General features: G+C 44.4%; 3 protein-coding genes across 6 annotated transcripts in view; 1 reads left to right on the forward strand and 2 right to left on the reverse strand.

Moving 5' to 3' along the window:
* The first annotated feature begins 34,469 nt into the window (after window positions 1-34,469).
* WDFY2 (WD repeat and FYVE domain containing 2) lies at window positions 34,470-101,104 on the forward strand. Of its 2 annotated transcripts, XM_077298125.1 has the most exons (12): window positions 34,470-34,790; window positions 50,322-50,389; window positions 53,975-54,048; window positions 68,337-68,391; window positions 71,030-71,180; window positions 72,239-72,351; window positions 77,414-77,540; window positions 81,808-81,913; window positions 86,705-86,806; window positions 91,281-91,411; window positions 93,154-93,262; window positions 95,366-101,104. In XM_077298125.1, the coding sequence occupies exons 1-12, from the start codon at window positions 34,654-34,656 to the stop codon at window positions 95,393-95,395; spliced, it is 1,203 nt and encodes a 400-aa protein (XP_077154240.1). In that variant the 5' UTR covers window positions 34,470-34,653; the 3' UTR covers window positions 95,396-101,104. The 2 variants fall into 2 exon arrangements, with proteins under 2 accessions (XP_077154240.1, XP_077154241.1); XM_077298126.1 differs by lacking the exon at window positions 50,322-50,389 and having other exon boundaries at window positions 34,523-34,790; window positions 95,366-99,192.
* Window positions 101,105-112,415: 11,311 nt separating this feature from the next.
* Window positions 112,416-138,751, reverse strand: DHRS12 (dehydrogenase/reductase 12). Of its 2 annotated transcripts, none has more exons than XM_077298127.1 (10): window positions 138,484-138,751; window positions 134,861-134,994; window positions 131,158-131,240; window positions 129,025-129,117; window positions 128,371-128,452; window positions 125,050-125,111; window positions 117,568-117,672; window positions 116,390-116,480; window positions 113,331-113,468; window positions 112,416-113,019 (listed from the first exon to the last, which is right to left on the reverse strand). In XM_077298127.1, exons 1-10 carry the CDS (start codon window positions 138,537-138,539, stop codon window positions 112,892-112,894), a joined length of 972 nt encoding a protein of 323 aa, XP_077154242.1. In that variant the 5' UTR covers window positions 138,540-138,751; the 3' UTR covers window positions 112,416-112,891. The 2 variants fall into 2 exon arrangements, with proteins under 2 accessions (XP_077154242.1, XP_077154243.1); XM_077298128.1 differs by lacking the exon at window positions 138,484-138,751 and adding an exon at window positions 137,010-137,028.
* Window positions 138,752-140,867: 2,116 nt separating this feature from the next.
* The window catches only part of ATP7B (ATPase copper transporting beta), a 122,472-nt gene continuing 119,160 nt past the window's right edge, over window positions 140,868-144,179 (reverse strand). For both annotated transcript variants that reach the window (XM_077298130.1, XM_077298129.1), the window contains one exon: window positions 140,868-142,854. In XM_077298130.1, the coding sequence (XP_077154245.1) occupies window positions 142,596-142,854 (259 nt within the window). In that variant the 3' untranslated portion in view covers window positions 140,868-142,595. The remainder of the gene's footprint in view (window positions 142,855-144,179) is intronic.

The following is a 144,179-nucleotide window of genomic DNA, read 5'->3' on the forward strand; positions in this document are numbered from 1 at the left end:
TACAAAACCAAAACAAAAAGCAAAAAGCAAAAGGCAGACTTAGCTGATATAACTGGAACCAGGATCAGTAGACAAGAGCACAGCAGACTAGCTCTGATAACTACGAGGCCAGGCATTGAACTGAAGGTCCAGGGAGCTTATATAGCAACACCCCTAACTAACGACCCAGGTGCGGATAAAAGGAATGACAGAAAAACCAGAGTCAAAAAACTAGTAACCACTAGAGGGAGCAAAAAGCAAATTCACAACACAGCCCACAGAGAACTATATAAAGCACAGCCCAGAGTACTATATACAGCACAGCCCAGAGTACTATATAAAGCACAGCCCAGAGAGTACTATATACAGCACAGCCCAGAGAGTACTATATACAGCACAGCCCAGAGAGTACTATATACAGCACAGCCCAGAGAGTACTATATACAGCACAGCCCACAGAGTACTATACACAGCACAGCCCAGAGTACTATATACAGCACAGCCCACAGAGTACTATATACAGCACAGCCCACAGAGTACTATATACAGCACAGCCCACAGAGTACTATATACAGCACAGCCCACAGAGAACTATATACAGCACACAGTAGTATACAGCACAGAGCACAGCCCACAGAGAACTATATACAGCCCACAGTAGTATACAGCACAGAGCACAGCCCACAGAGAACTATATACAGCACAGAGCACAGCCCACAGAGAACTATATATAGCACAGAGCACACAGTAGTATACAGCACAGAGCACAGCCCACAGAGAGCTATATACAGCCCACAGCAGTATACAGCACAGAGCACAGCCCACAGAGAACTATATATAGCACAGAGCACACAGTAGTATACAGCACAGAGCACAGCCCACAGAGAACTATATACAGCCCACAGCAGTATACAGCACAGAGCACAGCCCACAGCAGTATACAGCACAGAGCACAGCCCACAGAGAACTATATACAGCCCACAGCAGTATACAGCAGAGCACAGCCCACAGAGAACTATATATAGCACAGAGCACACAGTAGTATACAGCACAGAGCACAGCCCACAGAGAGCTATATACAGCCCACAGCAGTATACAGCACAGAGCACAGCCCACAGAGAACTATATACAGCCCACAGTAGTATACAGCACAGAGCACAGCCCACAGAGAACTATATACAGCCCACAGCAGTATACAGCACAGAGCACAGCCCACAGAGAACTATATACAGCCCACATCTCTTCTCTTCCTCCCCTCACCTCCTCCGAGAATGGCCCCACAGTCCAGAAAAAAAAAAAACTCTCCTCACCTCTCCTCGTGCCCCGCGTTGCTTCCTGGTTCCTGCTCCTGTCTCAGCAGCTGCAGTCTGCCCGGGACACAGCAGGTGCGCGATGATATGACATCATCGCGCACCCGCAGTGTCAGAGGCAGAGCGGGGAATGATGGGAGAGGAGCGTCTGTAGACGCTCTCTCCTCCATCATTGCATTCAACTGTACCGGCGTCTATACGCCGGTATAGTTGAATGCGACGGCGGGGGCAGCGGATTGAGCGGCCCACCACTGGCACCGGCCCTTCTGGCATTTGCCAGAAGTGCCCTATGGCCAGTCCGGCCCTGCCCAGGGGCACACTATTCTAACCACCCATCACCCCCCATTCGATGTGATCGCAGGGTGCCGATGGGTTGCCATGACAGTCGGGGGTCTGCTGAATACATGTCGGGATTATGCTCCTGTGGTTGGAATTCATAGGAGACCGTCATACATGCTACATAAAGCAATACTGTAGTTCAAATCCCCTATGGGGACTAAAAGAGCAAAAGGAAAATGTTTAAAAAAAACCCACACAAATATTTGAATTTCACCTCCCTTTTCCTCCATTGAAAATAATAATCTTAAAAAATACCCATTGCAAAATTCATATAAGTCTGATCTAGCAAAATATAAAGATAATCTGATTGGGAAAAAAATAATAATGCCACAGTTGCAGTTTTTTGGTCACCACAAGCCTGAGTGCAAGAAACTACATTCCCACGATGAGCTTTTGGTGCATTTTTGGAGCTGTGTATTTTCGCTGCATCAAAAACTAAGCATCTTACAGACCCAACAAAGTTGATGGAATTTATAGAAATCTCATGCCCACTGTGCTTCTTTTTAACCCGGGATAAACTGACCTGTGGTGCGAGTTTCAAATCTGCAGCATGTCAATTTCTCTTGCGGGTACGCTGAGTGTCCTGTGTAGAATTTCCCCTTAGACTTGCATTATATGCAGAAAATCCGTAGATAAAAAACGCACATGTGGAAACACATAAAAAAAAAACATGTAATCCGCACCTAAGAATATCAATAATGTTGTGTCAAAGCAAAAAAAATCAGGAAGTATCAAAAGCAAAGCAGCTTTATTTAACCCCTTAGTGACAGAGCCAATTTGGTACTTAATGACCAATGGCCAATTTTTACAATTCTGACCACTGTCACTTTATGAGGATATAACTCTGGAACACTTCAACGTATCCCACGGAGTCTGAGACTGTTTTTTCGTGACATATTGTACTTCATGTTGGTGGTAAAATTTATTCCATATAGCTTGCATTTATTTATGGAAAAAAAATGAAATTTGGCAAAAATGTTGAACATCTTGCAATTTTCAAACTTTTAATTTTTACACCCTTAAATCAGAGAGTGGTGTCACGCAAAATAGTTAATAATATTTCCCACATGTCTACTTTACATCAGCACAATTTTGGAAATATAATTTTTTTTTGTTAGGACGTTATAAGGCTTAAAAGTTGACCAGCGATTTCTCATTTTTCCAGCAAAATTTGCGAAACCATTTTTTTAGGGACCACCTCACATTTGAAGTGAGTTTGGGGGTCAATATAACAGAAAATACCCAAAAGTGGCCCCATTCTGAAAACTGCACCTCTCAAGGTACGCAAAATCATATTCAAGAAGTTTATTAACCCTTCATGTGCTTCACGAGAACTAAAGCAACGTGGAAGGAAAAAATTAGCATTTTACTTTTTTCCCCAAAAAATTACTTTGGAACCATTTTTTTTATTTTTACAAGGTTATCAAGAGAAAATGGACCACAAAATTTGTTGAGGAATTTCTCCTGAGTATGCCGATACCCTAACTTTAGCCCAACGCTAACTTTAGCCCAACCCTAACCCTAGCTTTAGCCCAACCCTAACCCTAGCTTTAACCCAACTCTAACCCTAGCTTTAGCCCATCCCTAACCCTAGCTTTAGCCTGTCCCTAGCTTTAGCCCAACCCTAACCCTAACTTTAGCCCAACTCTATTTAACCGACCCAAATCATGTACTCTGGGGTTTCAGCTACCCCCGGTAGCCGAGACCCCAGAGAAATTCCGACTTTGGGGGGCTCTATGCACTTATCTCTCAGCGCCGTTAAAAAGCGACGCTAAGGCATAAGTATCCTTATCTGCTGCCATTAAATAGTGTATCGGCGGTTGTTAAGGGGTTAAAGCAAGACATACCAAACAGAGACAAAAAAATGCAGTAACCTAATTTAAATAACAGGTGCAGAAATTTAGCAGATATTATGCTGCGACAAAAACCCACCAAAAGATCATCGTGGGAATGTAGCTTAAAATTTCAGGCTGCCTTGCAAAAAACATTCCCTCCTGTCAGTTGTGTAGCTAGGGTTTCAGCTCGGGGGGGGGGGGGCGAAACATCTGAGTGGGCCCCTAACCATGATTAAGGGTACGGTGGTGCCTCCTCATTGTGGGTATAGGGGAACCTCAGCAGATGATCAGGCTGTTGTTGAAAATAAATCTATATACGAAAGCAAACACCAATATTTCCACCGTATGGTGACCATATAAGATTACAGTATAGTTATAGATGGTGACTTACCGCTGACGTCCTTTCTTATGAAATCGTTAATTTTTCCCATCTTTTCCATCTTGCCCAGACTGACATGACAACTTTTCCAGCCACGACTCATCTGCAGAAATAACAGCACAGACACATCTGACTTCTCACATTTCCAGCATTGTCTCCATCTATTCCCAACCAGCACAAACTCCTCATCCTGCTGATACCCCAATGCTGAGCCACTGCTGCTGTATGTGACCCTATTACTGAACCTGCTGTGTAGTACAGTAACGGCTCCTCTTACCACCCCATATAGTAATGCCACAACTGTGCCCCTTACATAGTAATAATGACTCCTTTGTGCTCTTATGATAGTAAAATTGCCCCCTAGTAAATATTAATGCCCTGTGCTAGTGCCCTCCACATTTTGACCCTAGAAAGTAATAATATCCCATATGAACTTTGATGGTCACAATACTCTGAGTGCCCCTATAACCATAATGCTTAAGTGCCCACTTACCAATTAAAAATGTCTCCTAAGTTCCCCCATGTACAACTCCACTATACACAGCATGGTGGGCCCACAGCTTCTCTATACACCGTCTGATGTCCACACTGCTCTCCTATACACAGTATGATGATCCCACAGCTCCCATATACACAGTATGATAGGCCCACAGCTGTCCTATATACAGTATGATGGGCCTACAGCTCCCCTATGCACATTATAATGCCTTCACAGTTCCCCTATTCACAGTATGGTGGGCCCACAGCTCCCGTACATGCCCAGTTTCCCTATACATAGAATGATGTCCCCACTGCTCCCCCAAAACACAGTATAATAGTTAATAGTGTTGTAACACACTGCGTGGCCTGCAGTGACAGCCCCACTGCCATGAGGAAATTAATTTTATTCCTTCCAGCAGCCTCGTTCTTCCAAAGGGCCGGCGCTGGCATGGTTTCAGTCACCTCTCTGTATATAGAAAACGGCAGCTGTAACGGTGTCCCGGCACTGACTGACAACCGGCTCAGCACCCTGTACCACCCGGTAGCTACGCTAATGGTGCCACTATACACAAGTACAGTAACCATGTCCCCAGCATCGCTGATGTAAGCAGGCGGTCAAGTGATTACTTTTTCGGCTTCTCTCAATTCTCTTCTATTGACAGAAGCCAACCCTTTCTAGTCGACACATGCATTTAGCAAACTTGAGGTCCATGACCGCCTGATAACGCCGGTGATATTAGGGACTCATGCAGCAGGTCATCCCTGTCATGATTTGGCAGCCTGCAGTCACATAAAGTGACTGCAGACAATTATTTCAAGCCTTTGTAAATATTATAATAACCCTGCCCCGGTCATATACTCATCCTTCAGCATATTCACCTTTTTTGGCACCACTCCATCTTGTGAGCGCAGCTTCTGACTGGCCAGAAGTTAGAAGCGAAATCACAAGTGCTCAATGTAAGTCTATGAGAGCCAGTAAGAGGCCAGAACAAGGCTCTCATAGACTCACATTGATTGGTAACCTCCACGCCACTTCATGAAACACTGGCGCTGTGGACAGTTCACAAACTGCAGGAGATAGAGCGGAGTGGCAGCGAACACAGATAAAGATGCCGAAAGGAGAGTATCAGACAGGGGGCAGGGGACTTGGATTTTAAGTATCACTCCAGCAGTGAAATAACAAAAACAAATGCTATAGTGGTGCTTTAAATGTGATGCAGCTCATGATTTACTGTATGAGGGCTTGTTATACTAATACTGTTAAAACACCCAGCAGGTAAGTATAAAAAGTCGCTTACCTCCCATCTCCAGCCTCTCCAGACAGCAACTATTACATGTGATGGAGTGCATATAATCTCATAACAAAACAGTATAATAATCAGCCCCCAGTGCCCTGTCCTCCCTCACCCGCCTCCACTTCAGCCCCCATCATCTCACATTCACCCCTCAGTGCCCTGTCCCTCCCTCCTCTACTTCAGCACACACAATAACCCCATTTTCCCCCTAGTGCCATGTCCCCCCCCCCAAATTACCCCATCATCTCACATTCACCCCTCAGTGCCCTGCTCCCCTCCCCCACTTCAGCTCCCACAATACCCCCATTCTCCCCCCCAGTGCCCTATCCCTCCTCCCCACCTCTGCTTCAGCCCCCATAATACCCCATGGTCTCACATTCATCCCCAGTGCCCTGCCCCCTTCTCCCACTTCAACCCCACAATACCCCCATCCCCTCACATTCATCCCACAGTGACCCTGACATACCTGAATTTAGTAAACCTAATAAATTCCATCCCCACTTACTGATGAAGTTTGCAGGCAGTGAGGCAGGACCAGAAAGTGAGTGAAATGCAAAGTGGGCAATAGGACCCAGTGTGCCTGAGCCAATCCCAGCATGCATAGAGTGAAAAAAAACTGAACCTGGGAAAAGCTCCATCATCATCAGCTCAGACAGCACCATACACTGCAGGAGGGAGACTCTGCAACTGGCCACTGTGCTACTAGCATGCAGAGTCTCCATCAGACAGGAGTAGGCATTTTACTGCTTTCCTCCTGTGGCAGTGGCTCCCGATGGGCCCCTTCATGTGAGGGGTCTGCCCCCCAGTAGCTACGCTACTGCCTCACATTGTTCCATCAACTGAAAAATGTCTTGGAAAATGGCAATCCGAGAAAAAAACAAAACTATGCAACTTTCATATTGCCATAACTGTAGCGACTTTGGGAATCCTATTTCCAGATCAGTGTTACTGCACAATGATCACCATTAAAAAAATAAAAAAAATATGTGCAATTATGATTTTTTTTTTCACAAATTTCACTTCTTTGAATTTTTTTCTTCGTTTTCCAGTACGTCATATGGTAAAATTATTGGTGTCTTTTAAAAGTAAAGCTTGTCCTGCAAAAAATAGCTCTCACGTGGGCAGAAAAATAAGAAAGTTATGGCTCTTGGAAGAAGAGGAAGAGAAAACAAAAGTGGGGAAAAAAAATCACCTTTTCGTTAAGGGTTTAAAGGAAATCTGTCACCTTGGACTAATAACACCAGCCCTCAGCCGCCCTAGAAATGGTGCATTCATTAGCTGCTTATCCTCAACAGTTTTTTGATGTCGTTAATCCATAATAAGGCGGTCCCATGACGATCCCCGACTCTGCTACATTCGAATGCTGCGGTGAGCGGTGACATCAGTAATGTGATGGGTCACCATGGCTGCTGGATCACACAGATTATCAAGAGAACACAGCTGCAGTGATAAGTGGTGATGTAATTAAGGTTACGGCAGGTAACAGGCGCTGGTACACACAATAAGCACTGTGTGAGTCTGTGATCTGCGGTAACCTTACTGTAAGGTCACCTCAATTCATAGCAGCTGGTTCTCGCGCTGCGCAGCACCAGTGTTGGAGTAATGAACGTCCACGGGGCCGGCACTCATCAGTCCAGTACTAGCCCTACCGCGAGACACACATTCCCTGGTTTATCCATTTATTAATAAAAATGGACGACATCCTACTAGTTCCCACATCTTCCACCAATTTTCTCATAGGCGATCAAGTCTGTAACGTCATCGCCCATGAGTCATGACCACGAGAAAAAGACTACAGAGGTTATTTGAGGCCATTTCTTACAGGCGATGATGTTACACCGTGAGAAATTACCGCAAGTAACTTCTGTAGTCTCGCTCTTGGGGTCCTGGCTCACAGCGATGATGGGACCACGAGAATGAGACCGAAGAGGCTACTCGTGGTTATTTCTCACAGGCGTAACGGCATCGCCTGTGAGAAATGACCTTGAATAACCTCTGCAGTCTTGGTCACATCATCGCTGTGGGCCAGGACCGAGACTGCAGAGATTACATGTGGTCATTTCTCATGAGCGTAACGTCCTTGCACATGAGAAATGACCTTGAATAACTTCTGCAGTCTCATTCTTGCGGTGATGGCTCATGGTCGATGACGTTACTGACGTGGTTGCCTGTGAGAAAATTGGTGGAGGATGTGGGACCTAGTTGGGTGTCGTTGGATCTGGGGAAATTTTTTATTTATTAATAATAATAATAATAATAATAAATGGATAAACCAGGGAATGTGTGGGGAAGACTTTGTTGAATAAAAAATGTTTTTCTCATGTATGTGTATTTTTTTTCTACTTAATGGGTTAGTAATGGGGGAGTCTGATAGATGCCTCTTAATTACTAGCCAATGGGCTTAATATCAGCTGACATTACAAAGCTGACATCAACCCCAAAAACAATTGCCCCACTTGACAACACACCAGGGCAAGCAGGAAGAGTTAAGGCTAAGTGCCAGAATTGGTGCCTCTAGTGGATGTGCCATTTCTGGGGCTGCTATTTTTAGGCTGGGAGGAGGCAATATCCATGGCCCTTTCCAGCCTATTAATTTCAGCCTGCAGCTGTCTGCTTAGCATTAGATGGTTTTTAAAAATCACATAATTTTTTTAAGGCCCCCTCCCTATTTTTAATAACCAGCTAAGGCAAATCAGACAGCTAATAGACTGGTGTTAATAGGCTGGGAAGCTGCATGGATATGGGCTCCTCCCAGTCTAAAAATACCAGCTCACAGCTGTCTGTTTTCCCTCAGTTGGTTTTAAAAATGAAGCAGACCACATGTTTTGTTTTTTTTTAATTATGTATTTAGTTTTACTATCAGGCTGGGTCACATGTTGGGCGGGCCAATCACAGCCATGCCATTACTTGAAATGGCTGTGATAGAGCCGAAAGTGCCCACAGCCTTAAAGGTTGTTGATTGGCTGCACTGCAGCCTTTCAAAAAGCCTTACTAGAAGTTTGGACCCTAACAGTAAACCAGACATACAGTAAGTCGTCCGAGTTCGGGGTCCGGTACTAGACACTAGAAGTCTGGTACAAACTCCGAAACTTTACAGTTTGGGTTCGCTCATCCCTAATTATAAGTTGTGACCTGCTTTTTTAATCTGTGCATTATTGTTTTACTAAGTATCGCTAATCCAAGTGTATATTTTTAAGATTTACAAAAAAAAAAAATTATTTGTGATTTTGTGTATTGTATTATGGCCTGTAGACATATAGGCAAAGGTTGAATGAAAACTTGCCAAACAAGGATGAGCAAAACAGTTTTGTTGTGTGGAACACAGGGGAAGGATAGGTAGGAGAAAACAATAGAAGATAAGGATAAACATGCAAACCAACTTAACGCAGAAATATCTTGAACAACTCTCCAACTGCCTATTCCAAACACTGAATTTTTCCTCCAACACCTAACCAGGAAGTAAGAACTATCACTGGCAATTCCCAAGTGTCAGTGGTGAGCATTTAAACCAGATGGGAGTGACCAAACTGAGACAATGCAGGATGGAGAGCTCCTGGAGATCAACTGAACTGATTAACCCTTGCAATGACAGAGCAAGGAAAACCTGCACTGTTTAATATGATGGTGAAGCAATTCTAATCAGTGCAGGATTTTGTGTGACCAGATGCTGTGATCTTCTGGCCCCTCTCTGTTGTGGTATACCCCTGACAGTACCTTCCAAACAGTGACTTCCGGAACTTCAGAACCAGCTTCATCTGAATGCAATGCATGTATAGCCAACCTGATAGCAAGAATGTCAGATGCTCACCCACATTCTCTCTTCAGGACCGTAACTCTTGCAATGGACCAAATATTGAAGAGACCAGTGTACAAAGCAAGACTCGATAATCTTTGCTATCAGGAATACAAGATTCCCATCAACAATGACTGGGGAAGGTGGTGGTGGAGATTGTTCAGAGGAAGATATATACGTTTTGAGACGTGATCAGCGAAACACATTATGAAGCTTAAAAGTGGTGGCAAAGTGGGTTCCTCAGTAAACTCAGCCCTACTGTAACGAATGGAAACGGAGGCACAGATGGTGAAGTTCACATTCGTTTTTATTGTAATTAAACGTGGATCCTCAGGACCACGGTACGCGGGGATCCGAAGGGGGCGTGACTACGTGAGCCCCAGACACCACAGCTAAGACCCCTCAAACAGGGTCAGAATGGGATGCCTGAGGGACACAGGTGCTACCTCCAGTTAGACCCCGGATTCGTGGTAGCTAACCCAGCGGGTCAAACGGACAAGCAGGGTTAGCGGATGACATAGAGCTAACCAGTGGGTACCAGTAGAAGCTGGTTCCAGCAGTACTGACATTGTCCTAAGGTTCAGGTAACTGAATGGCGGGATGAGACGGAACTGGAGTAAGCAGATTGGAGATCGTCCAGGAAAGCCAGGTAACGGGTAGCAGATAGTCTGTGGAGACAAACAGTGTAAGCAGAGCACTGGCAGAGAATTTCAGAAACAGAAGCACATGCTAGCAGGAACAGGAAGATAGCAACTGAGGATACTTGTTGCTCTGGCACCCTCCCTATGGTGGAGGGGCTAGAAATAGTGATCATTAACACGCCATTGGTCAGAAGCACTTTTTGGAAAATGCGCACTGTCTCTTTAAGAGACCAGGAGCAAGCGCGCGTAACCTAAGCACACTGCCCGAGAACCTGCTGGCTGCATGCCAGGAAGCAGATGAGGGAGGGGAAGCAAAGACCATGTCATGACAGCGTGGAGCCGGCACAGAGCGGGAGTCCCGACGGGGACCCCACGAGGGTACAGGGACCGGGTGTAACACCTACGTTCCATTGACCCCTGAAAATTGAGGTATCTTTTTATGTCTCTAACGTAGACTGCGGTCCATATGGATAGCTAGAGACATGGCTGCCTCCATGGAAACCAGGGTCTCAGACAACAAAGACATCATGAACCTTTTCCGAAAGCCCCTGACATAATTGACTATGTAGTGCAGGGCCATTCCAATAGTATTCGTTTACCACTTACGGAACTCGGAGCAATACTCCTCCACTATCTGGTCTCCCTGCTGAAGCTGACATAGTTTAGACTCGGACAGAGAGATGTGGTTGGGGTCTTTATAGATATGGCCCATAGCCTGAAAAGATTCCTCGATCATCTGAAGCGACTGGGAGACAGAAGGGAGAGAAAATGCCCATGCTTGAAGTCCACTCTTGAGAAGAGAGATTATGATCCCCACCCGTTGCTCCTCGGTACCCGAAGAGAGAGGACGCAACCTAAAATAAAGTTTGCAGGCCCCCTGAAAGCCACAAACGTATTCCGACCCCCAGAGAACCTATCCAGCAGAGCGATGTTGTGCTCCACCAAGGGTTGCCCGGGAGCCACATTCCCTAAGCCTAGAGTTAATGGGCACTGCAAAACCATTGGCTGCAAGTCCACCACCTCCAGGCTGATTTTTTTGTAGCTGACCTGCCAGAGCACACACAAGGCCATAATGGATCCAAAAAGGTTCGGCCAGTGATAATATTGCGTATTGACTAGGGATGGTGGGTGTCTACCTGATCTCTTGACCTAGGGGGTGCCTTAGTATATCCCTGTACCCCAGATTACCTGGGAAGGTGGAGACGCCGGGTCATGTATATTGCTATTCTATCTTCAACCTTTTTTGTTCCCTCCTCCACCCAGGGAACTGCATGTCAATCAACATGATGCAGTCAAGCCCAGTCGACAAAGCAGTCCAGAAGAAGAAGAACTGCTCTGTTGACATGAAGCAGCTGAACTGCTGGCAGGAGCTATCAGTCACCGCTTTGAGCCAGCACTGGGTAGAAAAGGCAGGTAGTATTTGCCACCGTTTGCAACTAGCTGTTACTTTTTAGGGCCATAATAAACTAATGTAATAAAATATTCATGGTCTATTCCTTCAAAGTAATAGAACTAGTCTCATGAGGTCTATGATATCTATTTAAAGGGCCACTGTCACCCCCCTCCAGCCGTTATAAACTAAAAGAGCCACCTTGTGCAGCAGTAATGCTGCATTCTAACAAGGTGGCTCTTTTAGTTTTAGGTTCAAGTATACCCCAAATAAAGCGTTTTTATACTTAGCCACAATTCCTGTCTCTAGGCGGGTCCTCACTCCCCAGCTTGGCCAGCTCCTCTGCCGTCACTCACATCTTCATGCGCTTTCGGCGCCACCCCCTCAGCACTGTTATCGTTTCAAAACCGGCGCCTGCGCTGTGTACTGGTGTCCTTTCGCAGACGCAGTAAGCTCTGGCCGTCTGATGTCCCAGCCAGGCTTGCACACTGCGCTTGCGCGGGCATTGCGGCCACCCACCTTTGGAATCCCCGCCCCTCACTGTGTTATGCATTATGCACAGTGCGGGGCGGGGATTCCAAAGGTTCCACCTATACAGAATATTCCGTGTAATGGCTGATACCAGAGAACAAAAGACATCCACAGAACACCAGGATGGATCGCTGCACAGCAAATAGCTGTAGGACCTGTGATGACGTCACTGCCATGTGATTGCCCTAATCACATGGCAGTGACGTCATCACAGGTCCTACAGCTATTTGCTGTGCAGCGATCCATCCTGGTGTTCTGTGGATGTCTTTTGTTCTCTGGTATCAGCCATTACACGGAATATTCTGTATAGGTGGAACCTTTGGAATCCCCTCCCCGCACTGTGCATAATGCATAACACAGTGCGGGGCGGGGATTCCAAAGGTGGCTGGCCGCAATGCCTGCGCAGGCGCAGTGTGCAAGCCTGGCTGGGACATCAGACGGCCAGAGCTTACTGCGTCTGCGCAGGACACCAGTACACAGCGCAGGCGCCGGATTTGAAACGATAACAGCGCTGAGGGGGCGGCGCCGAAAGCGCAGGAAGATTGGAGTGAGCTGGCCAAGCTGGGGAGTGAGGACCCGCCTACCTGGCTAGAGACAGGAATTGTGGCTAAGTATAAAAACGCTTTATTTGGGGTATACTTGAACCTAAAACTAAAAGAGCCACCTTGTTAGAATGCAGCATTACTGCTGCACAAGGTGGCTCTTTTAGTTTATAACGGCTGGAGGGGGGTGACAGTGGCCCTTTAATTATCTATGCAGTTTGTGTTGTAAAATCTGGTGACCGGTTCCCTGTAATAAATCATAAATGTTTCTGTCTGTGAATGATTTTTGGGTTCTTAACTTCAGCTTGTTTCCTGACTGCATCCTGTTTTGTCCGCCCATAGCATGTTTCTTGTTCATGATTTCAGTTGGTCTGTTGCATCCTAACCTTTGTATAGTTCCTTATCTTGCATACAGTCAATTTGTTTGTGGCCTGTCAGCTTGACATCTGGTTTCCTTTAGTTGTTCCAAATCTTCCTGAATAGGCAGATGAATCCTGGTGTCAGTATCTAGCGTCTAACTACAATATGTCATCACTTTAGGATCTGTGGGTTGCAACTTCTGGGACTCCCACTGATCCTGTGAATGAAAGGGCCACAATTAAAAGAACACATAACAAAATGCGCACAAACACACAAAAAATTCCAGGAATTCATCCCTTAATCGCATTATTTTCTTTGATCCTATTTTGTCTGATATTATATTCAACACTGAGAAACAAAGAATATTTGTTGACTTAGGAGTCTCAGTAACTCAGTCATGTCCATTTTTCACTTCGGCACATCTGTATTTCAACAGGCTCCAGCAAAATTTTCTTTGCCAATAATGCAAAAATTCACTAAGCTTTCTCCATTTGTAAAGGATAGAGCTTCAGCCGGACACTAGCTGAAGATGGAAGTGATCAGCAAGAGAATAACTGTTCCCTGCAGCATTTCTACAAGACGAAGGGAGTTTTCACATTGCGTTGTGACATCCGTTCGTTGGTCCCGTCGGGGCTTACATTCGAAACCCCCGCAAAATAAGATCTGGGCGTATGCACCAATGGGGCGCGTATGCCTGCTGGAGACAGACACCCAGAAGTAGTCTACTACATCTGAGTGTCCGCCGACAGTAGGTGTACAGGGCCCAAATTGATGCATGACAGAGCACCTGTTCACTCTGTCGGCACCATTATAGTCTAAGGCCCGTTGTTGCCCAATCCTGGATACCATTTTGCGTGGTGTTTCGACGTAAGCCTCAATAGGAACAATGAACTGGTGCCAGAACAGTGTGAAAGCACCCTAAAAGCTAAATTCATCATTTGCAGAGTTGTTTTTTTTTTTTTTTTCGTCTTGCATTCGTTGATATTTTTGTGCCAAATTAATCAAAATGGCACAAACAGTACCCAAATTTTATGCAATATCAAAACTGCTCTTTATTTTTGTCTTTGCACTGTGTAATGTAAAAACTCACATTTCACTAAATGGTAACAAATATCAGGCTTACATAACATCAATTCAGAGAGGCTATTATTGCATCTTTTTAAAAAATTAGAATTGATGTATCAGCTGAAAATATCTAAAAACCCCAAACCCTGTTTACAATTGCGAACATAAAACGAGGCAAACACAGATAAAATAAACTTTAAAAAAGCTGCAAATTAAAAGAATAAAAAGCAAATGATCAAAAAGACAATAAAAACACCAAAAACTAGACAAAAGATGACTCGGACCCTGTTTTAGACTTATGTGCTTTCCTTGCACATTGAAATCCTGGCCATACATAGTACAAAGAACTAAAGCGTAGGTCCATTTAAGTGAATGTGTCTAACTGCAGTTCACTGCACAGCAGGAAAAAAAACATTTTCACTATGTGGGAACATACCCTAAAGCTGATTTTCTTGTAGAGACTGGTGGTACACTACTATCCCACCTGCTATGCATTGATAATGAATCTGTGAATTGAAGAACTCTGTCATGTCTATAGTCTATATATATTTTGTCAAGTTTTACATTTTAAAACTTGCAAAAAGGAAAATGGGCCAATTTAAAAGTTTGGGCACCATTGGATATTTGTGTGCTCAGATGACTTTCACCAAGGTTTCACACCTTAATTAGCCTGATGGGGTTATGGCTTGTTCACAAGATAAGGTCTGAAAGACCAAGCAAAATTTCAGTGAGAGCTGATCATAGAATTGCTAGAGAGGCAATCCTCACTTGACTGCAAAAGACATTCAGAAAGATTTAGGAGACTCTTGAGTTGTGGAGCATTGTTCCACTGTTCAGAGATACCTGCACAATATGGCCTTCATGGAAAAGTCATCAGAAGAAAACCTCTCCTGCTTCCTCACCATAAAGTTCAGCCACAGAAGTATGCAAAAGAAAATCTAAAGAAGCCTGATGTATTTTGGAAACAAGTCCTGTGGACTGATGAAGTTAAAATAGAACTGTTTGACCGCAATGATAAAATGTATTTGTGGAGAAAAAAATACATAGAATTTCAGGAAAAGAACATCTCGCCAACAATTAAACATGGGGGTGGATCAATCATGCTGGGGTTTTGTTGCAGCGCAGGAGGGAACATTTCACAAATCTCAATAAATTCTTGATGCGAACATAACACCAGCTGTAAAAAAGCTGAAGTTGAAAACAAGATGGCTTCTATAAATGGCTAATGATCCTAAATAAAGGTCAAAATCCACAAAAGACCTCAAAAGGAACAAAATGAAGATTTTACAATGGCCCTCACAGTCCCCTGATCCGCACGTTATTGAAAATCTGTGGCTAGACCTCAAAATAGCAGTGCGTGCAATAATTTTCCAAGGAAGAATGGATAAAAATCCCTCAAACAAGACTTGAAAGACTCTTGGCTGGCTACAAAAAAAGGTTTACAGCCTGTGATACTTTCAAAAGCAGTGCTAATAGGTACTATCCATGCAGTGTGGCCAAACTTTTGCATCGGACCATTTTTCTTTTTGCAATTTTTAAATTGTATGAAAAAAAATATATATATTTTTTTGCCTAGACTACAAAGGAAATGTGTCATCCTTAACTCACTGATCGTCCGGGGTCTGACACCCGGCTCCCCTGCAGATCAGCTGTTCTCCGTGTCGGCAGCTGTAAATGCTCAATTGCGGAGCCTCCTATTGATATGAATAGGAGAATAGAAAAAACCCAAAATGAAAGAAAACAATAAACTGTTCATCCACATACTCACAACCACCGTGGGGGAGTCTATCGGGAAAACATACTTAATAAAGGGAGAGGGGGACACTCCTATAGTCACTATTATAAAGCAGAAAAAATGGAGTTCATGTCCACGAATAGTTAAATAGTTTATTATTTAATTACAAAATATGCCAAACAACATATTATAATTGACTTGAATAAAAATTAGAACAGTTTAGACAAGAATGGCTATAGCACAGACCAAATTACATGCACAGTACAGAATCATATATAGGTAAATAAACCGGGGGAGCCTATGGAAAAGTGCAGAGTGATTGATTGCGCCCTGTACACTGACTCATCTCATGTAACAGCATACCCACAACCCCGGATGCTTACCCACATTCAGGCACCAGGACCGAGCCGCACCGTAGCCCCAACGCGCGTTTCGCGTCGGCTTCGTCAGGGGGCGGTGCTGCTCACTGTCCGGCGCTACTATTTATAAGGACCTCAATCAAATTACCGGATCCACCTGTGTCGGCGCATGTCCGGGAAGCGCCCAGCCAGGTACTGCATCACGGGCGACATCAAAGATAGAGGTGCGGTCCAGCGGCTCAACTAAGTGACCTCACTGAACCGCAAGCGTCATCAGCCGGCGCCGCCCACAATGCCCCGGGACATGGACATCACCGGGCATGCGCACAGTGGATCTACCTGCTAGCCCACATACAAGACCCGACGGGACTCGGAACTGCCCATATCTCAAGGGAGGAGGGGCCACAAAATAAGAAAAAACAAAAAGAACGAAAAAGAAGAAGAGGAAGGAGGTATAAGTGAAACGCAAAACGTCAGTAGTGAATAAGTGAACAATCCGAAATTACCTCCATACATATGACTACCAATACATATATGAGAGACACATACATATGTGCAAAAATGCAAATGAGTGAACAACATACATCCATATAAAATATAGACTCTAATACAAGAAAAGCAACAGTAAAATTTCTCAAAAGTGACACGTGAATATGAGTAAATATACTACTAATCTTTTTTTTGGTAAATAAATATACACACATAATAGTATAAAATATTGTGCCAATAACAAACATCTTTTTTTGTTCCACCAATTTATGTCAGACCATGAGATATCACGGAAGACGACACTTGAAGAGACAGCCCGTCAGACATCCACATATTCTAAAAAAGCCAGGCCTTCAGCAGCAGAGGAACCATATAAAGAGCGCCATAGCCTAAGGTAAGGTACTACAAATAAATCAGAAAAAACACGCAAATTAAAAACATGAAGAAAGGGGACAGACAACATCACGACAATTAAAAAACATATAAAATAGAATCTGGAGATAATCTATAAGAAGGAACTAAAGCTCAAACTTTCATTGAGGCCCAGAGGAGCTAGTGTATTTAGTACCGCAATCCAGCGGCACTCCCTTTGAGCTAATTTTTGTTTTGCATCCCCTCCTCTTATGCCTATTCGGATCCTCTCAATACCCCACGCCTTAAGATCTTTGGGGTTACACTTGTGATGTTTCCGAAAGTGTTTCGGAATTGGTTTCAGACTGTCAACATCGTCAACTTCCCGTGCTGCTTCTATATCTCGCACGTGTTCACGTATACGAACACGTAGTTCTCTTGATGTTAGTCCGATGTAGACAAGATTACAGGTGCACACCGCGTAATACACGACATGTGTAGTACTGCATGTAATGTTATTCAGAATTGCCTTTTGCCATTTGATGAGGAGAAGGTAAAAGATCTAGTCAGATTCTTACACGCAAGGCACCCACCGCATGGAAAAAAAACATTTCTTTGTCTTCCAGCCTGAAAAGGATCTGGTGTTTTGGCCACATAGTGGCTATGTACCAAAATGTCTTTAAAATTATTGCTCCTCCGAGCAGTCATTAAGGGTTGGTCAGACAAAAACCTGCCAAGTAAGGGATCTGTGGTTAGAACAGGCCAGTGTTTTCTCAGGATGCTCCGCATTTCACTCCACCTATGATTAAAGGTGGATATAAATCTTGGTTGCTCATCCCAAGTTTTTTCTGTTTTACGTCTCTCAACCAAAAGTTCACTCCTCCTTGTTTTTTTGGCCCTCAGATACCCCTTCTTTATGCCTCGGCCACTATAGCCACGTTGTTTAAAACGCTCCCCAAGGTCCACCGCCTGCCTCTCAAATAGAGTGTCAGAGGCACAGATCCTTCGGGCCCGAAGGAACTGACCTATGGGGATGGCTCTTATCGTGGAGGGTGGATGGGATGAGGTTGAGTGCAGCAATGCATTCACCGATGTCTCCTTCCTATACATGTCAGTATAGATGTATCCATTCGCTTGTACCCTCAATGTTATATCTAGGAAGGAGATCTCACTATCATGGTAAGTATATGTGAGTCTGATGTTGGAGTCGTTGTCGTTCAATCCCACCATGAACCTCTGTAACTCCAGGACAGGGCCATGCCATATAAACAAGACATCATCTATATATCTATACCACCCAAGAATTTGGGGGGCAGACTGTGCGCCATCATGGAACACCTCACGCTCCCAGTAGCCTAAAAATAAATTAGCATACGATGGCGCACAGGCCGCCCCCATGGCAGTGCCCTGTCTCTGGAGGAAGAAGCGGTCCTTAAAAACAAAAAAATTATGTGTTAGGATGAACTTCAACAACTCCAACACCAGCTCACGTAAGTCCGGATCCAGGTTGATGGACTCAAGAAAAAATCTGGTAGCCCTCATCCCATCCACATGGCGGATGCTGGTATATAATGACTCAACATCCGCCGTGACTAAAACCATGTCCTTCTCCACGACAAGGCCATCCACTCGTCTTAGGACGTCTGTAGTGTCTCTGACAGAGGAGGGTAGAGTCTCAACTTGTGGCCGCAGATAGTGTTCAATAAATTTACATGTTGCGTCACACAGCCCTCCCATGCCAGAGACAATTGGACGCCCTGGAGGGGAAATCAGGTCTTTGTGGACCTTGGGGAGCAAATAGAAAGTTGGTATCACAGGGCATTGTACTAATAGACCACCCAACATTTTCTTACTAATGATACCCCTTTCGTAGGCCATCTCCAAAATATTCTGCAATTGAATCTGGAATTTGGTCAGAGGATTCTGTGGCAGTGGGGTATAGGTGTCCCTATTCCTTAATTGCCGAAAGGCTTCTTTTTCGTACCTCTCCACAGGCCAGATGACCACGTTTCCCCCCTTGTCCGCCGGTTTGATGACAACATCCTCCCACATTTTAATCTCCTGCAGAGCTTCTCTCTGTGCAGTTGTAAGGTTATCCCTTTTTTTAAAATTGGTTACTTTGTTGAAATCCTCCATCACCAATTTGGTGAAGATTTCTACCTGTGGGCAGAGGGACAAGGGGGGAAAATTGCAGAATATTTTGGAGATGGCCTACGAAAGGGGTATCATTAGTAAGAAAATGTTGGGTGGTCTATTAGTACTTGGCGCTCTTTATATGGTTCCTCTGCTGCTGAAGGCCTGGCTTTTTTAGAATATGTGGATGTCTGACGGGCTGTCTCTTCAAGTGTCGTCTTCCGTGATATCTCATGGTCTGACATAAATTGGTGGAACAAAAAAAGAAGATGTTTGTTATTGGCACAATATTTTATACTATTATGTGTGTATATTTATTTACCCAAAAAAAGATTAGTAGTATATTTACTCATATTCACGTGTCACTTTTGAGAAATTTTACTGTTGCTTTTATTGTATTAGAGTCTATATTTTATATGGATGTATGTTGTTCACTCATTTGCATTTTTGCACATATGTATGTGTCTCTCATATATGTATTGGTAGTCATATGTATGGAGGTAATTTCGAATTGTTCACTTATTCACTACTGACGTCTTGCGTTTCCTTCCTCTTCTTCTTTTTCGTTCTTTTTGTTTTTTCTTATTTTGTGAGCCCCTCCTCCCTTGAGATATGGGCAGTCCCGAGTCCCGTCGGGTCTTGTATGTGGGCTAGCAGGTAGATCCACTGTGCGCATGCCCGGTGACGTCCATGTCCCGGGGCATTGTGGGCGGCGCCGGCTGATGACGCTTGCGGTTCAGTGAGGTCACTTAGTTGAGCCGCTGGACCGCACCGCCATCTTTGATGTCGCCCGTGATGCAGTACCTGGCTGGGCGCTTCCCGGACATGCGCCGACACAGGTGGATCCGGTAATTTGATTGAGGTCCTTATAAATAGTAGCGCCGGACAGTGAGCAGCACCGCCCCCTGACGAAGCCGACGCGAAACGCGCGTTGGGGCTACGGTGCGGCTCGGTCCTGGTGCCTGAATGTGGGTAAGCATCCGGGGTTGTGGGTATGCTGTTACATGAGATGAGTCAGTGTACAGGGCTCAATCAATCACTCTGCACTTTTCCATAGGCTCCCCCGGTTTATTTACCTATATATGATTCTGCACTGTGCATGTAATTGTTTTATACCTGGCATCAGCCCGTGTGCTGCATCGTTTTTTTGGTCTGTGCTATAGCCATTCTTGTCTAAACTGTTCTAATTTTTATTCAAGTCAGTTATAATATGTTGTTTGGCATATTTTGTAATTAAATAATAAACTATTTAACTATTCGTGGACATGAACTCCATTTTTTCCGCTTTATGATATGAATAGGAGATGGATGTGTAGTACCCAGACTCTGCCACTACCAGAAGATGGAGCAATTGAGTATTTTCAGCCGCGGATTCCTAAGGAAAGGTCATCAATGATAAAGTAGTGAACAACCTCTTTCAGATTTCCAGTTTAGAAGGTCTATCTACTTCTGTGAAAAAAAAGGGATGAGAAAAAAAATGGAGGCAACTATGATAATACCTGAGAAAAAAAGTAGTTAATTTCTCTTGGATAGTAACACACGGATGTGTGAATGAAGCCTTAGGGTGTTAGAAAAACACTGCCTGGCAACCGGTGACTTCAATCAACCTGTCCATAGCAACCAGATTATTAATCAAAGCAGATTTGCTATTGTACTAAAAGCAAAAAATAAGGCAAGGGGGCTTTCGGACCTTTCTGTGACTCTTCCAACCAGAGTACCTGCATTTTTATACAAATATATTTCTTAGAGAGCCCCTTAAAAGCAAACGTTCAGTAAACTCCTTCCTCCCAACAGTAATAAGAGACCATGTATACAAACGGACCACTGTTTCTAGAAGGGAAACACCCAGCCTAATACACTTAATATAAATATAGATAATTACTCCAGGATTTGAGGGTCCCCCCTGTCTTCAGTCATGCGTCCCCTTTTCCAAGTATTTCGGACAGTTCAGAAGTGGTGACGCGTCTCTCTGAGTGGCTTCCGCCATACTCCTCGTGCGCTGACATCCACAGGATCTCCCATTGCATCCAGGCCAGTTGAATAATCCAGTTGGAACCAACACTGACCCTATACACGCTTTACCTTCTATACCAGTAAAATTGGTCTGATGAAGGTCCGGATGTGGACCGAAAACGTTCAAACTTACAGTATATCTTTGTGGATGCTCATTAAAGGATCTTCTTCTTTACACCAAAATTCTTCTTGAGTGCCAAGTTTTTTTCTTATTTCGTGTTTCTATAAGGGCTCATACCCCCCCAAAAAATAATTTTTTTTTAAATATTAATTCAATTTAAAAAATCTAACAGTTCAAATCACTCCCTTTCGCCCCATTAAAAATAAAACAAAACAATCAAATATACACTTATCTGATATTGCTGCGTTCAGAATCGCCCGATCTATCAATATAAAAAGAGAATTAAACTGATCGCTAAACGGCAAAAAGAGAAAAAAATTCTAAATGCCAGAATTACGTTATTTTGGTCGTCACTACATTGCAATAAAATGCAATCATGGGCGATCAAAAGATCACCCAACCTGAGTTCACAAAAAATGGAGACGCTACAGTTCTTTTTTTTTTTTTTTTTTTCCCCACCACTTAAATAAAAAAGTACCCACACATATTTGGTGTTTTTGAACTTGTAATGACCTGGAGAATCATAATGGCAGGTCAGTTCTAGCATTTAGTGAACAAAGAAATATGTCACTACTTCTGTATTTGTCACTCACTCCTGTTTTTCGTGTACAAATACTGATGTAAAATACTGACCAAATACTGAATGTGTGAACGTGGCTTCATGCGCAGGTTTTACTCCTAGAATTGCATTACATGTGGAAAATCTGCAGGTAAAAATGCATGTAATCCGCACATGACTGTATCAAAGTTTTGTCAAAGCAATGAATGACAAATCAAATATAGACAAACTACAGCATAAAAAAGCGATAAAGATGCATGTGAAAAAAAAACCGCAATGAAAAAAACAAACAAAATGCAATTAATATAATTTAATAGGTGCAGAAAATCTGCACTATGAAAAAGTCACCAAATACTCATTATGGGAACGTAGCCGTACAGGTGTGGTCTCACTAGACAACATAGACATGATTTTACACCACAATGCTCGCTTTGTCTACAGCCTCACCCGTTCCATCTCTAGGCTTTCAAGTTTGACTGGTAAGCCTGGTATACAGTGCCAGCCCTGCCTTCATCTTTATCTACCATACATTTTTATAATAAACACATGCAGAACTTTCCATAAGCACATAGGCAGCCATATCTTATCTTGTTTTATTTTTATCAACTGTAAATGTCAGCAGATTCAATTGAACAGTGATTATTCAGAGACTGTCACTAAGGGTACTGTCACACAGTACCATTTTGATCGCTACGACGGTACGATTCGTGACGTTCTAGCGATATCGTTATGATATCGCAGTGTCTGACACGCAGCAGCGATCAGGGATCCTGCTGAGAATCGTACGTCGTAGCAGATCGTGTGGAACTTTCTTTCGTCGCTTGATCACCCGCTGACATCGCTGGATCGTTGTGTGTGACAGCGATCCAGCGATGTGTTCGCTTGTAACCAGGGTAAACATCGGGTAACTAAGCGCAGGGCCACGCTTAGTAACCCGATGTTTACCCTGGTTACCAGCGTAAACGTAAAAAAACAAACAGTACATACTTACATTCCGGTGTCTGTCCTCCGGCGTCTCAGCTTCTCTGCACTGTGTGAGCGCCTGCCAGCCGGAAAGCGAGCACAGCGGTGACGTCTGACGTCACCGCTGTGCTTTCCGGCTATGGCGCTTACACAGTGGAGAGAAGCAGAACGCCGGGGACAGACACCGGAATGTAAGTATGTACTGTTTGTTTTTTTTACGTTTACGCTGGTAACCACGGTAAACATCGGGTTACTAAGCGCGGCCCTGCGCTTAGTTACCCGATGTTTACCCTGGTTACCGGGGACTTCGGCATCGCTCCAGCGCCGTGATTGCAACGTGTGACCGCAGTCTACGACGCTGGAGCGATAATCATACGATCGCTGCGACGTCACGGATCGTGCCGTCGTAGCGATCAAAATGGTACTGTGTGACAGTACCCTTAGGGCTGTCCCACACGTCCAGATAATTCCGGTACCGGAATAAATCGGTACCGGAGTTATCCGTGTCCGTGTGCCTGGGAACTCACGTAGGCCATATGTGCGGCACACGTGTGCTGCCCGTATGGCGAGTGGGTACCACACGGAGCGTGTGGTACCCACGCGTGTGGTACCCTGCCTCGCGCTGAAGCTGCGATTCATATGTTCCCTACCGCAGCGTTTGCGGCAGAGAAAATATGAATAATAGTGTTTAAAATAAAGATCTATGTGTCCGCCGCCCTCCCACCCCCTGTGCGCCCCCCCCGCTGTTCAGAAAATACTTACCCGCTCCCTCGCTGCTTCCTGGTCTGGCCGCGGCTTCTAGTGTATGCGGTCACGTGGGGCCGATCATTTACAGTCATGAATATGTGGCTCCACCTCCCATAGGGGCGGAGCCGACTATTCATGATTGTAAATGATCGGCCCCACGTGACCGCATACAGGAGAAGATGGGGGCAGAGAGGAAGGAGTGACAGCCAACGTGGGAGCGGGTGAGTATTTTCAGGACAGTGGGGGGGGGGGGGGCGCACAGGGGGTGGGGGGGCGGCGGACACATAGATCTTTATTTTAAACACTATTATTCATATTTTCTCTGCAGCAAACGCTGTTGCAGGGAACATATGAATGGCGGCTTCAGCACCATGTGGGGGGGACAGCGCTTACTGTAGCGCTGTCTCCTGCACGCACACGGACCCCAGACGGAGAATGTCCGTGTGAGGTGCGTGTTTTACACGGACCCATTGACTTTAATGGGTCCGTGTAATACGTGCGCTCCCACGAACACTGACATGTCTCCGAACAAGAGAAAAGAAATCAGACCGCACTAACAGTCTATGGAAAGCGTGGTGGGGAACCGCTCACCTGCACAGAGCTTGCCGTCGTCTTCAATCCTGGGTGCCGGACTCCACAGAAATCCAGTGTTGTAAATCAATGAAGAGAGAAGAAGGAGCGCACTCACAGGAAGTCCATTGCAGGTAACTTTTATTGAAGCACGTAGTACATCTTCACGGCCGAGGGTGCTGGGGAGGGAGTGTGGCTGTGCGGGACAACAGCTGTTTCGCGCTTGACTGGCGCTTCAACAGGTCCGTGCCTGTACTACGTGATGTACTACGTGCTTCAATAAAAGTTACCTGCAATGGACTTCCTGTGAGTGCGCTCCTTCTTCTCTCTTCATTGACTGACATGTCTCCGTGTTTGGCACACGGAGACACGGTCCGCAAAAAATCAATGACATCTGAACAGATGCATTGGTTTTAATGTGTCTACGTGTGTCAGTGTCTCCGGTACGTGAGGAAACTGTCACCTCACGTACCGGAGCCACTGACGTGTGAAACCGGCCTTAAAAGCTTCCCAGGAGTTGTACTGATTTGTATGGTTGATTTATACGCAGACAGCAGCAGGGAGTTTGGCATCCAATAGGCAGATGCATTTAACTCTTGTATAAGAGCGCAGTGTTCAAGACTTTACATCAACGAGAAAAATACCGTGCATTCAAATTTATTATTTTAAAGTGAACGTCATCATTTTTTAAAATATTTTCCTACATTTTGCTAAAACTAAAAAAAATATATATATATATATTTTTTTCATCTGAGTAATTTAGGTCTATAGATGCTTATTTTATTCCCTTGTTTACAGTTTTAATTACTCTTTTTTAATTAACTCATTTCACCCTTTAAAGGGCATGTGTAATCTGTGTAATCAGTAATCAAGTTACTGCAACTGTATTTTTCTATATATGTGTATATAGATATAGATAATAGAAATCCCATGTCCACTGTGCTTCTATCTGACGCTTCAGGAGGTTTACATGAACATTAGCAGCAATAGATTGACACAGACCATATTTTTTGTATTAAAACATCTAATGAGCCTATGCAAAAGTCACTGCAGGGTTGGGACAAGGTTCTTTGGTGCCCTAGGCAGATGAAGCCAAAGGCGCCCCAAGAAGCAAAGTAATGGGTCAGAGACTAAGGTAAAAGGACCCATATCACACCTTCCCCACTGATGATTTAGGTTACAAGATATGACGACTATTTCCACTAGAATTGTTATCTTTTTCACTAAAAAATGCCAGCAAAATTAAAAAAAAGTTGGTGACTTTAGGAATGCAACTTAACAGGGAGTGCAATTTGAAAACTTAGGGCTCATTTCCACTGGCGAGGAAAACGGACGAGTGCAATCCGATAAAAAAATCGGATTGCACTCGGACCAATGTTATTCAATAGGTGTCTTTTCATTTGCGATTTTTTTCTCGGCCGAAATCGGACTGAGAAAAAAATCGCAGCATGCTGCGATTTGCTGCGAGTCTCGGACGAGACTCGCCAATGCAAGTCAATGGGTGCGAGAAAAAAAATCGCACAGCACTTGCACCATGCGAGTTCTGTCCGATTTTTACGCACCGGTGTCCTTTGAAAAGCCGGCAATTCAGCGCGGTGTACAGTAAAATCACACTGACAGGTTAGAATAGACTAGATATATACACATAGAATAGGTATATATACATATATATATGTCAGTGAGACACCTATATATGTATATTTATATTTAATGCAGCGCTAGATAGCATAAAAGCCGCTAATTCAATTGCCGGCTTTTCATTTCTCCTTCACAAACCCGACATGATATGAGACATGGTTTACATACAGTAAACCATCTCATATCCCCTTTTTTTAATGTTAGTAGTGTGTATGTGCAAAATTTGGCCGCTGTAGCTGCTCAAATAAAGGGTTAAATGGCGGAAAAAATTGGCGTGGGCTCCCGCGCAATTTTCTCCGCCACAGTGGTAAAGCCAGTGACTGAGGGCAGATATTAATAGCCTAGAGAGGGTCCATGGTTATTGGCCCCCCCGTGGCTAAAAACATCTGCCCCCAGCCACCCCAGAAAAGGCACATCTGGAAGATGCGCCTATTCTGGCACATGGCCACTCTCTTCCCACTCCCGTGTAGCGGTGGGATATGGGGTAATGAAGGGTTAATGCCATCTTGCTATTGTAAGGTGACATTAAGCCAGATTAATAATGGAGAGGCGTCAATTAAGACACCTATCCATTATTAATCCAATTGTTTGAAAGGGTTAAAAAACACACACACACACACATGCTTTAAAAGTATTTTAATGAAATAAACACAGCGGTTGTTTTAATATTTTATTGCTCTCTCAATCCATTTGCAGACCCTCGCTTGGCAAAACAATAAACACACAATATACATACCTTCTGCTGACCCGTCACGTCCCACGAGGTAATCCATCTGAAGAGGTTAAAATAATTTACAAGCAGGAGCCCTGCAAATGCAGCTGTGCTCGTGCTTGTAATTCCCCTGCGAATGAAGGAAATGTAGGTCATTGACCTACATTTCCTTCAGTCGCGGTGATGCGCCCCCTGGTGGATGTCCTCATATGACCTGGAGCATGGGAAAAAGTTCCCAGGCTGCAGTTCATGAGAACATCCAGCAGGGGCGCATCACCGCAACTGAATGTAAGTATAGATCACTCTGCTTTCCTTTCAGCACCCGGGGATTACAGGCACGAGCGAGTGGTTTAGCGCAGCTCATGCCTGTAATATTAGTTAACCCCTTCAGATGGATTACCTCGTGGGACGTGATAGGACATCAGAAGGTATGTATATTGTGTGTTTATTATTTTGCCAAGCGAGGGTGTTCCTGATGGATTGAGAGAGCAATAAAATACTAAAACAACCTGTTTGTTTCTTTCATTAAAATACTTTTAAATCATGTGTGTGTGTGTTTTTTAACCCTTTCAGACAATTGGATTAATAATGGATAGGTGTCATAATTGACGCCTCTCCATTATTAATCTGGCTTAATGTCACCTTACAATAGCAAGGTGACATTAACCCTTCATTACCCCATATCCCACCGCTACACGGGAGTGGGAAGAGAGTGGCCAAGTGCCAGAATAGGCGCATCTTCCAGATGTGCCTTTTCTGGGGTGGCTGGGGGCAGATGTTTTTAGCCACGGGGGGGCCAATAACCATGGACCCTCTCCTGGCTATTAATATCTGCCCTCAATCACTGGCTTTACCACTCTGGCGGAGAAAATTGCGCGGGAGCCCACGCCAATTTTTTCCGCCATTTAACCCTTTATTTGAGCAGCTACAGTGGCCAAATTTTGCACATACACACTACCAACATTATTAGTGTGGAATATGCAAAAAAAAGGGGATATGAGATGGTTTACTGTATGTAAACCATGTCTCATATCATGTCGGGTTTGTGAAGGAGAGAGCAAAAGCCGGCAATTGAATTAGCGGCTTTAATGCTATCTAGCGCTACATTAAATATAAATATACATATATAGGTGTCTCACTGACATATATATATGTATATATACACATTCTATGTGCATATATCTACTCTATTCTAACCTGTCAGTGTGATTTTACTGTACACGGCGCTGAATTGCCGGCTTTTCAAAGGACACTGGTGCGTAAAAATCGGACAGCAATACGGATGTCATACTGATGTCATACGGATGATGCGATTAAAAATCGCATTGCACTCGCATGACAATCGCATACGTTACATCCGTTTTTTCGGTCCAGATTACGGACCGATTTGTCTCTCGCCAGTGGAAATGAGCCCTAAGAGATAAAATCATTAATTTTTTGCAGACCATTTACACAATACGGGTGAAAAATAGAGATATTCATCGCTGATGTGCTATATTTTTCATGTAAAACCAAATATTAGTCATGGAAACTAATATAGCTTAAATATAATGGTGCTGTGTGGTTTAAAGATAAAGGGATATATTTGATACTTTTTACATCTGTCATGCGACATATACAGCTTGCACAAAACTGATGGTTGTTCTGGTGGAGAATTCATGTACTTTTGATGACTCTGGTGATGTATTCATATTCATGTAGTGATGATGATTCTGGTGATATTCATCACCAGAACCATCATCAGTACATGAACACAAAACCAAAATCATCATTGGTACATAATTATAGTATCGGAGCCATCAATAGTACATAAATATGGTACCAGAGACATCATTAGTAAATAAATGTCTTCAGAACAACCATCAGTACTTGTAAAACGTCACCAGAACCACCATTAGTACTTGAATACATCACTAGAACCACCATCAGAACAGGAATACATCAACCAAGCCACCATAAGTACATGACTATGTCACCAAAAACACAAATACATTAATATATCACCAGGACAAGTACTTGGAGTAAACATCATTTGCAATGTCAAGTCAGCCCATAAACAATTGTATCGCTTGAACCTACAACCCAAAAACCTTGCAGAATGTCCTTATCAATGATAAGTGGATACTGGGAGTTACTGGGTGTTACCATCTATCATCAGACTGCTGAGCATACATGAACCACAGAGCTGATGAGACCCAGTCAGTATAACAAATAAACATTTACATCCAGGTACCTTATAGATGGCATCTTTTCTGAAGTCATCTCTTTCTTTACATCTCCATGTTGTCTAGATGCCATAATGACTTGTCATATCCACAGCTCATCTTTGCAGACCTCCCTCTTCTCCGGTCTTCTGCAGCACCTCCCCAATCAATGCCCTTAAAAATAACAGCGTTATTAAAATGCCCTCTGCATCAAAATGTCTGTCCATACTGCACCATAAATAAGTCTCCTATGGTATAGGACTGTCCACATTAAAGAGCTATAATCACCACCTCTTCTATCCTGTACAGCAGTGGCGCTAAGTAGCACAATGATGTCACTGCATTGCGCCATCCGAAGTCACCTGCCTGCGCCACCTCCAACAAGCCGTAGGCCAGAAGTTGCTTGTATTCTGCAGAAGTTCCCGGCAGAGCAGGAGGCTGATTTCAGCTCTTCTGCTCCTGTCCCGGCGGCTCTCACATCAAATGTATTTGCATCTTACTGACGCAAATACAACTGAATGCAGGGAGGGAGCTATGGCCACCGGGGTGCAGGCAGAGAGAGGGGTGAGTGGAGTCAGTGACTGATACTGCTCCCCTGTGTGCCCGCACTCCGGCTGTCAGTGTGCTGAATGCCTGTGGCCGGAGGAAAATGCTGGGTGGCCGCAGGCCTTCAACAATATTTTCCAAAGTGCATCTCCCTCAGGTAGGTAAGAGGTAGCACCCTAGGTGAGAGCCTACTCCTTGTCCCGGCCCTGATCCCAAAGATCCTCAACCTCAGTAGCCCAAAATCTACAGTGGCTTGTGAAAGTGTTCACTCCCCCTTTGGCTTTTTACCTATTACATTACATCCTGTGCTGAAATATTTTTGTAATCCGATTTGTGTGTGATGCATCAGCACTAAATAGTCAAAGTTGGTGAAGTGAAGTGAGAAAAATATAGGCAAAACTTAAATTTATGGGATCAAATAACTAAAAGTTGGGATGTGCATATGTAATCACCCCTTTTGCTATGAAGCCCCTAAAGATTTTGGGTGCAAACAATTCCCTTCATAAGTCACATGTTTAGTGACAGGACATCTCCCTCTGTGCAATCTAAGGCCGGGGTCACACTAGAGAGAAATACGGACGAGGGAGAGGCGCAAAAACAACGCATTGCACTCGGACCAATGTTTCTCTATGGGGCAGCTCCCATCAGCCGTATATTTCTCTGCCGTATTTAACAGGCTGAGAAAATCGCAGCATTCTGCAATTGTCAGCGTATTCCTACAAAAATCCACCAATGAAAGTCTATGGGGGCAAGAAAAACACGGATTACACACGGACCATGCGTGTGACTTGCGAGAAATACGCACCGGTGTTCTAGAGAAAAGCCGGTAATTCAGTGCGGTGTACAATAAAATCACAATGACAGCTTACAATAGAATAGATGGAATAAATGTCTACACATAGAATAGGTGTACACAGTATATATATATATATATATATATATATATATATATCTCATCGACACACACATTATATATATATATATATATATATTATATTTAATACAGAGCTAGATAGCAGAAAAGCCGGTAATTCAATTGCCAGCTTTTGCTATCTCCTTATCAAACCTGACAGGATATGAGACATGGTTTACATACGGTAAACCATTTCATATCCCTTATTTTTTTACATATTCCTCACTAATAATGTTAGTAGTGTGTATGTGCAAAATTTGGGAGCTCTAGCTGTTAAAATTAAGGGTTAAATCACAGAAAAAAACTGGCGTGGGCTCCCACACAATTTTCTCCACCAGAGTGGGAAAGCCAGTGACTGAGGGCAGATATTAATAGCCTAGAGAGGGACCATTTTTATTGCCCCCCCGGCTAAAAACATCTGCCTCCAGCCACCGCAGAAAAGGCACATCTGTAAGATGCGCCTATTCTGGCACTTAGCCACTCTCTGCCCACTCCCCTGTAGCGGTGGGATATGGGGTAATAAGGGGTTAATGTCACCGTGATAATATAAGGTGACATTAAGCCAGGTTAATAATGGAGAAATGTCAATAAAACACCTATCCATTATTAATCCAATAGTAATAAAGGGTTAAATAAACACACACATTATGAATAAAGTATTTTAATGAAATAAATAAACACATGGGGTTTTAATATCTTTATTGTACGCTCAATCCAACTGAAGACCCTCGTTCTTCTGAAAAAAAAAAAAAAAAAAAAAGCAACAATATCCCATTCCTGTCCGCCGTACAGTCATGTCCCACGCTGTAAATCCATCTGAAGCGGTTAAATACATTTACAACCAGGAGCCTGCTAATGCAGCTGCCCTGGCTGTAAGGCTATGTGCACACGTATTCTTGGCCACTGAGGATTTTTCCGCAGCAGATTTGATAAATCTGCAGGGCAAAAACGCTGCGTTTTTGCTGCAGATTTATTGCGGATTTACCACGGTTTTTACTGCGGTTTTACAACTGCGGTTTTCTATAGGGGCAGCTGAAAAACCGCTGCGGAATCTGCAGAGAGAAGTGACATGCTGCAGAAAGTAAATCGCTGCGTTTCTGCGCTTTTTTTCCGCAGCATGTGCACAGCGTTTTTGGTTTCCCATAGGTTTACATTGAACTGTAAACACATGTGAAACTGCTGCGGAAACGCTGCGGATCCGCAGCAAAATCCGCATCGTGTGCACATACCCTAAAAAGAGGGGAATGAATGGAATGCAGCTTCCTTGACTAGCGGTGGTGCGCCCCCTGGTAGCATAAACTGATATGAACTCTAGCGTGGGAAAATATTCAGAAAAATTCCTATGCTAGAGTTCATGAGTTTATCGACTTTTATGCCATCTAGTGCTGTATTAAATATATATATATATATATATATATATATATATATATATATATATATATATATATATATATATATATATATATATATATATATATATATGTGTGTCTCACTGACATATGTGCATATATATAGACTGTATATATGTTTTCACGAATATTTGAGCCCATGGATCCATTCTATGTCCATTTTGCAATTGGGCGAGGAAATCTTGCCGTACGGATGCCATACAGATGACACACGGATACTTTTCGGAGAAAAAAAAAATTGCATCTTCGTATTGAATACGGATCACTGTTCAGGAACTTTTCTGCGTATCTAGGCCGTAAAAACAGACCATATTTTTATACGCTAGGTTTGACCCAGACCTAAGTGTCACACGTCTGTCAGTATCTGAAAGGTCACAGAGGCTGTAACACCATTAAGCAAGAGGCACCACTAACCAAACAACACCACGAAGACCAAGGAATCTCCGAACAAGTCAGGGACAATGTTGTTAAGAAGTACAAGTCAGGGTTGGATTATAAAAAAAAAAATATCCCAATCTCTGATGATCCCCCAAGGCACCATCAAATCCATTATCATCAAATGGAAAGAACATGGCACCACGACAAATCTGCCAAGTGAGGGCCTCCCACCAAAACTCTCAGCCCCGGGCAAGGAAGGCATTAAACAGAGAGGCAGCACAGAGACCAAAGGTAACCCTGAGGGAGCTGCAGAGTTCCCAATCAGAGACTGGAGTATCTGTCCATACGACCACAATAAGCCGTACACTCCACAGAGGTGGCCTTCATTATTATTTATATAACCATTGATCCCATGGTGCTGTACACGAGAATGGGTTACATCAAAATACAAATATCACTTACAGTAAACAAACTAACAATGACAGACTGATACAGAGGTAAGAGGACCCTGCCCTTGCGGGCTTACATTCTACAGGATGATGGGGAAGGAGGCAATAGGTCAGGGGTTGCAGCAGATCATCCCCACAGTAAAACATGGTGGTGGCAGCATCATGCTGTGGGGATGTTTTTTGGCAGCAGCACAGGAAAAATGGTCAGAGTCGAAGGAAGGATGGATGGTGCGAAATACAGGGATATTCTGGAGCAAAACCAGAAAACCAGTCTGTCAGTGATGTGAGACTGGGACGGAGATTCACCTTCCAAGACAATGACCCAAAGCATACTACTAAACAACACTCGAGTGGTTTTAGGGGATACGTGTAAATGTTTTGGAGTGGCCTAATCAAAGCCCAGACCTTAATCAAATTGAGTATCTGTGGTCAGACTTCAAGATTGCTGATTACCAGAGGAAACCATCCAAGTTGATGGAGCTGGAGCAGTTTTGCCTTGAGGAACAGGCAATAATCCAAGTGGTAAGATGTGGAAAACTCACAGAGACTAATCCAACGTGACTTACAGCTGTAACTGCCACAAAAGGAGGCTCTATAAAAGTACTGACTTTAGGGGGGTGAATACTTCTACAAGCCACTGTATGAGCTCCCTTTGGCTATCTGAACTCTCAGCCCTCCCTTCTGTGTTCCTGTTTAGACCGAGGACCCCCATGAATTATAAATCACTTGAGGCCCCCTCAGGACGGCTCCAGTGTACCCTAAGGCGCTGGAGGCTCCATCTGGAGTTGGCATCACACGAATGTGAATTCACCAGCAGCAGGTTACAGCACCAGCCGTGCGGGTAAGTTGCAAACCAGAAATGAGGGATTTTTTCATCCCACATGAGTGACCCCATATTGTCAGAGCTGAACTCCTTGTGAACCTCGTGAGCTCAGCCCCAGCACTGCGGCGGTGCACCCCAGGGCACGTGCCCCACCAACAGGCTGTGCCCCAGGCAAGTGCCCCACCAACAGGCTGCGCCCCACCAACAGGCTGCGCCCCACCAACAGGCTGCGCCCCGGGCACATGCCCCACCAACAGGCTGCGCCCCGGGCAGGTGCCCCACCAACAGGCTGCGCCCCGGGCAGGTGCCCCACCAACAGGCTGCGCCCCACCAACAGGCTGCGCCCCGGGCACATGCCCCAACAGGCTGCGCCCCGGGCAGGTGCCCCACCAACAGGCTGCGGCCTGGGCACGTATCCCCCAACAGGCTATGCCCCGGGCAGGTGCCCCGCCAACAGGCTGCGCCCCGGGCACGTGCCCCACCAACAAGCTGCGCCCCGGGCACGTGCCCCACCAACAAGCTGCGCCCCGGGCACGTGCCCCACCAACAGGCTGCACCCCGGGCAGGTGCCCTACCAACAGGCTGCACCCCGGGCAGGTGCCCCACCAACAGGCTGCACCCCGGGCACATACCCCACCAACAGGCTGCACCCCAGGCAGGTGCTCCACCAACAGGCTGCGGCCTGGGCACGTATCCCCCAACAGGCTGCGCCCCGGGCAGGTGCCCCACCAACAGGCTGCGCCCCGGGCAGGTACCCCACCAACAGGCTGCGCCCCGGGGCACATACCCCACCAACAGGCTGCACCCCAGGCAGGTGCCCCACCAACAGGCTGCGGCCTGGGCACGTATCCCCCAACAGGCTGCGCCCCGGGCAGGTGCCCCACCAACAGGCTGCACCCCACCAACAGGCTGCGCCCCGGGCATGTACCCCACCACCAACAGGATGCCCCGGGTATGTGCCCCAACAGGCTGTGCCCTGAGCAAATACCCCATCAACAGGCCGCACCCCGGTTACGTGTCCCACCAACAGGCTGCATCCAACCCCCAAGTAAGGGATTTGTACATCAGAAATTCAGCAGGATGTTCACATTTATAATGGAGACGTGTCTACCAACCAGCATCAGCACCCAGCACCCTTATCATCACAGTATGAACCATGAATCAGAAGGGTAACATAAGGGTGTCAGGGAGGCTGACCAGCGCCGCACACAGGGCTGTAATAATGGTGCACATAGCTCTGCAGCTGACACTATGTAACCTTGTGACAGGAGGAAGCACAGAGGTCCCGTCCTCGCTCCAATTTTCTATACAGTAATATCAGTCACGTGATGACCTGCAGCTCTTACACCTGGGACAGCGGCAACACAGGTCACGTGGTGAGCACGCGGACACAAATACACGAACAAACACACATCAATAAAGATGAGTGAAATAAAAAAAAATAACAAGCGAGGGGCGTGTGCGGAGTGGTGACGTGTCAGTCAGCTGACAAGCTCGGCGCTGAGGCTGGATTCTGGAGTGTGTAGAGCGCTGCCAGTCTGTGCCCGGCGGCGGCTGCTGATAGGTCCGGGCACCGCACACCTCGGCGGCAGGTAGCAGAGGATGGCGGCGGAGATCAGCCCCGCACCGCTCACCCGCAAACCTCTATTACTGACCAAGGTGGAAGGGTCCCAGGACGTGGTGAACATGGCAGTGATTGTGCCCAAGGAGGACGGGGTGATCAGCGTGTCTGAGGACAGGTACGGCGGCGCCCGCAGCGCTGCTCCATTATTCATCCCCTCTTCTCCATCCATTAATGAGCGCGGGGCTTGGGTTACAGGGAGGTGTGGGCAACTACTTACCTGGGGGGAGGGGGGAGTATGGCATTTATTGGGGGGGAGGAGTATTGGCATTTATTGGGGGGGGAGGAGTATTGGCATTTATTGGGGGGGAGGAGTATTGGCATTTATTGGGGGGGAGGAGTATTGGCATTTATTGGCATGGGCAGGAGTATTGGCATTTATTGGCAGGGGGAGGAGTATTGGCATTTATTGGCAGGGGGAGGAGTATTGGCATTTATTGGGGGGGAGGAGTATTGGCATTTATTGGCATGGGCAGGAGTATTGGCATTTATGGGCAGGAGTATTGGCATTTATTGGCAGGGGGAGGAGTATTGGCATTTATTGGCACGGGGGGAGTATTGGCATTTATTGGGGGGGGGAGGAGTATTGGCATTTATTGGGGGGGAGGAGTATTGGCATTTATTGGCATGGGCAGGAGTATTGGCATTTATGGGCAGGAGTATTGGCATTTATTGGCAGGGGGAGGAGTATTGGCATTTATTGGCACGGGGGGAGTATTGGCATTTATTGGCACGGGGGGGAGTATTGGCATTTATTGGCACGGGGGGGAGTATTGGCATTTATTGGCACGGGGGGAGTATTGGCATTTATTGGCACGGGGGGGGGGGGAGTATTGGCATTTCCTGATACTGGGGGTGGGGGGGTACTGGCATTTACTTACAGCTCGTTTCCCAGCATGGCCACAGTGACGGTGGTTAACTTGATGTCGTATTCTGACCCTTCAGTTCTCATGGGAAAAAAACTGAAACCGCAAAAACCTAAGATCGCCTACATCGCTCAGGGTCATATGTACAGGGTGGGCCATTTATATGGATACACCTAAATAAAATGGGAATGGTTGGTGATATCAACTTCCTGTTTGCACATTAGTATATGGGAGGGGAAACTTTTCAAGATGGGTGGTGACCATTTTGAAGTCAGCCATTTTGGATCCAACTTTATAAATGGCCTACACTGTATAATGATGGCGTGTATTGGATGTCTCTTTAGGTCCATACTGGTATGTTAATAGTTGATAGTCCCTTTTGGAGTTTGCTGAAGTGTGTCCGACTGTTGCTGTCTCAATGCAGATTCTTCCATTGCAGATCCATGGGAGCCTCACAGCAGACCCTGGCACTTACATCTTACTGTACTTTGTTACAGATTTTTTGTGTGCCTAAAATCACTGCAAATTAGCCACAAACTCGCAGTCTGAACATAACTTAACCCCTTCACCACCTTGCCGTTTTTTTTGCTCCCCTTCTCAAAGCAATAACTTTTTTTTTTCCCATCAATATGGCCATGTGAGGGCTTGTTTTTTGCAGGACAAATTGTATTTTTGAACGACACCATTGGTTTTAAACCTAAGATTGCGGATTGGTGGAGAACTTGTACAGATCTGGGACATTTATTGCATACCAAAAGTATAGACAATAAATGTCAGAAGCTAGTACCCCTATAGTTTTTATAGTTTTTAGTGTGGCCCCCGGATGGGTTTAGTATGACAATGTGGCCCTTGGACCAAAACACGTTGTGCAGCCCTACCCTACGTCATGCTGCTCTCAGATTCCATAGATAAACCTGCGGACAGATTTTCTTTAAAGGGTTGGTATATCCACAGATGACCTTTTTTATAAGAAAAGCGCTGATCTTATCAGGGTTCTTGTGGGCCTATTAAAAAAATAAAATTCAAATTCTAGTTTTAATCTAGAAAATGATATTTTATTTTTTCTTAAGGAAAAAGCAAAATGGTTTTTTTCTCGCTGCTTCAATAACATTTCCAATATTTGTTTAAAAAAATAAATAAAAAAATAATGTGAAAAATTCCATGGCAAAAAATACAAAAGGGATTTTAAAGGGAACCTGTCACCAGTTTTGTCATATAACAGCTAAAACTATCACCTTATTGAGCACCTGTTCTGCATTCCATAAATGATTATAACCCCCTGACATAACCCCAAAAACATTTTTATATTACTCTGATGCCGTAAGGTAATTGGGTCGGTCCAGTCCGATGGGCGTAGTTTTGGGCGCCTCCATCCCTCCCCCATGCTGCTTCTCGCTGTCCTCCTTCAGTTAATGTGTAGAGCGCCTTGTGTCATCCATATTGCCTGGTGAAAGCTCGCGCCTGTGCCCAGAAATCGTGGCTCGTGCCTGCATGTGCACATATGTTTTTGGCTCTGCCGACAGTAGGGCAAAGCATAGTGGGTAGGCACGTGATTTTGCCTGGCTATCTGGATGACACAAGGTGTTGTCCATATCAATTGAAGGAGGAGGATAGTGAGCAGCAGCCGTGGGGGGGGGGGATGGAGAGATCCTGCACTCGACTATTGTGAATGACATAAGTAATGGTTTGCTTTTCTAGTATGTCTTTTTTGTTTTTCTACTAGAACCATTAGCTCTTAGAAAATTTACACGTGCATTTGTTGTTTGTTTGTTTTTTTTTTTTTTTACTAGAAATTGTATTTTTTTTATTATCATCCATTATTTTCATATGTGAAACGGTTAACTGCACAAAGTGCATTACAATCTGGGTCACTCTCGCCTGCAAGGTAAAACCCAGTTAGAGGCTGCCGCAGATCATCAGTCCTCCAGGCCAGGGAATGAGGGTTAAAAAGAAAAGAAAAATATTACCATTATGGTGCTTAATATTTAAAGGGGTCATTTTTGCTTATTAGGACAATCCCTGTCCTGTTGAAATGAACAGGAACTGATCTGCAGTACCTAACAACCGGCACTAACCAGTGAACTGCGCTGTGCTGTTCTAGGTCGGTTTACTACTTTCTCTTGGCCGCCGCCAGAGATGCATACAGCTGAATGGTGGGGGTGTTAAGGGGCGGCCCAAAGAAGAGGTCCAACGTAAATCCAACCCACGACGATCCCCCAACTCTACTGATTGCAAATTTACCTCCAGTATTTGCTGATAACGTGCTGCGTTCATCTTTCCTTCAACTTTGACCAACTTTCCTGTGCCTTTGTAGCTTACACATCCCCAAAACATCAGCAATCCACCTCCGTGCTTTACAGTAGGAATGGTGTTCCTTTCATCATAGGCCTTCTTGACCTCGTTCCAAATGTAACGTTTATGGTTGTGGCCAAAAAGTTCAATTTTGGCCTCATCACTCCAAATTACCTTGTTGCAGAAGTTTTGAAGCTTGTCTCTGTGCTGTTTTGTGTATTGTAGGTGAGATACTTTGTGGCATTTGTGCAGTAATGGCTTTCTTCTGTCGACGTTTTTATTCAAGTGCCTCCTTATTGTGCATCTTGAAACAGCCACACAGCTAGTTTGCAGTGAGTTCTGTATTTTAGCTGATGTTATTTGTGGCTTTTTCTTTGCATCCTGAACAATTTTCCTGGCGGTTGTGGATGACATTTTTGTTGGTCTGACCGTGGTTTTGTTTTTTACAGATCCCCTGATCTTCCATTTGTTAATCACAGTTTGAACGCTGCAGTGCAAGTATATCTTACTGTACAAGTTTTTAGCTAATGATTAAATAAATGAAAAATAAATGTTGTGGTGTCCCTCTTATTTTTATTAACCAGCTAAGAGAAAGCAGACAGCTGAGAGTTGGTCTTAATAGTCTGGTAAGGGGGGTGAAAAGCATGGAGCTTTCCAGGTTATTATTATCAGCTCACAGCTGTCTACTTAACCTTTACTGGTTATTAAAAAGCTGTCCACCCCCCCCCCCCCCAATCAGAAAAATAATGTGGGTTCCTCCTAGATTTAATAAACAGCAAAAGCTAAGCAGACAACTACGAGCTGATATTAATAGCCTGGGAAGGGGCCATTAACATTGGCCTTCTCCCAGACTAATGACATCGGCCTTCAGCCACCCCATATATGGTGCATCCATCGTATGTGCCAATTCTGGTGCTTGGCTCTACCCACTTGCCCTGGTGCATTGGCAATGGGGGTAAAGGTTTTGGGATTGATGTCGGCTTTGTAATGTGAGCTGCCATCAAGCTAAGGGATTAGTAATGGAAAGGTGTCTATAAGACACCCCCATTACTAATCTTGTAAGTTTAAAGCAAAAAAACACACAGAGCAGTCATTTATTTGCAGAAAGCAGTCCCTGACCATCTTACCCTTTTATTACCTTTAAAAAATTGAAATATTCCAAAGGGGTCCAACGTAAATCCAACCCACGACAATGCCCAACTCTGTCTGCATCCGGATGGTGTGTTGAGCCGTGCCATCAGTAATGTGACCGCTCACCACGCCATCCAGGACACTCTGACAGTAGCATTAGGACGCGCTTGCTGTGACGAGCACGGGCGTCACTAAGGGGGCCCTAGTTAATAGCCGATGAACTCTGCGCCCCTTACGACGGTTGCGACGTGTGGCAATACGTCGCAATGCGTCGGTAATGTTAGTCTATGGGGAAAAAAAAGCATCCTGCAGACTACTTTGCAGGATGCGTTTTTTCTCCTGAACGACGCATGGCAACGTATTGGAAATGACGCTAGTGTGAAAGTAGCCTGAATGAGCCCTAATCCAAATTGCCACTGTGACCCTGAGATTCCAAAGCTCTGAATGAACAATACATTGGGCTGGCATGATGGGACTTCTAGTGCCACAGCAGATATAACACTATAAGCTTCTTTGCTGGAAGGATAGTGTTTCTCGCTGTGACGAGTGTTCTTCCCACACATCTTCGCTTTTAAAGTTCTTACCTTCTCCAATGTTCTGGAAATGGTAATTACTACATGAAAGTGGATGAAAAATAGAAACGTTTCTTGCTTTTCTTTATTGCATTGAAACATGTTAGTCGCAGTCTGCGCGTAGCAGCAAGAGGCAAGTTACAGCTGCAGCTGCAAGGTCACAACTTTCCTTGTCTTCCTGCAATGCTTGGTAGAAAATGAAAATTGCTATTTCAGGAAGCCTCTGGTTGCAGACACATCATGTTACTTCTAGTGATGAGCGAGTATACTCATTACTCGGGTTTTCCTGAGCATGCTCGGGTGATCTCCGAGTATTTGTTAGTGCTCGGAGATGTAGTTTTTGTTGACACAGCTGCATGATTTACGGCTGATAGACAGCTTGATTTCATGTGGGGATTCCATAGTATTCAGGCAACCCCCACATGTACTCAGGCTGGCTAGTAGCTGTAAATCATGCAGCTGTGTCAACAAAACACTAACAACTACTCGGAGACCACCCGAGCAACGAGTATACTCTCTCATCACTAGTTACTTCCAAATATTTTTTTACCCATATTACATGCATTGTATAGATTGCGAAAAATGATTTATTTTACTAATTGCTTTAACCCCTTCATGACCCAGCCTATTTTGACCTTAATGACCTGGCCATTTTTTGCAATTCTGACCAGTGTCCCTTTATGAGGTAATAACTCAGGAACGCTTCAACGGATCCTAGCGATTCTGAGATTGTTTTTTCGTGACATATTGGGCTTCATGTTAGTGGTAAATTTAGGTCGATAATTTTCTGCGTTTATTTGTGAAAAAATTGGAAATTTGGCGAAAATTTTGCAATTTTTGCATTTTGAATTATTATTCTGTTAAATCAGAGAATTATGTGACACACAATAGTTAATAAATAGCATTTCCCACATGTCTACTTTACTTCAGCCCAATTTTGGAAACAAAATTTTTTTTGCTAGGAAGTTATAAGGGTTAAAATTTGACCAGCGATTTCTCATTTTTACAACAAAATTTACAAAACCATTTTTTTAGGGACCACATCACATTTGAAGTCAGTGTGAGGGTTCTATATGGCTGAAAATACCCAAAAGTGACACCATTCTAAAAACTGCACCCCTCAAGGTGCTCAAAACCACATTCAAGAAGTTTATTAACCCTTCAGGTGCTTCACAGCAGCAGAAGCAACATGGAAGGAAAAAATTAACGTTTAACTTTTTAGTCACAAAAATGATATTTTAGCAACAATTTTTTTTATTTTTCCAAGGGTAAAAGGAGAAACTGGACCACGAAAGTTGTTGTCCAATTTGTCCTGAGTACGCTGATACCTCATATGTGGGGGTAAACCACTGTTTGGGCGCACGGCAGGGCTCAGAAGGGAAGGCGTGCCATTTGACTTTTTGAATGGAAAATTAGCTCCAATCGTTAGCGAACACCATTTCGCGTTTGGAGAGCCCCTATGTGCCTAAACATTGGAGCTCCCCCACAAGTGACCCCATTTTGGAAACTAGACCCCCCCCAAGGAACTTACCTAGATGCATAGTGAGCACTTTAAACCCCCAGGTGCTTCACAAAAGTTTATAACGCAGAGCCGTGAAAATAAAAAATAATTTTTCTTTCCTCAAAAATAATTTTTTAGCCCAGAATTTTTTATTTTCCCAAGGGTAACAGGAGAAATTGGACCCCAAATGTTGTTGTCCAGTTTGTCCTGAGTACGCTGATAGCCCATATGTGGGGGTAAACCACTGTTTGGGCGCACGGCAGGGCTCGAAAGGGAAGGCACGCCATTTATCTTTTTGAATGGAAAATTAGCTCCAATCATTAGCGGACACCATGTCGTGTTTGGAGAGCCCCTGTGTGCCTAAACATTGGAGCTCCCCCACAAGTGACCCCATTTTGGAAACTAGACCTCCCAAGAAACTAATCTAGATGTCTGGTGAGCACTTTGAACCCCCAAGTGCTTCACAGAAGTTTATAACGCAGAGCCGTGAAAATAAAAAAATCTTTTTTCTTTCCTCAAAAATAATTTTTTAGCCCGCAATTTTTTATTTTCCCATGGGTTACAGGAGAAATTGGACCCCAAAAGTTGTTGTCCAGTTTCTCCTGAGTACGCTGGTACCCCATATGTGGGGGTAAACCGCTGTTTGGGCACACGTCGGGGCTCAGAAGGGAGAGAGCACCATTTGACTTTTTCAACGCAAGATTGGCTAGAATCAATGGTGGCGCCATATCGCGTTTGGAGACCCCCTGATGTGCCTAAACAGTGGAAACCCCTCAATTCTAACTCCAACACTAATCCCAACCCTAACCACAACCCTAACCTCAACACACCCCTAACCCTAGTCTTAACCCTAATTACAACCCTAACTCTAATCTTAACCCTAAGGCTATGTGCCCACGTTGCGGGTTTGTGTGCGGATTTTTCCGCACCGTTTTTGAAAAATCTGCAGGTAAAACGCACTGCGCTTTACCTGCGGATTTACCGTGGATTTCCAGTGTTTTTTGTGTTGATTTCACCTGCGGATTCCTATTATGGAGCAGGTGTAAAACGCTGCGGAATCCGCACAAAGAATTGACATGCTGTGGAAAATACAACGCAGCCTTTCCGTGCTGTATTTTCCGCACCTTGGGCACAGCGGATTTGGTTTTCCATAGGTTTACGTGGTACTGTAAACGTGATGGGAAAACTGCTACGAATCCGCAGCGACCAATCCGCTGCGGATCCGCAGCCAAATCTGCACCGTGTGCACATAGCCTAATTCTAGCCCTAAGTGCAACCGTAGCCCTAAGTGCAACCGTAGCCCTAAGTGCAACCGTAGCCCTAATGGAAAATCAAAAATAAATATATTTTCTGTATTTTATTATTGTCTTTACCTATGGGGGTGATAAAGGGGGGGGTTTATTTACAATTTTTTTTATTTTGATCGCTGTGATAGGTTTTATCACAGCGATCAAAATGTACAGGGAACGAATCTGCTGGCCGGCAGATTCGGCGGGCGCACTGCGCATGCGCCCGCCATTTTCCAAGATGGCGGCACCCATGCAAGAAGACCGAGGACACCGGGAGGGATACCGGGACTAGGTAAGTATGGGGGGGGTGCGATCGGACAGCAGGGGAGGGGGGGTGGGCGGAGGGGAGGACGGGGGAGGGTCGGAGGGGAGAGGAAGGCACTTAGGACAGGACGGAGGGGTAGGGAACACTGACGGCGGCTGCAGATTGCTGCCGTCAGTCGGTGGGGGGGCCAGATCGGGGTCTCCAGGCATGGCCGATGCTATTGCAGCATCGGCCATGGCTGGATTGTAATATTTCACCAATTTTCATAGGTGAAATATTACAGATTGCTCTGATTGGCTGTTGAAAGTGAAACAGCCAATCAGAGCGATCGTAGCCACGGGGGGTGAAGCCACCCCCCTGGGCTGTAGTACCACTCCCCCTGTCCCTGCAGATCGGGTGAAATTGGAGTTAACCCTTTCACCCGGCCTGCAGGAGCGCGATCCGACCATGACCCATATGCTGCGTCATAGGTCGGATTGGCACAGGTTCTCATGACGCATACGCTGCCACAAAGGTCGGGAAGGGGTTAACTGACCACATCATAAACATACTGTATATAATACTTTTACTGTGGCCACGTGGACTGTAGTCGGGCCGAAATTGTGTCCATAATACGAATATGAGTCTGTCATCAGAATTTTGCCACCTAATCTGAGAAAAGCACAAAGTCCAGTGGCTTGCAAAAGTATTCCCTCCCCCCTGCCACAGCCTTCCTTGGCCTTTTATGTGTTCTGCTAGCTCACAACCTGGAGTTTCACTGGTTTTGAGGGTTTGCATAAGTTCGAGTAAAGAACATGTTTACAACTGTGAACATTTGGTTTTCTTTTTATTGTGAAGCAAACAACAAATAGGATAAAATAACTGAAAATTTCAGTGTGCATAACTGTTCATTGAGCTTTCCACAACTTGCCACTGGGATTTTTGTTTATTTCTCAAGTCAAAACTTCTCCAGCTCCTTCAAGCTAGATGGTTTCCTCTGGTGAACAGCAATCTTCAAGTCTGACCACAGATTCTCAATTGGAATAGGGTCTGGGGTTTGACTAGGCCACTCCAAAACATTTTACACATTTCCCTTTAATCCACTCGAATGTTGGTTTAGCAGTATGCTTTGTATCATTGGCTTGTTAGAAGCTGACCCTCCGTCCCAGTCTCAAGTCACCGACAAACAGATTTTGCTCAAGAATGTCCTGTATTTCGAACCAGCATTCTTCCCCTCGACTCGGACCATTTTCCTTGTCCCTGCCGTCAAAAAATATCCCCACAGCATGATGCTGCCACCACCATGTTTCACTTTGGTGATGGTATTCTTGGGCTGAGTTGTTTTGGTTTGACGCCAGACATAGCATTTACCTTGGTGGCCAAAAAGTTCAATAGTGAATAGACCCCTTTTATATGTTTTCTATCCATTTTTATTTAAACTGCAATATAAATGTAAATTCAGTTATCATTTCTGGGAGACCTTCCAGGACAGAGGGGCTCCCTGGATGTGTAGTGGTCCTTGTCCTTCAGTGCCTTCCCTTTATTTAACAAGAACAAGTGTATTGCAGAATATATGTGTTGTGGAAAGCTGATGACCATTTCAGAACTCTGCATAAGCTGCATATCCAAAGCTCTTATCTAGAAGGTGATAGAGGTGAGATCTTCTATATTGGGGAGTTAGACCCATGATACTTCTGAGTCAGAGTGCCTCCTTCACCAGTGGGAGCGATGCACAGAAAAAGAAAGAGCGGCCAAGGGAAATATAATTGTACCTTGTACCACTGGCAAAGTACAGCTGCTGTTTACATATGGGAGCAGAGGGGCTGTCGTAAGGGATGGGCAAACTTTATTTATTTTTTTAAACTGCTATTTATTTAAACAACATTTATTATATTTTGGGGAGTTCCTATTAAGTAAATGTTTTAATATGCTATTTTATTTATTTATTTGTATTGCTATTATTGCAGCGCTGGAGTGATGCTACTTATCTAAGTTCCCTACGCTTAGTATCTTAATGCTCCCTGCCATCTTCATCTTTGATCCACGCTGCCCCAGTCGTCTTCTTCAGGTTATGATCTGCCAAATAGCGCCAGTGTTTGCTGGTTGGTCCAGTAGTCGCCACTCAGTGTAAGTGTATGAGAGCCAGGATGGGGCGCTCGTAGACTTACACCGAGAGCTTGTGACTGTTACCTCTGACTTCCGGTCAGTTAGACGTTGCGGTCACAAGATGACGGCGCGTGATCGGAGCAGCAATGGGAAAAGCTGAAGACGGCGAGTGGTAAATATAAAAAAAAAGATTATCCAGCTCCAATTAAAAAAAATAAACTTTTATTTAGTGACTTCCATGGCAAAGAGGATCATACTTTGTGTCTGTCAAATGCAACGCCATTCAATCGCCCTCCGACATCAGAACTGCTGAGACTGAACCAGCACAGCTATAATTCTATACAGGTGGAGATGAAGATCTCGGGATGTTTGCCATGTGCATACTAATCATGTCTTAATTACAATAACATAAACTTTCAACTTCAATAGAGACAGACATGAAAAGACAAATATATAAAAAAAAGCTAAATCTATTTGGAAAATTACAAGAAATAATTAAAACAAGCAGAAAAAAAGTCCTGTCAAAAGTTAGTAGTGGAACATACTTTCCCTGCGCATGTTAAGACCATATGGGACGCGTGCGCCCAAATTATAAATTCAGAAATCTTCCCTGGTCAGTAAACGTCTCCTTGGATTTCCTAACCTTTTCCATTCCATAAACTTGTAAGGGTTAGAGATCGAACAGGGCTTAGATTAGTCGCCACACTCCAATGCTGAAATAAAAGAAAAACCACCCTGGAGATGTTGTGAGGACTGGTGTTGGAGTGGTGCTTTAAAGCGTTCTTCTTTCAAAAAGCTTTATGCCATCCAAACTGAATATTAGTCACCCCAAGGCCAGCACCTGCTCTCTGCCGCTGCTGCTTTTTGACTGCGGCAGTGGTGTCACGTTGAAAGCGCTGCAGCCAGTCACTGAGCTCAGCAGCTTATGTCAAGCTGCTGACCTCATTAATTGGCAGCAGCACTGACTGTAATCACTGGTGCCGTCAAACAGAGCCTGGAGCAGCCATGTAGAGCTGGCACTGAACCATGGAGGGGTAAGTAATTCTCTGTTTGTTTGTTTTTTTTTCTCTCCTAGAGTACAATGTCAATAAAACCTGTGGCCACTCCTGACAGGTCTGTCCTGATAGTAAGAATTCTGTGGCCTTTTCTTATAGATCCTCATGGGTGGTTCATAGGTTGTACTAATTGGGTCAGGTCTCTGCAGTCTTCCCATTCAGTGCTGACTGTTCACAAAGAATGGTAACACCTATTTGTCAACTTATTCATATATTTTCAGAGGGATTACAGGAACCGTCCCATGCAGAGCTATAAGAAAAGATTGGTTACGTGACAAAAGCAAGTAGATACTAAACCCATGTCCGCAGTGGTGACTCGGCTTCTTTATAGCCTTAGTGAAGGAAGCTGGCCAGAGACCAATCTGTTCTCTTTCCAGATCGCATCCACTTTTAGGTTTTGGATTTGTATCCAATAAGACAGAAACAAAATGACCATATACTGTTCTGTAAGTAAATAAGTAAAAGCAATAGTGCATATAAATAACATTTGCAAACTTATTAAACACTGTTTTTGATAAAAAAAAAAAAAAGAAAGAAAGAAAGCATCAGGGTGTACACAAATTCGAGATGGTTCTAACCTCTAGTATTTAGAACCTTACAATGTGTTAGGCCGGGATCACACATACGCGAGATACGGACGAGTCTCGCAGGTGAATACCCAGCTCTGGCGTCTGCACTCCGGAGCGTGCGGCTCCATGTATTGCTGTGCAGCTGCACGCTCCGCTCCAGAGTGCCGGCACCAGAGCTGGGTTTTCACCTGCGAGACTCGGCCGTATCTCGCATATGTGTGATCCCGGCCTTACAGTGAATTCTGTGTGAACAATGGCTGAGCAGAACCGGGTCCTAAACATGAACATACTAAATGCAGAAACCTAAAATTAAGCCCCCAAAAAATGAACTGGAGTATAAGTTGGAATGAATGGTGCGGCTTCCCTTCCTTTGAGCTGGACATTGCATTTAAGTAGTTTCCCATTTGCTGTGTCCCCATATTTGGGATTCGGTCCTGCTCAGCCCTTATTCACACAGGAATCCATTTGACGCATGGTGAAATTTTAATGCTAGAGGTTAGGACCATCCCGAACTTGAGTACACCTTGACGTTGGTGGGATGGATTTTATGCTTTTTTCTATCTATCTATCTATCTATCTATCTATCTATCTATCTATCTATCTATCTATCTATCTAGCATCGTGATTACTTGCTAAATCCCACCCCCTGCACAGTAGCTCCGCCCCACACACATCACCACACATAATCCCACCCCCCACCCCATTATTACACACAATCCCACCCCACCACATTACCACACATAATCCCGCCCCCACCACATTACCACACATAATCCCGCCCCCATTACATTACCACACATAATCCCGCCTCCACCACATTACCACACATAATCCCGCCTCCACCACATTGCCCCACATAATCCCGCCCCCACCATATTACCATACATAATACCGCCCCCCCATTACCACACGAGGCTCCGTCCTCGCACATTACCACTCGAGGCACCGTCCCCACACATTACCACACGAGGCTCCGTCCCCACACATTACCACACGAGGCTCCGTCCTCGCACATTACCACACGAGGCTCCATCCCCACACATTACCACACGAGGCTCCGTCCCCACACATTACCACACGAGGCTCCGTCCCCACACATTACCACACGAGGCTCCGTCCCCACACATTACCACACGAGGCTCCGTCCCCACACATTACCTCATGAGGCTCCGTCCCCACACATTACCACACGAGGCTCCGTCCTCACACATTACCTCATGAGGCTCCGTCCCCACACATTACCACACGAGGCTCCGTCCTCACACATTACCTCATGAGGCTCCGTCCCCACACATTACCACACGAGGCTGCGTCCCCACACATTACCACACGAGGCTGCGTCCCCACACATTACCACACGAGGCTCCGTCCTCACACATTACCTCATGAGGCTCCGTCCCCACACATTACCACACGAGGCTCCGTCCCCACACATTACCACACGAGGCTCCGTCCTCACACATTACCTCATGAGGCTCCGTCCCCACACATTACCACACGAGGCTCCGTCCCCACACATTACCACACGAGGCTCCGTCCCCACACATTACCACACGAGGCTCCGTCCCCACACATTACCACACGAGGCTCTGTCCCCACACATTACCATTCGAGGCTCTGTCCCTCCACATTACCACACGAATCCAGTTTGCTTTTGATTTTACACTGTGAATAAAATGCATTAGTATTATTCTTATTTTTAATATTATTATTATTATTAACTTCATTTTAAGTTAATTTACCACCTGCGTAAGCGCTATTGAATGTTATCATTATTTACTTTAGTTTAATCACTAGCAGCGTTAATTAGATAGCAATGAGCATGCCGAGCGTTAGCTGGCTGGAAACAGCTAGTGTGTGTATGTATATGTGTGTGTATGTGTATGTGTATATATATATATATATATATATATATATATATATATATATATATATATATATATATATATATATATATATATATATATATACATACATACATACATACATACATACATACATACATACATACATACATACATACATACATACATACATACATACATACATACATACATACATATATATATATATATATATATATATATATATATATATATATATATATATATATATATATATATATATATACAGGTCCTTCTCAAAAAATTAGCATATAGTGTTAAATTTCATTATTTACCATAATGTAATGATTACAATTAAACTTTCATATATTATAGATTCATTATCCACCAACTGAAATTTGTCAGGTCTTTTATTGTTTTAATACTGATGATTTTGGCCTACAACTCCTGATAACCCAAAAAACCTGTCTCAATAAATTAGCATATCAAGAAAAGGTTCTCTAAACGACCTATTACCCTAATCTTCTGAATCAACTAATTAACTCTAAACACATGCAAAAGATACCTGAGGCTTTTAAAAACTCCCTGCCTGGTTCATTACTCAAAACCCCCATCATGGGTAAGACTAGCGACCTGGCAGATGTCAAGAAGGCCATCATTGACACCCTCAAGCAAGAGGGTAAGACCCAGAAAGAAATTTCTCAACAAATAGGCTGTTCCCAGAGTGCTGTATCAAGGCACCTCAATGGTAAGTCTGTTGGAAGGAAACAATGTGGCAGAAAACGCTGTACAACGAGAAGAGGTGACCGGACCCTGAGGAAGATTGTGGAGAAGGACCGATTCCAGACCTTGGGGAACCTGAGGAAGCAGTGGACTGAGTCTGGTGTGGAAACATCCAGAGCCACCGTGCACAGGCGTGTGCAGGAAATGGGCTACAGGTGCCGCATTCCCCAGGTAAAGCCACTTTTGAACCATAAACAGCGGCAGAAGCGCCTGACCTGGGCTACAGAGAAGCAGCACTGGACTGTTGCTAAGTGGTCCCAAGTACTTTTTTCTGATGAAAGCAAATTTTGCATGTCATTCGGAAATCAAGGTGCCAGAGTCTGGAGGAAGACTGGGGAGAAGGAAATGCCAAAATGCCTGAAGTCCAGTGTCAAGTACCCAGTCAGTGATGGTGTGGGGTGCCATGTCAGCTGCTGGTGTTGGTCCACTGTGTTTCATCAAGGGCAGGGTCAATGCAGCTAGCTATCAGGAGATTTTGGAGCACTTCATGCTTCCTGGCACCTACTCACAGTGCCAAAACCACTGGTAAATGGTTTACTGACCATGGTATTACTGTGCTCAATTGGCCTGCCAACTCTCCTGACCTGAACCCCATAGAGAATCTGTGGGATATTGTGAAGAGAAAGTTGAGAGACGCAAGACCCAACACTCTGGATGAGCTTAAGGCCGCTACTGAAGCATCCTGGGCCTCCATAACATCTCAGCAGTGTCACAGGCTGATTGCCTCCATGCCACGCCGCATTGAAGCAGTCATTTCTGCCAAAGGATTCCCGACCAAGTATTGAGTGCATAACTGAACATTATTATTTGATGGTTTTTTTGTTTGTTATTAAAAAACACTTTTATTTGATTGGACGGGTGAAATATGCTAATATATTGAGACAGGTTTTTTGGGTTATCAGGAGTTGTAGGCCAAAATCATCAGTATTAAAACAATAAAAGACCTGACAAATTTCAGTTGGTGGATAATGAATCTATAATATATGAAAGTTTAATTGTAATCATTACATTATGGTAAATAGTGAAATTTAACACTATATGCTAATTTTTTGAGAAGGACCTGTATATGTATATATATATAATATATATATATATATATATATTTTATATATTATATATTTTAAAAGCTGTGTTTATGAAGTACCCAGTGTTATTTATATGCCCTATTGCTTTTACTTATATCCTAAATACCCATATACCCCGCTGTAAGTAAATAAGCCCAACCTAGTATCTATCGGGTCTGCCAGAGTTCCACAAATCGGACAAGTTAGATCTGTACATAGAGCAGCTGTGTGCAGACAGTGGGAGTGATGGCCATTATCTAGTTAGGTGTTGGCCTATGTAATTATGTTGTAGGAATAAATATGCCTAAACCTTTTTATTCAAAACTATTTTAGGACCGTCCGTGTGTGGATGAAGAGGGACAGCGGTCAGTTCTGGCCCAGTATTTATCATTCAATGCCAGGTAAGTCACCATTACTCTACAAGGGTCCTTGTCTAAGATGATAACACTTATATTGTGTCCACAGGATGGATGCGGGTCTCGCCGCCCAGACCGTTGTCTTTTTTGAGTACAGGGCCGTTAAGCGCTGCTTAGCTCTTTCCGCTTATCAACATGCAGTAAATGCCATAAATATCCCATATGGCCAGGATATCCCTTTAAAGTTCATCATCAGTACAATTATGGAACTTAATCTACTAAGTTTCCATTTCTTACCAGTTCCTCCATTTCATAACATTTCTTGTTCGACCTTTCGTAACCCCAAGGTTTTATGGATTAGATGGTTCAGGCTGATTTTCTGTATTTCTAGAAAGACTCAATGATTCTATGACTCAATAATGTTTCAATAGCTACTAGATAATAGTTGGTTACAAGAACTGATCCAGCAACACAAGGAAGAGTGTCAGCAGCGTAACTAAAGAAGGCAAAAAAAAGGTTGTTGCCTTATAGTCTCATTACTTTGTATCTGTGTTTTTTTTTTTTTTTTTTTTTTTTTAATTTACAGCAAATTACAACACATCTCGTGACTTGGTTCCTTTATTCGGCAGTACAATTCCAGAAGTTGAGAAATTTCAGTATTATAAATCGTTTTACAGGTTAACTGTATTTTTAAAGAACTTTTGAGACTAACCTGTTCTGTGTGAGTGCATGAGGAAAAATAAGATTTCTGGCCATTATGTGACTTGTATCCTGAATTTTTAACCCGTTTTTCACTATGCAGGCTCTCTCTCTCTTACTTAGCAGCTAGTCACCAGCTCACAGTCAGTTGCAATGTCTCCCGTTCACATCGCAGCACACCGAGAAGGATTCCTGCTCTTCATCCCTAAATTAGAACTTAGTAGCATGGAGGAAACTATACAGCAGTACTGAGCAGAGTAGATGTGAATTCAGTTCAGGGGTAAGCTAAAAGACTTGTTAGACAGCTCAGTCAGGACACTTTACCTGTGTCTTTTTGCCCGTTTTCTAACTTTGCACCTAATTCCTTCTTTTCCACCTTCCCTCCCCAAAGGGTATAACAGGAAGTGTTACCTGACATCTTGCTTTACATTCAGTCTATCTTGTCTTGGGCTAGTCTAGTCGAGGACAGTTTTGAACCTTACTCAATGTACAACAGTTTTACATTTTGGGATCATAACAATGAAAATAAAGTGTTCCAGTACAGAATCCAGTAGTAAGAATGGGAATGGAAGTGTCATAAAATGTTACGTTTGTCTCCTTTCCGGGTGAAATCCATTTTTATACCTTGTCATACATTATATATTTCTTAATGATTTGGGTTTTTTAACAATGCACATGCACAGAATAATAGAGGTCTTCAAAGACCCCACTGGTAATATAGTAAAAAATGGATCTGTTTAAAAACTGATTCAGAATAGAATTCAAAGGATCAATTTTTTTTAATTTTATTTATTTTTATTTTTTTAAACACCCTTAGTGACCGGGACAAACTTTTCAAACCTGACCAGTGTCTCTTAATGTGGTAATAACTCTAGAACACTTCAACAGATCTCATTGATTTTGAGATTGTTTTTTTTCGTGACACATTGTACTTTATATTAATAGTAAATTGATGTCGATATTTTCTGCGTTCATTTAGAAAAATATCAGAAATGTGTTAAAAAAAATCTAAAATGTAGCAATTTTCAAACGTCGTGATTATCCCTTTAATGCAGACAGTCAGATCACATAAAATGTTAATTAAATAACATGTCCCTCATCTCTGCTTTACATCAGCACCATTTTTAAAATATCCTTTTTTTTTGTTAGGATGTGAGAAGGTTTGAAATTGTAGCAGCAATTTTTCATTTTTCAAGTAAAGTTACAAAACTTACTTTTTTAGGGACCTATTTAGTTTTTAAGTGACTTTGATGGACCTATAGTTCATAAAATCCCCCAAAATGAGACCACCACTCAGGTAGGTTATTAACCCTTCTGGTGCTTTTCAGGAATTAATACAAAATGGCATAACGGGAAGGAAAAATGTTATGGCTAACATGTGAACAGGTCACTGTAGCCGGCGGACTCTAAGGCCATTATTTGGCCATGAATTGCTAAGGTAAACATCAGGACCACAATATCTCGGGATACCAATGTGGTTAAAGTGAAAGCCTCTCTACACTGTGAACTATTTAGATGCCGTAGTCACTATTGACAGCAGAATCTAAGGGGTTAGAAAGCCATGGTTGGTGCCAAAACCATTCAAGGCTGATATAGGAAGATGTCAACTATGGTGCACAGTTGACTGGTGAAGATGCAGCAACTGTCAGGGTATGACATGGTCTATGTGAGGGCAGTGAAAAGACATATTGGTGGTCACTAAGGGGTTAAACGACTGATCTACTCGAAACCAGAAGTTTTGGGGCTCCGTTCTGCATTTATTTTTACCCTGTTTGTAACTGATCCATTTTTTGTTTAATAGTGGATCTGTTAGAAACAGAGGACAACTGGACATGTCCTGACCCTGAAGAAGCGAGCCTCCAAGTTCCCACATTATATATTTTAAAACACAATTTAGCTGTTCTTTGTGTGGGTTATACTCCATGTTTTGGCCTAAAATACTTTATTGCCGTGTGAAACCATTATAGGACTAATTTCATAAAAGTATAATATGGACAGATTTCTATTCCTGTGTTTGCTCGCAAATCTTGCCCTCCTCCCCGCTCCATGGGTCTGATAACCCAAACTAACAGCTCCATAAAAACCTGTGGTTCTGTTACATGGGGAGATCAGGCCTGGCGGTTACCAAATGGCATAATGTAGACTGCGGGTACATATCCGGCAGTCTGAGGTCTGAATCCAGTCCGGGATTCCGTCTGTCCACACCACTTCAGACCGTATATAATTTTATGTGTTAATGTGGCAAAACTTGGAGGGGATCATCATCTTCTGGGTAAGAACATGTCCAGTTGTCGTCTGTTCCTAACAGATACACATACACAGATATTCCTTGAAAAAGGCCTGGTATGATCGAAACATTGGATGTCTTAACTTATCATGTGGATCGATTTGAATCTAAAGATCTTTCCTTTATAGTGTGCGTGCGTGCGTGCGTGCGTGCGCGCGCGCGTGCGTGTACACAAGTTCTGAACAAAAATCTCCTCTACAATTGACAAGATAAAGGTGAAAATTGCTTCATCGACTGCATCTTGTGGAACATTGATGATCCGGCTTGGTAGCTCACTGTACTACAAGGAAAAAATCAACCGGGTGTTTGTAAAATTTGCTAAATGTTACCTGGTGTTCTTTACTGTCGGTGATGGTACACCCAGGTGATGGACATTGTTACTCAAGTAAAACAGGGCTTAGGCACTTATAGTTCAATGGGCTAATCCTGAATCATGTCTGGGAGCCTCCGGACCCTCCATGGGGCGATTGGGAGCCCCTATGAACGTTACACATAGGTGGTCTTGACTCCCGCTGTGGGGGCTCGCCTGCTCATACATTACACGGTTGGTCTTCTCCAGTGACGGAGACAGATCTGTAAAGGTTTAGATTCTGGCCCCGGGTCTAGGATTGTCGCTGACACCACTATGTGTTCATATCTTCCAGCTCCATGTTCCTGCATGTCTTTTAACCCGGAGACCCGGAGGCTGTCTGTGGGGCTGGACAATGGTACGATCTCGGTAAGTATGCTGTGATATGTCCCCGCTATATAAAGTGCAGGCTTGGTTTAAAGGATTTGTTTGTTTTATGTAACCTAAATCGTCATGTTATAATTGTATCCAGCTTATGTAAACGTTGTGTCCTAATTATTCCCAGGTTCTCTTTTTGCTGTAAGTGAAAGGAAACGCTCATATTTCCTTCATCAAGCTGGAAGCCTGCACTGATGCACTGCTTACACAGGGGCATGAGTATTGGGGGAGGGTCCCCTGTAGCTTTTGGCAGGTGGTCAAGATGTGGGCCCTTCATCAGTCGCAGTATTCATAGTGATTAGAGAGTTACTAAACTTTAATTCATTTTTCCAGAGTTATGAAACTTGCAATATTGCTCATTCGGGGGTTAATCTTCAAAAAAAGGCATGTAAGCTGCCAATCAGTGGTGTGGGCGGGGTTATACAGAGCTCATGAATATGGAGGACTATACAGTACGAGAACTAGTCCTCTAGTGGTCTCCTGCTGATTAAAACAATGATTGTGTCAAAACTACAGCAAGCGGCTCAGTAAGTGACACATGACCGGAATCGGGGTCTGTGTCTACATTTTGTTGCTCTCAGATTAGATTCCAAAATCCTGGTGACAGATTTAGAATATTCCCATCCGCTGACAACAAGCAGATATCTTATAAAACATTGAGGGAATGAGAATTAAATAGACAGTTGTATATCACTTTTCCATATAGTGATTGCATAAAACCAGAAAAGCCCCTTTACCTCTGGTATCTGCTCAGCTTAATTATTTTTGAGTTTTTGCATTATGAAGCTTACAGATTTGAGTGCATACAATTATTATTTTTCTTTTTTTTTTTTTTTTTTTTTTCTCCTATATGGCCCACATTGTTGGCCTGAACTTTTTTTCAAGGACTCAACACACACTTTTTTTTTTGAGTAGATACAATTGAATGCATTCACAGAATACAATCTAACAAGCGAGATACTGTATGACTACAACATCGTAGGGCTCAGTCACCCCTTCCAGCACCCAATGTTCCTATTAGTGGGCAGAGGAAAAGCAAGGCTGCAGTCCCAGTGCTTTTGCTTTTTGGCCTGCAACAATATGACATTTTTCCTATTTGTTCCTTTTGATCACTGTGATAGACCTCATCACCATGATCAAAAGGAAAAAAAAATAGTAAGTCAAATCCCACTTTGTCACCCCTTTAATTAGAAGTTATGAAATTCTTGTTATTTTTTTTCTTCCATACTTTGCAGTTGGGATTTGGGGTGATGTTACAGTTGGGGTTTGGAGGTATTTTAGGGTTGGAATAAGAATTGGCGCTTTTTAAACAAAACAAAACAAAAAATATGACGGCTATTGTTGAGCACAAGTGCTCGCTACTGAAGTGTGCATTGGGTATGCACAGAGTATCGCAGATCCCTGTCTGTTTTTTTGGGGGGTGTTTAACAGCCGTGAAACATGCGGGGCAGGGACTTGAGCACCCACGATATTCTGTGCATACCCGAGCCCCCGATGCAAACTGTAGTAGCGAGAACTTGCACTCAACACTAATGACGACCTATTCAATATGACGACCCAAAGTTATCAAATTCTGTGTTGTACCTGTGGGACTACAGGCACTGTCAGGTTGACGCCGTTCTACTGATTAAAATGATAGCTGGGGTGAAGAAATCCATCTTGTGGTTCTTGTGTAATCCATGTTAGAAGTTTGCAGTTAATGATATGCTCGTGCTCTGGGGAGGGACTGTAGGCAGAGTCTTCTCTTCCTGCACTAAGCCAGAGAAACCAAGGAGAGACCTGCCCAGAGGCCGCCCGACGCACAAACAGTCTGTCCCTCTCTCTGTCTCTATGATGAGGAACATGTCTGTGCTTCGGGCGGCCTGTGGGCAGGTCTTTCCTTGGTTTCTCTGGCTTAGAGCAGGAAGGTAAGACTCTGCCTATAGTCCCGCCCTGGAGCACAGGCATATCATTAACTGCAAACTTCTAACATGATTACACAAGAACCACAAGACGGATTTCTTCACCCCGTTATCATCATTTTAATCAGTAGAACAGCACCAACCTGACAGTGCCTGTAGTTTACTTAGCAAAATCCTGCTGACAGGTTTGCTTTAAGTAAGAAAAAATTACCTGCAGAAGGTAAACAGTCCCTTTTTAAGGCTGATCAGTGTTTCTTAGAAATGCCGGGGATCCAGCGCCATGTTGCACCGGCCGCATTTGTTCAGTGACAGCTTACTGTTACATAACTATAAAGGGCAAAGTCTCATCTGTTACATTTCACTGCGATGTGTCGGCTTCCACTTGACCTAGAAACAACTATCTCATTACCCAGTGTAACTAGATGCCCTTGTACCGCAGAGTTCATCTCCACAATGCCGTGTTTGTTCCCACTCGGACTTGTATTCTTGACATTCTGAGCAGTGTTTCCAGTGGAGAAGGGTATAGGCTTGTTAGAGACAGTCTCCATTTATTATTTTACATGACTTCGCCTCTCATACATGATTTATGTATGGTAGATAAGGGGACATCCCTCATACAGATCTATTACTGTAACATTATTTAAAGGGCTTTTTTTTTTTTTGGGGGGGGGGGGGGGAGTGGCAGAGAACTTAAATACAGCTTTTACCGGATTGTCCCCACTTGTAATGGCAGCCCTTCCAATTGTAGATATGTCTGACGTGCTGTTATCCATTGTGTAAATCCAGTTTTACTAACACACTTCACAACATCAGCCGAGAACAGATGGGGCTCATTCTATGCATTGGGAACAAGTATTCCTCAGCTTGCTCTCCATGTGAGGGTCATCCGTGTAGTCAAGACATTAGACATTAAAGGGAGTCTGTCCACTGTAAATAACTGTTCAAACCAAGCACAGGCGCTAAGTGCCCCCTTGGCCAAGCCGTTCAGTGCACCTTCCTTCCCACCTAGTTGTTTCCTATCTGTCTCCTCCTTCCTCTTCCTTCATTAACAAACCTGGGTTTCCTGGAGCCCCGCGAGGGCGGAGAGAGATGTGGGAAGGTGCAGTGAATTTTTTGGTGCACCGAGCACTTAAGAGCCGCCCTTTAAACGTAATATTCTATAGCATAAAAGCAAGTCCCCATAGACTATGATTTGAAGGTGTTTTTATGAGGAAAGACCCTTTTAATAGAACCCGAATTGGCAGTCAGGTAAAGTGCTGCGGAATATGTCGGCGCTATAGAAATGAAATTATTATTATTATTATTATTATTATTATTATCTTCATGGGCCCGACTTCTCTAACTCGATGCAATCGGCTATTAGCAGGACAATGTCTCTACCCCTACATTTCCCTTTTAGCAGCAGATAAGACTCGTCCTGTAACTCCAGGCTCATTATCATGAGAGCAGTTCTTACTAGGGGGTTCACTGCTCTGGTTCAGAGAGGGTCCCGAAGAGACACTGCCTTTAAGGTAATCCGTCAGATTTCACAGGAGCATGATCCAGGTGGGAGCAGAAACCAGATTCACGTGAAGTGTCACTTGGTTTACTGGGTGCAGCAGTATAGATTAAAATCAGTTTTCTCTGCTGCAGATCTAGCAGAGCTCTGAATGTTGAGCCCTATGTAATCCCGCCCGCACCACTGATTGGCAGGGTACTTTTTTTTTTTACAGCTGCTAATTAGTGGTGAGTGCAAAATTGGACCAGGAGGTACAAAATACCTAATCTTCTTGTGATAATCTCCTGCTGATAAAACACTGATTTTACTGAAACAAAAACAGCCCAATAAATGATCCATCATTGGAATCAGGGTCTCTGTGTCATGCTGCTGCAATGCAGGTAGATGCAGGCTCCACTAAATGGCAGTTGAGTGTAAGCAGGACTGTATCTAAACAGAGCTGGCCTGCAGTACAGCAGTGAATCTACCACAGGTGGCGGCAGAATAGTCAAACAAGCTGGGTCAAATCCTAGACTGTAGTGCAGTACCAAAGGAATAAGCAAACTCGCGGTCAGAGACAAGCCAGGGAGTCCGTAATGGTCAGGAGCGGATTAGCCAAAAGACAGAAGCAGGTCAGGATACAAGCCAAGTCAAAACCACTGAGTCAGCACACTGAACGGAAACCGCGTCAAGACGGGAATAGGGGAAAACAGAGACACGGGTCCAGACAGCAACGCAGCAGGATAAATCAGAGCAATCAGTCATCTACAGCAGCACTAGGCAAAAACTATAGCTGACATCGCCTGCAGGAAGCAGTGGCGATAAATAGCCAACCTGAACCCAGACAGAGGCTGAGAAATGTTAACTCTTGACATGACCAGACCAGGAAAGCGGGACTCAAAACCCGGTCTGGATCATGACACTCTGCCCTTACTTCATGCTGCTCTCGGATGGGGTAGCAAAAACCTGCTGACAGATTTCCTTTAATGAGATGAGACACTTTCATCGTGGTTGGGGGAAAAAAAAGCGTTCTTCATTGTGAGATTGCTGCGGATTTCCAGCGGCCTCATAAATGAACATGCTTCATCAATTTATTGTAACATATACAGGTGTGTTTTGTTATACAGTCCTATGTGAACAAACCTCATGTCTTCTAAACGGCTATAGATTGGGGATGATTTTGCTGGAAGAAATGAAACCATTACAAAAATAACCCCAAAGCAAAACAGTACCTGGTGTATTCTGCCGTGTAAGTGACAATCTGTAGGTGTCGGCTATAAAGAATGTAGTGAATAATCGATGCTTACAGTGGTAGTGATATTGGTGACAGCTAGTGCGTGTCCAGTGCTCCCAGTTACACCCTTTCCATGCTGCCCAGCATTGGCTGCAGGTCACCTATATACTAGACTTGGCGCTGCACAGATGGTATTTATAACCCGCCTCACATTTCACATCTTATGTGTCTGTCCTATTCCTAACCTGCCCTGAATATCACATCTGTGTCCTCAAAATACCTTGCTCTGATTTGTCTTCCTTTAGCCATTTTCGGCTTTCTCCTGTACGCTCTTGTCCTCATTGGCAATTCTAGCTGACCAGAGCAGAAGGAAAGTCCGGTTTCCAGCATGCCGGGTTCCTGTCAGATCAGTTTATTTTTTTGTTCCATTATAACAATGCTAAAGTCCACATTGCTGATTTTAGACTTTAATAATAGTCATTCATAAAGGGATATCTGCCCTTTTCTTTAAATTTACATATGATCACCAGTGTCCTCTCCTGCTCTTGTTCTGTCACTTGCCAGCTGCAGCAAATCAATAATTTTAGATTTGACCTATTATTTACATCATCTTTTTGTGGTTACATTTATTTAAAAAATAAGTATCGGCAAAGTTACCCACCCACAAGTTTTCAGCAGGCTCCTTATCACCAGAGGCAGGATTACAATGACTGGTGGTAACAGAGCTGAGAACTGTCACAGCTGACTGCTCGCTCACCTTCCTTTCAATGTGACCTTTCCACACACAAGATCTTTCAGTGCAAAAAATTGAAATTGTGGCTGAGTCTGTTCATTGTAGCTGTTGTACACGTGTTTTCTGAAATGGGAAGATAGGGTAAAAAAAATATATATATATTTCAATGTGTAGCAAAATTAAAGAAAAGCAAACCTTTCAAAGCAAAGCCCTGATAAATGCTTTCCTTAAAGCTACATTACCACGATTCACCTTTTATTGCGTTTTTGATGCTGCGTGTTACCCTGCATCAAAAACACAGCATCTTGCAGTTCTAGCAAACTGGATGGGATTTATAGAAATCTCGTGCCCGCTGTTCTTCTTTTTAACCCTGCGTACAATCGCCTGCTTTGCCTTTTTTCAAATCCGCAGCATGTCTGTTTCTCTTGCGGGTACGCTGAGTGTTCTGTGCGGATTTTCCCCATAGACTTTCAATAGGTGTGGAAAATCTGCAGCAAAAAAATGTACATGCACAAAGTGCTACTGAGACCATGGAGGGTGTGGGAACGCATGGTAGAAGGGACCAGATTGTGAGGAAAACTTAGGAAGGGAGAACAAGGAGCAGTCATGTGTCTTTAAAGCATGCTTGAAACTGTGATGACTGGAAAAGCATTTTCAGGGGTAGAGCATTCCAAGAAAATTGGCGGAATGCAAGAGAAGTCTTGGAGACGGGAGTGTGAGGTTTTGATTATAGAGGATGTTGGTTCATCAGTGGAACGCAGAGTATAGGAAGAAGGCTTAAGCGCCGAAACGCGCGTTGGGGAAGGTGGCACCTCAGAGCTCCAGAGTACTTTCAGGTATATCACTATTAGCACTCAGTCACTTTATTGTCTTGTCTGCTCATTATTTGCAAGGGTGGTGTACAGCCCCTCTGCTTTCTACTTGCTATTCATGCTTATTTGCACATCTGCTGGTATATTACTCTTGAGCATGCACTTTGCATCTTTAATACATACCTGATTGTTACTCTGTTCTTGCCTGTGGTGCCATCTACTATTGGTTGACCGTGTCACATCCCTTTTACACATTGTTGTATTCCTTTTGCTTTTAATATTTCAATAAACTTTTGTAATTTTACTGGTATTCATGGTGCTTTCCTTTTGTATGATTACGCAGTGTATATGTAGGGTGGCAGACAGAGATGAGATGTAGGGTGGTGCAGAATTAAGGAGAGATTTGTATGGAAGAGTGATAAGTTTAAGTTGTACTCTGTAGAGGATGGGCCACCAGTGCAATGACTGGCACAGGGTTAAGGTATTGGTGTAATGGCTGGACAGAAATATGACCCTGTCTGCTGCATTCAGGTTAGTTTGGAGATGAAAGGGTTCAGTATAGGGAAGACTGATTAGTGTAGAGTTGCAGTAGTCTAGATGAGTGAAATAAGAGGGACGGTAAGTATTTTTCTCTGTCGCCCATGACGGCACCACGGAGAGAGGGGATCCGCCCACCAAGGACAGGAAACCTACAGATAAAAAGGCGGTACCACTCTCCCGCATCAGTTGGTTTCCTGTCCTTGATGGGAGACCTACAGACTTACCAGAAGAAGATCATCGTGGGATTCCGGGGCCAATCAGTCCGACTCAGGCAGCTGGGGTCCCTCTGCCTCGGCTGGTGTGGTGACCCGAAGCGCCACCGCTGGGGCTAGTGGGCCTCTAGGGTGTGCGGGGGAGGTGACATGGAGTTCGCGGTCACCTCCCTAGGTAAGATGCAGCAGCGGCAACATCCAGGGGGGTCCCTCTGTGGTTGCGGGAGAGGTAGCGCGGCTCTCCCCCCTTCAAGCGTCAGTCTGCACACTGCATGGCCAGGAGGCGTGCAGGGTCCGCGCATTCAGGCTGCGAGCAAACTGGGAGCTCCGGTGAGGCAGCGTTTCATGTGCGCCATGGGCAGCGCCATCTTGGGCCGCCCGCGCGTGCGCGGGAGCTCCTGCGGCGCCGAATGGCGTGGGCGCTGGCGTTCTGCGAGCGCTTCTGCGCAGTCGGGATGGGCGCTTCTGCGCAGGCGCCACATGGGCGCTTCTGCGCAGCCGCCGGCGGGGTTCGCTTCTGCGCAGGCGCCGGCGGGGGAGCGCTTCTCGCAGGCGCCGACAGAGCGCTTCTGCGCAGGCGCCGGATGAGCGCTTCTGCGCAGGCGCCGGATGGGCGCTTCTGCGCAGGCGCCGGGAACGAGGCCGCAGCTATTGCGCAAGCGCGCCACAGGAAGCGCGGCGGTATAAAATGGACCTGGCTCCAGTCATCAGGAGGCGGAAGACCGCAGCACAAGCAGCGGCACAAGCCTCAACACCAGCGCAGAGCGCAGCACTAGTGCAGAGCACGGCGCCGGCGCAGAGCGCAGCATCAGCGGCCAGAGCATAGCAGAGCGGCGGTCAGCCGCATCATCAGTTGATTGACAGCAGCCTACGTGAGGCCATACCTGCAATCAGAATGAGTGACATGGCATCACCCTTACCTGAGTCACCACCACCACCATCAGCATCGCAGCAGCAGCAGCAAAAACGGCGACAGCAAAAAGGACACCAGGACACCACCGGTAAAGAACGCCAAAGGTCCCAACATAGCAAGGAGTCCAGTACGGCGTCGGGGAAAAAGACGGACATGGAGCATCCTCAACCGGTATTTATGGGTCCTGGAGGTGGTAAGTGATCTTCGTGAAAGTTAGAGACAGTAAGGGTATTATTTGTCTCTTTTCCTCTAGGGAAAGAAGAGCTTAGGGAAAACCAAGCATAGGATTTGTGCCCTGTGTAAAGAAGATCTTCCAAATACCTGGGAGAAAAGACTCTGTAGTATATGTATACAGCAAACAGTATCCGAGGGGCTTCCCGGGTTTGCAGCTGACCTCAAAACCCTGATTAAGAATCAGGTAGAAGACACCTTTAAGTCTCTGAAAAGGGGAAAAAAACGGAGGAAGACTAAACACAGGTCTCCGTCCCCGGTGTCTAAGGCTGGTTTCACACTTGCGTTTTTATCTGCATGCGTTTTTAAAAAAACGCATGTGTGAAAAAACGCATGTAAACGCGGTAAAACGCATGCGTTTTTTAGACGCATGCGTTTTTATAGAAAAACACAAGAAAACAAGAAAAACCCAAAAAACCCTACCCCTACCCCTAACCCTACCCCTAACCCTAATCAGTGGCCACGCATATAAGTGCCACGCATATAAGTGCCACGCATATAAGTGCCACGCATATAAGTGCCACGCATATAAGTGCCACGCATATAAGTGCCACGCATATAAGTGCCACGATATTTCAGTGCCACGTATAACCACGTAGTTATAGTATTTATAGTACGTGGCACTGAAATACGTGGCACTGAAATACGTGGCACTGAAATACGTGGCACTGAAATACGTGGCACTGAAATACGTGGCACTGAAATATGTGGCACTATGACTGTCAGAAAATGTTCAATAAACGGTTAGGGGTGAGGTTTGGGGTAGGGTTAGGGTTTGGATCCCTTTATCACCTTGATGGTGGTGGGTGACTTTTCAGTGTGTTTTCTGGTTTTTTTCTATAAAAACGCATGCGTTTTTAACGCAAACAAACGCATGTGCTTAAAAACGCATGCGTTTACATAGACAGCAATGCATTTTTTTGCCGCGAAAAAACGCATGCGTTTTTTCGCGGCAAAAAAAACGCGTAAAAAAATACTACAGGTTGCATTTTTGAAAATGAACGCATGCAGAAAAAAAACGCATGCGTTTGAAAACGCGACCAAACGCATACAAAAAAACGCATGCGTTTTCAATGTTAAATATAGGGGGAAAAAACGCATGCGTTTTTTTTGCAAAAAACGCTGCAGACAAAAACGCAAGTGTGAAACCAGCCTAAGGCTACGTTCACATTTGCGGTCAGCGCCGCAGCGTCGGGCGCCGCAGCGTCGCCGCATGCGTCATGCGCCCCTATATTTAACATGGGGGCGCATGGACATGCGTTGTGCTGCGTTTTGCGCCGCATGGCCGCAAGCGTTGGACGCAAGAAACGCATCAAGTTGCATTTTTTTTGCGTCCAACTTTCGGCCAAAAACGACGCATGCGGCGCAAAACGCAGCGTTTTAGCGTGCGTTTTGCCGCGTTTTTGTTTGCGTTGTGCGCTGCGGCGCCGACGCTGCGGCGCACAACGCAAATGTGAACGTAACATAATACAGACAAGGATAGTGCGGACTCAGATTCATCTGACTCCTCCACCTCCTCCTCCTCTTCTTCGTCATCGTCTTCTTCCTCTGGGGGTCACAGCTGTTTCCCCTTAGAAGACACCGATGGCCTCATTAAAGCAGTGAGGAGCACTATGGGGTTAGTAGACTCTCACCCCAAAAGGTCGGTTCAGGACATCATGTTCGGAGGTCTTGAGCAAAAGAAAAAGAGGGCTTTTCCACTCAATGAAACTATTTCCGCACTAATCAAAAAGGAGTGGAAGAAACCCTTGAGAAAGGCGTTATTAACGCCAAAAAGGAAGTACCCCTTTGAAGACGAATCTTGCTCCTTCTGGGAAAAAGCCCCCAAGCTAGACGTAGCCATTGCTAAAGCGTCTAAAAAATTTGCCCTCCCTTTTGAGGACATGGGGGTCTTGAAAGACCCTATGGACAAAAAAGCGGATGCTTTTCTCAAAAGTGCCTGGGAAGCATCTGGAGGAGGTCTAAAGCCAGCAGTCGCAGCCGCATGCACGTCCCGTTCATTAATGATTTGGTTAGACCAACTGGAGGGCCAGCTAAAGGGGAAGGCGTCCCGTGACTCCATACTGAATACCTTGCCGGTACTAAGAGGGGCGGCCGCGTTTTTAGCAGATGCTTCTGCTGATTCTATTAGATTGGCTGCCAGATCAGCGGTCTTCTCTAACGCGGCAAGGCGCGCCCTCTGGCTTAAGTGCTGGCCAGGGGACTTACAGACGAAGTCTAAATTATGTACTATTCCTTGTGAAGGGGAATTTCTGTTTGGTCCCACCCTGGACGACATCCTGGAGAAGGCAGGAGATAAAAAGAAATCTTTTCCTGCCCTGGGTTTTCCCGCTTACAAACGGCCCTTTCGGAGCAAGAGGTTTTTCCGTAAAAAGCAAGGGAGAAACCAGGGAAAATGGGAGGATAAGAAAAACAGAAATAAAGGGTACCTGTTTAATAAAAACCCCGGCGACAACAAGAAACCCTCTCAATGAAGGTTGGCCCCGGGTGGGGGGGAGATTGTCACTCTTTCTCCCGGCCTGGGAAAAAATTTACATGCAGCCAATGGATCCTGGGCATAATAAAATCAGGTCTAAAGCTAACATTTCTGAGAACTCCTCGTCCCTTCTTTTCAATAACCTCTCCAAGGTCTTCAGCGGAAGAACAATGGGCATTAGAGAACGAGGTCCTAGGACTAGTGGACAAGGGGGTTCTTCTAGAAGTCCCTCCACAAGAAAGAGAACAAGGTTATTATTCCCCTCTATTCCTGAGAAAAAAACCAGATGGGTCTTACAGGACTATCATAAACCTGAAGAGCCTAAACAAATACCTAGAGATTCAACCATTCAAGATGGAGACAATAAAATCCTCTATAAAAATGCTTTTTCCTCGGTGTTTTATGGTAGTCTTGGACCTGAAGGATGCCTATTATCACGTCCCCATCCACATAGATCACCAGAGGTTTCTCAGGATAGCAGTTCATATCAGGGGGACATTACGCCACTTTCAATTCTCAGCCCTACCGTTCGGACTGGCAATAGCCCCGAGAATATTCACAAAAATAATTTCGGAGGTAATGGCTCATCTCAGAGAGCAAGACACCTTGATTGTACCATACCTGGACGATTTTTTGATAATAGGCTCCTCCCCCCAACACTGCAGCAATCAGCTGGATACAGTGACAAGGTCCCTACAGGATCTGGGTTGGCTGATAAACTTAAAAAAGTCCAGACTGGTACCTTCCCAGGTCCAAGAATATCTGGGTCTAATACTGGACTCTATAAAGGAAGAATGCCGTCTTCCAGAGGAAAAAATTCAGAGGATGATAAGACGAGTGGCCAAAATACAAGCTCTCCCTTCTATAACACTACGCCAGGCTATGTCCCTCTTAGGATCCATGACTTCGTGCATACCGGCGGTCCAATGGGCGCAGCTCCATTCGAGACACCTTCAATGGCAGATTTTATCAGAAGAGATCTCTCTGGGAGGGCATTTAGAAAGTCGGTTGAGATTATCTCCAAAAACAACTCAGTCACTAACCTGGTGGGCATCACTAAGGAATCTTTCCCAGGGAGTCCCATGGGTAATCCCAATCTCAAAGATACTGACGACAGATGCAAGCCCCAGTGGCTGGGGGGCTCATTTAGGCGACCTAGTAGCTCAAAACACCTGGCCAACATCCCTGCGGGAGGAATCCTCCAATATGAAAGAGCTCCTTGCGGTCAAGTTCTCCCTCCAGGAATTCTTGGGGGCCCTTCACTCCCACCATGTCAGAGTCATGTCAGACAACAGGGTGGTAGTAGCATACCTGAATCACCAGGGGGGGACTCGCTCCAAAAAACTGATGGAGGTAACCAACGAAATTTTTCAGATAGCCGAGAGCAACCTTTTATCCCTGACAAGTCTACACATAAGGGGGGTGGACAACTTCAAAGCGGACTTTCTAAGCCGCTCCAGTTTAAAGCAAGGGGAATGGGAGCTAAATCAGACAGTATTTACCCAGATTACAAAAAAATGGGGGGTTCCCAACATAGATCTCTTTGCCAACAACACAAACAAAAAAGTAACCTCCTTTTGCTCCATAAATCCTCAAGGGAACCCGGTAGCCCTGGATGCGTTTCTGATTCCATGGCGGCATCATCTAGCTTACGCATTTCCCCCATTTGCCCTGATTCCGGCAGTGCTGAGGAAGATTCGGGAGGACGGGGCTCATGTAATCTTGATAGCCCCGTTCTGGCCGAAGAGACCTTGGTTCTCTTGGATGAGGAGAATGTCGATATCCGACCCGTGGGTACTCCCAGACCTCCCAGGCTTGCTCTCCCAAGGGCCGATCAACCATCCACAAGTTATGAACTTGCACTTGACGGCCTGGCATTTGAGAGGAAGCTACAGGATTTTCACCAGCATTAGTATCCACTCTCTTACAAAGTAGGAAACCGGTCACGACAAAACAATACGGGAAGATATGGAAGAAATTCCTATCATCATCAGGTTCCAAAGTAGGAGAAAAGGTTCCCCTTAAAACTGTATTAGAATTTTTACAAAAGGGGTTGGAGATCGGTTTAGCCACGAGTACCCTGAAAGTCCATGTGGCAGCGTTGGGAGCTCTGTTTAATTACAATCTGGCAGGGAATCGGTGGGTTTCAAGGTTTATCAGGGCAGCAAGCAGATCAAGGCCAATTCCAATTAAAACCTCCCCTCAATGGGATTTAAATTTGGTCCTTAGAGCCCTGACTAAACCTCCCTTCGAACCCTTGGAGGAGGTCCCGTTAAAAATCCTATCCCTCAAAACTTCCCTGCTGGTTGCCCTCACATCCGCTCGTAGGATTAGCGACATACAAGCTTTATCTGCTAACCCTCCATACACTCAGGTTTTAGAGGATAGAGTTATTCTCAAGATAGATCCTACATACCTCCCGAAAGTGGCTTCCCGGTTCCATAGAACTCAAGAGATCTCTCTTCCCTCCTTCTGTCCTAACCCTAAAAATAAAGAGGAGGAAGCATTACATACGCTAGATGTAAGGAGATGTCTCATACAATATTTAGAAGCCACTAGAGAGAGTAGGGAGGATGCCTCTCTTTTTGTATGCTTTCAGGGTCCCCGAAAGGGGAAAAAAGCCTCCAAATCCACTTTGGCAAGATGGGTCACGGACGCTATCAGCTTGTCATATTCGTCAAGTGGAGTGTCTGTTCCAGGGGAAGTCAAGGCTCACTCAACGAGGGCAGTGGCGGCTTCTTGGGCGGAGAAGGCCGGAACCTCTATCGATCAGATATGTAGAGCCGCTACTTGGTCATCACCTTCCACATTCTATAGACACTATAGATTGGACCTTATTTCCTCTTCGGACCTTACTTTCGGTAAAAGGGTTCTGGAAGCGGTGGTCCCTCCCTGAATGTACAATCTATGAAATCTCTCCGTGGTGCCGTCATGGGCGACAGAGAAAAATATAGTTCTTACCGATAACGGTATTTCTCTGAGCCCATGACGGCACCCGTACATTCCCTCCCTTCACTTATGGGTGTGCACGTTAATATAGTGCCATAGTTTATTTTTTGATAGTTTTGATAGGCCACGTGGTATCTCAATTAAGTTAATATAAAGTAATGTTGAAACTAATAAGCTGTTCCATAGTCTCCCATCGTTCTCTAGTAAACAACTGATGCGGGAGAGTGGTACCGCCTTTTTATCTGTAGGTTTCCTGTCCTTGGTGGGCGGATCCCCTCTCTCTGTGGTGCCGTCATGGGCTCAGAGAAATACCGTTATCGGTAAGAACTATATTTTTTTTTGTCTAGTAAAATGTAAGGAAAGGTTGGATTTTAGAGATGTTTTGAGAAGGATCGGAGTCAAATATAACCTTGGGGATTAAGGTAGAATAATCCATGGAAATGGCAATATCCGGTATAGGTAGATTCGTAGAGGGAGGAAACGCAAGACATTCGGTTTTGGAAAGATTCCGCTTTAGATAGAAGAGATAATTTTAGAGGCAGCGGAAAGACAGTCACTGGTAGAAATCAATATGTACAAAAATATTTCTTACTGCCGTGTATTACTTTTAATGCCTGGTTCATATGAGCATCATGACTTCAGATTCTCTTCTGCCTGTGTAAACAATTATAAGCCGTAGTAATGAAGAAGGAACATCGTCTAAGTGACGACAACAACTGCTGCAGTTAATTAAAGCATAGCTCTGTACAAAGTTGTGCTTTCCATGTAGATTTATGTAAGTTATTTCTTCTTTTTATTCAGGAATTTATTTTAGCTGAAGATTACAACAAAATGAACTCCACAAGAACGTACTCGGGTAAGAACGTACTCGGGTAAGAGCGTCAGTATGATCACCACCAAGACTCATTGTAGTACCCAATATGTTTTCCATAGAAATGCTTCGAGGACCAATCTTCTCATTGGTACAGTATTCCCAGTAAGACCTCAACAAATCTCGCTTTTTTTTTTTTTTAATCATTATATCCGTGGGGCTGCAAAAGCATTTTCTGCAGCACAAATCAGGCTTGTTTATACAGGTCTTATTTGCAGTGGAAATTTTGACATGGTCTCTTCCACATGTAGCGTAAATTGAGGGGCGCTGTAGAATTGAAACGTACAGCCTGTCAATTCTTCTTAAATTTTATTTTTTTTGTTCACTTAGGCTATGTGCACACGTTCAGGATTTCTTGCTGAAAGTTCCTGAGCAAAACTGGACATTTTCTGCAAGAAATCCGCATGCGTTTTTTACCGCGTATTTACCGCGAGTTTGGTGCATTTTTGGTGTGGTTTTTTTTTTGCGGATTTTTCCGGAGGTTCCCAATGCAATAATATAGTGGGAAATCCGCCAAAAAAGCCGCAAAATTAATGAACATGCTGCGTATTTTACCGTGATGCGTTTTTTCGCGGAAAAAAACGCATCATGTGCACAAAATTTGCGGAATGCATTCTAAATGATGGGATGCATAATGTATGCGTTTTTTTCACGTTTTTATAGTGGAAAAATACGCGAAAAATCTGCTACGTGTGCACACAGCCTAAAGATTTCACACCCTGCAGCGCGGATTGTGAAACTCAGTCAAATCTGTAGCAAAAATGTGTCATTTAGTGTGGATTTTGCCACCGTGGATTTTTCTGCAGTGGAAATGTCTTGTGTGGGTGTATCCTTTCCATTTGAAAAAACTGACCTTCACATCCATTCACAGACCAAGTGTGAACAGGTGCTAAACCTAGAGTCGCCAACTCCTATACATTTAAGCAAATAAGGCAGCACACTGTAGCGCTGAAACATGCAAACATGAAACATGAAAATTTAACTGCATTACTGCACTAGAAATATGAAAAATGAGAGCGTTTAGCGCATAAAAAAGGCCAATTTTATGTGTACCTGGTAGCCACTCACCCACTAAACGCTCTCATTTTTCATATTTCTAGTGCAGTAATGCAGTTAAATTTTCATGTTTCATGTTTGCATGTTTCAGCGCTACAGGGTTTATCCTTTCCATTCTGAGTGCAGTTACCCTTCAATTGTTTTTCTAAAATAATGGCGTGCATTGTAAACCACTTAGCCTGTTCTTTTGCCATCAGCTTAAAGGTATTCCAGATTTGAGCCCAATACCTGTTACTTAGGCTACTTTCACACTAGCGTTTACTGCAATACGTCGCAATGCGTCGTTTTGCCGAAAAAACGCATCCTGCAAAAGTGCTTGCAGGATGCGTTTTTTTTTGTATTGACTTACATTAGCGACGCATTTGCGACGCATTGCCACACGTCGCAACCGTCGTGCGACAGTTGCGCCGTGTTGTGGCGGACTGTCGGGACCAAAAAACGTTACATGTAACGTTTTTTGCTCCCGACGGTCCGCTTTTTCCAACCGCGCATGCGCGGCCGGAACTCCGCCCCCACCTCCACACACTTCCCCGCACCTCACAATGGGGCAGCGGATGCGCTGGAAAAATGCATCCGCTGCCCCCGTTGTGCGGCGGAGACAACGCTAGCGTCGGGGACCTCGGCCCGACGCACTGCGACGGACCGAGCCCGACGCTAGTGTGAAAGTAGCCTTAAAGGGGTTATCTCATGTAGGCGGCCTCTCCTCCTATGGTATACAAGTGCCATAGATGCCCCCAGCTTGAGACCAGTTATCGCTCCGGTGCACTCCAGGCATCCATGTGTTACATAATTAGTCATTTATTAGAATGGCCATCATGTAATACTACATTTACCTATATCCTCTGCAGAGGAGACATCTGGCCCCAGACAAGGCTTTATTTAGAAAAATCCATTTATTTGTGGTTGTTTATTTTTTTTAATCAGAGTTGTAATTTGCACTGCAAGATTGTGAATGAGCGCTCCTAGGAACATTTGTTTTACGATAATTTTGCAGTGTAGGCACGCTGCCGGTCACCCAACAAATGAGCAAAATGTTCTATCGTTGGGTGAAATGAGCTCTTCTGCTCCAGAAAAGCTCATCATTCTCGGCAGCACATTGTCCGGTGTAAACGGGGTTCTCACTGGTGACAATATCAGCCTATGTGCGCTAAAAGCTCTTACAGTGCGCATCATTAAGAACAGCCTAATCGGCAGTAGGTTTAGGACCCTCTGGTGGGATCGTGTAGAGAAACCTTTAAGGGTTTGTACAATAAAGTCACAAAAAATATCTGAGCTTTCTAAAAAGCAAAATGGCAAATATGATTATCATTCAGATTAGATTCTAGTACTGAGAAAAGGCTGAGACGATCTCACAAATGTGGTTTGAGCTCACATTGAAGTTTCCATAACTCCCACCTGTCCAGAGAAAACATGAACTTGTCGTTCTTCAGATATGGAAGGTCCTCGCTGCCTCTTTCCCACAAATGTGAGACTTCTTGTATGGCATTACTGATTTTAGTGTGATTGTGACTGTGTATGTGGAGCGCTGTACAGTGCTGACCCGACTTGTCGTATTCTTGCCGCACAGCCCACCAGAGCAGAGTGACCATGGTCCTCTTCATTCTGGAGATGGAGTGGATGCTGAGCACCGGTCAGGACAAGCTCTTCACCTGGCATTGCTCGGAGACTGGGGAACGCCTGGGAAACTACCGCACGGCAGCCTGTGCTTCGTGTCTGCAGTATCCTTTATAGAGTCCAAGTGGGTGAAAGTGTCACCTCCTTGTGGTAAGTGCACAACCTCCTATCATTCTTCATTCCATTTTTATATTCCAACCGCATCTCCAGAAGTTTCATCTTTCCTGCCTGACACCGTGGATTTGGGTCAAGTGGACGGAACACAAGTGTTAAAAAAAAAAAAATAATAATTGAAACTGTTCCGACAGCCCTAAGCTCCACTGTACATATTCTATGCAGGAATAAGCCTACTCTAGGTGGCAAGGGACATACACCATCTTGGTTAGCATGGAGAATTGTGCCTGAAATTGACCAACTTGCCTTTATGGCTGTAATTAATCAGCAACAGGAAAAGGTAAACTGTAGAAAAAGAAAGGACAAGACAAAGCAGAACAGAGGGAAAAACTATGAGTTGGGGTTTAGTGCACCAGTGGGATGATATAAGAGGGGATTTACAACTGCCGGAATGAGCACAGAGCAACAGTATAGCAAGTCTATTATTATTTATTATAGCGCCATTTATTCCATGGCGCTTTACATGTGAGGGGGGGGGGGTATACATAATAAAAACAAGTAATCATGAACAATACAAGTCACGACTGGTACAGGAGGAGAGAGGACCCTGCCTGCGAGGGCTCACAATCTGCAAGGGATGGATGAGGGTACAGTAGGTGAGGGTAGAGCTGGTCATGCAGCGGTATGGTGGAGCAAGGGTTACTACAGGTTGTAGGCTTGTCGGAAGAGTTGGGTCTTCAAGTTCCTTTTGAGGGTTATTTTAGAACAGCTGTACCCTAATTTACACGTCCTTCAGTTCGGTAGGGGTGTCGATCCTGGGTTAGTGCAATGCTCCATGATGACTCAAAACAGGAACCTGTTCTGAGGGCCACAAAAGCAAATAATCTGTGGGCTACAGACCTATTCCATGCTCTGGTGAACACTGTTTTTATACATTATCTATGTGCACTATATACAGTTTTTTATATTACACCATCTAGTTCTCTTTTAATGATTATCTTTAATTACATTTTCTTGGCGTCTCTGTTCCTTGACCGTGATGTAACAGATTTGATGTGGAGACGAGGCATGTGTTTGTTGGTGACCATTCAGGGCAGGTCACTATTCTAAAACTTGAACAAGATAATTGTAGCCTCATTACTACTTTTAAGGGACATACAGGTGAGTGATCATCAATTAACGGGTATTGCTCTGTTTCGGTGATGGAACCAATTTCACAATATCCATTAATTTACAGTGCTAGCTTTACCTGAGTTATCTTGGCGGAGTGCTCATGCATATTCTAATGGGGAGCGGGAAATAAAATGCTGTGTGAGACCCCTCTGCTAGTGGCTTATTTCCTGCAGGAGTTAAAGATCTGGTAAAAAATGGAACATGCCCAATCCTCCTTTTCCCTTTACAGACAGTAATGAAAACTCCATGTTTTTAATTTTTCTGATCATTGTCCAATATTAGACCGAATGGCTGCTCATACCCGATCATTGACTGTTATCACCATGGCAGCAATCAAACGTTCATTTGTTTCATTGCATGATCTGATAAAAAAAAAATTATGTGACTTCTCCCCATGTAAATAGGGGTCAGCTGTAGACGTTTTGCACAACAAGTGGGAACTACATGATTGACTAGATTAACGACCATTTACCCCGCCCCCCCCAATGGAGTTTGTAAAAAGCGTCTTTGAAACAAGCGATGATCAGCTTTATATATCGATACTCCGTCCTCAGTATGAGCACAGATCTGAGGCAAATAGTCACCGCTGATTCCAGATCTGAGACGAATAGTCACTGCTGATCTTGGATCTGAGGCGAATAGTCACTGCTGATCTTGGATCTGAGGCGAATAGTCACCGCTGATTCCAGATCTGAGGCAAATAGTCACCGCTGATTCCAGATCTGAGGCGAATAGTCACCGCTGATTCCAGATCTGAGGCGAATAGTCACCGCTGATTCCAGATCTGAGGCGAATAGTCACCGCTGATTCCAGATCTGAGGCGAATAGTCAAAGGGCTCTTACCCATATGTGTGGAAAAAAAAAAGTTCCGATATCCGGACGGAAAAATAAAACCGATTGTAATGCACGTACAATCCGTTTTTTCACACCTAGCATCTGATTTCCATCCGACTGCAATGCAATTTTAAAAGAAAAATAAATTCTGTCACTTAAACATCGTTTTCAAAGGAAATATTTTTCAACGCGTGCGATCGTGTGTGTGTATATGTATTTATGTGTGTAAAATATATATGTGTGTGTGTGTGTGTATATATATGTGTATATATATGTGTATATATATATATATATATATATATATATATATATATATATATATATATATATATATATATATATATATATATATATATATATATATATATATATATATATATATAATGTGTGTATGTATGTCTGTCACTGATGTCTGTATATCTGTGTACGGTATATATTCTATCTACTCTATCCTGTCATTCTGTGATTATACTGTACGCGGCAGATGAGTTACCGGCTTTTCAAAGGACATGGGTGTGTATAAATCGGACAGCACTCTCATAGTTCGAGTGCTGTGCAATTTTTTTGTTTGTTTGTTTTCCTCGCACCAATTGACTTGCTTTGCCAAGTCTTGTCCGAGATATTCGGCAAATCGCAGCATGCTGCCTTTTTATTTTCCTCAGTCCGATTTCAGCTGAGAAAAAAATTGCAGATGAGGTGTCACCCACTGAATAACAATGGTCAGAGTGCAATCTGATTTTTTTTTTATTTTTTTTTTTTTTTTTTTTTTTAATCGGATTTCACTTGTCCATTTTTCTCGCAAATGAGTATGAGCCCTAATTACCACCGCTGATCAAGATCTGAGACCTAATTTCCAATGATTTGTCATATATGACTTATGCTGTAACCTGGGCTTAAATGCACATTCTGGTTCATTTCCCTGTAACATCTGCTCTCTAGCAGAGGATTTAGACATTACTGTGACTAATACTCACTACACTGCACTAATGATAAAGGTGAATGTGTATGAAGTCTGCACCTATGGTGGCGCCCTAAGACTTGGCATTGCTATAGGACTGTTCCCACGGTGAGAATAGCTGTATAGCTGTATTATGTCTTTAGTTATAGCTTTCTTTAATAAATGAATCGTATATAGATAACATATAGGAATATGCCTATATTTTCCATTTCGGCAGTATTGGCTTACAATAAATAATTCTAGTGTGCGTGTCTTTTTTTTTTTTTTTTTTTTTTTTTTTTTTTTTTTTTACACACAACGTTCATCTGATGGTTTAGACTGCAGTAATTATCTAGGAATTAGCATCAACCTCTAATTACAGCAATTTACAAGTACAGACTTTCTCTTAATGCCCCGGTCTTGTTAGCTGTGGGCTTTTTCCATGACAAGTGACGGCGCTGGCTTATCACTGCCTTTTGTATTCTGTTTTTTACTGTACGAGAAGCTAGACTGTGCTATTAATTCTGTGCAGCTGTGTTGTCGCTTGTCAGCAACAATGCCGGCTATACACCGCCTGATCCTGCCATATGCTCAGGTCTAAGAGGCTGAATACATGTCCAAGGGATCCAAATACTTGGGTGGCAAGAGCGCAGCCTCACCTGCATGTTACCCTCCGTGCTGATTGATATATGCACTATTACTGCCTGTCTGTACAGACCCTATATAACAGCCTCACTGTGTTACTAACATTTATATTCGCCCTCACATACGGTAGGAAATAGAATATTATAATATACAGTGTGTGTGTGTATATATATATATATATATATATATATATATAATTAGTATGTATATTCATTAGCACATGTATGTACATAAGTACATGTGGGGGTTGCCTGGTTGCTAGGGAACCCCCACATGTACTTATGCTGGCTAACAGATGTAAATCATTCATCTGCGGCAAGAAAAACTAAATCTCCGAGCACTAAAAATACTCGGAGGACCCCCGAGCGTGCTTGAGAAACCTCGAGTAACGAGTATATTGGCTCATCACTAATCCTGTCCTTACAGAGGGGCAAGCTTTGTATGGTGCAAGAATACATTGGAAATGGGCAGGAACAGTGCATGCTAGGAAGTGAGGGAAGTTCCATCAAATATAGGACTGGAAAAATACTGATCAAGTGGAATCGCCCACTCAGGAAAAAAAAAAAGTGGATGTTAGTGATGTGTTCTGACTCCTATGACAGATTGTGGCTTGTTTTATAATCTTAGTCTCCACTTTAGTGGTTTGCACTTGCACTTTTATCCAATTAATAAGAGGCAAGTGCTTGTTAAAACAAGCAACTGAGCAGTTTAGCTGTTAAAGGGAATCTTTTCTCGGATTACATAGCAAGAACCTGCTAACAACATGATACAGGGTCAGAGACCCCGATTTCAATGTCACTTACTAGGCTACTTGTAGCAGTTTATCACTACAGGACTAGGTGTGTCTTGCCATGTAGGACTGTGTGTGTTCATACACCTACACTGAATATTGAAATGTTGGAAGGAAAAGCCATGAAATTATGGAAATCACAGGATGGATAGACTTGTTAGTGATAGTCAACTGTTGAAAACATATAAGCAACATGTTCAAAACATCTCAATTTACTGTTGAATTTGAGCACCATATGCAGAAATCACCGCACTTGCGTTCTTTGACAGCTATCAGTGAGGTTATTAATGGTTGTCTGAGGAATGTTCTGCCACGCTGAATGCATTTGAGCACGAAAATCATCAAGATTTGCTGCGGACAGCTCCTTGTGCAATTGCTGACCAATAATGTCTCAGTTTCGATCAATGCCAGGCAATTCTGGAGACACTGCAGGCTATGGTAGGATGTTTAAGCCACAGTCGGGTGTTTAGGCCACAGTCGGGTGTTTAGGCCACAGTCGGGTGTTTAGGCCACAGTCGGGTGTTTAGGCCACAGTCGGGTGTTTAGGCCACAGTCGGGTGTTTAGGCCACAGTCGGGTGTTTAGGCCACAGTCGGGTGTTTAGGCCACAGTCGGGTGTTTAGGCCACAGTCGGGTGTTTAGGCCACAGTCGGGTGTTTAGGCCACAGTCGGATGTTTAGGCCACAGTCGGATGTTTAGGCCACAGTCGGATGTTTAGGCCACAGTCGGATGTTTAGGCCACAGTCGGATGTTTAGGCCACAGTCGGATGTTTAGGCCACAGTCGGATGTTTAGGCCACAGTCGGATGTTTAGGCCACAGTCGGATGTTTAGGCCACAGTCGGATGTTTAGGCCACAGTCGGATGTTTAGGCCACAGTCGGATGTTTAGGCCACAGTCGGATGTTTAGGCCACAGTCGGATGTTTAGGCCACAGTCGGATGTTTAGGCCACAGTCGGATGTTTAGGCCACAGTCGGATGTTTAGGCCACAGTCGGATGTTTAGGCCACAGTCGGATGTTTAGGCCACAGTCGGATGTTTAGGCCACTGTCTGCGCACAGTAGCACGAGTAACATGTTCGTGTTGAGGTACTAAAAAACGACTCCTGGGACACTTAGAGAAATGGCCATAGCACAGTTTCCATGACCAAATGAATGTAGCACCACACCATAATCCTGGTAGTAGGACTGTTATAAAGTTCCCTTATAAAGGCTAGATTGGTCTGGTGATAATGTGGACAGCGCCTTTGAAGAGGCCTTCACGAATTGGCATGAAAGTGTCCCAGAAACTGTTTTTTCATTAAAACTTCAGGCCACATAGTGCTCGAGCTACTGTGAGCAGCCTGTGCGGCCTAACTCTGTTACCATGGCCTGCAGCGTCTCAGGTCTGGTCTGTCATTCAGCACATCTGTAACATCATTGGTCGGCCATTGTACAGGGAGCTGGCAGCAGCGGATCTTGATGATTTGCCCAAGTGCAATCAGTGTGGCAAAACATTCCACCTACAACCAATAATAACCTCACTGATGGCAGGCATGTGCAGTAATTTCTGCACGTGGTGCTCATACTCCATATTGAATAAAGCAAGATGTTTTTAAAATCTATCTTATGTTTTATAAATTGGTTAATGACTTGACCGAATGCTCGTGGATGCTGACAGCCCTGTTCTCGTGTCACTAATATTCCTTCGACCATGCTCCTCTGATCCGTCCACCCTCTGAAGTTCTCTTCATTATCGCTTCTAGAGCAGAACTTGTTCACATAATCTGGAAGTGTCCGGTGACGTACAACCTGCTGTAATAAGCTGTAATCCTACAACGTCATTATTAACCTGTTCTTCCTTCCCAGCTGGTGTCACGTCCTTGTGTTGGGACCCGGTACAGAGACATTTATTTTCGGGCAGTTCTGACCATTCCGTTATCATATGGGACATCGGGGGCCGAAAAGGAACCGCACTAGAACTGCAAGGACATCAGTAAGAAACGGTTCAGCACACAGTAGGGCACATTTACTCACATTCTGTTGGAAAAATATTTTCCTGAAGTTACAGGCTCTCTAAACATCTGCATTGCAGGCTTTGTTGGTTTTCTTGTCTGATATTGTCATGCTGCGCTGTTCAGGTTTCTCAGGATGCGTCTACACTACACGTTCCTAGCAATGCTAAACTCAAGATAATCTTGCAGTGTAAACAAACAGCCGAGGAGTAAAACACCTGTTTGTTGGGTGAAATGATTTTTAAGCTTGCTTAAAATGATCGTTCTCGGAAGCACACTGCAGAGAATAATGGCAGCCTATGTGCGCTGAGAGATCTATTGCAGATCTGCTACAGGCCGCTCAGTGCGTATCATTTAGCATGGTCTGCCTGTGTGAACCGGCTTTTAAACTACTGTCGATTTTGCAAATATTTAAAGGGGTTTTCCCACGAACAAAGTTCATTTTAATCAATAGATCTTGGAATAATAAGTTCCACAATTGAATGTGTTTAAATAAAATGTTCCTGTGCTGAAATAATCTTATAAATGTGCCCCTGCTGTGTACTGTGTAATGTCTGTGTCTGACCGTACAGGGACATGTGTGATCATACCACAGCTCCTGGGCAGGGAGGAAGCAAAACAGAATATACAGACAGGACAGCACGGGATCATAGCTGATTATTTTTGTGAGCTAAAACCTTTCCATGCCGGTTTTTAAAAGAATGTTTTACCTCCAAAGAATTATTTTTGATCCTGTGCTGTCCTGTCTGTATACTCTCTTTTGCATCCTCCCTGCCCAGGAGCTGCGGTATGATCAGACTATGTTCCTGTACGGTCAGACACAGACATTACACAGTACACAGCAGGGGCGCATTTATAAGATTATCTCAGCACAGGAACATTTTATTTAAACACATTCAATTGTGGAACTTATTATTCCAAGATCTATTGATTAAAATAAACTCTCTTGTGGGAAAACCCCGTTTAAGATTGGCGGTCCTTTAGTGTCCTTGGTCAATTCATTTAAATGGACCCTTACACATGGGAGACACGCAGATACACAAATAGCCATAATAGGAAGCGATTGTTAGAAATTGACTTTGTCGAAATCATGTTTTTGTGTTGCATTTAGTTTTTTTCTTTTAATTTTGGCAACATTTTATTCATATCACAATCTTCATAGAAAAACAACAAAATTAGTAATCTTATTTTTGCACTAGGCATTTTTTTTTTTTTTAAGACCCAAACATCCTGTCCTTTCAGAAAGAGGCAGGATTACAATATCAAGTACCATACTACCTCTATACAACTGCTAACACAGTATCAACCAATTACATTAGGTGATGTCACGGCTCCCCTGCTCCCCCTCCCTTCACAATGACCTCTGCACTCACTCATTAGACACGTCAGTACAAAAGTTGTGTTTTAACTATTGCAGCTAATGTACACGTATTATTTCCTGAAACAAGAGGAAGTTGGAGCCTAAATAAGCTTCAGTGCCCAGTATGAAAACAGCAATTTATTTATTTTAAATACAGATGAAGCCATGTTTAAAAAAAATAAATAAATAAAAAATTGACCATAGGTAATTTTCTGATGACGGGTTCCCTTTTAAGCCTGCATGTATTTTTTATTTTTTTTTTTGCCCCCCAGTGGAAGGACATGTTTCCCACCTTTTTTCACAAGAGATTTGCATCGGTGATTAATGTTTGGCAGCTGGGGAGCCACTGATCATGGGAACAAGAGGTGCGACTCCCTTGTGATCTGTAACGGTCCTTAGGGATCAAGTATTTGGCCTGTTGTGGATAGGTGGTACATGTCTCTCCCCTCTAATAACCCCTGTAGTCACACTCCTATGCAAGATACTAGACGTGCATTGTATGAAAGGTGCCACAGCAGCGCACATGAAGCCTGGGAATCTACAGGAGTATACAGCTTTATATTTTCCGCTTTCTACGTATTTCTTTTCAGTGCTGTCACTTAGATCTTACAGTGTAATCTGTATATATGCGTCAGTCACGATTTACTGTCGGGCCCATGACAACGGTTGCTGCTGTTTTTCTTTCTCTGTGATGTGTATTAGTTCTGCGTCCAATGATGAGTGAGGTTTTTTTTTTTGTTTGTTCACAATCCCATGGAGGATCTCGATTGCACCCGAGGAGGCCGTCTGATGGCCGTCGCCTAGAAACGGGTTGTGGACTCGTGAGACATTACAACCGCTTCTGGAAAGAAATCTCTGCCGAGGAATGATTTCATACCTAAGTGTTTGGGCGTTTTTTGTTTTTTTTTAATATCCTGGGAGAATTCTTCATTTATTTCACACGACCACTGGCTTTTCCACCGGAGACGCACTTCTGCTTCAATGTCTCCAGCCCTTGTGGTAGGGCTGAGCAGAAGTATCCGTGAGCTGCGCTGTCCTGGAAGGGGCCATAAAGCAATCACATGATTAGGAATCACCGTATTTAAAGGGGGGAAAACAGGCACAGAACATAGGGAACCCGTGGAATGATTAAAGGCAGCCTGGTGACTTGTTTTTATTTTACCCCAAGTCAGTAAAACTTCCATTTTGAAGCAGAAGCCATTGTGGATCGATTTCACTGGCTTTGGTGAAAATGAACATGACAACTGGTGCACTGGAGAGGAACAGCGAGACCACCCTTTAAGAATGGAATAATTTTACTGGTGGCCACAGACAATTCCTCTCGGCAAATTTTTTTGGAAAAGGGAGTGGTTTTGCTATCGTCCTTCTCACTATTGGTAGCATTAGGCACTACCTGCAGCCCATTGGCGGTGCACAGGTCGTCCAGCTCCTCCAGGGTGGCACATCCATACGTGTGATCACAAGAAGGTTTGCCTTGTCTACTGGTGTGTGTTTCACAGTTTGTCCAGAAACAAAGGACCCGATTTAATCAAGAACTTTGTTGTTCACGCCGGCCTTGATGAGGGGATGTCCAGGAGTCTGACACTGCGTGCACCTCGCCACAAATCCTGCTCCAGCCACTATTGGAGTAAGATTTGTGGCATAACGCGCGCCACCACTTGTCCCACCACACATTTTTTTGAAGCTGGGAGAAACTGGCGTAAAGCCTCCAAAAGTCAGAGCTGCACCTACATTTTCTAGCTTTTCAAAGTTTTTACTCCAGAATTTTGGTGTGAAAACTGTGATGTATGCGGCTCAAAGACCGTCGCAAAGCACCGTTCATCTGGACTGGCATTCACCAGTGATCACCAGAATTGGCAGCTCTGCCATTGGTGCCCTGTTCTCCTCACAGATAAGGGCAGGTTCATACTAAGCACAGATGTGAAAGAGGCTGGAGATGCCGCAGAGAACAGGGAGATGCCAGCAACATCATTCAAGGTGACCATTTTGGTGTTGGGAATTCTCTGGGGAGGCATAATCTTGGTGGGTCGTACAACTGTCCATGTGATAGGCAGCGGCACATTAACTGCTATCAGCTACCCAGATAAAATCCTCAGTCACCGACAGACCGTACAATGGTGCATTTAGCCCTGGGTTCCTCCTGCTGCAGGGTAACGCCAAGATTTAGGCAGTTCCTGGATGATGAAGACCTTGATGCCACTGACCAACTCGCTTTCCCCAAACCTAAGTCCAATTGTGAACCTCTGGGACATTATCTGTCAGTGCTTTGGACAGTGCTAAGAGTGCTATAGAATCGAGGAGCACGTCAGGTTTGGGAGGACCTCCCCTCACAAGATGTCACCTTCTGTCTGAGCAGGAGCATGACTAGACTTGGTCTGGAGTGCATATAGCCATGTGGGGGCTGTAAACATTACGGAGTAACATTACAAAATATTGGGATGAAATTCACACGTATTGGATCAGTCTGTGATTTATTATTTTTTTTATTTTTTTTTTTAATTCAACCATCAGTTGGTTAATTAATTGGGTTTTCATTGTCCATTACTGCAATTTTTATCCGTAAAGATTTTCAACTAGAATCTTAGTTATCAAGATAAGATGTGCACTTTAAGTATTCCGTTACATTTTTCTTTTTATTTTAATTGTTCTTTTTGAGCTACCCACACAACTTGGGAAATCAAGTTTTAATCCCCCTTGTGCTTGCGCCCACAAGTGAGCTGAAGGCATTTTCCTTGTGCTCTTTCCTGGGCTCGCTGCACTGAACCCTCTGAATCCTTAGATCTAGATTAGTTCTATTCTGCAATGGAGGGCGATTATATAAATATTAGCACCCTTTGTCCTGCAATATGTAATTGTGTCATTCCAGTAAATGTATTTTTGTCTTTCAGTGACAAGATCCAGTCCATCGCCTACGCACACCATTCCCGGCAGCTCATTTCCTGCAGTGCTGATGGGGGGATTGTAGTCTGGAACATGGATGTTGAGAGACAGGAGGTTGGTTTTATAGGTTTACATGTTTGCTTAATTGTGGTCTGATTCTTATGAGGCAACGCTCTCTCCATAAATGATAATTGATTAAATAAATACACTCAGCAATGACATTGTAACCTCAAGAAGGAAACATTGTGGACTTATGGAAATCGCAGGATGGATAGATATGTTAATGATTTGCAAATGATGGGAAAATGAAAACTATTTTGAAAAGTCTCAATTTATTCAGTATTGATGATGATCGCATAAATACACGCACTCACATGTTTAACTGCTATCAATAAGGATATTAATGGTTGTATGAAGAATGTTCTGCCACGTTGAATTCACTTGGGCTTGTAAATCATCAAGATCCATTCCTGGCAGCTACCTTTTACATTTGCCGACCAATGATGTCTTTGGTGTGCTCGCTGAAAGACAAGTGTGGAGTTGCTGCTGGCCATGGTAGCTTGTTTATGCCATTCACAATAGTAAACGCAGCGTGCCGCATGGCATTGTTGTGTTGAAAAATGGCTGCTGAAACACAGGAGAAATAGCTGTACCACTGGTCCTACCACCAAGTCTACACTACATCGAGCTGTTAGTGTATGTCAAATGAAGAAGAGTACAGGAGTTCGGATACTGTATATTATGCCACCCCACACCATAATTGTGAGAATAGAATCGATTTGACATTCTCTGAGGCCGGTTTCTGATGTTGCCCACATCTTCTCATCAGATTCGAAGAATAGCATGTAGTTATCCATTAACTGTAAGGCGTCAATGTCTACACAACCCATCAGAAGGCGTTTGCATGACATTGGGCTACGAGCCACACGTCTGACTACAGATCTTCCATTGACCTCACATGACCGCTCTCAAAGGACATCATGGCAATGGAGGTCTGTCCGCTTCAGTGATAAGTCCTGCTTATGTCTTGGATGCAAGAGATTGAGCTAGAAACCATGTGCACAACGCAATTGAGAGACCTTCACAAGAGAACGAGAAAGAGTCCCCGGAGCTATGGACTATGCCAGGTTGCATATTACTCTTGCTACTGTGAGCAACCTGTGTGGCCGGCACGTTCCATCATGGCATGCAGAGTCTCCGGACTTGTCGACCATTGAGCATATCATCTGCACTAAGTGTGAGTCAGTCTGACATCGACATTTAACACGTGCCTGCAGAGGGGTGCGTTGTCCCACGCTCCCATTGGTGCACCAGTGACATGAGTACGGGGCACTCATGGGTAGTCTTGGTAGCCAGGCGTCTTCTGATGACCCCTGTGCCTGTCGTCATGATCCTCCTGTGAAAACCAAATAGTGATTTTATTTTTAGCTATACGTAGCAGTTCTGCTGCACTCCTATGTATGATTGCAGCAAAAAATTAAGACATTTTTTTTTAAATTATATATGTAAAAAAAAGTTCAAATCACCCCGCTTTTGTCCCTTTTTTAATTATTAAAAAAAATACACATTTTGTATCACGGTGTTCGTAAAAGTCTTTTGAATAAGAAAGCAATTATTTTGTATATATTTTAATATTTGTTTAAAATCGGAACCTTAATTTATCAAAGCCATCCCCTAATTCTCGTCTGGTGCTCCCCTGTGAGCTGACGGGCTGCACATCTCATTGCCGACTGGATCTGTTCCGTGTGAATACAGAATGATAATGGAGGATTATTATGTGTCATTATCCTCAATCACAAATTTATATAACAATGAACTGGAGATATTGTCTGTACATAGTGATTCATGTATATAGTGCCAAGTGCTGCTCATATAAGAGGGTGGTGGCCCACCAGAGGATTCTCCTGCTCTCCTGTGGGCCAGTCCAAGCCTGGTTACTAGGATCTGGCCTCTTGGATACATACAACTTCTTGAGATATCCATTGATTGGTTACAGAAGAATCATCAGTTCACCAAAGATGATCTTTAGAAAATGAAATTGTAAAGCTGCATTTACACGCTGCCGGAGAGGTATGTCCACTAGCTGGGACAATCAAGAGAACAATTTCAAAGGTATCTCCTATGGGGTACATCAAACTCATGCACTCAGTAGGTGCCGGACGTGGGCATGGCGGTCTGCTGCTCCATGGGATGCAAGCCTTAAATGTCAACTAATTTATCTGTGTATGATTACTGGTTTATGGCTGATGATGATGCGTTTAGAATAGATAAAATGCAGCCTTGTATACCAACAGCAGATCACAATATTAACTCCTTAAGAACCGAGCTACTTTTGTAGGTTAACGACCTGACCTCATTTTTACATTCTGACCACTGTCACTTTACGAGGTAATAACTCTGGAACGCTTCAACGGATCCCGCTGATTCTGAGACCGTTTTTTCGTGACATATTGTACTTCATGATATTAGTAAAATTTATTTGATATGACTTGCGTTTATTTGTGAAAATATCGGAAATTTGTTGAAATATTTAGAAAATGTCATAATTTTCACGTTTAATTCTTATGCCCTTAAACCAAAGAGTTATGTCTCACAAAATGGTTGTTAAATAGTAATTACCACATCTCTACTTTACATCAGCACTATTTTTGAAACATAAACCTTATAACTTTCTAAATAAAAAACAAATTAGGAGCTGATCAGCAACTTCTCATTTTTCCAACAAAATTTACAAAACACTTTTTGGGGACCACATCACATTTGACTTTAGGGGGCCTTATGACAGAAAATAGTCCAAATTGATACCATTCTAAAAACTTTACTCCTCAAAATCACATTCAAGAAGTTTATTAACCTTTCACGTGCTTCACAGTAGTTAATGCAGTGTGGAAGGAAAAATTGAACCTTTTACTTATTTGTGAATTTTTTTTTTTTTTTTACTATAGCTCCAAATTTTTGTTTTTCACAAGGGCAACAGGAGAAATTTCTCCTGAGTAAGCCGATACCCCATATATGGGGGAAAACTACTGTTCGGGTGCATGACAGGGCTCGGACGGGAAGGAGCACAGTTTGACACTTTCAATTCAAAAATGGCTGGAATTGAGAGTGGACGCCATGTTGCATTTGGAGAGCTCCTGATGTACCTAAACAGTGGAAACCCCCCACAAGTGACACCATTTTAGAAACTAGACCCGTTAAGGAACTTATCTAGATGTATGGTGAGCACCTTGAACTCCCAAGGTGCTTCACCGAAGTTTATAATGTAGAGCCGTGAAAATAAAATCATCAAGTTTTTCCAATAAAAATGTTTTTGGCCCCATATTTTGCATTTTCACAAGTGTAATAAGAGAAATAGCACCATACAATATATATATTTTTTATGTGTCTGTGTAATTTCTACTGAGTACGCCGTTACTCCATATGTGGTCAAAAACTAATTTTGAGGTACAATGCAAAGCTCGGAAGGTAAGGAGTGCCATATTAGAGTTCAGATTTTGCTGAACTGGTTTGAGGGGGCCATGTCACATTGGCAGAGCCCCTGAGGTGCCAGAACAACAGAAACCCCCATAAGTGACATCGTTTTACAAACTACAACGCTCAGTGAATTCGTTTAGGTGTGCAGTGAGCATGGTGATACCACATGTGCGTCACAGAATTTTATACCATTGGGCATTTACGAAAGAATCATTACATTTTTATCACTTGTTTTTTGCAGAACTAGTTGACGTTTTTATTGGTACCATTTTTGGGCATTTTTTTTATCGCTTTCTATTCCGATTTTTGTGAAGCAGACTGAACAAAAACCAGAAATTCAGGAATGTTTTTTTTTTTTCCAAGCTTTTTTGCATGTGGTAAAATTGCTAGGCAGCATTATTCTTCGGGTCAGTGTGACCAGTGATACCATATTTATGTAATTTTTTTTTATGTCTTGGTGCATTTACACAATAAAAATGTTCATAGAAAAAAATAATCATTTTTACATCACTATAGTTCCGCTGATGGAGCTGAATGACTGCTTGTTTTTTTTTTTGCGGGACAAGATGACGTTCTCAGTGATGCAATTTTTATGTACATTCAACTTTTTTATAGCATTCTATTCCACTTTTTTCCAGCGTTATGATGAAAAAGCATAGTTTGCCCCTTTTTTTTTTTTTTTTTTTTACCCAACGTTTACTGAAGGGGTTAACTAGTTAACTTTTTTTTAATATAAATGTATATTTAGTATAAATAAATACATACAATAAAATAAAGTATATACATTTTTAGTTTTTTCTTTTTTTTTTTTAAAATCTTTATAGCTTAGTGCCTCTATGGGACTTTAACTCTTTCCACATTGATTACCGGTATGATGCATTGCAATGCATTACCTGTACAGAAGCTTCTTAGACCATGCTTTGGCCATGGCCTAAGGAGCTTTCCGTAGCTTGGTGATTTGGGGGTCATCATGACGATGATCGGGCCCCTGTGATGTCCTGGTGTTGGTAAATATGGCTGCCTTTTGTTTCTCTGATGTTTTTTGATTGTCTTTTTTGGCAAGTTGTTTTTAGAATAGAGAAAAAGTAATTTGCAAAAAGTCCACGTTGATGGTGCTCCTGAATCCTTATGTGCACTGGACACTATATTGTACTGTGGCCTCCGTTCTCCATTCTGGGGCGAATGTCTGAAAGCTACAATTGCAGGACAAATACACCTCACAGAGGTATAATGTGAAATGTAACTCCCCTGTGACCTCGGTGATCGGGCAGGAAGTAGCTAGCTTCTCCTTTTACTTGCGATTTGATGAAATTGGTCGACCTGGCCGTGTAAGACACATCTGCATAAAGCTAAGAGATTACAAGAAACCATTGAATCCATGGTAGACCTGTGTTGTCTGAGACGGTCCATCCTGCTTTGTCTCTTCTCCAGACTCCGGAATGGTTGGACAGTGACTCTTGTCAGAAGTGTGACCAGCCTTTCTTCTGGAACTTCAAACAGATGTGGGACAGCAAGAAGATCGGTCTCCGACAGGTGCGTATAACCTCTTCTAAGTGAAGCTAAAGATCAGCCCCAAGTATGAGATCGGGAGCTGTCCTCTCTATATAATATATAATATTATAATGGGGGTAAGGGTGCACACAGAAGACGACTCGAGGACTGATGAAGTTCAGCTTAAATCTGAAACTCTTCTCGAATGGGATTTTTCTGTTTCTGAGCACTCCGATTAAGCTGACCTTGCAAATTAAATTAATGTTGGCTGAAAATGTTGAGTTTGGGGGCGGAATGGCTGACCATCTACTGTGTAGAGGAGTCTCCAATAATGTCAAGGAAGAGAAAGATTAGGTTTCTACATGAATAATGTTTTTGTTCCTTGGCAGCAGATTATACCCCTCTACCCATATAAAACACAAAGTAGGGTGTGCATGGGAAAGAAGTTTATACTTCAGTGTTGCGTCATAGAACATTAGATCTGTGGGTGTGCGACAATCGTCTCCTTCGCCGATTTTAGTAGATTTCAGTCCCCACTTGTGGCTGGATGTAAGCCATGTCCTGAGCACAACAGCACGGCCGTCACGCTGTTTAGTGGCCGCTCCCGAATGCTGCACATCAACTCCTACACATTTACACCGAGCCACTGCCGGAGCTGGTGAGGGAACCGGATGTTGGCCCCCACTGATCTGATATTCATGACCTGTCCTGTGGATAGCTCATCAGTATCCTTGTCATGGAAAATCCCTTTAATGGGGAGGGACGGCTTGGCCAAACATGAGACAAGTATGTAATGTGCTTATTCAACTTTAGAAGTCTGTTTTGCATCTGACGTCCATTGTGACAGCTTATATCTTTTGATTTCACTACTTAAACGGGTGTTACCATCTCCAAGATCCTATACCAATATGTAGTAGGTGTGTAATAATATTAGCAAATACCTCCAATTAGAAATGTAGTATAGTTCTTCTGATTCGCTATGTCTTTCCTCATGCGCAGGCATTGCAGGACCTTGGGCATCCATGGTTACTTATACTCCTCAAGTGACAGCTAGTTTCTAGTGGTCGTAACCATGATTACCTAAGGACCTGCAATGCCTGCACATGAGGAAAGAGACATGGCAAATCAGAAGAACTATACTACATTTCTAATGGGCGTTATTTGCTCATATTATTATTACATCTACTACATATTGGGATAGGATCTTGGACATTGGAATACCCTTTCAACTCTGAAGCCAACACAACTTGTACCCATGTGTAATATGAAGTGTCTTTACAACCTCTTCTCTTAATCACCTGCATTGCTGACTCTCTAATTAGTGTGTGACCAGAAGGGAATTGTTGTGCACGTTCATATTGTATAATGGATCTTATTACATAACTAGAGGTACACGTTAATACAGATTGTCTCGGGTGTATACAAAGATCCATCCAAGGTTTAGAGCTGGTAACATTGATGACCCCACTGACCATCTGTACAGTGCGGTCTGTTCACATCTGTGCATGTGGGGAAGTGCTCATTGCAGGGGCTTCAGGGGCTCAAAGGAGAGGAAACCACTGGAATCTGCGACTGGCAATGTCAAGCATATAAACGTACAAGCTCTGAAGAACATGGCAGCTGTATCCCCTCGCACTGTACAGTACATGGTCTTTTGCTGTGATGCCGGCTGCATGTTAATTCATAGGTCCTGGTTATAACCAGGAGAACACAGCAGCACCGATGTGTGCGATCAATGACATCCGGCCCACACATAGATACTTACACAATGCAGGTACTCATGAATTGGACAGTTTGTGCTCCACCAGCCACGAAAAGGCGTTCTTATAACCTGTCCCCCCTTAGCCCGGGGAGAGGAAGGCAGCATTCATACATCTGTGTGTTACCATCTGGTACAAATTGACTTATTGTTTTTCTCAAGTGTCATCCATGTTGGATCATGTTTTTATTATTTGTTATTTTACCCTGCAGCAGATATTCATTTTTTTGTATCCATTGTCTCCTATCAATATATCAATTACAAAGTGATCAGACTGACGCACAGAAGACATACCGTACATTGTACTTCAGAGCCTCACCTGTTTTACACTGATCCCCGTAGACTTGGCCAAGTCTGATCCGCAAAACGGGTGAGAATAGGGCGTTCTGAGCCTCGCCAATCTGAGACACTGATCCAGGCTTACAGTAATACTGATGAGTGTAGGGCTCCATAGAGCGCCATGGTCCGAGAAGCACGAACACGTCACACGGATGTGTGAATTCAGACTAACTGCCGGGTGACTGCAGCGCTATCCAGGACTCCTGTATACACCGTGGTAATGTCACGGGTGATGTATACAGTGGCACACATTAAAGCCTTCTCTCAGGGTATATTTTGGGAACACTCTTTGTGTACCTCATACAGAAGGAAAAAAAATACAGCGTGAAGGGAACCTTTTCTGTAGAGAAACTAAGAATTGGACCGTGATGGTTGTTCTCTCCACTGCGATGGCATCCATATTCACACCCCATGATATGCAGTTTGCAGTCTGATTCAAGTTTCAGATTCTTCTATTGTGGGAGTGTCCAGTAATACAGCCATTATGTGAAATCTGTGTGTCCGGTCTTCACTGCTCATAGATCATCACTGCTTCTATCCAGCACTTATTTCCTCGTCACATGCTTTCCTCCTTTTCAATAGCCTCTGCCTTCTCTGATTCTGTACATGCATTCTCCTCTCTCCACAGACTTATCCCTGCAGCTATCTCTAAGGCGTCTTTCACACGTCAGTGTTATTAGCGGCAGCAGGTGTAGGATGATGGGAGTAGTAGTCCCATCAGCCGCCTGCTCTCGCTGTTATCAGTTGAATATAACTCGACATTCTCCCCTGCACACACTGATTGCAGCACGAGCTGGGGAGAATGATGAGATCGGTGCCGGGGAACAGCTCTAACCGTACTGCTGCTTCCCAGGCACGGTACGTGTGGTACTGATGCGGCACACAGTTGCATTACGTATGACACACATGTACACATGGACACTGATATCTCTGGTACTGTTTTTCCAGTACTGGAAATATCAAGACATATGAAAGGGGCCTAACACTGAGAGAACAATATACAATGCTTGTTCTTGCCAGATCCATGTCATAGCCACGGCTCTCCAAGGAGGGAGCAAGATGGTGAATATGACACTGTATTGATGCCTGTGTAGCGTTCTACGTAGTAGTGAAATCAACAAGAGCAGAACTTCCGATAATCATGTTTCTGCCTATGGGTAAAAAAAAAGGTAGAGAATAATTTTTTTTATTTTTTTTACACATGAGGCGTTCTGGAGATTTCCTATCTCTTCCCTTTATTCTTTTGGACATCCTGAGCATGTTGACAACAATAAATATCTTTGGTTGAAATGCGCCTTTATTCATCATCTGTTCATTTACTGTAGATTATAAAAGTTATATTGGTGAAGATCCAACTGCTGCACGCCATTCCTAAGGCTACATTCACACATCAGGTTTTTTTGCATCAGGTACAATCCGGCCAATGTTGGAAAAAAATGGATCTGGCGCAGATTGTGAAAAACTGATGCGACGGATCCGTTTTTTCGACGGATCCAACTAGCATATCTAGATAATTGGATAAAAAAAAAATTTGGAGCATGCTCAGTTTAAAAAAAACGGAATCCGTCATTTTCTGGAACCGGCACCTTCCGGCTCCCATAGGCTTCCATTCTAGCAAACAGCCGGCGCTTCTGGCTTTTTCGCCGGAGACAAAAAACGTTGCTATGGACGTTTTTCCAGAAACCGGAAACGGCAGATTTGCCGGATCTGACGAAACGCAAGGTCATCCGGCGCAATCTGGCACTAATACAAGTCTATGGGGAAAAAACAGATCCGGCGGCAACATTCGCCGGATCCGTTTTTTTTTTTTAAATTAGCCGGATTGAGCCTGACAGCGAAAACCTGATGTGTGAAAGTAGCCTAACAATGGACAACCCAGTTCCTTGTTCCTCCAGCTTTACAATCCCAGCCCAAAAAAGTTTGAATGGAGGTGGGGGTCATAAAGGACTGAGTGAACTGGGATGAGCTGCCGTCCCAGACACTGCCTTAGACCACGTTCACATTCAGTATTTGTATTACTCCTGGTTTTGGCTTACAAATACTGATGTAAAATACTGACCGTGTGAACGTGGCCATAAGATGAGTGATGTCTCTTTATTTTCACATCTCCTAACCCTCCTTAGGAGTTACAGACTTTTTGTAGCATTACTGATGATGCTACAGTAATTAGTAAGAAGCCTTCGAGGGACCGCTGCAGCCCACAGAACTGCATGAAACGCCATGTATTTCTGGACTGCAGCAGTTACTTGATGGTTAAAATCAAGCGGTAGCGCAACAAAATGTCTGTTTAGTGATAGCCTAAATATACAGCAGAGTACTGAGATGATGAAACGTGGGCTCTCGCTGGGCAAGAAGACCACTGCTCCTCTGCGACTACTGATATGTCAGGTTTATAAAGCTCCTCTTTTGTTATTTCAGCATCACTGCAGAAAATGTGGAAAAGCTGTATGCGGAAAATGCAGCTCCAAGAGGTCCACGATTCCCCTCATGGGCTTTGAGTTTGATGTACGTGTGTGTGATGGCTGTTACGAGTCCATCACCGATGAACAGTGAGTGCACGCTCAAATATTTCTGAATGTAGAATAAAACGTTACAAAGAAAAGGACATTTCTATATTACCTTTCAATTTTATCTTGTATACCTGTGTGTATAAATTATAGATTTATGGAGTATACAAAAAGTTACAACGTTAAAATCACAAGGTGCCTCACAGCAAAGTACATACAAGAAGCCCCAACAAAACCTATACAGCGGCGTGTTAAAAAGGAAAAAAAGGGACAAATGAGAATTAACCCGTCCAACTGTAACACCCCATATACACATCTGTGAGTCGTTGTGTATAAACAGTGTGAAGTCTTCATGAAAATAGATGTAGTACTTTGCTGTTAATAGCTGCTGCTGTAAATGTAGGTCAGGTCCCATGTCCCACCCCGATGCATGTTTCACCTGCTTCCTCCGGGGCATGTCGGGGAGGGGGATTGCGCGTTTCACCTGCTTCCTCAGGGGGCATGTCGGGGAGGGGGAATGTGCGTTTCACCTGCTTCCTCAGGGGCATGTCGGGGAGGGGGATTGCGCGTTTCACCTGCTTCCTCGGGGGCATGTCGGGGAGGGGGATTGCGCGTTTCACCTGCTTCCTCGGGGGCATGTCGGGGAGGGGGAATGTGCGTTTCACCTGCTTCCTCAGGGGGCATGTTGGGGAGGGGGATTGCGCGTTTCACCTGCTTCCTCGGGGGCATGTCGGGGAGGGGGATTGCGCGTTTCACCTGCTTCCTCAGGGGGCATGTCGGGGAGGGGGATTGCGCGTTTCACCTGCTTCCTCAGGGGCATGTCGGGGAAGGGGGATTGCGCATTTCACCTGCTTCCTCAGGGGGCATGTCGGGGAGGAGAACATTTGTATGGTTAAATACTAGCAGCCATCCAATAAAACAAGTTAAGACATGTCATGTGATGTGTAGGCAACAATGATCAAATAAATTAAAGGTGCGAAACGCATGTATGGCACATGACTCCTCTGTCACCCCAGACTGGAAAGTGCGGTTTCCAGTTTCGGTCACTGGAACGCAATCCCGCAGTGCCAATCCTAAGTATGAGTGCCATGAACTCAGAAGTCAGTGGGGAAAGCCGATAGCACATGCGCATCACAAGGTGCACTAGTATAGGACAAAAATAGGATATTTAGAGGGCTAGCAACAATATGCTGCCGTGTATGTGTATACACATTAATAAAATCTACATTGTTGCCTCCACATCACATGTCTTATCTTGATTTATTGGATGGCCCCTCCCCAACATGCCCCCAGAGGAAGCAGGTGAAACAAGTCAAGGTGGGGGGGTCATGAGACCTGACCTACATTTACAGCAGTAGCTATTAACAGCCATGTATTACATCTATTTTCATGATTATCATGATGACTTCACACTGTTTATACCCAATGACTCACTAGTTACACAGATGTGTATATGGGATGTAACAGTTGGACTGGTGAATTCTCATTTGTCCCTTTTTTTCCCCCCTTTTTAACACGCAGCTGTATATGTTTTGTCGGGGCTTATTGAATGTCCTTTGCTGTGAGGCACCTTGTGGTTTTAATATTGTAACTTTTAGTATACTCCATAAAAATGAATTTTCACCCCCTCACTTCTCTGTCCTAGGTCATGTCTACCAGATTTATCTAGGCATTTGTTAGTATTGCTGTTTGGAGAAAAAAAAAAAGCCTGAAGAATGAAGCCTCTGCTCACACTTTACTGTCTCACATGTGCTTTTAGCTTTTTTTCTTGTGTCTCTTCTCAGGCGTGCACCGACTGCGACTTTCCATAACAGTAAGCACAATATAGTCCATGTACATTTTGACCCCACGAGAGTCTGGTTGTTGACTTCAGGAACAGACAAGGTCATTAAGGTTAGTAATGAGGCCGGATTATGACGGCTGTTTACACAGGCTCGCACACGTAGCATACCTGCGTGTTGTCTGGGCCCCTGTTCAGTCTTTGCATGTAAGGCTGTATTAAGGTCTGTTCACACTGGCTTTGTGCATACTGCAGCCATGATCGCTCTGCTGATTACTATTTCAATTGAATCTTGACTGATCACTTTGGCTTATAATGGGGGCATTGGGGTTCTGATATTTGTGACAGGAACGTTGGCACTGCAGACTGGACTATTCTGGATGTCAAATATATCAAAATATATGATGGAAACCTTTAATGCTAATGTGAACAGATCCTGATGTAAGTAGCATTATCAAGAGCTGGTTTGCTGCTTGTCACATCTGTAGCCATGCTGGAGCAATTCAGATGTATTAGTGGCAATATTGGTAAGGTCCAACTGTTTGACCGTGCCACGTGGATGCGTTGGCTGTGACCGTGCCACGTGGATGCGTTGGCTGTGACCGTGCCACGTGGATGCGTTGGCTGTGACCGTGCCACGTGGGTGCGTTGGCTGTGACCGTGCCACGTGGGTGCGTTGGCTGTGACCGTGCCACGTGGATGCGTTGGCTGTGACCGTGCCACGTGGGTGCGTTGGCTGTGACCGTGCCACGTGGGTGCGTTGGCTGTGACCGTGCCACGTGGGTGCGTTGGCTGTGACCGTGCCACGTGGATGCGTTGGCTGTGACCGTGCCACGTGGATGCGTTGGCTGTGACCGTGCCACGTGGATGCGTTGGCTGTGGCCGTGACACGTGGGTGCGTTGGCTGTGACCGTGCCACGTGGGTGCGTTGGCTGTGACCGTGCCACGTGGATGCGTTGGCTGTGACCGTGCCATGTGGGTGCGTTGGCTGTGACTGTGCCACGTGGGTGCGTTGGCTGTGACCGTGCCACGTGGATGCGTTGGCTGTGACCGTGCCACGTGGATGCGTTGGCTGTGGCCATGACACGTGGGTGCGTTGGCTGTGACCGTGCCACGTGGGTGCGTTGGCTGTGACCGTGCCACGTGGGTGCGTTGGCTGTGACACGCCTTGAAGAGCTCTTTATGTGCTGCCAGCAGATATCATTGTAGCCAGTAATGATCATGCAGACGTGTGACGACTCTCCTCTTCCTGCTCCGATATACTGTTGTCGTGTAGCGGGTGTATGGCGTGGCCTTGGGAGCTGAGCCCGCTCCGTACTGAGCAGCTGCCTGCTATGGTGTACATTCAGATTCTGGCATAGACCATGCCATTCATGGACGTAACGTTGTGCCATAGTTGTGGTACTTAGGTTTGTGTGCGGATTGGCTGCCATGTTTGTTATCCTATTTAACCATCCGCCAGCTGAAATTCACAGGAGACAAATATTCAAAGGTTCCAGTGTAAAGTGACACTATCCAAATCTTATAAGTGGTATATATTTCATTGCTATGTTTGCTGGTTTTATCCCACATGCCAGTGAGGTATCTTTGCACCTGTTTGTGGCCCAGCGCTCGGTGCTCCTTTGTCCTTCACATACGGAGCAGCTTCCTGATTCTGACTCTCGCTGACGCTCTAACTGCAGCGCCGTGTGGAGGAGAGTGCCGAACGCCCCTCATACCATAAGTAGTAGTTGTAAAAACACAGCAGTGTGATATATACTGCTTATATGATTGTCATAGTGGCCATGTCCCCTAAATAACTAAAATATATATATGGAGGAATAGAAAAGTATGAACCTAGTCTGGCCGCTGTGGGAATGGGTAGAGCCCATGGCATGGTTACTGCTAATATAAAGACGTGTGTTGTGAGAACACCAGCTGTAGCCAATATATGGTGTGTACCATGGTGGGGAATGTCTGCCGCCACAGGTGACAATCTATCCACTGCCATCATTGTGGGGCTCTGCGGAGTGTGTGCGCAGGTTACACATGCTGGATACGGTATGGTCGTCTTTATGGTCGTCTTTACAGCTGTAACGTTTCTATACCAGAGTGACAATGTATCCAGGCCCCAGGGACGGTTTATTGGGGCTTTTTGAAAATGTAAAATGCAAATATTTACAAAATAGTATTGTGTAATTCTGAGCGCTGGTCATTTTATGCTTCTGTTTCCACAGCTTTGGGATATGACGCCGGTCGTCTCTTGATGATATTCTATGAATGGATCTGAGAAGCCGGTAACAGAAGAAGGAGCAGATTGGGTGCAGACTGTACGGGAGCGCAGTAGGCGGCCGATCTAGACGCTAAGGGTTTCTTGAGTGCGGTCTCTGGAGAGATCCTCTGTATAATCGCTTTGTGGAATGACTGGTACTCACTGATCTGAGCCGGGGTCTACGGCCGCTCCATCCTCTGCTCTGAACCTGCTTTTGGGGTTGTATTGTTCAGAGTTTACCGTGCAGAGGTTCTGTGCTGTATACTGGCGTTTGTATGTATGGTTGGTGTCCTCCATCTTTTATCCTCAGGACCCTTCTAATTTAACCCTTTCCATCATGCTTTCTTTGGATGTATACGTTCCTGCTGCAGTATTGATGTGACCGTGTGTGGATGAACACGCCAGCGTGTACGATCTAATGCTGTACATGCAGTGCGGCCGTCCCTGCTTCCAATGGTCTCCATGAATAATTTTCAAGAATAACATTTCACACAATAATACGATCAAATATTAGTAAATGTCATTTAAAATTATGTAATTATGTATTTTAATTTTTTTTTTTATCTAACCCAAAATTCCATGTTTCTTTTATTCATAAGAAAAAAAATAATAGTATTTGAATGAGTATATAGTAATAAAAGTATTATATGGATATTGAAAGGGGGCGAGGCTGAGGCTTGGATGGCACTTGTAAGGGAGATCTGATCTCAGCCATTCTCTTTTTTTTCACCCTAAAAAAGGGATTAATTTGCCGATCACCCCCCGGCCTTCGGGAGACATTTAAGGGTGGCAGTCAACGGGGGGAATACTAGCTCATCGCTTAGACAAGCTTCTACTTGCCTGATGACAGCAGCCGGGACTCTTCCTATCTGATGTGGTGGGCTTCCCCCATGCGTTTTTGGTTGGTGTCACACTTGGAAATTATGTTGGGGTTTAGTAGGTATTTTCAATTTGTAGCAAACGGAAAATGAATGTAAACTTTGTTTCAGGTTTTAAGATTAATTTTAAGAAGTGTATGATGTGAGTATATTCCGAGTACTGCACCACCAGTTGATTTTTTTCTTTTTTATATTGAGGAATGGACTTTCTCCAGTCATGAGATTTATGGGGTCATTTGCATTTTTGCAGATTCCTTAGGGGTCTTGTGCAGAAGAGATCTCACTACCGATGAGTGAACGTTCTCGTGTACTAACCGAGTGTCTTTGGCGCTTTTGGAAAATGTATTCTCGTCTCTGCGGCTGCACCTCTCTCTGCTGTTGGACAGCCACCATACATGTGGGGATTACCTAACAAACGGCTATTCGACAGCTGCAACGCATGCAGGGATTGTCCAAGAGACATGCAGCTGCGGGGACTCGAATATATTATTTGGGCACGCTGAAGACACTCGGTCAGCACCCGAGCTTGGTTCGCTCATCACTAATCCCCACTATCCGCTGTGTACAGTATAGATCATCACTTTCCAAGCCAGAGAGCTCTTGTGGGCAATGAGTGACCTTGGCTGTACCGCTAGAGATCCTTTCTTGATTTTACTAAATCTCAGTATTTATTGTATTGGCTAAAACCGCAATGATGGAAATGCCAGTGATTAAATATTGGAAATGAAGAAATAAATAAGAGCAGATTCAGATCATTCCAAGCAGTCTGGGATAGTATGGGGACTTGTGGCCCAACTCTGAGGGGGTTTCAGGACCACTGATTTGGAGTTTTCCGTCCTGTAAATTGGAGGCTATGACTATGATTAAGGTTGTGATAATTGTTAAATATTGAGTCACCGGAGTTCTCAGCGTATATATAATGTATTCACAGCAGGCTGCCACATATCACATTACTGTTCCTCGCGTCTCCCATACATGACGCACATGGCAGGCCGGTCACAACTGAACATGGACGAAGATCCTTTAGATCATGTCTAACCTGTTCTACAAGTAATCTTGTGCAATATGTATCATGTATTCCCACATATTCTGCCTATAGTCCTGCTATTTGCTTATTTATGTCACTATGCAGCCACACACACAAAAAAATGGACCACATTAAAAAAAAATCTGTTTTTGTCTATATTAGGCCCATTAAAGATAAATAATCAGCGACCATTTCCAGTAATTCAGTACATCTAATGTGTGAAATGAAGACCGGTATCTATTCCTTCCATTGAATAAGATTTTATGACAAAGAGCTCAATAAGTTTAAAACAATATGTAAGAGCAAAAAAAGCAATATTCAGAATAATATGCTGGCGGTATTTCTGGGCTGGTACAGTGCTCAACGCCTTACGGACACGTCCGCTGCATTTTGAGGTTCCCCTTAGCCTATGGCAAACTATGCCATCCCCAAGAGCAATCTAACCCTCAAAAATGAACACAAGTGGGGTTGGGTGAAATTTTGGGCAGCCAAGTGATTAGGAGGCATATTGATTAGGAATGACACAAACTTGTTTCATTTCTTATAAGCAAGTAGTGACGTTCTACTCCCATCTCCTCCTAAGGCTTTGTGAACACCGAGTTCTATTGAGGGTTGATACAAATGACAGATTCCCTTTTGCTGGAAACCGTTTCCGAAACTTGCGCCGCCTTTTGGGAGTTTTGAAGGTTTTTTGTTAATTTGGCAGTCTTTTGATTGGACACGGTCTAGTTTGGAGCAGATTCCATCAAGAGCCTCTTCAGAGTCATGACACGCAACTTTTTTTTTTTAATTTTTGCCAAAGGCGTTTTTCAAAACCGAAGCGGAACAAAAACATCCCGAAGCATTGCTCATATGAACAGACATGACACTTTACACAATCCAGCCTTGGTAGATCACTCGTGATTGGGAGGCGCTGGTGTCGCCCTCCTCCCGGTGCCTTGGGTCTTCACTTCTGAACAAACACTGCAGTTACAAATCCTCATCTCCTGCAGAATCCCAAAAAGCCATAAGTGTCTCATTAGGAATTGATGTCGTGGACCTGAACATTTCCGAGCTCATTATTTGTTTTCCATCCATGCTACAGGGAAATACGTCTAGTATGTTGTAGAAAGGTGGACTTCCACTTAGATCATGTTCCTTTTAGGTCCGGCATCCTGGGCTGATTAAGGCTATGTGCACATGACGGTTCTTAAACTCGGGCAAGCTTACTGAGGTTTTCAAGCAGAAGACGTTTCAGGACCTTTTTTTTTCTGAAGCTTTTTTTCGTGTTTACTTGGTTGTTTCCTGAGAGGTTTCTGGTGATTTTGGCCTCTGTATTTTATTTTTGTTTTTTTTCAAAGTTTTTCCCATAGTTTTTAAGACATTTCTATATATTTTTTTTCACTGTTTTCCTGTAATTTTTTTTTTTTTTTCTGTTTTTATGAAATGATGAAAATAAAAAACGCTAGCGCTTTTGTAAGGAAAAACTATATCAAATCGCTCCCAAAAAACACGTTTTTGCTTGGAATTTTTAGGGTATGCTTCCACGTGCCGGATTTCATCTGGGTTAGCTGCAGATTGAACACTGCGTCCAGATGTTACAGCATAGTGGATTTTAGGGAATCCAGTCTCCACTAGGCGTGCGAACACGCATCCGGCGGCCCTGCGGCGCGTCTTTTTAGAACGCAGCATGTCCGTTTACCTTGCGACAACGCAAGATAAATCACAGGGCCCTATGAATGGGGTGAGGAGATTCCGGATGTGTGCAATGAACACATCCAAAATCACCGCGCGTACAGAAGGGGGCGGCGCTTTGGGCGGAGTGAGTTTTCCGCTCTGTCCAAAGCGTCCGTCCAAAGCGCCGGCAATCCGGCACATGGAAACGTACCCTTAGAAACCTGAAGCTGTAAAAAAAAAAAAAAAAAAAAAAAACACGTTCAAGAGCCTGAACATATGAAGAGCACATAAATTTTAAATAGAAATGTTAATGGGTTTTTTTGTGTTTTCTGACATGTTTGCAGGTGGTTTTTGCAGCCTAAAAACGGGATACTGCAAGAGAGAAAACCTGCAGTTAAAAATGTAACAAAATGAAAACCAAATACTACTACTCTGTTAAATCCCCAGATGGTCTTTTGTTGACCTGTGAACTGTTGCGATGCTGGAGGCAGTCTCTGGGGTCCGCTGCCATTTCTGCCAGCAGTTTTTTCCATGTTGGTATTTGTTCAAGCCCACAATATTGCGGTTTTCTTTCTCCTGCATCTTTTCAGTTTCCCACATCTTTTATGATTAAAGTTCCGTTTTTTGGGGTATGGCCTTTCAGCATACAGGTAAAACATACATAAGGACACCATATTTGTAAAGGGGAACAGAGCAAATGGAAGCCCCCTGTATTCAGTCTGCATTTTATGATCTGAGTGACTGCGGCGTTACAGCTTGGCGGGAGAACAAGGTTCCATGTAAATTTACAATTCTCTGCAGAAACCAGTGATGTTTCTGTTTTGTTTTTAAATGTGTATTTAAGTATTGTTTGTGGGATAACCCATTATGACCTACTGATAGGACAGGTGATCGGTGAGGGTCTAGCCACCGGGGTCCGCAGCAATCACAGTCCTAGAGTACCCGGTGTAATTAAAGCTCTGGCGCACATGCAGGTCCAGTCTAGTGATGAGTGAATGTGCTGGGCTAAGGTGTTATCGGACCATGCTCGGGTGCTAACCGAGTGTCTTCGGGGCGCTCAACCTCCCACTGGATGGACACCACTCATCACCCATTACTAATCTATCCTGGGAATAGGTATTAAGGTGGTTTCCCATAATCATTTAACGTGAATGTCTTTTGTTAAAGTCGCACTCCCATAGAAGAAAATGTGACTGTAGTGGTGCAAGGATCACATTGATCTCTATCGGAGGGCGACTGTCACATTACAATCTGCATTTTGTGCACACTACATGGCGAACAAGAGACATCTATGTAAGTCTACCATGTAGCATGGATCTTGGGGGGCGCAGAAAGTGTGAATTGCAGTAAGGAGTCTCCTTGCACCATTTGCAGGTACTAGGCCATCTTGTGCGTAGTAAATGGCTAATACCCAGAGCAGTCTGCAGGCACTTAGTATTTCCTCTATACAGAACGGTTGTAAAATGGATTTTAGTTCCTCTGTGACATTTTCAGGGGTGTCCAGAGTATTGCTACAGAAGAGTATATCTTGTGAAAGGTTCAATCGCCTTTCTTTGCTATTAAATTGCTGCTGTTAAATTTTGTTTACGTGATTTGAAAACTACAAGGGACCAAATTATAGGGGGCTGTCCAGAATATAACGTGATGGAAAGGCAGGGCATGCTCTAAAAGTAACTACGGTAGCTTCACTCGCCCGTTTAAACCCCAGCAGCTCCCCCGCTCTTGTTGTCCCTGGCGGCCTCCGGTTTCTTCCTTGCAGCTAATCACGTGCCTTTGGCTTCAATGGCCTTACTGGAGATTCCTGTATTTCTAGCGGGAGACCTCTGAGGCCACTGACTGACTGCAGCGGTCGCTGGTAGACTGTGTATGTCAGATGCAGGGAAGTAAACTGCACTCATTGGGGACCCCCAGAGTGGCAGCGTTTTTAATGTTTTGCCTTTTTATTTTAAAGCCCTTACGTTTCTATTCTGGACAACACCTTTAAGTTGTTAATACGTTACTGTCTTAAGTAATTTAATCTTGTTGCGCTTTTAACTAGATGCAATTAATTTAGTATTTTCTGATTTCTGTACATGTTGATTTTACAATATTTTGTTACTGAATACAAAATGTAAATAAAAAGTATTTGCAAACGATAATTAAAGATTACGGCATCTTATTTTTACCTTTATTTCCCTGACTTGCAGTTCATGTACATAGCAGCATATCAACTTGATCCACCAGAGCGGGACTCATTTCAACTAGCAAAGCCATCCCCTTTCTGTCAGGAGGGTGCTGGTTTAGCTTCTGAAATGAACCAGCCAGAGACACAGACCGCACTGGAGATACCGATCTCTCTCGTGTGTCAAACACCGCACCAGATTTATTCAAACCCGAACTGATTCATTTTCATTATTATGGTATACCATCCTTGCCACCGGAACCTGCTGCTTGCATGGAGCGGTCACCGGAGTGGGAAAGGCGGCGGAAGGTGAGTATATAATGATTTTTTTCATTATTTTTAACATTAGATGTTTTTACTATTGACGCTGCATAGGCAGCATCAATAGTAAAAACTTGGTCACACAGGGTTAATAGTGGCGGTAATGGAGTGAGTTACCCGCGGCATAACGCAGTCCGTTACCGCTGGCATTAACCCTGTGTGAGCGGTGACTGGGGAGTATGGAGCGGCCGCCCGGCACTGACTGCAGGGGAGTAGGGAGGGACTAATCGGACTGTGGCCGTCGCTGATTGGTCGCGGCAGCCATGACAGGCAGCTGGCGAGACCAATCAGCGACTTGGATTCCATGACAGACAGAGGCCGTGACCAATGAATATCCGTGACAGACAGAAAGACGGAAGTACCCCTTAGACAATTATATAGTAGAGATATACAGTTATATGAAAAAGTTTGGGCCCCCCTATTAGGCTACTTTCACACTAGCGTTAACTGCATTCCGTCACAATGCGTCGTTTTGCCGAAAAAACGCATCCTGCAAAAGTGTTTGCAGGATGCGTTTTTTTCGCCATTGATTAACATTAAGCGACGCATTGTGACGGATTGCCACACGTCGCACCCGTCGTGCGACGGATGCGTCGTGCAGTGGCGGACTGTCGGGAGCAAAAAACGCTACATGTAACGTTTTTTGCTCACGACGGTCCGCTTTTTCCGACCGCGCATGCGCGGCCGGAACTCCGCCCCCACCTCCCCGCGCTTCTCCGCACCTCACAATGGGGCAGCGGATGCGCTGGAAAAATGCATCCGCTGCCCCTGTTGTGCGGCGGAGACAACGCTAGCGTCGGGAACGTCGGCCCGAAGCACCGCGACGGGCCGAGCCCGACGCTAGTGTGAAAGAAGCCTTAATCTTAAGCTTAATGTTTTATAAAAATTGTTTTTTTTGCAACTGCTATTTCAGTTTCATATATCTAATAACTGTTGGACACAGTAATGTTAGCCCCCCCCCCGCAAATAAAAAGAAATACAGGGGGGGTCCCATGGCGACACAGATCTTTAGGGATCCAGCATCTTTTCTATAGCTAAGGTATATTAGATGAGTTCAAATAAAGGTCAAAGCTAATGCCTCTGGTCAGCTATTTTTAGTAAAACCAGTTTTATCTGGTTTCATTGGTGCCCTTTTTTAACGGTTTTTCATTGGTGATTTGTGGTTGTTGGGCAGATTGTGGATAATATATAAAGCTCACCTGTACTGACAGCTGTCATTCAGCTGGCGCTGTGAAGAAGAGAAGATCCCCCTGATGGAAGCACTACTACAGCAGCTAATTTCCAGAGCCGGTGTGGAGGGCGGGGTTGACTGGCTGAGGAGCTGCCTTGCTATAAAACCTAATCCGGTAGCCTCTGATGCCGTCTCCCCCCCTCAATTACCAGCGCCTCAGGATGAGCCCCATCAGCAAGACCCTCCGATCCCACCTCCTGACATTGGAGCTCCAGGTGCTTCAACGCCGCTGGCTCCCCCTCGTGCAGCTCGTTCCGCAGCAAGATCCGGACGCCTCTCTCAAGCTTCTGCCCGGAAGTCCCGCCGCTCAACAGTGACGAGATCGCGCAGCCCAGCGCGAGACTTCCGGCCGCATCAGCAGTAATCGCCGGCCGCGTCACCCAGGAGCGCCGACATAACAGGCGAGGTGCAGCCGTAAAAGCGCTGCAGGTACCCCCCTGTCGGGCGCTCTGTCAGCGATGGCGGCGGCTACCATCAGCGCTCCTGCTCCTGACCTCCTAGCAACACAAGCCGAAGCCACCATCCAGCCTCCTCCAGCTGTAGTGCAGCGGCGCTCGCCCAACATGGAGGGCTGGAGCGCTGGCTGCCCACAGGAAGACCCCTGTCTGTGTCACACTTTGAAATCAAAAATATGATTAGGGATGTGATGTCAGAAACGCTGGGAGAAGTTTTTAAATCTGCCTCTCCCGCAGCTCTGAATCCTCCCGCTGCTGTAAATCCTGACATTAGTTCAGTACACACCACATGTCCCTCAGTAACTCCTGTGAACCATTTTAAAGAAGCTCTCACTTGTGAGCTTTCACCTTTAGGGTTTCACTTGAGCTCCACCACAAAAGAGCTTATCTGGAATAATGAATATATTGACCTTTTTTCACTCCTCCCTCGCAGGGACCAGCTGGGAAAATCTGAAAGGCGTGAATCCGACCCTGATGACTCTAAACGGGGTCATTCTAGATCATTTAATAATTGGATTCAGGCCTTTTCCATTTACTCGGCTGTTCTCGGCGAGAAATTCCCTGGGTTATGTAGTAAATTATTTCAGCACATAGACATAATTTTGGAGGCATACCGCAACTTTGGCGGTTTTGCCTGGCTCAATTATGATGAATCGTTTAGGCAAAAGTTAGCCGTCCATCCCGACCTCTCCTGGGGTACGAAGGATGTCGGACTATGGATAAATTTGATGCTGCCTCAGAGACAGGCTTCAGTAAAACAAGCACCATCAGCCTTCCCTAAGAGGGGCGTCTGTTTTGCTTTTAATGACTCGGGCTGTAAATGGAACAATAACTGTCGTTTTCGGCACGAGTGTTCATTTTGTGGAAATGCACACTCCATGTCGAGATGTTTTAAGAAACAGTCCGCTCAGCAAATGCTCTCAAGGGACCCCATTTCAAAAAGCTCAGACACCAGTGAAGCTGGAAAAGCTGGTGTATTGGTTAAACAAATACCCAGATCTTCCGAGCAGTAAATTGATTTTTAACGGTTTTTCTAAAGGTTTTTTTGTCCCTTCATTTAAAGGGATCGGCTGTAGGCCAATAAAAAACCTCCCTTCCTTGGCGGAAAACCCAGATATAGCTATGGATAAAATTGTTAGCGAATTAAAATTAGGAAGGGTTGCAGGCCCGTTTACCTCCCCTCCTTTTCAGAATTTTCGTATTTCCCCTTTAGGCCTAGTACCCAAAAAAGATGCGGGGTCCTTTCGGCTGATCCATCACTTATCGTACCCTCCCGGTGCTTCCTTAAATGATGAGGTAGATAAAGACGTTTGTTCCGTTAACTACTCATCATTTGATTCAGCTATTGATATGCTCAGGTCTGTCGGTATGAACGCTCTGATGTCCAAATCAGACATTAAGTCAGCATTTCGTTTGTTACCTATAGAGCCTGAAGGCTTCAATTCATTAGGTTTTTCTTTTCATAATCTATTTTTTTTTTACAAATGCCTTCCCATGGGTTTTTCCCTATCCTGTTTTTATTTTGAGACTTTTTCTTCATTTTTGCACTGGGTACTGGAATCCAATTCCCCCAATGTAAAAATTTTACATTATTTAGATGACTTCCTTTTTATAGGTCCCCCTGAATCTACTATTGCCTTGGATATGCTTAATAAATTTTTGAGAATGTGCGACTATTTTGGGGTCCCTATCGCTCATGAGAAGACAGTTTTTCCATGTACCTCCATTGAGTTTTTGGGAATTACACTAGACTCTGTCAAAATGGAATCCAGACTCCCGACTGATAAAATTACCAAACTAGCTGATGCGCTATCTAACTGTCTGAGCAAGAAAAAACTGATATTAAAAGAACTGCAGTCTTTACTAGGCTTGCTTAGTTTTGCGCTGCGCATAATCCCTATCGGGCGAGTTTTTTCTAGGCGGTTGTACGATGCAACTAAAGGTGTAACATCTTCTTCATTTCATGTCAGAATTTCTTCTGAGATGAGGGAGGATGTTAAAATCTGGCTTGAATTCCTTTCAGAATTCAACGGTCATTCTTGTTGGCAAACCGCTTTTATTTCCGCAGATTCAATCCCCTTTTCTTTTGCAGCCAATCCCAGCTTTGGCTGTGGCGTTTTTTTATCATCTCATTGGTGCACTGTTCAGTGGCCAAGTCAGTGGAAGGAAGGTCGTATCACAAACAATGAGATGGTTTTGGAACTTTTTGCAATTTTTTGGGGGCTCTATTTATGGGGCTCTTCAATTCAGAATTCTAGAATTGTCATTCTTTCTTTGAATCAAGGAGTAATTTTTGCTATTAATACCCTGTCCTCAAAAAATAAATGGGCTGCAGCTATCCTGAGGCAGATGGTTTTAACTTGCCTAAAATTTAATATCTGGATTAAAGCTAACCAGGGTATAAGCAAATGGGCCTGAGCTGTCAGTTCATTGTGTAAGCATGAGCGGTCATCTTTTTGTTCACAGGTACCCGTCGCGGATTTCGAGCCAACTGCCTACCCACAGTCAATCTGGGATTTAATTTCGATCTGATTCCTCAGTGCATTAAGAACTCTCTTTCTGATAGATCATGGGCCGATTACTCGGCCGCATGGCATAGATGGGTGAACTTTTGTTTACTGAACAACTTAAATTACAACACATCTGACGCTTTTTCGGGCCTAAAATTTGCTGAATCAGTGGCAGGACTTGGTCTCTCTTACTCAGCGATAGCCAAATCCCTTGCAGGGGTGTCATTTTTTCTCAAATTACGGGGTAGCCCCGCTTTAACTAGTTTTTTCCCTTTAAAGCAGTTCTTGAAAGGCTTAAAGAGATCTAATTTTAAATCAGACTCTAGACGCCCGATCTCTTTTCAGCTTTTGAAAGATATGTGTTTAGCTCTCTCAGATGTTTGTAGTTCTTTTGAGGAGAGCCTGCTATTTTATGCAATATTTACCCTAACATTTTTTGGAGCATTACGGGTTGGTGAAGTTGTATCAGCTAAAAAATCGGAACCTTCCGGCTTACTTTTTTCTGACGTCACCATTCACGATTCTAATATTGTCATTTTTATTAGAAAATCAAAAACTGACCAAATGGGCAGAGGGTCTAGGTTAAAGATCAACTCGTGTTCTGTGTCTGCAATCTGCCCAGTATCCAGTTTACAGCATTGGCTCCCGGTAAGGCCCGAGGTCAAAGGCCCTTTATTTATTCATAAAGATAGGTCTCCGGTTACAATATTTCAATTTAACGCTGTTCTCAAAAAGTGCTTATATTTTTTGAATTGTCAACACTTGAGGATTACTTCCCATTCTTTTAGAATAGGTGCCGCTACTGAAGCATCTAGAGCTGGTTTAGATGATGCGTTGATTCAGAGATTGGGTAGATGGGAATCTCGCAGATTCAAATTGTATGTTCGGCACGAGCTGTATAACTACTAATTCTTCATTTACCTTTCAGGTCCTATGATAGTCTGGATTGTTGGACACTCGTTCATATTTTGGGCAGAGAAGAGAGCCAGGCAGAGAGTCTATTCTGAAAATTTATCATTTGATTCTGCTTACGTTCAAATTTATTGGCACAGTGTTCGGGGCATGAAATGGTCCACTTTTTGCTTTGAGTTTAGAAAATGTTGTAAATTGTTTCCTTTTCCAGAATTAGTTATTTTTCATCTTTCTGGGAACGATCTCAGCAAAATAAGAACTCTAGATTTATTAGCTCTTATGAGATCGGACATTTGTAGCCTCAAACAGGCATTTCCGTCTGTCAGTTTCGTTTTTTCTGAGATAGTCCCCAGAATCCTATGGTCAGATAATAAGCTTTCATTTTTAGAGAAGATTCGTAAAAGTCAATAGGAGTATGAGTAAATTTTTGCCCTTAATCGGCGGTTTTTCTTTTCGGCATGTAGATTTAGAAGTTTTTTTACCAGGGCTTTTTAGGAATGACCTGGTCCATTTATCGGACATTGGGCTAGACATTTTTAACCTAAATCTCCAAACGATGGTTGAAAAGTGGCTGTCTGGTTTGGGGGGGGCCTCGCCTCTCTGAGGCTTGGCTTATGGGAAAATCGCCCATTTGTATGGGCGGATTGGTTTTGGTATAATGGAAACTGGTTATTTATTGGAGTTTATTATTTAAAGCTATGTATGAATTGGTTAACCCTAAATAAACATCACGGCCACTTTTCTTCCACTAATAAATTTGTGTTGCGTTTTTATTTTATTATAAGTAATAGATCTTGTGTTGCCATGTTTCTGCCTTGAAATGAGGTTTATTGTACTAACAGAAAATGTGCAATCTGCATTCAAACAAAATTTGACAGGTGCATAAGTATGGGCACCCTTATCATTTTCTTGTTTTAAATACTCCTACCTACTTTTTACTGACTTACTAAAGCACTTTTTTTGGTTTTGTAACCTCATTGAGCTTTGAACTTCATAGCCAGGTGTATGCAATCATGAGAAAAGCTACTTAAAGTGGCCACTTGCAAGTTGTTCTCCTGTTTGAATTTCCACTGAAGAGTGGCATCATGGGCTCCTCAAAACAACTGTCAAATGATCTGAAAACAAAGATTATTCAACATAGTTGTTCAGGGGAAGGATACAAAAAGCGGTCTCAGAGGTTTAACCTGTCAATTTCCACTGTGAGGAACATAGTAAGGAAATGGATGAACACAGGTACAGTTCTTGTTAAGGCCAGAAGAGGCAGACCAAGAAAAACCTCAGAAAGGCAGAGAAGAATGGTGAGATCAGTCAAGGACAATCCTCAGACCACCTCCAGAGAGCTGCAGCATCAACTTGCTGCAGATGGTGTCACTGTGCATCGGTCAACTATACAACGCACTTTGCTCAAGGAGAAGCTGTATGGGAGAGTGATGCGAAAGAAGCCGTTTCTGCAAGCACGCCACAAACAGAGTCGGCTGAGGTATGCAAATGCACATTTGGAGAAGCCAATTTCTTTTTGGAAGAAGGTCCTGTGGACTGATGAAACCAAGATTGAGTTGTTTGGTCATACAAAAAGGCGTTATGCATGGCGGCAAAAAAACACAGCATTCCAAGAAAAACACTTGCTACCCACAGTAAAATTTGGTGGAGGTTCCATCATGCTTTGGGGCTGTGTGGCCAATGCCGGCACCGGGAATCTTGTTAAAGTTGAGGGACGCATGGATTCCTCTCAGTATCAGCAGATTCTTGACAATAATGTTCATGAATCAGTGACAAAGTTGAAGTTACGCAGGGGATGGATCTTTCAGCAAGACAATGATCCAAAACACCGCTCCAAATCTACTCAGGCATTCATGCAGAGGAACAATTACACTGTTCTGGAATGGCCATCCCAGTCCCCAGACCTGAATATCATTGAACATTTGTGGGATCATTTGAAGAGGGCTGTCCATGCTCGGCGACCATCAAACTTAACTGAACTGGAATTGTTTTGTCAAGAGGAATGGTCAAAAATACCTTCATCCAGGAACTCATTAAAAGCTACAGGAAGCGACTAGAGGCTGTTATTTTTGCAAAAGGAGGATCTACTAAATATTAATGCCACTTTTCTGGTGAGGTGCCCATACTTATGCACCTGTCAAATTTTGTTTGAATGCAGATTGCACATTTTCTGTTAGTACAATAAACCTCATTTCAAGGCAGAAACATTACTGTGTCCAACAGTTATTACATATATGAAACTGAAATAGCTGTTGCAAAAAAAACAATTTTTATAAAACATTAAGCTTAAGATTAATAGGGGTGCCCAAACTTTTTCATATAACTGTATATCTCCAAATCTATCCAAAATAAGGATATAAACATGTAGATGACTTTTCTAAAACCTTATTTTAAATGGAAAAACCCATATGGAAAAAGTGTAATAATTAGGTGTCATATGCTCCTATATCATACACAATTTCTGGTACATATGAAATTAAGTAACCCTTTATCGACCGCCAATATGCCCATTAATGGCGGTCGTTAAGGGTGTATTTTTCAGTGCCGCTTTTTAACGGCGCTGAGGAATAAGAGTATAGCGGATGTCAGCTGTATCAGCCCAATAGAGAAAAAGGACCAGCGCATCCAGACTAGTGTGAAATTGGGCTCACATATATTGGCCAATCTATGCGCGAAGTACCTTCCTTTTTTCATAGCAATTTATAAATATTTCATGTGTACATTATATAGCACTTTTTTTTCCTATTTCCTATGGCAGTAATGCAGTTTCAATGTTCTAGAGTAAATCCTTCCTTGTATATTATGGTGCAACCTTACCATTTGTTGTTTATAAGCTGTATCAGCCAGACAGTTTTGTGACCGATCAGGGCTGATTAACCCCTTAAATCACGACAGCGATATTTAAGTTGTTACAAGGGGGGCACAAGGATAAGCATCGCCAGAAGCACAAGCTGGGCACAATGTATGGGGACGCCACAATTAGAGATGGGCAAACCTGAACAGTAAATTTTAGCATCCGTACCGAACACCTACTGTTCAGGCACAGACACCGATTTCACCAAGAAGTAGTTACTGTTCGGATTCAGCCCCCCGAACACCATGTGTTTGTCGCACTCATGTGCTGGACGGCGCGGCAAACACCGCTTCTGATGGGTGCCGAGGAAACACTAGAAGTGAAACACGCATAAAAAGGTACGTCTGGGTCATTATACATTTTCTAGAACTGTCCTGCTTATGGTATGGGGACATTGTGGGGCTTGCGATCACTGCTATAAATATAGCTGAGGTGCACGTCATGCACACAATCTCACGCACCTTATGGAATCGGGCTTATAGCATCTAATGGTTAGAACATCTTCCGAATGTTTACATGAGCACGGACACTTTATTAATTGATAAATTACTATGCACTAGAAAATGTATATGATATAGGAGCATATTGTACCTAATTATTACAATTTTTCCTTTTTAAATTGAAGATATACACATGTAAATGACTTTTCTAAGCGCCATTTAGGAGATTTTTTTTTGTATACTTACCCGATTATTTTTCTCTGCATAACCTCTTCTAATGTTTTTATGTGTTTGCCGATTCGTCTCAATAAACGATATTACAAAGTCTATGGATGTTGACTTTAAATGGAATCTGTCACCTAGTTCTTGCTATGCAATTTGAGTGCAAAATAATGTAGGGGCAGAGACCCTGATTCCAGCGATGCATCACTTTCCTGGGCTGCTTCGTGTAGTTTTTATAAAAACCACAGCTTTATCAGCAGGAGATTATCACTAGTGGACTATTTGCTTCCATCTCATACCCAGCCAGTAGATGGGGAAGGGCAGTACAGAGAGCTGACAGCTGCAAATGTGCTTGTGTTTGTAATGAGACAAGGTTCCCCTCTGCTGTACTGTTAGTTCTGATCTCACTGCAGAGTTCTGTGTGATTATCCCATAACATGTGTCACACTGGTAATGCCTCCTTTCATTTATAATAAGCCCTGGAGGCAGATTTTTGGGGAGATTGGTGTCTGTCCTGTAGATTTTAATAGCTCACTTGCATATCAGAAAAACATGGATTTCTCTGGAATAAAATTGCACATATCAAAGTATTTATTTTATTCAGCTTCCTATGACTCCTTAGGAGGGTTGATCCTACCAAAAAAAACCCAGACAAATATGATTAAATACCCTGCAGTAAATAAATAGCATAGTGCATGAAAATGATACGCAGTATTTAGTTAACATGTTTTTTTATTTTAAAAAAAAATGCGTAGGCCAACCCGCCACTCGATGGTGACCATAATTGGGACAGTCCTAACTCTAATATTAAAATCTTACTGTTTGTCAAATGACGTGCATGTGGATAAGGGCGGAGAGGCCCAACTAGTGACACACAAAGGAGACCACATCAATAAAGCCCAGCGCAAGGGAAAGGCCGGCCACACCTTGGGTCTTAGTTTTTGCCGTTCAGTGGCCAGTGTGAACGTGCGCTTTACATGTAGCATGCACAGCAGTTTATATCCCAGTTCATACCTTTTTGGGGTTTTTTTTCTGCCTGTTTTGCATCTTGTGTGGGCCTGCCTTTCCTTGAGCTGGGCATTACATTGATGTGGTCTTCCTCGGCTGTGTGTCCATTAGTTGGGCCCAGTCAGTCTCAGCCCTTATCCACATACATGTCACTTGACAAACGGTAACGTTTTTAATATTAGTTAGGACTGTCCCAATTACGGTCACTGTGATGTGGGATGGCTTTTGCATTTTTTTGATTACAAAAAAACATGTTGACTAAATACCATATATTATTTTCATGCACTATGCTATTTACTTATTTATTCGGTATATTTTTGTCTTTTTCTGTTCAGTGGCCAGTGTGAGCGTGTGTTTACATGCTGCATGCATACAATTTATGTCCCAGTTCATACCTTTTAGGGTTTGTTTATTTTGTTGATCCTACTGATGGATTCCCTTTTACTATATTCCACAAAAAGATGCTCCCCAGGTTTTGTGCTTGCTCTTTGTAACATGAAAGTAAAGGCTGTATCATATATTGTGCAGCATGGACCAGCAACAGCTCTCCTGCCCGAAAATCAGCCCATATGAGGTGGTCAAGTTTTGGTTGTGAGTCGGTCCGTACTTGGACCATGACAAACTGCCTCATCCCAAATTCATACATCGGAGAGAAATCAACTGCTTGTAAAATTTCTCTCATACATCTGTACCAATGTTATCTAATGTTAGCCTAAGGGCTCATTTCCACATGCGAGGCACACATCCGTATCTCGCATGTGGAAACCAAGCTGTGGTGCCGGCACTCCAGAGCAGAGCGTGCGGCTGCATAGGAACACATGGAGCTGCACAGCTCCGCTCCAAAGTGCCAGCGCCAGAGCTTGGTTTCCACATGCGAGATACGGACGTGTGCCTCGCATGTGGAAATGAGCCCTTAGCAGACAAATCGCTTCTGAGAAAACCACTGACTATGTGCACACGTTGCGGATTTTGCTGCGGATCCGCAGCTGTTTTCCATGACTTTACAGTACCATGTAAATCTATGGAAAACAAAATCCGCAGTGCACATGCTGCGGAAACGCAGCGTTGTTTATTCCGCAGCATGTCAATTCTTTGTGTGGATTCTGCAGCGGTTTATACCTGCTCCATAATAGGAATCCGCACAAAAAACGCATAAAATCTGCAGTAAATGCGCAGGTAAAACGCAGTGCTTTTTACCTGCGGATTTCTCAAAACAGGTGAGGGAAAAATCCGCAGAGGTTCCATCTACGTGTGCACACACCCTTAAGGTTCCAGTTTCTGCTTTTTCCATATGTAAAAACACAGACCAAATTTCATCAATATTTAGTTTCTACCATTAGTTTTCATCTTCAGTGATTTACTCCTTTGTCAAAAGTAATTACAAGTCTTCTCATACCCGTTAAAATGGACAGCACCCAAATCACATTGTGGGGGCTCTGAATTTTCACAATAAGACTTGTATCAGTAATTTTGATCTGTGAACACAAGAAGACATGTTTTTTTTTTTTTTTTGTAGACACAAAGGTCCCCAAAAATGAAACAAGTGAATAGCTCTATAGAGTAGAAGTACATGATCTCTGTAAAAGACACATCCATTTTTAGTGTAAGTCTGATTGCGGTCTTACAGACATACTGCAGCACTTGTAGAATGTAAGGCGGCTCATCTGCGACGTCTGTTGTCTGAAGCTTTTGTCCGCAGCATCGTCAGCGCTCATCTGTTACCGTCCATTAGAACTGTGGTGTTAGAGGTGAATATATTGCTCATGGTGTTAAATGACATTTGTCCTATTCTGTTAAGCAAAGCTGATCTCAGGGGCTATCCTCTACAGGAATCAGTAGTCCATTTTTGAGACATATCCTGTAAGAGTTGGAGGAGTTTCTCATCATCTGCAGCGGAGGACTGTGTACTTGCCAAGGGGAGATGTGTAGAAACTGGCTTCCGATCTAGAAGAGGAAATTAAGTTGTTGAGAAGGTTATGAATTTTACAATCGGTAACAGAGATTTGGTTTTGTTAGTTCGGAGAGTTATGTGTAGCTACAATTACATTAGAATTTATCTTAACTATAGAATTTGCCTAAAACCCAATGAGACTCCTGTTTAGTAGATACATGACTAATCAGCTGCAAATGAGCCACGACAGCAGAAAATCTGGACCAAGGGACTTACTTTGGTTTCTACTGGACATGGAAAAAAAAGAATTAAATATTTTTCCTTTTATATTCAGCACCAAGAAATCTCTAGAAAAAGCATTAACCTTGGAAGAAAAGGCCACTTGCGTGCTTTGTTGCCGCAGGAGACACAGCCAACCACACCACAGTGTCTGCGCCTTGCTCTTCTGTGCGTAATCTGTTCTTCATTTTCTCATAGAAGTCTGGCATTGATAACCTCACCGCTTAAATTGGGGAAGAAAAATGAGGATACAGAACATCAATACAATAAGTAGATTTGGACATAGTCTTTCACAGAATTATCTGGACATGTACAAAACAAGTGAGGGGCTATAACTTACAGAATCCTAAAAATGTATTACGTTCTCACTGTAGACTTCCGCTATTCCTACACCCCTGGTGCACGGCGCAGCCATATGCAATTATGTGCAGACTGTTTTCTCTTCCTATTCTTTCAGGGGTCCTGGAAACCCTTTTAAATGTTACACTTTAGTGATAAAGTCTTCACGTACACCAACCGCACCAGTATAAAAAGAACATTTAAAGTACATCTGTCATCAGATTTCACCATACAAACTGCATAAATGGTATACAGCAAAGTAAGTAAAGCAATTTCATCTGTCCTGAAATCTATGTCATAATGGCCGAATAACACTTTGCGGAAGTGTAAACTGAGATTTTCCCCCACCCAGCCCTATCGCCAGCTCCTCAGGGTCCCTACTGCTGCTGAGATCTCACACTGCTCGGTACAAGCTGCAGATGGCAGTCAGGCTGGATGGACAGAGTATGAATACACTTGGACTCATGAGCTTCCTCACTCATTAACTGGACCCATAAAATGGTCATCTTAATATAAGGATTATGCAGCCATTTTGGCATACATTTTCAAAGTACAACAGCCTCATCAGGTCTAAGATATATTTAATAAAATGTGCCGTTTGTATTGTGAAATCTGGGGACAGAGCTGATTTAATCTATCTTTTATCTCCTCTAAAAGCTTTGATGAAATTCTGTAATGTTATATACTACATTCAGGGACAGCTCTTACCATGGTGAATCTATATCTAGTGGAGAATGATTATAGAAAAGTAATAAATACATTTTCTGTGCCTTTAATGTAGAGTGTGAAGCTAGATGTACAATTACATGTATGTATGTATGTACAATTTATAACAGTGTGAAGGGTAGTAAGGCTCCCATACATATTAGATACCTGAGCCAAGCAACACATCAGCTGGCAGCCATTGCTGCGGACTCCCACATACACAAGGACGCTAGGCTGCTCTGTATCCTCTAATGCAGTGTTCCCCAACTCCAGTCCTCAAGGCCTACCAACAGGTCATGTTTTCAGGATTTCCTTAGTATTGCCCAGGTGATAATTGCAGAACCTGGAAAGGCAAGAATTCCATCACCTGTGCAATACTAAGGAAATCCTGAAAACATGACCTGTTGGTGGGCCTTGAGGACTGGAGTTGGGGGAACACTGATATAATGAGTCTTTGACACTGACCAGAAAGAAAATTTGGTGCTTAAAACATGATAAAATACATTAAAAAAAAAAATACAGGTAACCTAATAGATACAGAAATTCTGCATCATGAAATCCTCATTGTGAGAACGTGGTCTTTTAGAGAGCCGCTACCAAAGAGAACCAAAGGCTCGCCTGTTCAGAAATGCAACAGGACCCCAATTACGATAAAAGAAAGCGGACACTCGCTTCCCACTTTGCTGCTGTTCCTGCGGGTGATGTGACCTTTTGTCATGTCACCGTTTCACCCAAAAGTGGTCCTGTTTGGCGGCTGCCTTTTTACTCTTTGGCCAGAGCTGACGTTTGCTCTGATGGAATATTGAGGCGCTGCAGCCAAACAGCAGCCACTCATTGGCTGCAACAATCACGTGACACAATGTCACATCACCTGCGGGAACAGCAGCAAAGTGAGGGGGAGAGTATCTGTTAATTGGGGACCTTAATTGATACAGTAGTGGAAAACCCCTTTAAGTCTATAAACCCACTCCAAACTCAATATGGTGAGCTAGGAAACACATCTATAGGAAATTACTGAAAAAAATCTACATAAACAGTAGTGATGAGCGAATATACTCGTTGCTCGGGTGGTTTCCGAGTGTTTGTTAGTGTTCGGAGATTAATTTCATCGTGGCAGCTGAATGATTTACAGCTATTAGCCAGGCTGAGTGATGTGGGGATTCCCTAGCAACCAGGCAACCCCCACATGTACACAGCCTGGCTAGTAGCTGTAAATCATTCAGCTGAGGTGATGAAAACTTAAAGGGAACCTGTCACCCCAAAATCGAAGGTGAGCTAAGCCCACCAGCATCAGGGGCTTATCTACAGCATTATGTAATGCTGTAGATAAGCCCCCGATGTATCCTGAAAGATGAGAAAAAGAGGTTAGATTATCCTCACCCAGGGGCGGTCCCGTCCGATGGGCGTCGTAGTCCGGGGCCTCCCATCTTCATAGGATGACGTCCTCTTCTTGTCTTCACGCTACGGCGCTGTGCCTCTTTGACCTGTCCCGGCGCCTGCGCACTGCACTACTTGGCTCTGCCCTCAACAGGGCAAAGTACGTCTGCGCCGGAGCGTGAAGACAAGAAGAGGACATCATCGTAAGAAGATGGGAGGCCCCGGACCGCGACGCAGCTCAGCGGGACCGCCCCTGGGTGAGTATAATCTAACCTCTTTTTCTCATCTTTCAGGATACATCGGGGGCTTATCTACAGCATTCCAGAATGCTGTAGATAAGCCCCTGATGCTGGTGGGCTTAGCTCATCTACGACTTTGGGGGTGACAGTTTCCCTTTAAAAAATGGCAGAAAATAAAATAACACTTCAAATTCTAAATGGAAAAAAACAAATGATTATAATATAATTCTATTGACGGCAGCATTGCAGCGCCGTAGACACGGCTGTGTAATGGCTTCAGTTTTCGCTGGATTAATGATCCCTCCTTTCACTTATAATGCGGCAGATTTCCTTTTTTCCCCAGCACAGTACATTACACAGTTGTGTCTGATATAACAGATCCTCTGCCTTGTATAGGCCTTATGAACAATGAACTTTATAATCACAAGATTTTGCTTTGCTACAAATAATTGTGAGAGTTATAGCTGCCAGATATATTCTATACCCGGAGTGTCAGCCCAGCCTGGATGCATCGCAGAGAAATGCACTTTGGGATACGCCTTGGCCCACTGCTCGGTCAGGGTTACTTGCTGTCTCTAAAGAAAACAAAATCAATACATACATGACAAAAATGAGAATTATTTGTGCCATGTCAAAAAACAACATATAGTGTGGAATAGAAACATTGCAGAAAAAGTGAATGGGATTTTGAATTCTGTCGGCAATATCGGAGGATTACGGGTATGAGGGCACATTTATATGTAATAAGTGGATTGTCTCAGGATAGACACTGGCATAACGCATGTTCCCCACTTACCACTCAAAGTGGCAGTGGCCCTAGAAAAGTGCTGTGTGATTTTGTCTCCACTCCTCTTTTGGCACAGTGCTAGTCCATGATAAATCAGTATCCTCAATAGCAGGACATGTACGAGCCTGGAAAAAGCTGAGTGGGGACACCAAAGCCATGCGGTTCTAGAGGTCGATTGCTTGGTGTCGTTTGTGACATTACAGCAATATGGCAGCATTGTAAGAAAACCTCTTCAGCCATCCTTAGGTAGTCTGTGTGATATTGTGCCTCCTTATGGGTCTGGATTACACAGATTTTTGCTCCCATATTAATAAAGGAAGGAGTGAGCTTTTGCAACTGTAGCTTAATTTCTGGGCAACTGGAAAGTCTGATCGCCAGCATCATACATAAGGCCCTCCGTATTAATGACATGTAAGTCTGCACCAGGCGATATGAAGCTGGGGGTTTGTACAGAACATGGCAGGACACTGCAATGGGTTCCATGGTTGGGGTCCTGGATTCCAATCTGAACAATGCCAACTCCTGCATCAATTATGTATGTTCTCCCCATGTTTGTGTGGGTTTCCTCCGGGTTCTCCAGTTTCCTCCCACATTCGAAAGACATACTGATAGGGAATATAGATTGTATCACTGTCCACACAGACACACAATGTCTGTACAATGCTACTCTATATAAACAAGCATAATAAATGTTTGGGTTGTTTTTTTTGTTTTTTTTTTTTATAAAGAATGCCCTTTTTTATGTTTTAGATGCATAGGAATGCATGGGCTCATCCCGCAGGTTTCTATCTAGAGCACAGTGAATATTTCAGGCACAAATCAAACATTTCCTACATAGTGTAATATTTAATTCTTGTGGAGCAGAGAGCACAGACCTTGTTTTGTGCATAAGCCATTGTTCCATCAAAAGTTCCTTTCTCGAACTGCAGATCTGCGACATTGAGTTTCTGAACCAGCATCCCGCCTGATGAGACCGTTACCTGAAACAACCCAGCAACAAGCGTCACATGCCAGGATCCCACGCTCGGTGCCAGGGCCACAATCATACAGGACATGCTGGCCAGCTGGGAGGTGGCACTCACCGCACACGACATGCTAACAACTGCTCTGGGAGTTGTTCATTGCTTGAGATCCACATAGTCCCTCCAATAAAATACCCCCAATCTAACTAAAAAAAAGAAAAATCACCAATCGCTCACTTTCTGTGGCCAGATAAATACGTACAGTATGAGTACAGGGAAGAGCCTGGCAAATCACCCAATAACAGAAAAAATACCTGCTAGATAAATACAAAATTGTATAAAAAAAAAAAAATGTGTTCACTGAATGATCATTGGTGGTCTGACCTCTGGGACCCCCACCAGCACCAATTCATAGTCCCATCTGAACAGGGATGTTTCCAGCAACCTGCGGCAATGCACTGTATGGGGCTGACTACAAATCCCAGTACAGCTGGGTGTCCAGGAGCACAAAAACTGAAAATTGGGAAAGGGGGCACAACACTGAAGCCGTGCTGCAGCCATTGCATTGTCAGAACAGGTGGAGATTGCAGAGATTATTAACACCCCAAAAACACACGGCTAAGAAATTGCAATGAAAAATGGTAAGTGTACAGGTGACCTCAAATTATAGCAAAAAGATCCAACAGGATACAAAAATGCAGTGTTAGGTCTTGGAGGGTGCGAGGAAGTTATATCACTAATGTACAAAGGATATAGACAGTCACAGTCGCCTCTTCAGGCCCAGCTGCACAACAAATATCAGTATTTTCCGGACTACTATGCTCATTTTCTTTGGAATTGTTCAAATGCTGTGTTTTTGCTGTGAAAACCCCCCCCAATAAATACAGTGTTTTCCCGTACCAGTAAAACAAGTGAGATTTGTGAAATCTTGTGCACATTCTGCTTATTTTTTTCCCTGCAGACTTAAACCATCAGTTTTTTTCCCAATCTGTAGCACGTCTCTTCTTACAGCGGTTTTGCAACCATTCAAATTAATGGGAAAAATAAGCCAGTAAAAACACATTTTATGCAGCGTTTATTCCTGCAGAGAAATCTCAACGTGTACACATATCATTAGTCCATTCCCAGTGATCGAACATTTATGGCTAATCCTATGGAAAAGTCATACGTTATCATAATGGAAAAAGGAGATTTTTGTGTACTCACCGTAAAATCTCTTTCTCTTAGCCTCTAATTGGGGGACACAGGACCATGGGTGTTATGCTGCTGTCCACTAGGAGGCGACACTATGCATAATCTGAAAAAGATTAACTGTGGCTCCTCCTATGCAGTATACACCCCTGGATGGCATCAGCCTTCTCCAGTTTTGTGCAAAAGCAGTAGGAGGAACGTAACATGAATAACATAATTATGCCTGTAAGAAGGCAACTATGTAACATGAATAACATAATTATGCCTGCAAGAAAGGCAACTATGTAGGAGCTCAAGCAAACAATATGAGAACTCAACAGTTACAACGGCCCGGAAAGGGCAACAGGGTGGGAGCTGTGTCCCCCAATTAGAGGCTAAGAGAAAGAGATTTTACGGTGAGAACACAAAAATCTCCTTTACTCTGTCGCCTCATTGGGGGACACAGGACCATGGGACGTCCTAAAGCAGTCCCTGGGTGGGAAGCAATGGACGAATATTGTGCAGACAGGCCCCTATAATTAGGGCACCGCCGCCTGCAGGACACATCTACCCAGGCTCGCGTCCGCTGAGGACTGGGTATGAACCCTGTAGTGTTTAGTAAACGTGTGTAAGCTAGTCCAAGTGGCCGCCTTACACACTTGTTGTGCCGAAGTCTGGTGCCGAATGGCCCAGGAGGCCCCTACCGCCCGTGTAGAGTGTGTCGTAATACCGGCTGGAAGAGGAGAATTCTTAAGGCGGTAGGCCTCTTGTATGGTGGATTTGATCCACCTGGCAAGGGTAGCTTTGGAAGCTGGCAGACCCTTGTGGCCGCCTTCCGGAAGGAGGAAGAGAATGAGACCTCCGGAAGGACGCAGTCCTAGACACGTATATACGCAATGCCCTGACAAGGTCAAGCGTCTGCAGAGCCTTCTCCACTCTATGAACCGGAACCGGACAAAGGGATGGTAATGAATTTCTTCATTGAGGTGGAAGTTGGACACAACCTTCGGAAGGAAGGATGGGACCGTACGAAGAACTACCTTGTCCTGGTGAAAAACCAGGAAGGGCCGTCTGCAGGAGAGTGCTGTCAGTTCAGACACCCTGCGTAGCGAGGTGATTCCCACCAGGAAAAACACCTTCTGGGAAAGAAGGCAGAGCGGGACCTCCTTAAGGGGTTCGAAGGGTGGTTCCTGCAATGCTGTCAGGACCAGGTTGAGGTCCCACGTTTCTAGTGGTCGTCTGTAGGGGGGAACCAATCGGGAAACCCCCTGAAGGAAAGTCCTTACTTGCGGCTTGGTAACAATGCGCCTTTGAAAAAGCACTGAGAGGGCTGACACCTGGCTCTTAAGCGAGCCCAATGACAGCCTGGCCTCCAGACCAGATTGGAGAAAACCAAGTACTTTGGGTAGGGAATAAGGGAGTGGGATCTGGCCACGAGATTCGCACCAGGTAAAGAAAGCTTTCCAGGTACGGTAATAAATCTTGGCAGAGGCTGGCTTCCGGGCCCTGATCATGGTTCCAATGACGTCCGTCGAGAGCCCTGCCTGGGTTAGAACCCAGGTCTCAAGGGCCACGCCGTCAAATTGAGAGCCCCTGAGTTCTGGTGGTAGAACGGGCCTTGTGATAGAAGATCGTGGCGGTCGGGGAGACGCCAGGGGGCGTCTGCTGTGAGTTGTACGATGTCGGCGTACCATGTGCGTCTGGGCCAGTCCGGTGCAATTAGGATGGTTGGAACTCCCTCTTGTTTGATCTTCCTCACCACTCTGGATGTCAGGGGGAGAGGTGGAAAAATATACAGAAGCTGGAACTGGGTCCAGTCCTGAACCAGAGCGTCTGCTCCGAGCGACCGCGGATCGTGTGTTCTGGCCATTAAGTTGAAGTTGGAGACCTTGGCATTGAAGTGGGATGCCATTAGGTCCACATCCGGGGTCCCCCAGCGGAGACAGATCTGGTGAAAAATTTTGGGATGGAGAAACCACTCTCCCGAGTCTATACCTTGTCGGCTGAGGAAGTCTGCTTCCCAGTTGTCCACACCCGGAATGTGGACCGCCGAAAGAACCGACCCAGTGTCCTCCGCCCAGCGGAGGATGTGTGACACTTTTCGCATCGCCTGGGTACTGCGGGTCCCCCCCTTGGTGATTCACATATGCCACAGCCGTGGCATTGTCCGACTGTATTCGATGTGAGAGGCTGCCAGTAAGTGATGGAAGGCCCTCAATGCCAGAAGGATGGCACGAATTTCCAGGATGTTGATGGTCCTGGTCGCTTCCACTGGGGACCACTTGCCCTGTGCCCTGTGGTGTAGTTGCACCGCACCCCAACCCGTCAGGCTCGCGTCGGTGGTCAGAACCTTCCATTGACCTGTGAGAAAGGATTTCCCCTTTGCTAGCGAGGTTGGCTTGAGCCACCAGTGCAGGGACCTCCTGGTTGACGACATTAGCTGGAACTCCCTGTCGAGAGAAAAGGGATTCCTGTCCCAGGACTTGAGAATGGCTAGTTGGAGAGGTCTGAGGTGAAACTGGGCAAATGGGACAGCTTCTATTGCTGCTGCCATCGTGCCGAGGACTCTCATGGCAAACCGGAGAGATCGAGGGGGTTTGCGGAGGAGGGTGCAAACTGCTAGTCGGAGAGCCAGTGCCTTGTCCTTGGGAAGGAGCACTAGACCCCTGGAGGTGTTGAATAACATTCCCAGGAAGGTCAGGGACTGACTCGGGGTTGGTGATGACTTTTGTAGGTTGATTAACCAGCCCATGCGACTGAGAGTATCGGTTGTGATTGAGACGCTGAGCTCGCAGTCCTTGAAGGTGGGAGCCTTGATGAGTAGATTGTCCAGGTATGGAACGACTACTATGCCTCTGGAGTGCAGGACGTCCATGGTGGCTGCCATGACCTTGGTGAACACTCTGGGAGCCGTGGCGAGTCCGAAAGGGAGAGCCACGAATTGGTAGTGGTCCTGGCCTATTGCGAACCTGAGAAACCTCTGATGGGCAGGTGCAATGGGTATATGCAGGTATGCGTCTTGTATGTCTATGGAGGCGAGATATTCTCCCTTCTCCATGGACGCAATGATGGACCGAAGGGACTCCATGCGGAAGTGACGGACCCGTACATATTTGTTGAGCTGTTTTAGATCTAGTATGGGCCGTACGCTGCCTCCTTTCTTGGGAACTACGAACAGATTGGAGTAGAACCCTCGGAAGCGGTCGGTCGTGGGTACGAGTACTATGACTCCTGCTTGAAAAAGCGAGACCGCTTGGTGGTATGCACGAGCCTTGGCTGGCGGTTTTGGGGGGACAGAGAGGAAGAATCGGTCCGGTGGGTTGGAGGTGAAGTCTATTTTGTATCCGGAAGACACTAGTTCCATGACCCACCTGTCTTCTGTAATAGGCAGCCAGACTTGATGAAAGAGCAAAAGTCGGCCCACCTACTGGTGTGGTGTCTTCCGGAGTCTGAGTCATGAGGAGGAGAAAATCTGAGATTTTCCTCCTCTGGTCTTAGACTGGCCTGCTATTGACTGTCAGGTCTTGTCCGACCTTTGCGTCGATCGTGAGTTGTCCCTGCGTGGGGAACGGTTACTATTTTGTGCTGGACGCGAGACGGACCAGCCGGAGGAATTCCGAAAGGATCGGAATCGAGTTTGGTTACGCTTCTTCTAAGTGCGTTTAGGTTTCAGTTGGGGAAGAGAAGTACTCTTACCCCCGGTGGCGTTGGATATCAGTGTCCAACTGTTCACCGAAAAGTCTCCCACTGAGGTAGGGGAGGTGCGTGAGGGACTTCTTTGAGGCTGCGTCCGCTTTCCATTCCCGCAGCCAGAGGATACGCCGAATCGTGATGGCGTTTGATGCTATTCCCGCTACTCCCCTTGCTGAATCCAGAGCTGCATGGAGCATGTAGTCTGCTACAACTGCTATTTGAACCGCTTGGTCCGACGGCTCAGGAGCGGATGCTTGGAGGAGAGCTTGTAAATTCTTTGCCCAGGCCAGAATGGCCTTGGCAGCCCAAACTGAGGCGAATGCGGGAGCCAGGGATGCCCCTGCTGCCTTGAAAATTGAACGAGCCATGCGTTCTACCTGCCGGTCTGCTGCGTCCCTGAGGGTTGAGCTATCTGGCAGTGAAAAGGAGGGTCTGTGCTGCTAGCCTAGAGACTGGGAGGTCCACTCCAGGTGGATCTGTCCATTCCTTGGTGTCCTTCTGTTGGAAGGGGTACCTCGCCTCCAGATATTTGCGATTAGCAAATTTTTTCTCAGGCTGTGAGAGCTGCTTTTTAAGGATCGCCTTAAACTCTGTGATGGATGGATGAAATTATGTCCTCAACTAGCGCTGTATTGCTATGAGGGATTAGGATCAGGGACCCCTCTGTTTCTCTGTGAGTCAGAGTCGCAGATGCCTTCCGAATCCTGTGTATCACTGAGGCGTCCCCTGCTGAGTGGTCTTCTCTGGTCACGGATTGCGGAGATCTGCATTGTCTGTCCCTGGAATGGGACGGTCTAGATGACCTGGAGCTACGGTGTCTATCCCTAGAGGGGGATGACCGTGTGCTATGGGATGACGCAGATGGACTTGATCTATGGGTCCGCTTGCGTCCTGACCTAGACGTGGATGTGCCAGGGTCATCTTGTTCCTGAGTCAAGCTCTCCCTTTGCTGGGTAATGATCATAGCCGGGGCATGACCCTGCAGAGCCGGAAGCAATGTGGAGGTTAGGTTATCTATAGACTGCGTCATAGATTGCGATATCTGAGTAGCCCATTCCGGCGTGGCATTAGACACCGAGGCATTGGCAGGGGCTTCTTGGGGCTCTGACACATTAGTCTGTATACAGTTCTGACAATGCGGGTACGTGCTACTACTGGGGAGAGCGGTCCCGCAGGCTGTGCAGAATGCATAATAGCAGTTCTGCCTGGTTCTCTTGGACCTTGAGCCCGGCATAGTGCACAGAGTGCAGAAGTGCTGCCAGCAGAGGACCTTACAGGGGTAGAGAAACCTATAGGGGAGCCTTATAGGTAATATGGATTCACAGCTGAGTAAAAAACCCAGCTGTGATCCTACCCCACCAGTGTGCCCCTAGGTCTAGCGCCAAAGATCCACAGTCCTGTGCCCCCCCGGAGACTGGCTGCCTGGTCCTGGTCCTGCAGACCGGGAGATGCAGGGTTAATCTGCAGCCGAAAATGGCTGCGGAGACAGAGGAAAGGAGGAGAAGGGGCGGAGAGCTGGAAAAAAGGCGGCAAGGCTGTGTAAAAACGCGCCCTTTCTGTCTCGATCCACCCACTGTATGACACTGTAGAGTGTCATATTTGTCATCCGGGGGGCGGGCCGGGGGGCGGAGAGGAGGAGGCAGCTTCAGCTAGGACGAAGCCGGGGCCTAAATTAGATGCCTGAGGCCCAGAAAGGCTCCAGGCCGGCGCGAAAGTCCGGGAGGGGGTCGGATCTGAACCGGACCCCTCCGGATTTAAAGGCAGGATGGCGGTGGGGCTATAAGCGGAAGGGGGAGCCCGGTAGGGGTCTCCCTGAGGCAGTATAGAGCTGGTGCTGCCGCAGAGACAGGGGCGCAGGGAGCCCTGTGTCTGTATGTGCCATGCCTGCCTGCACTCCCCCCGGCCCCAACAGGAGCCCGCAGCTGGGCTGGGGTCCCTGGATGCAGGCGCAGTGTGCTGGCCCATTGCTGGGAGCTGTAGAATGCTGCCTGTACAGGCCCTACCTGAGGTGTCTCAACCTAATACCCCCAGAGGGGGATAGGGAGGGTGCTGTTGTCACCTTCAGGGGCCTTTATCCTCGCCTCGACCTCAACCCAGAAACCAAAAGGAATTGGGGAAGGAGGGGGGGGGTCTCGACTTCGAACCAGCACCCGAGGGACTGGGGAAGGAGCAACATGGGGAATAGCCATCTCTACTTCAACTGGGCACCCCATAATAGGGGGCCGAGGAAGGAGCCATGCCGGGAGTCTCACAGGAGACCCTCTTTTCTTCATCTGTAATCCCGTCGGAAAAAACAGAGTAAAAATCTTTTAGGTGTGCCTCCTATGCGACACTAAGCAAAAACTGGAGAAGGCCGATGCCATCCAGGGGTGTATACTGCATAGGAGGAGCCACAGTTAATCTTTTTCAGATTATGCATAGTGTCGCCTCCTAGTGGACAGCAGCATAACACCCATGGTCCTGTGTCCCCCAATGAGGCGACAGAGTAAACCCCTTTAATATTATCTGAGCAGTCAAGAACAGGGAACTTACGACTCTGGCGTCCTCTTCCTTCTCCAACGCAGGAAGCAGAGCTTTTGTAAGAATATACGTACCTATGTGAGAACAGAAGACACAATGGTTTGGTAATGGCGCTGGAAGCAATGGCAGCCTATAAGGTCACAGTACTATTCCTTCATTTGCATCTGAGGAACAGGAATATGGACTTTGTTTCACACAAGTTGTGAGAACACATAAAAGTTTTTCCAAGAATCCAATTACATTAAGGCTGGAGTCACACTCAGCGTAAGACAATATGGTCCGTTTTTTACGGCCGTCATACGGAGAAATGTTCCCAAAATAGTGGTCCGTATGTCATCCGTAGGCAGGGTGTGTCAGCGTATTTTGCACATGGCATCCTCCGTATGTAATCCGTATGGCATCCGTACTGCGATATTTTCTCGCAGGCTTGCAAAACCGACATCTAATGGATTTATGTGCTCAAATGTTCGGTAAAACATATATACAGTATATATATATATATATTTTGTCATTGAGACACACACATATATATATATATTTTGTATTTATATTTAATTCAGCGCGATATCTGTGAAAAGCCGGTAATTCAATTGTTGGCTTTTCATTTCTCCTTCACAATAGCAAGGTGACATTAACCCTTCATTACCCCATATCCCACCGCTACACAGGAGTGGGAAGAGAGTGGCCAAGTGCCAGAATAGGCGCATCTTCCAGATGTGCCTTTTCTGGGGTGGCTGGGGGCAGATGTTTGTAGCCAGGGGGGGCAATAACCATGGACCCTCTCTAGGCTATTAATATCTGCCCTCAGTCACTGGCTTTACCACTCTGGCGGAGAAAATTGCGCGGGAGCCCACGCCAATTTTTTCCGCCATTTAACCCTTTATTTTAGCAGCTACAGCGCCCAAATTTTGCACATAAACACTACTAACATTAGTAGTGTGGAATATGGAAAAAAAAGGGGATATGAGATGGTTTACTGTATGTAAACCATGTCTCATATCCTGTCGGGTTGGGGAAGGAGAAATGAAAAGCCGGCAATTGAATTACCGGCTTGTCACTAACACCGCTGCGTATTTCTCGCAAGTCACGCTGCTGGTCCGTGTGGAATCCGTATTTTTCTCGCCACCATAGACTTTCATTGGCGTATTATTTGCGCAATACGCTGACAAACGCAGCATGCTGCGATTTACTACGGCCGTAGAAAGCCGTATAATACTGAACCGTAATATACGGCTGATAGGACCAGACCCATTGAGAATAATTGTGCCGTTTGTTTGGCGAGTTTTACGGACGTATTTTCTGCGCTCTTACGTCCGTAAAACTCGCTAGTGTGACTCCAGCCTAATACTTGGAACAGCATAAAGCCCCTTTAAAACAAAAATGGCTTCCGATCCTTTGAATTATTGTCTGAATGCATGGAAAAAAAAAAGTTAATCTTTGATCAAATTTGATAACTGATTGATGATTAGTTGCATTGATTAACGTCGCTGATATTGGTTATGCAGGTGTACATCGCTTTTTGTGAAAAATCCTGTAATTAAATGTTTAACAATCATGACTACGGTAATCGGATTGTAAGATAACCACAAAATGAGCAGACTCAGTAGCCGAGCAGCCCCAGGGGGCGAGGACGGGCATATTATTAGATTAACGCTTTGTGCCCTCCTGTTTATTAGATTGAGCAAAACCTCGTTATATGGCGGCAGCCAGGAACGCGCCAAACCACAGCCCTGCAGTAATGGGCATCGCCTCCGACAGAGCCCTTCATCTTTCCGGAGTAGCTCCAATATTACTTCTAGCAGTCCAGGTGCACTGCTATAATGGAGCCCTGCTGGTGCGGAGGCAGGAGACGTCCTAGCAGGGTAACTCACTGAAGCGACGCACTCATTATAGTATTTTACCAAAGATGCGGAATCGGCAGGAAAGAGATGTACAACGCTGCATGGATTACTACTGACAGAATTAAAGGGAATTATCCAGGATTAGAACACAGCTGACTTCCAGAAAAAGCGCCACCCCTGACCACGACTTGTGTCTCTCATTGTAACTCAGCCCTATTGAAGTGGATCTGGAAGGTAGGAAAATTAAAGAGAGTGGAAAGGGTATATGTCCAAATTATTAGAGCAAGTGTCTGGGATCTAAGGAGCGAAATTATTAGCGCAAGCGTCTGGGATCTAAGGAGCGGGAAGCAGCCGTGCTGCCGTACCACCGTGTATCTCCTGATGTGCCGGGAGATTGGATATGGAGCTAGGAAGATTCCTGTAGTAAATGTAGCTGCTAAATAGGCGCTGATCCCACTGTAATAAGAGATAAAATACATATCATATAAACCATCATTAGAAAGGGAAGGATATAATAACTCAAGGCAGCCACATGTTTTCGGGAAACTAGGTCCCATTTATCAAACTACAAAAAGAATTAATGCTGCTTCCCAGAACCAATCCTTCATAAATACACTTAAATGCGCCAAAAGCCGCTGTATAGCCACAAAACCTAGTTCCGGATCAAGTAAAAAACACTTTTGTCAAAAGCAAAGTTACCACCATAAATGTGATAAGATAAGGGCAGTATTGGAGGAGGTTTATGCTAATTAAATTGTGACCAAAACTGTGTTTAGCCAAAACGCTCATCTCATCACATTTATGTCTCCGTACCAAATAGTGGTTACATCGCTTCTGACAAAAGTGGTTTACTTGATTTGGGAGCAGGGGTCATGGCTATATGAGCAGTTTTTGGAGCCCATTTAAGTGCATTTATAACAGATTACTAAGTTCTGACATCTACCATTATACCTCTTTTTTTGCTTGATAAAGGGTACCATCATTTACCCTGAAATGCATTGTTGCCATGAGTTTTTACATCAATCCCCTTTTATAATGATGTTTTATATGATATTTCTTAAATTTATCCTATCTTACCATTAGTGGGTCTAGTGCCTATTTAGCCACTACATTTCCCATAGGGAATCTATTGAAGTGGATGGCACTGAGCCACTGTACCATGCACAACCCATGGTCAGCATAGGCCATGTTTTCAAAGCAAAACTATTGAAGAAAAGGTTCTTGTATATAGAGCCATGTTAAGAGTAGAGACAACATCTCCATAAGGGGCAGAACATCTTGCCAATTACCCCCTATACGTATTTGTTCTGCCACCTGTATCTCCAGTTGCCGCCATATATACATTTGATGCCAGGCTTCACTTCAGCTGTTGTACTGTAGGGAATGTGAATGTAAAGTATCCAAAAACAATAAGACGTGAGATTGTTGCATCATTTGTGTGTTGTTTTATGTATCAAGAAGACACACAAGAAAAAAGAAAAATGTATTTTACCCAAGACATTAGTGGCAAAGTTCTTCTCTATTCCATCTTCTGTTAACTCGCGATTGTTCACCATACAGCCAGCATTGTTCACCTAGAAAGACAAGGAAATATATGATTTATATCCCAAATTATTAAAGGCATTATCTGTAGAGAAAAAAAAAAAACATACTGTCCATGTACAATAGTGACCTTACTAATTTCAATCCATCAGCAAACACGGCCATTGTGACTGTTGGCCGCCACTAATTGTGTCACGTAATCATCTATCAGAAATGGGCAAAACAGCAAGATTGCCAGCCACATGCAGTCAGCGATCGCCGACACTGATGGGGGTGATAAAGGGGCTGGCTTAGTTGTATGTACAAGTACAAGTGCCAGCCCATATCCCTCCGAGGCCAGCAGGAAAACATTGGAAGAGGATGGCAGGACTTGTAGTCTTTCCGTCCTGCCACAAAGAACATGGCGCGGACATATTAACGGAATTTTTTTTTTTTTTAAAAAGTAGAGAAACGCGTTGGATACAGAATAATAAGGTTTCATATTATTGTGTGTGATAACCCCTTAATCCATTTATAGGGACCATGAGCCAGTAAAGCAATATAGTTCTGGATGTAGGGAGAATAGGAAAAGAAAAGCCTGAAATGCGCAGATGGTACAACTCACCAGGACGTGCAGACGGTTCTCAGTCTTAAACTTCTCAGCAAATTCCCAGATTTCTTTTGGGTTAGACATATCCAGCAGGTGCACGGATACGCTCTGTAACAACACATGACATAGGGCATGTTGGGGAACCAACAGACACAGCACAGCCACGTTTCTCCTAAAAGCACTAAATCTAAGAACAACGTGAAATTTGTGCTTCCTCCTGAATCTGGTCCATACGGGACCGATTTACTGTCAGTGGCAGGAGCTGAAATAGGAATCTCTACTACGACCTGGCTGAACTACTCAATAATGTCACTAGGTCTACACGGCGTCCAGGTATGCATCTTGTCTAGAATTTGCTAAAGTCACCCGACCAATGTAGGGTGCAATTTGGCATTTACCCCATTAGCTACCAGATAAAAAACTATAGAGATGTGGAAAGTAAGTCACAGGGCGCAGTCAGGCGGCCATATAAATCGGACAGAGATCGGAACACCGTGCCCGGACTGGCCGGCGGCTCTCCTGACACACTCGGGACACCCGCTGGCCAGTCCGAGCATTGCATTACGATCTTGGTCCGATTTACATGGCAATCTGAACGCGTCCTTACAAGCAAAAATCTGTCAAATCTGGATTTTCAAAACTGTGTTGTCACATCACATTGTGTGTAGTAAGTAGTGATGAGCGGGTATACTCGCTCATCACTAGTAGTAAGGCAATTACAAACATTACTGTAAAATCACGATAAGCTCAGCGGAGATCTTCATATCTCATCACCAAAGTTGCTGAGTAGCCCTGACCTTGCAGGTTTGCCCAACTTTGGAGACTTTTTTTTTTTTAACCTTAAAATACATGTATTTGGGTCTAAAAATTATTTTTGCATTTGATTTAATTAAAAATGCTGCACCCTTAAGCTTCTACAGACTCTTTGTTTCTCTGCAGATTAAACTTTGATGTGGTCTGTGGTCATAAAGCAGGTGAGCGGAGCTAAAAAAAAAAAAGACAGATAAGGGCTAATGCAGCCATCCTTAGATCTTGGTCCAACCTCAGAGCCCAATACATGGCCTAGCTGCAGGTTCACTGACCTGAGCGTGACAGCCTCATAGAAATACATGAAGCATCATGCTCTCCTGGTCAATCTGTGCATTGCGGTTCGTGATCAGATTGAGATTCACGAACGTCAGCATGAGCCCCAAGACTTACAAACTCCCTAGTAGACCACCATAGTGCGCTCACTGACAGATTCTCAGTTAACTCATGCTGCAGCCAGCAATAGACAGTACGAAACAGTGACCACAGAAGGTCAAAACGTTTTAATAAAACCCAAGAGCAAAAATGATTTATAGTCCCAATTACTTGTGTTTAAGAAAAAAAATTGTCCCCAAAGCAGAGAAGTCTTTTATGGCCTCTTGTATACAGTAGAACAAACCTGCACAAATCCGACTATCTAATGTGCATGGGGGCCTCCGGAATCTCCTCTGACAAATGATGTTGGGGAAATGAAGGCTCAGTCATGCTGAATGTCAATGCTCAAGTGTTCTGCGCCAGTAAAATGAGCCATTGTCTGAGATGTCTGACACCAGATTACTCCCCCTACTGAAAACAGATGTCAGCTTGGACAGACCAGGCATTCATGAGTGCAGGGAGGCTAGGAGGGAACGCGCTTATCTGAATGCTATGTGTTTCCTTGCAACACAAAATCAAATATTTAAAGGGGGTGTCCGGGACTATCTGTAGGCTGGGTCAGCATTATGAGACCAGTGGAGGACGGACCCCATAAAGCTCATGGAATGGGAGAAACTAAGGTACATGGCAATGGCCACTAAACATGGCACGGATCTACGGTGTTCGGCATCTCTTACAGAGCAGGGATCAGTAGATCTTATATTGATCAGTCCCATATATATAGTGCACACAAGGAAGGGCTACCTTGATTGGCAACAAATGCCACTTTCATAGCAGGAATGATGGACTTGTAAAGAGAACAAACTTTTCATGGATTACTCATAATAAGAAGGTTGGAAATGTAAAATGTCACTACACATTTCAGCCAAACATAGTGTTACCCCACGTACCCCAATATCAGAGGTGGCCAGTGAGGCCTGTACTGTAGTGTTGTTTTATAGTTTGTTACCATTATTGCATCCTTACCTGATTCCCGCTACCTGCAATAATCTCTTTTTGTGCTTCTTCTGCTCGGTGTTTATTTCTACATACCAGATGAATGGTGCCACCTAGAAAAGAAAAATTGCTTATGAGGAATTACGGCTTTTGTTCTTTTAAATACATAAAAAAAAGAATGCGTGTTCGGCGGGCGGGCACGTGAAAATGACGCACGGGGACACGTCCGCATACAACGCATGTCCCTGCGTACACCATGTTAACTATAGGTATGCAAGACGCATGCGGATCTTAAGGAAAGAAGTACGCAGGCCTACACTGCGCACAGAAACGCTAATGTCAAACCGGCCTTAACTACTCTTTCTGACTAAGGGGTCTTTGTTTGCAGCCTTATGTAGCTTTCCATTGAGACTCAGATGGATGTCTTTAATGGATAGGCTACTAAACTCCGCAGTAGCATCTTCTTAAACACCATCTTATGGTTTTGGATCTCCGTCAGGAGCCTCCCAGTTTATGTAGAATTGCTGCAGTAACTCACGTGGTTTCATTAGTTAACTATACGCTTCACATATCCCTTGTGTCTAGACATCTATACGTTGTCGTTTGACTGCTGTTCCCAGCATGGATATGACACAACTTCTCAGTATACACTTAATATGCTGATATTGTACTACCTTTCAGCTCTATATTTTTGCATGCTATATGAAACGTATTTGCTTTCCCGCACTTTCGGACTGTATTATCCTGGCAAGTTACAAATATTAGCAAATTCTCCGTGCATGTTATCTTGGAATTGTGAACCTCATGGGGATTGCTCTTTGCACTTCTACGAGTTGCCGATACGTCATGTGATTTGTAAATCTCTTGTTCCTGCATATATCCTAGTCTAGGGGGATTGACCCATGTACGGCTTGCTGACGTCCGCTGCCTCCTTTCTTTGAATTGCAGTCATTCTTAATATTTGCATAGCGAATTGATGTGGTTACAGTCAGATGCATGGTTACACCTCTCCTCAGGCATTTTGTGCCAGCAGGGGCTCTGTGGCCATCTGTACCAGCCTTTTTATGTCATTTCTAGCTCATATGTGCATTATTTACTTCATTTTCTGTTATATATAATTAAAATTAGTTTTTGTTGATTCATGCAGCTCTCCATTTAGTTTAACCTTAGACATTTGATAAATTGAAATAAAGCTTTTGATCCTCTTATTGCAAGCATTATCATTCTACTTGTAGACTTGTCTTAAAGGTACAAGTATCACTATACTATTATTTTATTGTTTTGGTTGCTTATAACATTCCTTCTCCTGTGATCTGGTGCATATTTTTCTCTTTAGAACAACACATATTGGCACCTTATATTTATTGCTGAACCATTTTTCTTTTTTCATATGCACATTGGAAACACTGGTTCAGCATGCATATTATCGGTTCCTATTGCAGGCAGTCATGTTTCTCATAGTCTTTGTATTTGTGTATCCATCTAAGGTTATCTTATTGACACCAGCTAGAAGTAGGATATGGTCTCCTTTGTACAAATATGGCATGCCGATACGATAGTATTTCTTTATCACTACTGGTTTAATATATATAAGCGCATTTTTTGCTTTTCTGTTTTTTTTTTTTACGTTTCATTGTGCATTTGGTGCGCATGCGCACTTCACAATAACCTGGTCCGAATAGATTGTATGGGTATTCACTCTGCGCAAGCGTGATCTTCTGACGCCTCAGGTGCTCTTGTGATCACTCGCACATGCGCAATATGCAGTGATTTTAATACCGCGACTTCTATGTGTATTTGTTTAGCACATGCGCTGCCTTGTACCGTTCTTGCCTCCTACCGTGAACATGATTTGCAGTGCTTTAAATTACAGCGACTTGTTATTTTCGGCGCTTGCGCATGCGCATTTGGTTGATGCTCCACCACCTTTCTTCTCCCAAGAAGGCAGTCTGCATCCTCGCCTCTGTTTCTAGCTCCATGTCATTTCCAGCTTCAAGATGGCGATTTGCACAGCTGATGGGGATCCTGCTAGTTTGATATGTTATATATAATTTATGAGTTTGACTTTATCACTAGTGATGAGCGAGTATACTTGTTGCTCGGGTTTCCCCGAGCATGCTCGGGTGGTCTCAAGAGTATTTTGGACGTGCTCGGAGATTTAGTTTTCGTCGCCTCAGCTGCATGATTTATGACTGCTAGACAGCCTGAACACATAAGGAGGTTGCCTGTTTGTTAGGGAATTCTCTCATGTATTCAGCCTGTCTAGCAGCCGCAAATCATGCAGTTGAGGCGACGAAAACTAAATCTCAAAGCACGCGAAAATACTCGGAGACTACCCGAGCATGCTCATCGAAACCCACGTAACCAGTATACTCGCTCATCACTATATGTCACCCCACCTGCTCCTAACGAAGCCACTTTTTGTGGCGATACGCATTGGGCTGTTCATGCCCCCCTGACCTCTGGGTCGCACCTACTCTGGTCATGTTCTTTAGGTATCGTTATCCCACCCGTAGGTGGCTGTACACAGCATTCAACTACTAGGTTTCTACTTTCATTTAAGGCCTTTGGGAACTTGTATTTTGTTCTATTTGTGGTTGCCACAGGTTGCTAGCAGCCTCTGGTTCATTTGGGTATATATTGTGCTGAACTTGCTATTGCTCCTGTACTTACTCTAAGGGCTCATACTCACTTGCGAGAAACTCGGATGAGTCTCGCATGTTAATACCCGGCAGGATAGGAATACATGCAGCCGCACGCTCCGCTCCTGAGTGCCAGGTATTAACATGCGAGACACATCCGAGTTTCTCGCAAGTGAGTATGAGCTCTAACAATATATTTACTCTGACATTTCTTTTTGCAGTTATATTTAGGGATATTACATATCATTATTGTTCTATTACTTAAAGCATATTTGTTATCCTCCTTTGAGTGCTATGATATAATAGAACAGATATTCTTACCACTACCAGGCTCCCTCAAATCATACATATTTATGGTTCCCTCTAGTTGTAGTGTGTCCCTACTATATATATTTCTTTATATATTTTTTCCCACCTACAGGTGTCTAGACCACATTGACTGGTGGCCAGAGCTGTTGGAATAGGATTACCTGCATTAGTATCATATTACCTGTTTATAGACTATTGCATTTTGGTGCTATGTCCGGTGGGCTGACCCCATTATGGGGGTATGCACAACTTGTTCTGTTTTTAAATGTTTTTAATCCTTTGGTGTTGTGTTGACTCTAATAAACTTTTCAATTTTGAATATTTAATTGGTGGTCCCTGTAATATAGCATGTTTCTTTGCTTTGGGAATAGCAATGGAGCAGATGGAAGACAGCAGGGTCAGACTTTTCATGGTTTGTTTGCAGCCTGAAACTATTGAGACAAGTTTTCATTTTTACCCAAAATACGCTGAACCCAATGATTCAGGATTGGGGTGTCCATTTCCTGAGGTCTGCGATGGAGGATGTGCTGTGTGCGTGGCCATTCTGCGTTCAGGTGGAATGTGGGGCGAAAAAAAAAAAAGTATCTTCCATTCACTTCAATCACGAGTCACAGCACAAGTGCAGACACTTCTCTCATGGTCAATGGGACCAAGCGCTCCTATTTTTAGGATTGGTCATGGTCCCTGCACTTGAATTACCATTTTAAATGACCATGCACCTACTGGTAACTTCTGGTGATACTGCCATGTTCAGTCTTGTATTTCAGTGACCATAAACTTACCCTTTTTAGCAATTGCCAGAGCAGTCGCTTTGCCAATGCCGCTATTTGCTCCTGTGATCATGTAAGACCTTCCCGTAACATCAACTTGTAAATCTTCAGCAGCAAAGTGCTTGGCGGCCGCCTCATATCCACCTCTACAAGACACAAGACAGCCCCTGTTATTGTGACTTACAGGTTTCCCTCTGTTTACATGGTGGATGTATCAAGATTATCACACATTAAGGTACCGTCACATTAAGCGACGCTGCAGCGATATAGACAACGATGCCGATCGCTGCAGCGTCGCTGTTTCGTCGTTGTGTGGTCGCTGGAGAGCTGTCACACAGACAGCTCTCCAGCGACCAACGATGCCGAAGTCCCCGGGTAACCAGGGTAAACATCGGGTTACTAAGCGCAGGGCCGCGCTTAGTAACCCGATGTTTACCCTGGTTACCAGTGTAAATGTAAAAAAAAAACACTACATACTTACATTCCGGTGTCTGTCGCGTCCCCCGGCGTCCGCTTCCCTGCACTGCGTGAGCGCCGGCCAGCGCTGACACAGTGCAGGGAAGCGGACGCCGGGGGACGCGACAGACACCGGAATGTAAGTATGTAGTGTTTGGTTTTTTTTTACATTTACAATGATAACCACACCAGGGTAAATATCGGGTTACTAAGCGCGGCCCTGCGCTTAGTAACCCGATGTTTACCCTGGTTACCAGTGAAGACATCGCTGAATCAGTGTCACACACGCCGACTCAGCGATGTGAGCGGGTGAGCCAGCGACGAAATAAGGTGCTGGCCTTCTAGCTCCGACCAACGATGTCACAGCAGGATCCAGATCGCTGCTGCGTGTCAAACACAACGATATCGCTATCCAGGACGCTGCAATGTCACGGATCGCTAGCGATATCGTTGTTAAGTTGTTCAGTGTGAAGGTACCTTTACACTACTCCAATGATGGCATACAGCGACAGGTAGTGCGAATACAGATGGAAACGGCCTTCACCACTGTAAACACATTTTAGGGCTTTTAAATATACAAAAGATAGTTTTAAAAACATAATAAATCTTGCACATGACCTCATTAAAAGGGTTATCCAGAAAGATAAAACACATCGCTTATCCTTAGGATAAGCTGTCAATATTGGACTAGTGGTGGTCCAACTCTTGCTATCTCAGCTGACTAGTTGTTTGAAGGGGCCGTGATGCTCTGGTGGTCCCCTTGATTGTTTACCAGACACATCCCCATACTTTTAGGAGTGGCTATGATAGAAGAGCATTGTCCTATTTAAGTGATTGGGACTGAGCCATCACACCCACTGAGCCGTATTACAAACTGAGCTGTATCACCCACTGAGCTGCATCACCCACTGAGCCGTATTACCCACTGAGCCATCCCACCCACTGAGTCGTAGTATTACAAACTGAGCTGTATCACCCACTGAGCCACATCACCCCGAGTCGTCTCACCCACTGAGTCGCATGACCCACTGAGTCGTATCACCCACTGAGCCATCCCACCCATCACAGACTGTTCAAAACAAACAATTTAGCGGATGTAGCGCTGGACAGTTCGGGCCATGATCTAATATTTACTATCTTATGTGTATAGAAGTGTCCCAACTTTACCCAAATAGAAAAAGTTGAGAAGAGGAAAACAAACAAGCAAAAAAAAAGCAACAAAACTGTCCTTGATTTCAATACAATTGCTCCTATTTTCCTATTTCAGGCTCGGATTTATGCACCTCAGGCAGCATGAATCAGATGACAGATTCCTATATTGATGCAGTCCTTTTCCCTGGGTCTCATTATCTATTATCGGTGGTGATTTCTGCTTGTTGGACAGTGGAATTGGGAATCTTTCATCAGTACATGAGCACAGATCCGTCAATCTCTTTAGTAGATAACGAGATTATATCAGTGCCACGCCCGCCGCAGTGTGCGCTACAAGCCGGGCTCTGCTTTCTAGGAATGTTTCCAGGCACATTACACTGTGAGAACATGGTTCTGGGTAACAGGACTGCAGTCCAGGCAGTAAAGCTGGATATATACATGAGAATGGGGCTTTTGACTTCTCCGATCCTGCTCTCCTTCCACATCAGGGACGGACATATATTTGGGACGGCCTGTTCAGGGACACAAGGCTCCCGGAGGTTAGGGGACCCACCTTCTCCTCCATAGCAGGTGGAATCGTGCATTACAGCGAGTTCTTGGACTGCACAGGGCACATGTATTATTCCTGCACAGGGCCCTGTCCTGTCTGTGTCCAGCACTGTTCCACATTATCTGTCAGGGAAGATTGGAGAAGCAAGGTCAGGTGGGGGGTCCATGCTGCTGAAATCAGCAGGGTCATCCAATTGTTATTTGTATTGTGGCCTTACACTGATCTATCAGGAGACCGTGTAACATGTGGTTGGGCAGAAGCTGCGAGAGCAATGGATGGTCTTCAGTCTCTCCACTTCGGCTGATAGCGAGGGTCTGAAGCAGAGGATCCCCATCTATGACTTGTAGATGGATAAATGGGGTCTTCTAAGGGTGACCACTGATCCACACAGCCAGTCAGAGCATGTCTACAAAAATTGGTGATAAGAGCCGCAGCGCAGACTAGGACATATCTGTGTGCGGTTACACAAATGGACAGTACACATCAGAGAGCTGAGGCACGGTGTAGAGCCGGAAAACACGGGGGGGGGGGGGGGGGGCTGGAAGAGCCAGAAAACCCGGGGAGAGAGCCGGATAACCCGGGGAGAGAGCCGGATAACCCGGGGAGAGAGCCGGATAACCCGGGGAGAGAGCCGGGGAAAAGACGGAAAACACGGGGGAAGAGACGGATAACCCGGGAAGAGCCCGAAAACAAGGGGACGAGATGGATAACGGGAAAGAGCCAGATAGAACCGTATATCACCGTGTTATCAAAGTCACCATTGCTTCCATAGGAAAAAATAGGAGCAAATCTTACAGAATTTGGGATGTTGACTCCAATACAAATGTAACTAAGACCCCATCAGACCATATACTAATGGCAGGGACCGACAGTGCGCCGGCCCCAAGCAGGAGACGACATAAGAACGCAAGCTTCCAATAACACGAGGATACGGGGACTCATTGACCACCTCCATATCTGATCGCCCGCACATTGGTGCGCCTTTTGCCCCCATGCGCCTGCTGCACCAGGGGTCTCTGCACTGTGACATTGCATTTGGTCGTGTTCACACAGCGAGTTTTGCCGTGATGTTCAAAAATCGCTGACTATATGCTGCAGTTCTACAGCGAGCGGCCCGGCCTCAGTGTAGGGCACACACCCCAACAGGCAGCGCAAAGTCTGAGATGATATATCAGGGGGCACCTAGGTACCACAGCAGCCATCCCAAAATATCCCACCTGTGAGAGAGGGCAGCACTACACAGCAAACTCCAGAGAGACCGGGACTGGCCTGGAGCAGATGTGTGCTCGTATGTGTATGTACACACAGAGATAAATATATATATATATATATATATATATATATATATATATATATATATATATATATATATATATACATACATACATACATACATATATATATTATGTATATATATCGCACACACACAGCTGCAGACTAGAGCCGCAGCATTGCCTGCACCTTGCACCGCACTTACTTCGTGTACTCCCGCAGGCCCTTCACAAACCACACGGTATTCCTATAGACAGACATGTCTGCAGTGTCCCGTCCTCCCTCACTCTCCCTCCATTACGGCGGACACGCCCGGCCGGGACGTCACCGGCATATGTAACCAGCGGCCGCCCATGTTGTGTAAGCTCCCGGCCGCTGCGGTAACATGTGCTCGGGTCTCTCAGCAGCTTCCCGCCCTCCTCGTTTAGCTTCCCGCACAGCTCACAGCGTTATATAAATGTCATCATTGACCTGCAGGGATGTTGGGAGTTGTAGTTCTTCAGCCTCCATTCCTCGGCTGAGTGTGAATGGAGCCTATTGAGATGTGGTGAACTTATGGAGAGGAGTCACATACACTACACGACAATGTGCCGACATTATGTAGCACCTGTTATTATCAGCCCAGCCTTCTCCACACATCATTACTTGGCAATATGGCCGGTAAGAGGCACAGTGTGACGGGTATAGCCATGGCTAGCTCTCTGCAGTGCTACAGCATATGCTGGTGATACAAATACCCTGCACTGTACATTAGGCCTCATTAACGTCTGTTTTTGTATATACAGTCAAGGCTGAACTAGTTGGCGCCCTTCAAAATGTTTCAGAAAATTGAGTTTTTCACCCAGAAAATTATTTGCATTACACATTTTGTTAGGCTACGTTCACATTAGCGGCGAGCGCCGCAGCGTCGCCGCATGCGTCATGCGCCCCTATATTTAACATGGGGGCGCATGGACATGCGTCGCACTTGCGTTTTGCGCCGCATGCGTCGCTGCGGCGCCCACGTCCGGGCGCAGAGGACGCAGCAAGTTGCATTTTTGCTGCGTCCAAAATCCATTTAAAAAAGGACGCATGCGGCGCAAAACGCAGCGTTGTGCATGCGTTTTGCTGCGTTTTTGTTTGCGTTGTGCGCTGCGGCGCACAACGCAAATGTGAACGTAGCCTTATACACACGTTTATTTTGGTTGTGTGTATTTGAACACCACAAAAAATCTAGGGGGAAAAAAGGCAAATTAGACAATTTCACACACAAAAAAAAACAAAATGGGGAGAACAAAATTGTTTCAAGGGTGCCAACACTTTCAGCCATGACGGTACATGTTCCATCTGTGTCCATTATATAGTCTAGGGTGCTATACATGTCGGTGCTTTTTGTTGGAGACATGTCCGTTCTTGATCAAAGTCATGGATCAAAATCCCCAGGTAAAAGTCTGTGTCCATCACAATAAGGGACAACAGACAGCTGCCATTATTGTGCGGTCCTGACATTGTTACGGCACAGTCAGACGGCCATATAACACGACAATCACACCGCAATGCTTGGACTGGCCGGCGGCTCTCCTGACCCGTACGTATTTCTATGCAGTGGTCACGCTCGGGTCAGGAGAGCTGACAGCCAGTCCAAGGATTGCGATGCGATAGTCGTTCGTATACGGCCGTCTGACTGCTCCCTAAAGCCACGTTCAGACAAGTGGATGAAAAATTGATCCGTTTTTCTGGATGGAAAAAAAAAAATGGACAGAGTTGTGCACGCTGTGGTCTCTTTCACAAGGACACTCAGCTCATGTGAAAAAAAACTTGTCTAAAGAGTCCTATACATCGGTCAGTGTGCTGTCCGTCCGCTATCCAATTTTAATTTGGACAGCGCAGGTATGTAAACTACACTTGTCTGATACTGGACATACTATGTCTGAGTCCCCGCGGCTGCACGTCTCGCTGCTGTTCAATGGCCGCAACACGTGCAGGGGTGGCCTGCCTGTTAGCTAATCCCTGCATGTTGTGGCTGTCGAACAGCCGTGAGAGGTGCAGCCGCGGGGACTCGAACATTCGAGCACACCGTAGACACTTGGCACACGAGCGTGCTCCGACAACACATTGTCTGAGCATGCTCCCTCATCACTAGTGCCATTTTATATGGAATCATTGCCGTGCCAAATGTCACACTGAAATATTTATCTGCAGATATTGGATTGTGATAACGTGGAATATGGCTCCGATACAATGTAAGCTGTGCCGTCTGTGCTATCTCATCCAGGGACGATGCGTTTGGCTTACGAGACCTGTGTTTGGAAAATGCAGAAGTGAATAACCCACATATAAAAAATACATCTTTTATTGGGATCATAAAAATTCATATTAAAATTGAATTAAAAATATAATGGAAAGCAGATACATTTATATAACATGATAAATGCAAGAAGTTCTATAAAAAAAAAATAACACAACCTCAAGAAATGCCCATCTATTACTATAAAGTAATTGCCCCACCCCCGTTATCCTATTATTGCTCACGGTCACATGGGTAATGTAATATGCTGCAGAGCATATATATATATATATATATATATATATATATATATATATATATATATATATATATATATATATATATATATATATATATATATATATATAATTTAACCCTTCAAGCACTTGGTAGTTTAACTCTTTGCAGCACAAATTAGTGATTTACATTACTAAGCGTTTCCTAGAATGCCTTCATCAGTACAGCAGCCGGAACGAGTGTTGAGATGCGCAGACCTACGCGTTTCCCCTTCACGCATATTGATAGGTTATACCATAGATTCCTGATCACGTGGGCCTCCTGATACAACTATAATCCACAGATTAAATAGCACACTGCACTCTCTCACCTGGCTGTTATTCTTCTTAAAAGGGGGGATATCCAGAATTGGAAGCCTAGAGCCGCGCTCGTCTAAGGGTTGTGTAGGATACTGCAGCTCCAACCCGGTCTCGTCAGTGGAAGTGAGGCACAGAATCACACACAATCCATATTTCTCTTTTAAAAAATCAGCCATGTTTTTGTAATCTTATATATTATAGAGACAGAATATTGGGTATTACAGCATATAAACTTGTGTCTAAGGTCAGATTCACACATCCGTTTTTCGAGTGCAGTGAAGCGACCAGCTGCTGGTCTCCTGATCAGACTTTCAAAAGCCTCATGGGCATATATGGGGGGTGTTGAATTTGGGTGAGGACCCCAGCAGCCAGCTTGTGAATCACAGTCTGTACTTGGACCTCGGATGGGTGAATCAGACTATGCTAATAATTAGAAACCAGATATAGTCATTAGCGAAATCATGTGTAATACGAAGAGAAGATTTAAGCCTTTCAGGAGGGCATCGCTCCTCGGCCTCGCTGCTTCTGGCTTGTTGGGAGGCGATGCACTCCTGCTAAATAGCTTGTTCTAACCAGCAGCATAGCGCCACCACTGGCACGAAATGTGCACTGCACCGGGCTGGAAACATGCTACAAAATTAAGGTTTTTTTTTCTGCGCTGCAGGTGGAGATCCACAGAAAGGATCCAGGACACACAGGATAGAAGAAACACGGTCTAATATCTACACGTTTCCAAGTTATTCAAGTTGGATAATTTCGAAAAGCATAGATATTAAACATTTCTTGTATGCTGTGTTCTGGATGCTTTCCGTGGATCTCCACCAGGAGAGAACAAAAATGACTTCATTTTTTCACAGCAGCACCTTTCCTAGCTTTGTGACCCGTGGTCTTGCAGCAAGTGGATTATTTATGCCTTAAAAATGTTGTGAACACACAACCCTATCAGGTGAGCAAGCAGTCCGCACCAATATAATTGTTGTTAGGTAAAACCCTATTGGTATGTGCTGCAAACAGGAACCGTTCTGTGTCCGCACCATCGCAGGCGTGCATGCACAATAATTCAGACTGGATGCAGCGAGATTCTGTAAGAATCTGAGCAGCGCTTACAAGCTCTTTTAGGAAGGAGACCAACCACAGCTGACAGACTACAGAGGTGGCTAGTAACCTACCCACAGTGCAGTAAACTATAGAAATAAAATCCCTCTGTAATTAACTTCTTATATTCTGCCAAGAACAAAGTTCCTTTTTTTGCGAGCACTTTGCAATTATATCCATTAAAGAACTTGAAAATACAAACCAAGAACACCAGCATGTTCTCATCTATACACTTCTATCCATTTTGCTCTTCCTATAGTGCTTCAGTGTAGCAGTTTTGCTCACTATTCCAGTGCATGTGATGAGTAGTCTCATTATTATAGATAATGGTCCTTCATGTCTTGGTGTAAACCCATGACACTACATGTACAGATCATCCTCAGCCTCGTTGAGGAGAAGAGACCACTTGTCTTGTCTGTCGCCTGTTAGTGAATCTTGCCGCGTGTTTCTGCTGGATGACGCTTGGCTGATGTAGCTGATCTGGTCCCAGGCGCTGGCCATTGGGATATCTCTTCTCCGGTCATCCATCCCCACATGAACACTTATCTGTGATGGGGTAAGAGGCTTCATGCGCCCCTGGGCTCGAGCTTCATATCTCTCAGATTCTGGTTTCCTGTAGCTGAGAGATCAGAGAGATGTCATAATAGTACAAGTCCATAACTTAATATCACCATCATCAGATTTAAAGGCAGAGTCCATCTCTTTGCTGGGCCAGTTGATCAATATGGGCAGTAATAAGAGCATATAACATCGTGCTAACATATAAAATCCTGTAACACAAGATAAACAAGCATGTAGTTAAAGGGAATCTGTCACCAGGTTTTCATTATCTCATCTGAGAGCAGCATAATGTAGGGGCAGAGACCCTGATTCCAGTGATGTGTCACTTACTGGGCTTCTTGCTGTTATTTTAAAAAATATCACTTTCTCTGCTGCAGATCTATCAGTTCTCTGAATGCTGAGCTCTGTATAACTCCGCCCCCACCACTGACTGGTAGTGGTAGCCTTCAGTGGTGTGGGCGGGGTTATACAGAGCTCAGCATTCAGCAGCAGAGAAAGTGATTTTATCAAAATGACAGCAAGATGCCCAGTAAGTGATATCACTGGAATTAGGGTGTCTGCCCCTACATTATGCTGCTCTCAGATGAGATAGTAAAAACCTGGTGTCAGATTCCTTTTAATGGGGAGTTGGTTGCCTTGTAATAACCTCTGCATGCCAAAAAATTATATATATTTAAATATATAAAACTTAGAGTTCAGCCAAAATGATTCACAAGGCCCTGCAATCCTCTGACTACCTGACAGCATATCTGGCACCTTTTCTCGTAAGTAGCCTGGAACAAAGTTATCCAAAGAGGTGCCAAGGATGCCAGCAGGTAGTAGGAGGTTCACAGGGCTCCGGTTCAGGGGCCACTGACTACCAACGTGACAGCTGCGCCAGAGACTGAGAAGCTTTTGTCTAAGGCTACTTTCACACTACAGTTGTTTTGCATACGTCGCAATGCGTCGTTTAGGAGAAAAAAACGCATCCTGCAAAGTTGCCCACAGGATGCGTTTTTTCCCCCATAGATTTACATTAGCGATGCATTGCGACGTATGCCCACACGTCGCAACCATCGTGCGACGGTTGCGTCGTGTTTTGGTGGACCGTCAGCACAAAAAAACGTTACATGTAACGTTTTTTTGCTTGTCGTGTTCGCCATTTTCGACCGCGCATGTGCAGCTGAAACTCCGCCCCCTCCTCCCCGGACCTTACAATGGGGCAGCGGAAGCGTCGTAAGACTGCTTCCGCTGCCCACGTCGGGCATCATTTTCACAACACGCGTTGGCACGTCAGGACGACGCTAGTGTGAAAGCAGCCTTAGCTTTAATTAAATACTTTTTAAAAGGATCAATTGTCTTTGCCATGCCTTTTTTACTAGATGTATCACAATAGTATATATA

The sequence above is a fragment of the Ranitomeya variabilis genome, chromosome 3 (genome assembly GCF_051348905.1).
Source record: "Ranitomeya variabilis isolate aRanVar5 chromosome 3, aRanVar5.hap1, whole genome shotgun sequence".
NCBI lineage: Eukaryota > Metazoa > Chordata > Amphibia > Anura > Dendrobatidae > Ranitomeya > Ranitomeya variabilis.

Excerpts from the sequence above, each read along its gene's own strand:
- WDFY2 (XM_077298125.1), top strand. The coding sequence starts at position 34,654 with ATGGCGGCGGAGATCAGCCCCGCACCGCTCACCCGCAAACCTCTATTA. Across the intron at positions 71,181-72,238 it reads GCCTGTGCTTCGTGTCTGCA|ATTTGATGTGGAGACGAGGC; the intron begins GTATCCTTTATA and ends GTGATGTAACAG. Across the intron at positions 86,807-91,280 it reads AGAAGATCGGTCTCCGACAG|CATCACTGCAGAAAATGTGG; the intron begins GTGCGTATAACC and ends TTGTTATTTCAG.
- DHRS12 (XM_077298127.1), bottom strand. The coding sequence starts at position 138,539 with ATGTCTGTCTATAGGAATACCGTGTGGTTTGTGAAGGGCCTGCGGGAG. Across the intron at positions 131,241-134,860 it reads TCTGGCAATTGCTAAAAAGG|GTGGCACCATTCATCTGGTA; the intron begins GTAAGTTTATGG and ends TTTCTTTTCTAG. Across the intron at positions 125,112-128,370 it reads CTTTGCCACTAATGTCTTGG|GTACGTATATTCTTACAAAA; the intron begins GTAAAATACATT and ends GTTCTCACATAG.